Consider the following 137544-nt stretch of genomic DNA (forward strand, 5'->3'; position numbering starts at 1 on the left):
CCGACTGCGCTGCCTGGGCGGGAGTTGTGCAGCGGCAGCGCACTGTGGGTGTGGGTAAGGTAGGTCGTGGTATGGGAATGCACAGTGGCTACAGAGAGAGAAAAGGGAGAGCACCATCACCATTACAGAGAGTGATAGAGAGAAAGAGCAGAGCGGAAGGCCGACAGAGCCAGAACCTGCAGCGAATGCAGAGAACAAAGCGGAGCAGAGAAGTCAATGTACAAAGCAGATTGGGGGTGCAATGGACGCCGAACATGGAACTCAGGCGCGGACGTGTACGTCGCCACAGTGGATGCCCGCTAGAAGGAAATTAAAATTGTGCTAATTTTTCAGTTTAAAAAATCTGAAAACTTAAACAAAAATCAAAAATATTACAGGACAAACGCAAGTTCTTCAGAGCCTTAGTAGAAAAAAAATTGTTTTTTGCTTTTGCCGGTTAGAATTCATCTCTAAATTAGAAAGCATTTTTAAGAAAATTGCTGATGCATATTATAAGGATGATTAACTTATGGAAAGGCCAAATATACTTTACTTCTATCTTTAAAAAATGTAAAAGCCCCATTACAAACCTATATTCAAATTATTAGGAACTCATTAAATTATGAATTTCTAATAATATGATAAATTCTGAAAATTATTCATTAAGCAACTAAACAGCCCAAATTAATGATCTCGTCATTGCAACATTTCAAGTTGTCCTGTACCGCGCTTTCCAAGCTTATTTCCATGTTTCTGACGTGTACAGTACATGTCGTGGTTCCCGCCTGGAGTGACTTGCCCCTTATGCGTGCTTCTTTTGGGGTTGCAAAGTTTTGGCATTCCGGGAGTTGTCGTAGCACAGAAATTAAAAATAATTGCAAAAAGTCGGCGAGTGGGTGGATTTCTCGGGTTTTCTGATCCTGGTTCTCGGTCCCTGTCTGTCTGGAGTTGCAACCCCTCGGGCAACGAAATGAAAGCAAACTTCAGACTCTTGGACTTGGGGTGTGGAAAGCGAGTGGGAATCAAAGGGCCGTGAGGCAGATAAGGCGAGAAAGGAGTAAGAGGACAAGCGGTTTCCTAGACACTCGATGGGCTACTTTTTGTTTGGTAAGGTCGGTCCCAAGCAGAGATACTTCCTCCACGAGCTTCGATTTTGGCCAGCATCGGGGTTGCACTCTAATGGAGCTGGCTTCCATTGTCTTTTACGCTGTGGGATAAGTTTTAAGGGAACAACGTCTTGTAACCTTGATTTTCTTATTTGCAATTGTTGTTGACAAGACGGGATTAACTTTCAAGAACTTATCATCGCTGTTCAGGACAGCATTTCATACCCCCTCGTCACTACACTATTATAATTTTTAATAGAAACTCTGAAATTACATATTCACTATTTTATTTTATGGAATACCGGGGCTTATTATCTTAAGTTTTAAGTTAAGTTTTTTAAGTTATTATGTCTGGAGAAATAACTTATAGCTAATCTAATTTAACCTTGCTAATAACCTTTGTCAATTGAGGTTCAGTCTTCTGGGGCATTTTGGAACCGAATCTGTCCCCTTGAGGACCTCCAAATGCAACGAGGGCGTTGCATTGAGACACTGGCCCTGGCAGCCCTAATATAATAGTGGCCAAATACCATGGTCAATGACAGCGTCGTGAAATTTGCAACTGACGACACGTGGCAGGGGCAACCAGACACCACCCTTGGTCCTTTTAAGAGGATGCCCCCGTGTCAACCCAATCTGATTCCAGCTAAAAATGTTTCTCTCTCTGTAGAGAGCGGATGTGCAAACGCGCATGTTTGGGAGCTGCAACGATGCACTTGCCACATGGCTGCACGAAGGTTAAAAGAGTTTTCAGGGGCACTACGAGACTTACTACTGCTCCACCGGGCGAGGACCAAGGACCAAGGGCAAGGACACGCAGGCATGCGCATTTCCGCATCCGAAGTCGGGTCCTTGGCTCTGGTTCGGTTTCGTATTCGGATCCTTGGCTAGAAGTGCCTCATTGCCAAGGTCCCAGGCGTGGGGAAGGCAGTGATGCCCACTATAGACTGATTAAAGTTCCTGCATTACCTTATGATGCATATCTAAACCAAACTAAACCAAACACTTATATAATTAAACAACTGGTTCAAATTGCTTAGTATTAGCTATTAAAATTGTATGATAGAGTGGCCTTTTATATTGTTTATAAGTTCGATTTTTTCCATCCAACGCTTAAATATTTAAATTTTTTAAGTGAATTGCTTATTTATCCCTCATTTTATAAAGGTAGCAGACATTCTTACATTTTACTGTACAGTTCGATGATGCAGGCGTCAAACTCCTGCAAATGACATTGAGTAGGTGGCAGACATGGGTGAAAACAAATATAGAGGGGGAGGTATGGGGGAGGAGCAGATTAATTTCAGGGCTGCACACTGCAGTTCTTTTGCATTTTCTTGACAAATTGTGAACTGAATGCAACCGATGCAGTGCAAGGATATATGGCACACACGTGTCACCCACACTCACGCGGTCGCTAAAATTCGACATTGCAACGATGGTCATTAAAAGGTCAGCACAAACAAGTCCTTGTCCAGATCCGAACTAAAATGCGCAAGTGTTTGCCACGCTTTAATGTTATCATCATAATATTTTTTGAAATATGTAAATTGAACTTTTATTTACAATTATTGATGCATCTTTTATGTGAGGATTACATTTTTGAAGCAACTCACAATAATTTGCTCCACAAGGAATAACTAATGTAGCATATATTCTTAAATAATAATTATTGGGAATAATATTCATTATACGTAATGAGGTTCATATACACAATGTTATTTAGCAATCTTTCTGTATCAATAATAAAAGTTTATTCCATAAATTTTCTATTCAAGCAGACACTTTCTGTGATAAAAACGCAAATAGTACGCAAATAAACATACAAAAACATTGTCTATACCAATTAGTAAAACTGTTGACCAGAGCGAATAAAACGAATTTACCGAATTTACTTAGCCCCAAACTAAACAAAATTCAATATCGGGCCTAAGCCAATTATTGGGTCAATGTGCGTGCATTGAACTGATTCGGCCAAGTCAAAGCGTAAAGTGGCCAAATGTGTGCTATAAGTCACTCGCCTCCAGAGGGTTCATTGAGACTAATTTTCATGGGGACCCGCAGAGCAGGAGACAAGGAGCTCCGGAGTCCGGAGGGTGTATTTCTCCTTATTTATGGCAGAGGAGCAGGCGTGTCGGGTCGGTGACTCAGTGGCAATATTTGGGTTTAGCAAAAGTTTATCCCCTTGTCACCCTTAGAGCTTCTCCTGTTGTTGAAAATATGGGAATTTTCGACATTGTAGCTACACAAAAATCCCTACAACGATGCTAATCGATAATCTAAGGATTTTTTTTTTTAATTTTGTTCACTGTGTAACATAAAATCAGGACAAATATATATTAATTTATTAATATATGTACAATCTTCCACCTTTTGAAAGTATACATAAATAAAGGATATCATGCTTGAGGAAAACAAGTTTGTTTGTCACCTGTTCGAAACAAAATGCTCCTATTGCTGCGTATCCCATTGTATTATTCCAACCTGCAGCCAGCGAAGGTGAATCATTGTTCCAAAACTCCCACTTTAGGCTCCCAGCGCCCAACCACCTGATGAGTAAGCCACGGAATTTGCGGCTAATGTTGTTGAACCTCCTCGGGAACCGTGTCCATTGCACCTGACACGCACTCCTGGATGGAAGGACAAGATTGAAATGGATGGGTATGGCGCGCAAGTTCAGAGGCGCAAGTTCAAAGTTCACGTGGGGCTTGGATTTGGTCGGGCATTAGTCATATTGTTGTAAATATTTGGTGATAAATCTTATTGAATGTTTTATATATTTAAAGCGTCGAATATATACTCACACAAAACAACATCAAATTTGCATTTTTTGAAAATAAATATATATTTTTGTAATATTTTAACATTATCTTCTGCTTAATGTTGATAATTTTAGGCCAATCTATAAATAACATATGGCCATGGAGTCCGAGTTGATATTTAAAATGCAAAATCATACAAATAATCTAAATCTAACAACTCGGGATTTGAGGTCCGTGGAATCTAAAAAAAGAAAATAAATAATGCTTCCCACTATTTTTCATTTATCTCCACTTACTAATCGGCGAATCCATTTTGACTTTGCACGAGCGTAAATAATTAGTTGAAAAGGTTCCTCCTTCTTGACCCCGTTATCCTTGAGAACTTCAACAATGGACGACACAAAAGCTTGGTATATTTTAATAGCCTTCATTGGTGTATAAAATGCACGTAACTTTGGACATGATCGAAGAACTTGGAGAAAGTTGTCACCATCGAATGGAGGCGGATTGCAATTTTCATTCATCTTTTCAATATTCACTCCGTTTTGCAGAATAAACCCAAACAGAAGGCCTTCAATGTGGCAGTTGGAGTTTATCATGTCTAAAGTCTTCAGCTTCGGACAATCGGGCAATTCCGTAAAAATGTCGCAGTTGTTAATTTTTAGATCCTCCAGCTCTGGCCAAATCAAAAAATGCGGCTGTTCTGAGGGCAATATAGTTATGTTGCGTACTGTCAAGGAGCGGAGATTCGAAAGTGGTGTACAAATCTCGAGAAGATTTAAAGGTGAATAAGGATTGAAGCTTTTATTATAATCGATCATTAATTCCTCCAAAGCAGTTAAGTTTTGAATCTGGCAGACTAAAAAAAACGCAATTGTATTGATTATGCAAAAATTTCTTAGGAAAATTATTGAAAATATTGATAATATTTTGGTGCTTAAATTGTGCTATCACTAATATATTTAACTTACCATCTTCGGTAATATTACCCCTCAATGCTAATTGTGTCACATTAGTCATTTCTGCGAGCGAATCGAAAATCTTTTTCGAATTTTTTGTGAATATAGTAAGTTCAGCTGATACCAATAGTTTACTCATTTTCAACAAAAGAGACCGCACGCTGTCACAATTGTTGTCGTAAACGTCAATTCTCGCCGACTTCAAATTGGGACAATGCTGCTCAATCGACTCAACCAGTATATCACTCCATGGGGTGTTCCAAATTTGTCTGCTGGAAAATTCCTCAACAGTCGATCCACATAGGCTCACTAGAACCACCCACAATTCTTGAGTTACTCCAAAGAAGGGTCTGAGCTTCTTAAAGGCACTTCGACTGTGGTAGGCAAACGCTTTGCCCAGCTTTTCATGCACCTGTGCCAGTTGCAGTTTATCTACAATACTCTGCAGTTCCTCGAATATGAGATCGAGGACTTCGATCGGCAAATCGGATATAGTCCGCTCATTCTCCATCGCAAAGCTTTTCGCCCGAGAGCGAAATGCGAACTGAAAACTGCAGCAGAGCATCGGATAGCTAAAAATCCAATTGAGAGGGAGAGAGAAAAGTTAAATGAGAGAAACCGAATCCGGGAACGCATTCCACTCTCCAGCTCTCAGTTTAGTGACATTACAACATAATGTTGTGAAATTATTTATAAATATTGTAAGTTTAATGTATTTTAAATAAATTTATAAATTTTTTAGCGATATTAGATATTTGCAATTGTTATTATTCAGTTCTAATTCGTTACAAATTAAAAAATAAAAAGCAACTATTTTCTAAGTTTTACAAATTGTACAATCGTTCTATACAGGTTAAATAATAATTAAAATAGATTTATAATTAATTGTTTTGAGTTTTCTGATATACAATTGGCCAGTCCTTAAAACTTGTACAGGTAAAGCGTATGAATCACTTCAGGATTAGAAGTCCGTTGTAACTGAAAGACGAAAGTTAACAACGAAAAGTGTACGTAAAATAAACATATGGTAGATTCCACTCACAAATCGTCGAAACCATCTGAGCTTGTCCCGGCAGTACAATATCAGTTCGAATGGTTCTTTCCGCGTTGATGCGGTCTCCTTGAGAATATCCACTACGGATGTAACAAAAGCTTGGTAGATCTTGATACCACCCATTTGAGTGGACAACACTCGCAATTTTGGACAGCTGCGAATAACTTGAAGGAAACTCTGCCCATCAAATGGTGCCGGTTCACAGCTCTCATCGATTTCCTCGATATTATTGCCGTTTTTCAAAATAAAACTGCATACGTATCCTTTGATTCTACATTTGCAGAATTTGATATATAAGCTTTTCAGCTTGGGACAATCGGGTATCACTGTGGAGATTTCGCAATTTTGCATTTTCAAATCCTTTAAGTTTGGCCATATCATGGGATGGAAGCTTTCTGGTTGAGATATAGATATATTGCTCACAGTCAAACGCCGGAGATTTGTCATATTTCCGCAAATTTGAAGAAGATTAACTGCTCTGCATCTGTATCCTCTACCTTGATAGATGAGTTGCAGCTCCTCCAGATCAACCAGTTTGCACAGCTGATTAACTGAAAAATGTGGACAACAAAATAACAAGTTTACTATTTCATACCCAATACGAGAGAGGTAAACATATGCAATTACTAAGTAAATAAGTTTGCAAACGAAAGAAAACATTATAATTTGCAATGTTGAATTATCCGAACGGTAGTCAAAACAAAAGGAAGACAGACAGAAATCTGATAATCGTCAAACGGAAAAAAATTTACCGTTTGATATCGGCCGAGTCTGAATATAAACAGCCGCTTATCGTATTATATTTACTTCGATACTCTTTTAACCCATTAACGCCGGAATGAAATGAGAATATAACACTATTGGAAATTCGATTTATTTTCTTAAATGACTTACCTCCCCGATCAATGTATCCTTCATACAAGAATTTTTTCAAGTGCTTCAGCTCGGCCACGGCATTAAGTATCCTCGGCGATTGGCAACTATCGTTGAGCTTCAGTTCGACCGATATTAAAGAATTCGCCAAGTTCAACAGAAAAAATTGAAGACTGTGACTATTTCTTAATGAAGCACAGATGTTCACCGTCTCCAGGTTGGGACAGTACTTCGCAATCGATTTGGCCAACACATCGCTCCAGGTGTCCGATCCACAGGTAAATTCCACAATAGAAGGGCCACAGTTCGCCAGCAGAACTCGATAAAGTCGAACGGGAAAATGTATTTTTGGTGAGAACTTTTTGAAATCATTGCGGCTGTGGTACGAAAACGCTTTTCCTAGATAATCATCAACCTGCGCCAGTCGAAGTTTGTCCCTTAGGTTTCGTAAGTTACTAAATATGATATCGAGCACTTCGAGTGGTAAATCGGTTATAGTCCGTTGATTGCTCATTGCAGGTACCCATACCCTCGAGAGCGAAGGCCAAACGCAAGACTAATGCAAAACTGATGGGGATGGGAATTTTAGCGACCTCCAATTGAGAGAGGAGAACTAACCGTAAATTCCCGCAAGCGGTGATACATTTGGAAGGTGGTTGTATCTACCGACTTTAAGCATTTCAACTTTTTCACCAATATAAAAATAAATTTTCATTTCTGTTGAATTCACAAAAATATGAATGTGCAAATATAAAGAAAACTAAATAATAAATTTTATTTTTTTTTATTTAATTTTATATATCTTTTCTTACCTAAGCACTATTTTGCACCAAACAACTCAGATTAATTTATAATTTATAATTTATAATCTTTAGATTTGATATTTTTTACATATAATGTATATTTATAATATCATAACATATTATTTATATATAAATTAAAATCACTACTGAATTTTATTATTATTGTAATATTATTAATATTAATATTCTTCAGCTAAATAAAGGCTTATCAATTCAGCATTTGGTGTCCGACGGAGCTAAAGGTTAAAATGAGCCAACATTTAAGACATCATAACTTATTGCACTTACCAATCTTCGAAACCATTTCCACTTGATTCGTCTACACACAACCAGTTCAAATGGGTTCTCCCGCGTCACTTCATTTTCCCTCAAAATTTCCACAATAGTAGACACATAGGCCGCATAGAGTTTAATATATTCCAGAGGAGTGTAAAGATATCGTAAATTGGGGCAGCCTCGAAGCAGTTGGAGAAAACCGTTGGCATCGATCGGTGGATGGCATCTTTCATATAAAGTTGTTAGATTTCTTCCATTTTTAAGAATAAATTTTAAAATGTAGCCTTCGTTGGATTTTTGGAGGTAATGAATATGCAAAACTTTTAGATTAGGACAGTCCGGTATCTCGGGTGTTAATGCGCATATAATAAGCTTTAAGGACTCCAGTTCGGCCCATATTTTTGAGTGGGGCTCTTCACATGACATTATATGAACATTATTTATAGTCAATTCTCGTAGTTTGTTTAGTGACGAACAGATTCTCAGTATGTTGACATCAGGCTTGTCTAGATAATAATGGTGTTCGATGTTCAGCTTCTCCAGGGCGACCAATTTCTGAATTTCGTAAACTGAATGAAACGCTTTTAGAACTCAAACTCGAACTAGATTACAAGAAAAAACATGAAATGATTTCTTTTCCGATGCTTTATACCCTAAATAAGGTAATTTTGAATACAGTTATATTGTGCTATTAAAAACTTACCGTTCTCGTCAATGTATCCTTTTACTGAAAGTTCCTTTAATTGCGTCATTTCACCAACAGCTTTTAATATTTCTAATGGAAATCGCTCACGTTGTTCCAATGAAACTGATAATAATATTTTCTTTACTTTTTCCAAAAAGGAAAATATTTGATCACTGTCCGATCTATATAAAACTGCTGTAAACGATTTCAGATTGGTACAGTATTTGGTAACCGCTTCGATTAGAATATCGTCCCAGAAGTCACAACTTCTATCGAAAACTAATTCCTCAGTTGTGTGCCCACATTCTTGTATTATCAACAAAAACGATTCATCTGAAAACCACCTTGTTACCTTAAGCCTCCTAAATTCATTTTTGCTGTGATAGACAAAAGCTTTTGTGAGCTTTTCGTGGACCTTAGCCAGCTCCAATTTGTATTTCATATAAATAAGATGCTTAAATATCAGATCGAGGACTTCGATCGGCAAATCGGTTATACTCCGCGGGCTATCCATCACAAGCTTTTTCGTCGAGAGCGAAATGCGAACTGAGGCATTCGGCAAACTGCATTTACTAAAGAGAGAGATGCATTCGCGAACGAAGAGACAAGCACAAGAAAAGCTTTTGTACTTTCTGATTAGAGTTCACTGACATTACTGTTGCTACTTATACATAAATACGTACAAATTATGGGATATCCACTTTGCATTTATTCACACTTATGTCCTTTCTACAATATTAAATACATTTATATACATACAGAGGTGGTCAAAAGTATTTACACAACGAGCTTTTTTTTCAATTAGTTGACAATTGAAAAAAAAGCTCGTTGTGTAAATACTTTTGACCACCTCTGTATATATAATTTTTCCTATGTCAGTATTGTAACGCACGCAAATTCCAAAAAGAAACTTTGGGGTTGTGCTGTGCTTATGTTCCACCACCATTATTTCCTTAGCCAGAGCCATTGCAATCTCTTCTGGCCAGTTTCCTCAGCTAGGTTAAACGAATGATATAAAATATTATTGAATATCAGGTCTAAAACAAGTTTTTTTTCTCAAGAGAAATGCATTTTCGTGGAAGAAAAGCTTTTGATTGGAGCTCGATGAAAGCTATGTATAATAAATAAATAAAACCAACGAGTAATAATTATGTTTTGTTTTATTTTAAACTATCAAGTACCCTCGTACAAATCAATTAACTCAGCATTGGGAGACCGACGGTGCTGCAAATATGCATTGGTTTAAACCTCATAACTTATTGCTTTCTTGCACTTAGTAGTCGTCGAAACCACTTCCACTTTATCCGCCTACATATAATTAGTTCTAATGGGTTCTCCGGCGTAACTCCATTTTCCTTTAAAATTTCCAACATTGAATTCACATACCCCGCGTGGGGTTTTATGAATTCCATTGTAGTGCGTAGACGCCGCAGTTCCGGGCAGCCGCGAAGCAGTTCGAGAAATCCATTGCCATTGATTGGCGGAACGGACCTTTCACGCAGTTCTGTGAGATTTTTTCCATTCTTAAGAATAAATTTCAAAACATAGCCTTCGATGGCACATTTTGGGTAATGCATATCCAAATATTTGAGCTTTGGGCGGTCTGGCAATTCGATGGAGAATTCGCAATACTCCAAGTGCAAGAATTCCAAGCTGGACCAAAATGTGGAATAAGGCTCATCATAAGGCAATATTTTAACCTTAACCAAAGTTAAATTGCGCAGCTTCTTCAGTGATGCACAAATTGGTAGTAAGTCCACAGGAGGCGTACTAAAAGTTTCAATATCTGTGATGCTTAACTTCTCCAGGGCAACCAATTTATCTAAGTGGCGAACTGAGAACAAGAAAATTCCTTTAGTTGCGTTATTTCACTCACCGCGATCAAGATGGTAGCCGGAAAGTAACTTTGTTGGTTTATTTTAACCGATGTAAGAGAGCTTTTCATATTTTCTAAGAAAGACGGAATGTTTTCCCGATCAGACAAATAGAACTGAACGGATACCGATTTTAAATTGGGACAATGTTTCTCAACCACCTTGAGTAAAAGACTCTTCCCATTTCTACCACATACACCGTAGACAAATTCTTCAATCGTGGGGCCACATTCCCGTATTAAAAAGTTCCAGGAATCAAGTGTTAGCCGTCCGTCGAGCGTAAGTTTCCTGAATTTGTTGCGGCTGTGAAAGGAGAATGCTTTTGCAAGCTTTTCGTGCGCCAGATCTAAGTTAACATTATATTGTAAACTAACAAGTTTTTCAAATATCAGATCGAGGATTTCGAATGGCACATCGTATATTCTCCGTTGGAAATCCATTACGAGCTTCTGGCTTCAGAGCGAAAAGCGAACTGAGAACTGTGTCACAGCTCTCTGAGAAAAGAGCAGAGTGGAACTGTAAAATCGAAGAGAGAAAAAGAAAGAAGAGAGAATCTTTTGCAGTCTTTTCACGTGCAATACAATAGCTTGTCCTAAAAGGATTAATTATGATAATGATGTTGCACTTATCATATCTTATTTATTGTTAGAGCTAATGTTTGTATAAATATGCACTACATTATTCCGCTATTTTTTCATGCACTTTGACTCGGAGAGTACGGAGCAAGCTGATGTAAACAAAACTATTTTCTTGAAATACAACGCTATTGAGCATGAGAGTAAATATATAAGAGATTGTCCCATTTTGGGTTCACTGCTTCATTATGTGCTTCAATTGCAATATTATCTTTAGAAATGAAATATATAAAAGTTCAATAACTGAAGTAATTAATTTAATCCACAAATTATCTTTAATAATGATTTATTGTAAATTAATTTTATGACTTCTTAATTATTAAAAGTAAAAATTTTGATCCGATCACCGCCAATTCGTTATTACTAACAGCAGATATACAATACTAATCGGCATGCTTCCTTTGAGGTATATAACTATTGTGGCATATATATACGTATATATCCACATGTTGGGGTCACTTTGATATAACAATATAATGTCTCCACTTAAACTCTCATTTTAAGGCAAGTCCTACTGCGGTTACCCTCAAAGCTGCCTGCACCTCATAAGCAGTTGCTTGGGCAAAAACATCAAGCTTATTCGGCAAATCGGTATTGATTACAGTAATTATAATGTCGTAATGCACCAACCCTTGGTGACAACCCTACTCTCAACCCCCCTTCTTCACCCAAAACTTTCGATAACATGTACTATTAAGCAAGTTTACAAGGGGCGCACTGAAAAAGTAAAGCAGTTTTTCTTATACTTATTATTATAGCAGTTACTTGTAGAGTAAAAGAGTAAACTAGATTTGGTTAAAAGTTTGTAACAGGCAGAGGGAAACGTCTCGGACTATATAGAGTATATATTCTTGATCAGCAAAAATATCTCATTTTATTCCCCAATATCGATATGCCAGAACAATGATGAAATTTCGCGTTCACATTCACCGTAGCTGAGTAACGGGTATCTGATAGTCGGAGAACTTGACTATAGCATTTTTCCTTGTTTTATTAATTGAAGTGGTTATGCTTAAAATAATCGATTTCGCATTTTTTTTATTATTGTTTTCTTTTTTTTAGCAGTGTAGGCCTATGGCTGACACTTTTGATGCCAGTTGCGTGATAAGAGGCTACCAGATGAGCCGCTGACGCAATGCAGTGCAGCATGGAGGTCAATAAACCATCCAAAGAACGAGGGAACGGCGTAAAAATTCATGAGAAAAAGGGTTGCAAGCTTTTACTGGGGATAGTACTTACTTTTTTTTAGCTGTAAGTAAACTAAGCATTTTTAACTACCGTTGTATGATTAAAACACATTTATTGAATTATTTGTAAAAAGACAAATGTTAAAAACGTAAAATAGATATAACACCTATATTCAATCTAAAACTAACATGATTAATTAATAAACCAACAGACTGGTGACTACAATTAGCTTAAACAATTAAAATTTTATTTTTTTTAAAGATAAGATCATTTAAACAAAATTCTTCAAATTAATTGTGAACAAAAAATAGAGGAGCCGCCGTTCCTAATGTGCTTGACAGTCTCCCTTGCCAATGGGAAGTTCCGCAGACTGGTTCTGCATGATAATTTTTCATTCGAGAGCGAAGCCAACCGAACCACCCACCTTTATTATTTTATGAATTGCAGTAAGTAATAGGGGATGTTATATGCATATTTGCCACTGGCAACTGTGACTCACCTCACCTACTTTCCACTGTGGAAATGGAGTGGAAGTGCGAGAAGTTGCACAATGGGCTGACTGAAGTGTCTTTTGCCACTTGCAACTTTCTCCATTTCTCCGGTATTAGCGCACACTCTCCCTCCAGAACTTTCCCTGTGACGAAGTCGGGCTGAAGAAAACTCGCCCAGCAGGTTCTTGGATAATCTGTCTAACAAATATTGCGAGCCCAGGTGAATGCAACTAGTTTTTCCAGCACTGGGGAAAAACTCGCAATGGCAATGACCCAACGGAGTTAGCCTTGAATCTGCGGCAAGTGGAAAACCAGTTAATGGCATAGGAAGACTAACTAGAAGTTTTCCACCAACTAAACCTAAATGAATGCTGAAAATTTATTGTGCAATGCCTCAATACAACTTATTCAAAAAATAGATATATATTGTAAATATGAGTGGTAAGAAAATAGTATTGGTAAACTTAAATAAAAATGCGATTTTTTTTAAATACATCTTGGCTTGTAACCTGCTTTCTTGCTGCCTTGAATTAAAATTCGGAAATGCAATATAAGTGTGTAGCTTTCAGTAACGCAGCTCCGTTTTTGAGATCATAAATAAAACTAACTAGTAAGGGTTAAAATTAGCTGAGCTTGTTTTCGACGATATTAACCATGTCCTGGGTCAATTCCGAAGTAGTTGATACCAGACCAGCTTGGAAATCTGTATTAAACTATGCAATCTCTGGTTAACATCTTTATGGGGCCCTTGTCTCGACGCAATGACGCCAAATGAGCTGTCGTCACCGAAACACCACCCACTGCTAAAAGCTCCGGCGCATTGATAAGACAACTTTTACTTTAGTGAGTGGTGAGCAGCAGAATTTTCTAGTTTTCACTTGTCACACAGAAGAGACGGGAGTGTGAGTTGCTGTTTTTTATTTTATTTGTTTTTCTTTTTGTTTCTGGGTGCGGCACTTTCTAATACCCAGCTGGGGCAGAACAAGCCATTCGAATGAGTCAAAAGCGCGAAAAGGACCGAGAAGGAAGCAGGAGCGGATTGCAGCAGGAGCCGAGAAGCGAGTCTCCTGGGAAAACCTAGTGGTATGGGTAGGTCAACCACCAGACATTGAACCCAGCACTCACACACACAGTTGCGCACTCCAACTTCCGTTCAGAGCCAACAGAGAAACCGAAAGAGCGATGGGCGTAGGGCGATGGGGGATCGCAGGCGTTGGAAGGCACACAAGCGAAAAGCGTGCAGCACGTGAATGGAGCACAATGCCCAACAGAGACAGAGAGTTGAGAGAGAGAGAACCACGGCGAAATAGCAGTGCACTGTCTGCCATGGCGGGCGAAAGAGAACACAACATTGGCACCATGCAGACCGATTCTCGGAATACCCTAAAAACAATTGAAAAGTATAAAATCTTAGTTTTTTAAGTGTTTATTGAAGACAGATAGGTTGGTCTACTTGTATATTGTCAATGCAAGCATTGGGCAACGTTCTTTAATTTAAAACCTTTTAAAGGACTCATAAATTCGTAAAATGCTGTTTTTGTATAGATTTAATTATATCCTATTTAGCATGAATATAAAATATACAGATCGGCCAAACTGAAACACTTTTTATAAGTGTATACAAAGAACTGGGGGAACTGAATAACGTCGGTCGTTGCCTAGCGTCATCGTCGCATTTCGCAATTCGCATTGTGCGCTAGTTTAGTGGGTTGAGTGACACAGACACAGTTTGCGGCCAGAGCGAGACGTATGTTTGTGCGAAAGGGAGGAAATACTCGTAGGTATTGGAGAAGTTGGAACGAACAAGTTTTCAGTTGCGGAGTTGGAGGCACTGTTGCGATTTTGTAATCGTAAGCCAAGTGTCGTTACAGCGCTGCCACACTGTTCCAATTCTAGCCACTATATTTCCAAAGAATATATTATAACATTAAAAATAAAATCCAGATCTTAAGTTAGCAAATAGTTGTGGTGATCGAATAATTGGTGCAAAGTATGCTACGTTTTTTGTATTAGATAGCATTAGATCGGATAAGGAATTCCTTTGGTTAGTTTTAGTTTAATCTTCAATTTACAAAAGAGTGTACATTTTCATTATTAAGTAATCTTATCTGAGATAAGATAAATCCCTTTTAAATCTGATTATTAAAAGAACTTTACATTTCGTCTTATAAGAATAATCGAATTTTCAACATCTGGCAACTTCCTTACCCATGCCTTATCAAAAAGCTGACGAAAGGGGAAGACTGGTGAAAAGCGCGCACATAGAAAACAAAACAGCCAAACGAAAAAGAAAAACCCCCCAAACAAGCACTGCAGTTCTCCAGATCCCTTTCTCTCTCTTTTTCCCATTTCCATTGCTGTCTCAATTTCCAGAACCGAGCTCCCAACTCCCCGTTCGAGTTTTATGTAGTATGTTTTCGGGATGTGGAGTATACCACTAGGATGGATGGATAGCACACACAGATACTGGGCTTTTCCTGTCTGTGTGAGCGTGTGCCTCAGTGTGAGTGCGCTTCTGTGCGAGTGTGCGTGTGAGACGAAGCGAATCGAGTCGAGAGTAGAGTAGGACAAAAGGGAGACACAATTTTGGTAGCAATGACCTTCACCGCGTTGTTCAAGTTGTCGTGGTTGTTGTTGCTGTCGCTGCTCCATGCACACACACTTATAACCTATGGATATATGTGTATATGTGTGCTCACACAGACAGGAAAAGCAGCTGCAGATACAGAGAGTGATAGAGAGAGGAAGGCACAACGAATGATGCATGAGTGCAGATGGTTGCGGATTGTTTTGCTGGTTAGAAAAGGGGGCGGTGCTGGCGGCAGCTTCGTGCTCTAGCCGCTAGGTGACGCGTTCGCTTATGCACCCCCCAGCCCCAAAAAGCACATAAAAAAACGTTATTAGTTTTAAAGATATATAAACATTGTATAAGATTATAAGTTTAGGTTATTTACGGATCCAAAGTTCTACAGACGAATGTAACAAATCCATTGACTTAAGAGCAAATATATCATATCATTAGACTGAACAGAACTGAAAAACAGAACAGAACACAAAGTTTAAACTTAATAAATGTGTGTACCTACATAAATTTATGTTGTTACATTATTTAAACATGAAGCAAACATATTAATTATAATAATGATAAATAAATGAATAATAGAAAGGGTAATTCATTTATTAAGCTCTTGAACTAACTAGCATATTTTCTCAGTGCACCCACTAGCCTCACAATCCGATCTGCCGCTTTTCCTGCTCGCTTTCCACTGCACAAATTAAACGTACAAAGATAAAAGTGCTTTTGTGCTGCCATTGAAAATGGAGTTGTGTGTGGAAAAAGGCGACTCGTGGGCTGATGGGAGGATCGGGGTCTGGGGGCTGAAGGTGGTGAACCTAGCGTAAACTTGACACTGACGTCGAATGCACTCCACCCGCCCGCTCCATTTTTCCCACTCCTTTGGCCCCAGGGTGCGGCCCGTCGCTTTTTGTTTTCCTTCTCTTCTTTCAATCGAGTCTTGCCTCTTTTTTTCTGCAGTTTGTTATGTTTATTTTCATTTTTTTTTCGCTTTTTTTTGTGAAAATTGCTCAAGTGCGACGCAGACATGGGGGAAGGCAGGGGGGCTTGGCACGGACTTCGTGGGCTGGCTGGGTGTTTAACTTTTGGTATCATTGACCTGGAGTTCTGGAGTTTCGAAGGCAGACAAAAAGAACACCCCTACACATTTCGTTGTGGGTGGAAAAATGGGGAAGGAGGGAGGGAGTTCACGTCGGACGGTTAGTCATTGTCGACGCCATTTTGGAAAATTTGTCGCAAGTGCATACAAGTGCATAAACACACAGACACATGGCCAAAAGGGATGTACGCATATATATATTTATGTAAACATACATATTTGCCGTTGAGCTTTATATTTCCCCCACTTTACAATAGGTTAGTCTGTTATTGTTCTGTCTGTGAGGACTACAATTTGTCCGTGTGCGCTTGTTTATATATGTATCTCCGCATATATAGGAAAGTACAGAATATGTATGACAAAAAGTTTTCGCTTTTCGTTGATTTTCATTTTAATTATGATGTCCCTTTTTCTTTTGATTGCAACTGATGAGTAGTTAAACTGTCACATGGTTTAGTTGGGGAAAAGCGCTGAACTGAAATCCTGGAGATGGGATTACTCGGTGACAAATTAAGGACCGTGTGCATGATAAAAGAGTATTTTTTAAGAGCTGGGGAAGATTATAAACCATGCCATTAACAGTATATAGAGAATGTTATACAACATGCATATAAACAAATACCCTCAAAAGCCACAATGATAACATATGGATGTCTGACTTCAATTATGATGAGTGATTTATTAATATAATATAATATATTCTATGATCTAAAGATGTTTCAGTACTTTTCACTCAAACTACACAACTGACTTAAATTTAAAACATTTTATTTAAATTTACTTTCAATAGAGATATAAAAGCTTTATTTTCTTTCCAATGTGAATTCATCGATTCTGGTTTCGTCGCCAAGATATCTGCGTAAAGCCCATTTAGTTCTTCAAATAGCAATTGGAAAATTCCCAGTTCATTCGCAATTCACTCATTTGCAATTCAAACTTGTTTTCACAGTTACTGCTATCCGAGTGCAAATCTCAGCTGTCCATTATCGTTGGGCATCTGTCCTGCAATTCACCCCACTGGCACCTTGGCCAGCAGATATCTGATGAGTACACAGATGGGAAACCGGCAAATGGAGCACTCAATGGACTAGGCCAATTAAAAATCCAGCTCAGGCTCAGCGAGTGCAGCGTAATCATCATCACGGACATCATGGAGCTGGGCATTCTGATGGTTTTGGTCTGCAAACAGAAAGGCCACGAATAGGACTTGGTTACACAATAGAAGCCTGTCAATGCATAACGTAATCAAATATGGATTTTCAAGTTGGCAGTCAGTTTATGCGTTCTTTGGACCTATAGGCAATTTTAACGATAAACGAATAACGCTTAAAAATCCATTTAAATGGAGTATTCTAACAATACTAACAATAATAGAGCTCCAAAATTATTAAAACAAGTATTTAAAGATTTTAATGATCAGAGATATTTTTCATTATATTTTATATTATGTTTAATATTATATATAAATATTTGAATATAAAAGCAATACTCCCAGGCCACAGCAACTTAATAGGCTCCCTCTGTGCACAGAGTGCTAGGTACCGCCACCCCTCCTTGAAAACGAGGTTGATGAATGCCAGACCAGTTCGGATCAGGAGAGCAACGTGGGGAGTATCGGAGAAGGGGCTCCAAGGTGACGGTGCAGGAAGCCGCTTCGAGAAGCACCCAGAATGCCATGGCCAATGCCATCGAGGCGCAGTGTCAGTGTCAATGCCAGCAGACCTGACCTGAACTGAAACTGGGTGAGAGTGTGGGAGGGGAACCAGAGAACTAGAGAATGGTAGAACCGGGAGCTGGTGAACACGAGACCCGAGAATCGGAGGAGCGGAGGAGCGGAGAGAAACCACCTCGGCGCTGTGGAATGCAACAAAAGCTAGTGGCACGACTCCGACGATTATAGCATCGGCTAGCGACTCGAGAGGCCATTAGCCCGAGCGATAGGCCCCTGGCTTTGGGAGTTTAAGGGGCGAAGATTCCCAGCCAGAGAGAACTCTACGGTAACTCTTTCTCAATTGCCACATATCAAAATCTCTGCTTTTCTCTAGTGACGACGCCTGCGCTTAACGTTCTGCATTTGGTTGAGAGTCTCTGGTGCTGTGCAATTCCAATGACCGTGGAGTTTCCGAGATGCGCTATCTTGGATTCAAATTATGGATAAGATTTGGGAACAAGAAAGTGAAGGAAAATGGCGATAAAATACGTAAAATTAGATTATATCAGAAGTTTGTGTACGTCTGTTTATTTACATTACGAAATAAAATTTTGATATAAAATAAATAAATTCTACACTACTACGAAGATTTTCTTGCATAGAACAAATACTATAACTATTTCCATTTCTGAGTCTATTAAATGTCGAGAACTCCCTTGAGTACATGGCCCTGATGGACCTGAACTAAAAGATTATCCCACCAAAAAATTTGGTGAGGTACTGGGACACAAAGAGAGTGACCAAGCAATGTCCACGGCATTAGTCTGATGTGAAAGTCGACATTGCATTCCAAAATGATTGGTGGAGCAAAAGAAGAAGGGAAACCGATGCGATTCCCTTGAAGCTCGATGATTGAAAACTTACCCACAAATTATGCGCTAGCGAAAAACGTGTTTGGCTCACAGAGCCGGGCATTAAGTCAACTGCACAGACTTGGGCCCGGAATCCGGGAACTCGGGACTTAGAACTGGGCTTGGGAACCGCACTCAACGTTCGTCGACCTTGCAACTCGTTCTGCACATTACGTTTTGTTTATTTTTGTTTTTCCAGCGATAGGTAAAACAAGCCCCATTAGTAAATGTGGTAAGGAGCATTGGATGGTCGATGGCAATATACTTTGCCCAGATAGCATCGTCGCCGGTCGGCTGGATGGTCATTGAACCGCCAGCCGGACAAGTACTTTTTATTTAACCCCCAAAAACCGGAGGCGGAAGCTCCAATGCCGAAAATACATATCCTGGTGCTATAAGTCGTAGTAGATTTCCCTTTCTGCCACTGTCTGTCCGCTGTGTTTCCACTGCCACGGTACAGTTTGCCCCTTCGCTGGATATATTTCTGCTGGCAGTCTGGCTCTGATTTTCAACTCCAATCCCGGACCTCGTACTCTGAGAATAACTCCAGACAGAGTTTGCTGATGCTCCACTACCCCAAAGCTTGGAATAGGAAATATATTTCACAGTCGTTATGTTGGTGATGGTAGAAAATCAAAATGTGATCGGCTATGGAACTTCTGTGGCAGGTTTTTCCTGCTCTAAAGCAAAATTTAAGGTCCTCTAATTTTATAGACTAGTGGCGCCATCTGGAGTTCAGAATTGTGTGCTGCCTACTTTTGAGCTGGCTTCGAACTTGTATATATGTATGAGAAAGTAAATAATTAAGTTTATTCTAAGTAATTTCCATTATAGTTATACATTGGGGTTTTATATTCTCTTTCTCCTATAATGACATTCATCTAAATACGCTGACACATAATTGGTTTATCAAAGTTAAATCTGATTTATGATGCTGCCTACTGGAAACTAAGAGCACGGTTCATATGCTGACTATCCAAAAAACTCCAAAAATAAAAACACCAGACGATGAATTGCAGTCCACAGCTGCTGTCCTGCCCAGCTCCCACTTCTTCAGAAGAGGAACGAGAGGAAAAAAGAAAGGGATATAAAGGAGAGAGAGCGAAAAAACCGAAAAAGCATTTCGTCGTTTTTAGCTGGCACGAACAGATCAATGACCTGCATTTCACAGCCGGAGACACAATTCAATCGATAAAAGTGAAGAGTTGGGGCACCAGCTCACACAGACACCGCACACACACACACACACACAAGCAGCAACGCACTGCATACACACACTGACACAGCGAGGAAAAAACAACATGGCGAACGTGAAATATGCAAGCTTCCTGCAGGAAAAGCCAAAATGGCAGACAGCATGCGGCGAACGTGACGCAGTGGAGAAGGTTTGATGGGAACGGGGGCGAAATGTGGGTAGTGAGTGGTGGGCTGTGGAGTCCTGATGGGGTCAGGGGTGGAGGTGGCGCTCTAGGGGTGGATGCAGCCGCAATGGAACTTTCTAAATTTTCTAGAACATCAGCAAACAGGAAGAGCGAAAAATGTGGAGCGAGAGTGAAGCTCGAATATTTTATTCCATTCAATCAAATCGAGGAAGCCAAGGGCCAAAAGGCTGATTAAAAATTGAGCAAAAAGGGGGAAGCCACTATCCTGGCCAACATCCAGCCGAGCTGCCAGACAGACAGAGTTTGACATTGCTTCGAAATGTAAAAAGGGGTCGCAGAAGAGTGCATTGTAGCGTTAAATAAAATAACAACAAACATATTCATATTAGCAACAACCCCACAACAAACACACAATCTATTGCCTGTTGTCTTGGCCACGGTCCTTAAACACCACCGAAATCCCCACATTTCCCCACCAGCGAACTGACCAAAATGTAGACAAAGGTAATGCACAAAAGTTTTTGTCAACTTTTGTTGGGGGTTTATCGTGGAACTTACCTCCTGTCTGGGAGCTTTTCGGGGTTGTTGCCGACAAAACGGGAAATTAATGATATTTCTCGAAACGCACTTGACTTGCCGCGCCTTATGATTTCTCTAATTTTCGCAATCTGGAACAGGAGAAAGTCAAGGATTAGAAAGGATTAAATGGCTCAATTTAAAAAGTATGTTGCTTTATTCGAAAACAAATCCACTTACCCCAAACATGTTTATATGCTATACGAAATAAATGCATAAACGGTTTATTGGAACGAAGTCAAAGAAAATAGACAAGCATATTACTAAAATAATGCATATCAAATTTACAATAAGAATTCCGAAGGCGAGGTAAAAGCAGGCAACCAAGAGTATGAACAACATCTTTATAAAGACTACGCAATTTTCATTAAATTGACTTCACGTTGATTTTTTAATGACTTCTGCTTTCTGGTGATACATTTAAAATAAACTTAAGAATTTTGATTTATATTTAAAAGCAAGCCAGTGGTTTTGATTTCCATTATTATTCTGACATTTGATAAGTAGTAATCGATATCGATGTCTACAGTGATTATTTTTAAGATGGGGTATCCTATTTTAACATCGTAAGAACAGGAGATTTATTAGTTTGCTATTATTAGTTTTCCGTTTCTTAAAGAAATTAAATTATTTTGAAACATTACAATTTCTTCTTATTTAGAAGACGCTTTAATTTACTGCGATGTTAATGATGTATACATAAATGATCAGCATCAAGAAAAAAAGGTCCCTGGATAAAAAAAAAAAACAAATTATACACACTCAGCATTGATAAGAAATTGATTCTCATAACTGTAATGAAAACAAAAAAGTTATTTAGCGTATTTTTTGTTTATATTAAAATAACTGCATATTCATAAGTTTATTGTAAATAACATTTAGCGGTTGGGGTAATAGATAGTCATATACATAGATAGTCAGTCATACGACTAGTAAGTGCCGATTTCGAATATTCATCATACCACCCGTGGACCCTGGAGGAATGTAAGTCAATTAGCATTACTAACACACTCCCACGCCACATTTTTTTTCAGTATCTGCGACATGCAGTTGTTGTTCTTGTTGATTTTGATGTTGCTTCTCGAGTTGCGCTCTGAAATGAAAACTGCAGCGAAAGTCTGGGCATGGAAAAAAGCGAAATTTTTTGCAGTCGTCCCGAAAAGTGCAGCCCTGCAAAATTGGAGTCATCCAGCCAGGATGACTCTCTCTCTCTCCGTCTCTCTTTCTCTGCCAGGACTCTGACTGGTCCGCCGCTTTCTCTCCACTTCCACTCCATCCTAGTCGCTCCATCTCTGTCACTTGCAGACACAGACAGTGGGAGTTTGGGATTTGCAAAGGGAGCTCTGTTCAGTTTTTGGGGAGTTGTTTCGTAGTTTGGGATTCTACTGTCTGGGCGACTACCTGCCCCAAACCCAAAAACTCGGCTTCGAACTCCACGCGCAGAGTTGTCATGACAACCAACCGATATTCCGGAGTCCAGACTGGGTGTTGCGAAAACCGGGCCCTGAAAATACGAGCAAAATATCCAACTTCTCCCCCGAAGCGCAATGGGTCAGTGTACAATTATTTTGTCAAATAAAAAATCAGCAGAGAGTAGGTTGCGGTGGGAGTTATAGGCGATAAAGATTGGAGTGGGTTACCAAAATTGAATTTATTACTGAGCTTGTTTTTACCAATGGATTTTTCAATAAACGTTTTTCAACTCGTAATTTTTTTTAATAAAATACTAAAAATACTCTCTATACAATGTTTTAACCACTACCAGTCACTCTTTTTCTATATTTAATTTGATGAGAGGCCTACTGATTTATACCTTTCGAGTCAAAACTTTACAATTTTAGCCATACTGCAACAAATGGTACATAAATGTTTTCAAAATGGAAATACCCAGTAAAAGTTGTAAATTAAATACAATATAGTTTTCTGTTTATTGGCTGTTCTGTCCTCGGGCTACTTGTAATATTCTGAAGTAGCCATCACCCATGTAGATCTGTGGTTCATCGGGACCAGTGCCGTCTGGATTGGTCTTCCAAGTGATCGTGAGACAAGGCTCCCCTGCTTTGAGCTCCTTCGACGGTAATGTAATCCGGTAATTCTCGGCATTTTCCGTTCCTATATTATGTTTAACTAAGATAACCGGCTGTTGAACTGCAGGCATTTGTTGATACGTTGCTTGTTGTTGAGATGGATTCACTGAAAAATTTGCGATTATTGTAATACTGTTTAAGTTTATGTCTTTCTGATGAAAGTATTTTGATAACTATTACCAATTACTTAAAAAGAAAACTATTGGCTCAAACCCAAGCACATGGCAACTCTGAAATGACACAGAGATTACAAAGCTCAACTTACATGGTGTGCTCCACGCGCAGGCAATCAGCAGCGGATACAACGCCAGAAACTTGTGCAACGCCTCTGATTTCATAATTTATTTATATGCGGTCTATGTGGAAATATAAACAAATACTGTTGTTGTCTGGCTTCCTATACTAGATGCAGCAGTTCAAAATTATCTGTCGATGACGACGACGTCCTCACTCCGAGCAGTCTGAGCTTAAACTGTTCGATCGACTGAGAAACTCGGGATTATTGGCGTTCTTCCCGACCTCTCTGTTCTCCGGCTCTATCTACCTGGTATACACAGAGTCTACTTATCAATTTTTCCTGAATGAACAAAATCTATTTGTAAACAAAGCTGAGCGCTGTAGCATCGATCGGTTGAGAATCTAGAACTGATTATCGAATATAATCTCCCTAAGAACAAAGGAGAAATCTCTGTAGTGGCCGTTATCAATGAATTAATCAAAGTAGAAATATGGTTTTTAAACGTCCAATAAATGCTTAAACGTTAAAATTATTTAAATTTGCTGGTCAGGGAATACAGACAATGAAAAGGCGTTTAAAGAAAAAATATTATTTTGTATATTGATAAAAAAAAAAAAACAAAAGAGAATGCTTTATAAATATATATAAATGCTATATAAAATTTTGTTTTTCAAATCGATAGAAATTTACAAGACTAATAAAAGCAATTCTATTAAGAATTCTAGTGTCTGTGCTTTTACTCTACGAGTAACGGGCATAATTAATTTGCATTATATTTTCACCTTTGCCAAATTTCTGTAATTCTTTTGTTCAAATTTAAAATATGTGTCTGTTAAGCTTAACAGTTCTTGCTAACATAACTATAACAGTACACTGCTTCCCGAACTGCTTACTTGAAGTCGTTTACTGCTTTGTCGGCTTGAAGTTTTCGTGTAGACTGCTTGTTGTACGAGAAACTCATGCCAAGCAGTTCAAATCCAGTTCAAACGGAAATGAAAAATCATGCCCATCCTGCATTTATTTATTTTTATAACATTAAAGTTTAAAACCTGCAAATATTTCACACATCTAAGAAAGTTGTCAACAAATATTTATTTTGTCTTTTTATTCAGTATTTTCTTACCTTACGGAGAAAATTATGAATTAAATTAATTAATTCAATTCAATTAAATTACAAAAAACTAAACAAACAAGCTTAGCAAAAAATCTAAGTGTCTTTTATAGTGAAATCTTAGAGCAACAATTATTATTCAGTTAGGTTAATTAACGCGTTTAATTTAAAGTATTGCTAACAATAACATACAATTATCAAATTTAATTGAAAGGCCATCAATGCGCCTTGACTTAAACTTAATTATAAATAACAATTTGTGTCATTTTTATTTTAATGTATTTTACAAATGTAGCTTTATAATGCTTACGCTTATTTTTCTCTGTTAAATAAGAATATTGCAAATTATTTATATTTGTAGGTTGGTGTTCCAGTGTTTTTGTGGATAATTCGTTTTTCCAAAGTGCACGGGACTGGGGCGGGTCTTAAGGGCACTTGGGAGGTATATGGAAACTCAAATACTTTTGGGGACTTTCAATTTGAATTAAATACTCTTGCCTTGCCCGTGGACGGAAACCGTTGCTTACGAAACAGAACTTTTGGCCTCGGCCGATTGAATTTAATGCATCCTTGTTGGAAGACAAATGATAAAGAATTTTCCATTTTCAGTTGGAAACTATCAATTAATTAATGAGGGACACCTACATCTTTCTCATCTTAACATTTCTTTGTGTCTTTCTGCTACTGTACACAGTCTTTGTATATTTTTTTGTTTTGTTTTTTGTCGTTTGCTGCTTGTTGAAGGGCTTAATTCTAGTTGGTTGAAACCATCTTACACCTCGGTGCTGTGCGTCTGAATTCGGACCTTCTTCACGCTTCCATTGCGCCGCATGGGTGGCGAACTTCCGGATCCGGAATAGCCGGGATTTTGAATGCCTAACGTTGGATCCGGCCGGGGTCTCGGCTTCTTCAGACTCGATCGCAGCGGTGAACGCGTCACCGAGTCGAGGGTGGAACCATTGGACACGCTGGTCACGGTGGTGCTCATGGAGGCCACGCTGCCCGCCGTTCCCGCTCCATTCCGGATTCCGCTGTAGGGCTTTCCGGATGCGTCCGTCACCGAAACGCCGTTGCGACTGCGCGGCTCCTTGAAACCCGGATTATTGAACGTAGTGGCACTGCCCGGAGATGACACATCCAGCGCCATTGTGGGATCTCCGCCTGGACTGCGCGAGTAGATCACATCGTACAGGGCGGCCACGAACAGAGCAATTGTCAAAACAATAGCCACAATCTGTAAAATTAAATGAAAGTCGTTATTGTATGGCTAATAGTAGATGTAGTGGTATGAAAGAGCGAATTCCTACTTTTAGCACCGGATTTTTGTATCTTTACCAAAAGTTTAAGATAATAAATATGTTTGCTAGCAACAAATTTGTAGTTATCTTAAACTAGGCTAAAAGTATTTAAGTTCGCCTGATCACTTTTCAACCAACTTCGTGAGTAATTGACCATTAATCACCTGTATATAGAAGGAAATGCCCCGCGATACTTTGAAGCCATAGCGCTCCTGCTCATCAATTTGCAGAGCAAACAAAACCGTCGCTATGATGGCCAATACACCTGGAAATATATATAAATTAAATAACATTTCTTTATCGTTCTTTGCCAAACCCATCTGCACTCACCTCCCAGCAATGCCAACATTAACTTCACTATCACTAGAGTTGTGTAGGGCATAACCACCTTCTCCCTGGATGAGATCATCGCGTGTTGAATGACCGACAGAATGCAGAAGATGCCCAGCACAGCTGAGCTGCCAATGGCCAAGAGTCCACTGACAAAAACCGCATCTAAAAAAAATAAAATTAATGAATACAATTGATGCAGTGACTAATAGTAGAGTCTACTACTCCACGAATATTATTAAAATATTTTCGATGCCCATCTGCAGTCTAAGCGACTTAGAATACTTACTGCTTAATCTAAACTTGGACACGTCGTTGCCGCATTTCTCGCGATTATAAGTCAATTGCTTGCAGACCTTAAACGGTCCGAAATAACCTCGATCGAAGTCATAGCCGCCTGTTAATTTGGAAAAGGAATTGGATTAATCAAATTAAAGTGTAAAAATACACCGGACACTCACCCGATGGACTATCGTAGTAACCCCAAATGGGTATGCCAATGGCCACAGATGCCAAGGCGAAGCAAATAAAGCCCAGACAGGTCACCCCAGCAGCATAAAGTGTCGACTTTGCCATGTTTTACTGTACAGCATAACGATAACAATGCAATTGAGATCCAACGAGCTGAAAAAAAGAACAGACGTTAGCATTCTATTACAGACACTTGTTTAAATAATCGTTCTGCCAAATTGTGTCAAATGTCTATTGACTTTGAGCCACATTTGCAAATCCAAAGGAAAAAAAAAATGTCATTGTCAAGCGCATTTGAAATGCGAACACGACGATAAAGTAGCTTAGCGCTTCCCCGAAAATCTCCTTACATGCATTAGCCAATGTACTTATGGAGGAACCACCCACATGTCATATCCCACCCATCCGAGCACTTTGTCTCCTCACGAACAATTAGATCCCATTCATACATAAAGAGCTACTTGCCGCTGACCTTGAGATTGCATAAAAAAGGCCAAGAAAAAAATAATGCTTACGCAGAGAAATATCTATCTTTGTGTAGGTCGCACTCGTATCTGTATCCCAAAGATACACACAAGCTCTCGATTGAGTTTTTCTCAGTTCGCTTGCTTTCTGTAAGCGGATTTCAGCAGTAAGCTGAATTCCTCTTACATGTAATTAAAATGCTTTTATAAAATATTTCTCGAGTATCTATAGCTACCCCAAAGACATGCTTAACACGAGGAATTTCAGTTATTTTTTGACAGCTTCCAGCTAATTGATGAGCTATTAAAGACCGCGTGCAAAATAGCATTTAAATGAAACTTGGTCTAATGATATAAAAAGGGCATTTACTTATCAAATAAATAAACTAAATAAATTCAGATAATTTGATTTTGTAGGAACTAACGCAGAATGAAGTTGATGTGGTAAAGGAACACTTTAAATGATTGGTTTATAATTCAGCTAAATTACATAAAAAAAGAATATACAATCCAATAAGAAGGCACACGTTATTTAATAAATTAATTCATTCTTATAAAAATCTGGAGTTCTTTGTCTTGCAATACCACACTTAACGTTTACAGACCTACTTTACAATCATCATTTGTCATTTGGAATCTTTTCCAAGCATCTACTGAAGATCTTGACGGTGAATGTCTTCTACCTTCATGCTAATAAACTTAGCAACCTTCTCAATGAGCCACTCAAACTCCCCACTCCCCTCGTAATCGCATAAATAGTATCACTTGCAAGTAAGTCGAGAGTCCTCAATGTCGGCAACAGATCGCAGCGAGCATTGAAATGCCAGAAAATATAAGTAGAAATAGAAACTGGAGACACGCCCAAGAAATCCAAATGAATCCGAGATGAGGTTGCCTCACCTAGCCAACTGGGCAACTGAATTGGAGTAGAGACTCTGATTTTGACGATGTTTGCCAGACGCTGTTTGTTGCTCTTAGCGGTAAATGCAGAAAGGCGAATCTGGGGGAGGGGAATGTGTGCCGCCCGTCTTAAATTACCCCAACGAATGCCGCGAATGGTGGTTCTGCTTCTTGGCTCGAAAGTTGGCCAAGAGGAAGGCTTGACTTTGTTCGCCGAATCGGAACGAAGATTTCGAAAAGCCGCAAAGAATGGTTCTTCGCAGCTAGGGAATTTGCGATTCGCATGCAATAATATCTTTATTTTACACTATTGTAATGTAGGGTAATTAAGCACACAACAATTTAAGAAAAAATATTATTTTATTCACTTCAATTAACTATTAAATAGTATTAGCTATTACCACCCAAATCAAATATCTGGGGTTTTTGGTGTTTCTACAGGCTCTAGTTTTTTATCTAATCCTCCTAGTTCATTCTGCAACTTTGTTGTGGGACTAACAAATGGCAACTAACCTCTAGATGCAATCTTCAGCCGAAGCTCAGCTAAAAGCCAAATCAAAAGGCACAGCCAGGCCAAGTCAAAGTCAATGGAATGAACTTTTCTCAATTGTGTCACGATCTTCAACTTGCATAAATTTCCCGTTGGTATAATCCTATCCATTTTCCTCCCGATCGCCCACAAGACTCGTCGCGTGGCTTCTTTTATTTTAGCTTCATCCTCGTTTTGCGGCCATCACATCGGTGATCATGTGTAGGTGGTCGAAAAGGTGGAGAAAAGGCCCAAAGCGAGGTTTTGAAACCGGGTACTAAGCCATGAAGCTCTGGGCCATTTTGAGTGCCCGGCTAAGAGCGTGATTCAGAGGTGATGTGCATATGTTTATATGATTTACACGCCGTGCGTTGGTGTCAGTAGAAACTGTACAGTGTCTTTCGAAACCACAAAATTATTTTTTTTAGTAAGACTTTACGAAAATACACAATGATTTTTATATGAGCGTATAGTGTAAGGATAGTGGGAAGTCCCAAGGAGCAAACTTATAATTATGCTGTAGAGTTTGAAATGACATTTTTATACTATAATCTTCTAGTAAATGTTTTAACTGCTTTTAGGCTAGCTTGCTTTCCATTAAGTGGCAAGCACAACTGGTAAATGAAAAAATTCAACAAGCCATTAATAGTCAGCGGGCATCCAAGCCAAGTCATATGCCAACCTGGCATATCCACTGCCACTGAGGCTGCCACTTTGAGTGGGTTGCCCAGGTTGTCGATCTTTAGGCATAAAGCAATAACCATGAATCAAAACTGCAATTGTGAAAATTTCTTGGTCAGATAAAAAGTAGATAGAAAGCTGGAAGATTATGTTTATCTAACTAAAAAAGGCAAAATATTTAGAAATTTTATTATAAACAACATAGCAGTAATATTATTCATAGTAAGCCTTGTTCCTATTTATATATTCATATATTGCATGCATCCATGCTACTGTTTTTTTGCATCGACCCTTAAAGCATTTTGATTTAACACGAATACAGCACCGACAATTGTCGTGCTTAAAAGCCATTAATCGCGTCTTAGTCACCTCGTTTCGACTTGTCTCTGACACAACTCCGAACCTAAAGTTCACTCCGTACCTCCATTAGCATCTCAACCGAGTAAAATCAATTAACTTGGGAAAGGAAATCCAGCCAAATGAAGCAATTTAACGGAGATCACCGAGGAAAAGAAAGGCCAATAACCTTCTGAAAACTGTCCAGACCCAACCAATCCACTCCAGACCCATTAGCCTCACTCAGTTAACCAACAAAAGTGCAAATTTTTCCAGACTTAGGGCCAACCCAGCGCAACCCAAATAAAAGGGAACTTAGGCTAATGAAAAGTCGCTTTTCCGCGGAAATTGGGTCACCGGTGGGAGCGAGTCAGCCGGACGAGGAACCCAGACAGGAAATTTACTTCAATTTGTCGGCCCAGCTGGACGGGGATCGACGCGCAGGTCTACAAATCAAATGGAAAAACGTGTCGCGGACTCCCTAATGGTGCCTCTCACCTTTCCACCCCTCGACTCACATTTCCTCACCTGCATTCCCCACCTTTCTGCTATTGATTTTCCCCGCGAATCGCTGTGGAAATATTGTTTGGTTTTAATACCCTGTAATAGGTGGGTACTACGATTCAATCTAATAATAAAGCTGTGTTTACTAATTCTATTAATTGCTGAGCAGCCAAAAATATTCATTAAACACCCAAACTCAATGCTACTTATAAAAAAAGAGTATTAGCAAATCAATACAACTGGCAATTTAATATACGTATATTTTTGAAAAGGGATATTCGAAAGTCTGTAAATCAGTTACAGCGTTCCAAATCTTAGTTAGTTGGCAACGCGAGTGAGGAGTTTTCCGTGCTGAATTTTCTTTGCTTTGTTTATGTTTGGGCGCACTTGTTGCCATGGCAAAGTGCAAAACAGGCCACAACAGCTGAGGAAAAGTTTGTGCCGTTGCCTTGGAAAACTGTGTAAAATTGGGCACAGTGGAAATTTAATTTGGCCAGCGGCTCCTCTTTTTTGGGGTAGTAAATACACTTGGCAAGCCAAAGTCAAGTGAGGTTAGAACTTGTCTTAATTGAGTGACGGAGCAGGCAGCTAACGAAATTTTGGGGCTATTTTGGTAAATTAAATTGGGGTTGGCTAAATTTACTTTTCCGAACAGTAGGTGGGATGGGAAATGTATGTGTTTCGGTATTTTCTGCTGTACTTGTTATTTATTATATTTTGTGTGTTTTATGAGTTTGTTTTAATTACTTGGCTAACTTAATAAACAAACTTAGAAAATATTTTCCAATTCCAATGGTAATTTCAGTATAGTCACATATGTAATGCCAGCGGAAGCGAAAAAGAAAGCAAATAGTAAACTTCCGGTTGATCAGAAGATCTAAAAGCTATTTAAGAAGCTGGAGAGAAGACTGATTCCAAGACTCCAGCGAACCCCATTTATAACTTTTCGAAAAAAGAAAAATTATGTAGTAAGGATGGTCTTGTAAATGGGTCAGACTTGTTTCAAAAAATGAAAATATGTTAGCTTAAGCTGTTTTCATCTCTGTTGTCATCGTTCCTGCTGGCTTTATAATTGCCGTTCTTGTTTGATTTGTGGTTAACACATCTGACTTCGGGCTACCAACGGAAGCTCCCGTTTGCTGTCTCCATCTGGCGATCCCTATTTTCCAGTCGGTTGTGGAAGATTTTCACGGTTAGGTGAACTGTGAAAAACTTTTACTTTGTTGCCGCTTCTTTAAACACTTCATTTCTTTCTTTTTTTTTTTGGGTGAAAGTTTTTGTCTAACAAAAGCCCTATACGCTATCTATGTGGTGCGATCTCTTTCGGTCGCACTCAGGCATAAGTAGTTCAGTAAACTGTCAGCGTTTTTCTCCTTCTTTTTCTATACTTTTCAGTTAGTATTTATCTATCGTTATGACAAGCGTGCAGCATGTTGCAAGTGCGACAAGTTGTGCAAACAACAATCAAACTGCCAACGCCCTCAAAAAGTTGCTAGCCATCCCTTACACTGAAAAAAAACTCGTCTTTTGGATCAGTAGCCATTCGATGCAATAACAAAACAAATAGTATCTTATTTATTCCGCGAAACATTACCCCTTACGATCCTCGTTTCCTTATAAACACGTTATAAACAACTTACCCCACATAATTACATAATATTGTAGCAAATTAGTTTTAATCCTGTGTAGCCATCCCACAAAATCCTCCCGTTCCCAACCGCTTTTCATATGTGTGTCAGGCATTGTCATTAGGCAGCGGGAAGGAAAAGTGGGAAAGCGTCTCTGGTGCCAACACTGAGAACAATTTGCTCTGTGGCCAGCTGTTGGTGTCCCACTTTGCGCCTACGTTCCATCGTTTCCATCATCGCAACCCCCATCGTATTCTAAAGCCCCCCACCCCCCAGCACCACCCATGTCTTCGTTGTTATGTTGCTGCATAGGTAAAACCGTTATTTACATACATGTGCTGCATTTTACATGAAACGGTTAACCATCTTTCTTGGTCGTGTCAAACAATTAAGCATAATTGCTGTGAGGCAGGCAACAAGGAGTGTTGGGCAGAGGGGAGGCGACAAAGGGGCATTGCTTGGGGCATGTTTAGTTAAGACTTAGGTTTAAGTCTCAGTTCTGGGTAAGCTCGAATGTTCATTGTCGAAACAAACATGTTCCAACGTTTTACGCATTAACTCGATTCAAATGAGTTACGTTGTAAACAGGGCTTAAAACAAACAAATTTTATGCATATTCACGTATTTCTTAATATTTTATACTACCTAGTTAAGAATTTTAAGGTGTGTCCTTATCACAAGAATAAATAAATATAAGTCTACTCTTACTTGCCTTGCAATTTTTTAAAAGTTGCTTATCTTAAAATTTCGATCCTATCCAGCTAATGTCATATTAACACATATAGTGCTATAAATAATATTTTAATATTTATTTATTAAACTAAACAAACATTATAAACACCAATTACGCCATTCCACTCCCATTTGAAAGTCTTTACTTCCATGGTAACACAATTTGATCTGCTTAAAAACCACCCAAGGCGATACAAGCACGTTCTGTATAATGATGATGGCCCATTGTCGTCTATTCATTTAATTTGCTTGTGCTAATTTCTCGCATGATACGGCAAAAGTCACACGCAGAGTCAACAGAACCGAACAGATTGAGGAGCAGAGGTCCAGGGGCTGGGGGTTAGGGGATTGGACCGGGGATATGCCTCGGTCGATTCAATAAAGTCATTAGCTAAAGTAGCCAATGCATCGGGGACGTTCGCCGGTCCAAGATGATAGTAGAATGGAGCGGCTTGCGGCTCACTGAATTGGCAAATGGAAAGTGCAACGAGCCAGCGGCAGATGCTGCTGCTGCACTTAAAAAAATAAAAAAAATAGTCGCACTGATCCCAAGTGATATACAAAATATTAATGTACCTCTTCATTCCCGAAGATCTGATCATAGATTATATTTTATCTAGATGTATCAATGCACACTAAAAAACTTCATAGAAACATAATAACATATTAAATCAGATGATTTGATTCTTTTGGTCACACAATAGCTTTTAGTTGCTAAACATTATTTACTGAGGGTGTCTTTAGATATATATGCACAGTTTTAAATATTAATTCTATAATTGATATAATTCAAACTGGCCAACCTATTTTCCTCAGTGCAATGTTGCCGCAACTCACTCTGTTCTTGCTGCTGATGTTGCAAGAACGACTCGTGTGCATGTGTGTGCGCATTGTTAATGGCTGCCGCTGTCAGTTAATAATTCTGCGTGCCGCTCACACGCCCCAAGGCGTTGCCAACTAACTAACTAACTAGCCAACTCCCAAAGATGGTCCGTTATCTGGCTGGAAGGCGATTTATAGCCCCAGAAAAGGCGGAAGCTATGGGATTTATGTGGATTCTAAAAAGCACGAGGAGGTTCCCAAGAAGTAATTGCCATTTATTTTGCTTAATTCGGCCTAAAGCTAAGCCGCTGGCTAAAATTGAACAAGCCGAAAGTATTATTTAGTGGCTGTAGAAATATGTATATGCTTTCTTTATACTGGACAAGATCATTGAGCCCCAAAAAACCAAAATGTATTTGTATTACCAAAGTGTAATGATCAGAAAACATAAAACAGTATTGCAATAAAAAAAACCCATGTAAATGGAAAAGAAAGGAAGTTACTTTTGGATTAATAAACAGTAAATAATAATAGTTATGTTTACTAATCAAATTTTATATTTTTATTTTAAATATCTCATATGTGTATCAATACTATTAGCAATGTATATTTATGTATATAAACCAAGAAATATTGGAAATAATAAGTAATGTTGGAAATGTTTTATAGCATAAGCTACTTATTAAAAGCCTGTATATTTTTTTTTAATATCTTTTAATATGTGTGTGATTCTAAATATCAGTTCACTAAACACCCCTTATCTTTATTTATTCGCTTCAATTTACTTCAGATACCTTTTTCAGCTTTATCAGATTAATTCGACACTTGCAACTCCTCACCAATAAATAAATAAACAGAACAGAACCGATCCGAAACGCCTGGTACCATCGGCTCCCAGAGGCTCCATAAACTGCTCAGATGGATGAATGGATGGCCAACTGGCACTCAAGTGTGTCTGGATTTGGTTTTAGGTTTGGCTTTTCAGGGGAAAAGTGCCGAGCGATGCAGTCGATAAATCACGTGCGCTGCTCATCTCAAAAGGCGATGGGGATTGCGATTGTGTCAGCCGTGGCAATGCAAAATGAAAAGGAGCTGTTGCCATGGCTCAGACTTTTTGGTCGACTAATTAAATAGGCAAGTGTTTTGGCCATCTAATTAACAATCAAAAGCACGTCAAAGACTACTTCCGTAGAAGCAGTTGGCATTAAGTAGGGGAAGGGCAATAAACTTTTTAGGTGACTTAAGGGAGCGCTTTCTAACATAATTAAAGAAAGTTATGTCGCATATAAAGCCAAGGTTGAGAGACGCATAACTGAGCGTGAAAAAGTTGTAGAAATATTTCATATTTCGCCCGGCATCATCCCATTCAACAATTGACTACTAGACAAGTTTCCCTCATGTGCAAATACATTTATATCTCTGCGAACTCCCACATCAAAAGTGAATTAACATAATGCTAATCAGACGTAGATATTGTTGAAAACAAGTTTTCATTGTCTGTAATGAAGGGGCAGCCAAAGGTTAGCGAAAAGAAAAGCCTCTAATGAGGCCGCCGCAAATTCTTCAATCGTAACTTGAGAATTTCTAGCTCGATTAAATGGGCATATTTAAAATGTATCTTTCGGTTGAGTCATGCGAGTATCGCCGATCGTCTTTTGGCCGCTGCCCTTTTAATGTAATTTAATTTCTGCCTCATTCCAGTTGGCAGTTATTGAACCGGCTGCTGTTGTCTTTCCCCAACGCCCCTCTCATTCATTCATTTATTTATGATTGTTTTGTTCAGAGATCAAGGGTGTATTGTGTCAATAATGATAATTTACATTAAGCAATTTGTTAAACTTAAATGGTGATCTCGAAACACAATACGGAAAAGGTTTTTTCTTTTTAAGCTTGAAAACAAATCCCAAATCATTTATATATATTCAGCATTATTAGTGAAATTTCCTTCTTTTTTAATTAATTCTTATTTTGAATAAGGCCCACGTGGCGTATACACAATTTTAGAACTTTATTATGTTGCAAGACCAGTTTCATTTCATTCCACCCTTGTGCATAAAAATGCGTTCAAATTAAAAAGAATGAGAATTGAAAAATATAAGACAGAGGCGGGCGCGGTTAAGGTTAACAACCTTGACCGCGAATTTTTATGAAGCTAAAGAGTGAGGAACCTTCTTTTATTCAACTTTTGTTGGAGTGGAATGAGAGCTTACTCGGCAAATATTTCGTATTCTCGGTAAAGAAAACGCTAAAATTGTTTTGAGCAGCTTAATATTCATAAGAAAAGCGTGCAAATGTGGCTGATAACGGTGTCATATTATAATTATAAGCTTGTTAACTTACTTTTAACTTATATTATGAATCCATTTCAATTAGGTAACCTCTTATTTTCCTTCTGCTAAAATCCATGAGTCAAGGAATTTTCCTATCTGAAAGGTGCAACAAATACAAATAAGAGATTGGAATAAGTTGTTCGCAATATTTAAAATCAATGAGTCAGTAGTATTTGCCAGTTGGGTTACTTTACTTTTAAAAAAACCCGTTTTAAACTACTAGGGAAATTACCTATGGAAACGACTTTAAATCAATTACAAAATAACACCTAATATTAGCAATTGCGGCTGCAATCGACTTACGTTAATCACTTCCTCTAATTAAAAGATAAGCTTAAAACGCAACTTCACTAACAACCATTGCATCAAGTACAGCAACAATTACTTAGACTCTTATCAAAAACGTGGAAGGGGATCCGACCATCGTGCCTTGAATCGCTGAGTTAAAATTGCATGACAATTACCCCAGAGACCCGTAGAGTCGAGCAAGAAAATTTCAACAAAATTTGTATGCCAGTTGCGCAGCAGTGACAGTAGTTAATGGAACCCCCTCGCAATTGTCCGCCTCGCCGCCCCTGTCTTAAAAATTGCGTGAATCACGTTAGTCAGCGGCGTGACAATGGGTGAAACGCAATCAAAAGTACTTAAAAACCTAACCGAAAGTTGACGGGCATCCAAACAATTCGAAATAGCTTCGTTGATGGCTTTCTAATTTCCTCGTGCGTCTTTTCCTTTGGGCTGGGCACCAAACAAAAAAAAAACACATTAATTAGAGACTTGCAGTTCACATGAGTTATAATTGACCCCCCAAACAAAAGCTGAAAACTAGGCGAGCAAATTGTTGTCGTGTTTTGTGGTCTCTTTCTGTGAGTTTTGCCTTATGCAAGTTGAAGCATTTAGTCTTGACCTCTGAAGCATTTTTGATTGAGCAATTGGAAACCACCCAAAAAGAATTCAAACAATGTCGATCAATTTCGGGAAAAAGAGAATTTCGTAATGAAAGCTTCATAAATTCAATGAAAATTGATTGTCTTGTAGATGCAGCGAAAGATTTATGGACATGTTCAATAAAAGACATTAAAATCTAATTACATTATTTATAACATTAAATCTGTACGAAATTAAATTAATGAAAATTAAAAATGAAATAGACATTCTTCTTATCGTTCTTAACGTCGCATGTCAAGAAATTATAAGGGAAACATTAAAATTAAATCACAATTACCTAAATGACATAGAAAACTTACTTCTGATCTACATGTGAGGCTAAAAGGGAAAGCGGAAGTGAACACTATAAATTAGGGTTTCTAATTTGTACCAGTGTTGTTGTTTTCTTTTGTTTTTTTATGAACTTTAATAATAAATATTTAAAATAAGCATTTTAAGCAAAAGTAAATATACAACCAGAATCTAATGAGAATTGATTTTTCACTTTTGAAATTGATGAAATTGAGATATGCATAGATATTTAAGCATTATTCAAAGGTTTCCAAGCAGAAATCCAATGTTTTGACAGCCTATTTAGTTGAGTTAACAATGATTGGAAAAAAGTTGAGTGCTGCACTTTCGTTGGAAGCCTCACCCCGATTAATTGGAACCAAAAGCTTCCGTCTGGCACAGCTCACTTTCCATCTAATTTCCTGTTCGACAACGCCAAAAGCAGTTTCAATTTCGAATCAATGCTGTGGGTTCTGCCCCCCTCATGGACTCGAACATCATATAGAACAGAAAATGGATTCATGTAATCAAAGTTTACGCAAAACTTTAACAAAAGACTCGCTGAACCACATCCTCCGTCCAAAAAAAAACGAGAGCAGTGCACTTAAATAGCTGCATAAATTTCAATTAAAGTGCAGCGGAATAAGAAAAATAACAACAAGACTTAAAACGCTAATTCGTAGGGTATGGGCCCTTTGAAAGATGAAGCAATCCATTCCAAACTCAATTAAAAGAATACTTAATTACGCAGTCAAAGTGTGCGAATGTGAGAGCAAGAAAGCTAGAAAGGGACAGGCAGAGCGCACACTTGTAATGGGGAATGCAATAAGTAAATTTGCATAAGACAAGCAAAAGTTTGGATTGACCGTGAAGTCGAATGCACAGACAATGCGGTTTTACAGTGGAACTGCTATTGTAAGTTTTTTATTTGTAACATATTTTTTTTACATAAATTTCATTATCAGAAAGCTGGAACTATCACTAAAAAATATTTACTACGGTTATAAAACTTAAATCTTATTAATTTATTATAATTATATTTAAAAAAACTATGAACATGTTGTACTTAAAATTAACAAAAGAACCAATTGAAATGATTTATGTAACTAGTTTGACCCACTGTTTAATAACCAAGGCTTGTTGCTTGCTAACCCTTTCTTTCTCCCTTTCTCTTTCTAACCCATTTCCTCTCTCGCTCTTGGCAATGCACAAAAAGCTGACCACGCAAGTGTGACGTCGCCAGTTGTTGTTGTTGCGGCTGCTGCTGCGTCTGCGCAGTTGTTGCTTTCATGTCCAACGTTATTTGGCCACTCAACCACAGCTCCCCATTTCCCAGTGCCACGCCCCCCCGCCCCATTCGACGGCTCAACGCAGTGCCGTCGACCTGCCCACATTATGTAAAGTTGAAAAATCCGATAGGCGTGGTCGCCAAACAACAAACGAAAATTCTTTAACACGCATACAACTTGGGAATGTTTACATTTTTGGTCTGTTTATTTAGATAAAACAAAAAAACAGCAAATAAACAGCAGTTTGGGACAAACTAAAATTAATCACTTAAATTTATAAATCTAGCAAACTTAGTGCATTGGTAGTTTTCCTAAAATTAGTATTTATAAATATCTTATAGATGAAAATGAAATCTAAAAATATATTCAACGCGCTTGCACTCTGCTTAAATTTCTTTCTTATTTTTTATTGTAAAGAAAATAATAAAAAATAAATGGTTCGTACAGTTTTGTTCTCTGTGCAGCAAAGACAATAAGAAGAAGAACAATACCAACGACCAGTTTTCAGTTTTTAAGACCTAACGGTGCTTGACGTCACCTACTTTTCACTTTGGATTTTGGTTTTTTGGTAGATGAAATACCTTTTCTTATATGCGTGTGTGTGCGTATTTGCTCCTCTAACCGTTAAAACCGGTTTTCCTTTTTGTTTTTCTTCAAATTTTTGAGCATTGAAAACGAAATTTATTTTGTAATTCAGTTAGAATTGAGAGGAGAAATGTTTGGCCTGTGGAGTTTTGACCGAGTTTTCATGCCGATGGGGAATGAGCCACAGGCTTGAACTTCAGTTTAATTTAATACACTCATGAATACAATAAAAAAGTATATTTCCTACTATACATGTGCTTCATTAAATAAATGCATTTATGTAATGAAAAGCTTCCCAAAGCATCCAAATTGGTTAGAAAGCATTAAATAATAACGATATTTTTCTTCGACATCAACTATAACCCGTTTCATAGAAACACAATTTGCATATTAAAACCATTTACCCGAACCACTCCTCAAAACTTGATAAGTAACTTGAGAGATAAGACGACCAAACGTGACCACCTCCAATCGCACATAAAAGAAAGATGAAACCAAATGAAAACATTGGAAAATCATTGGTAGAAAACGCGTGCCAGGGCTAAGAAAAGTCAAGACTTGTAATAAACTCGAAACAAAATTTTGTTGGATATGTATGGATACAGTTGGCTTACAGGGTTGTCGCCATTGTTATCATTCCCCCATAACTGTAACCTCGACTAACATATACCTAATGCTCTGCAAGCAAATTTTAAATGACTTCCGGTTTGATTGTAAGGGAAACCCTTTAGAATGAAATAATGAGATAAATAAAATATAAATTTGTTTATGTTTGGCAATGTTTCATAAACCTGTTACATACTTTGGAATACACATTTTATTGGTATGCAAAAGGCCAAAGAAATATCTTCCATTTTGTATCTCTATTCGTGTTTCTTGTACTAAAATATGAGCTTTTGAAAATCAATTGACATTATTTTCATAGAAAAGATGTTCCTCAATCATGGTTTTCGTAGAACAAGATTCATATTGTAAGTTTAACCAACCATTTCGTATTCCTTGCACATTGCCAAATTCGATTGTTTATTATTTAATTTGCTCTTGGGGGCGCAATACATAAAACGGTGTCCCCAAAATAGACCCAATGGCACAACCCTGTCGTGCCTCGGAAACTTTTTATTATCCCAGTTTTATGAGCACGTAAAATGCTTGGCTAAGAATAAAGCGTTCATTGAGCAGGCCAATACTTTCGCTTACTTTGGGGCTACAGCTAATTTTACGTAAGCATATCCCGCCTCGAATGTCCTCATTTCCCTTACCTGGCTTGACTTTTCCATCAGCTTAATAGGTCAACTCGGTCAGGATTAGGTCACAGTGGGCTGCACCCACTTTTCGGTTGGCCAAAAAGGCTAAGTTGGTAATTAAGTTTGAGGTCAGTTCGTCAGCAGACGAGTATCTAAATGTGACAGGTTCCTGCCTTTGTTGTCGAGTTCGCCAGAAGCTCTTATCTGCGAGAACGAAATGTAATGGATTCCCTTGCGTGTCAGATTGTCATCATTTGCCTGAGATCATCAGCAGGGGGTCGTAAATATAGTTTGTCAATCTTTCGCTTGGCTGGTCGCTCTGATGGCAGGCTAAGATTGTTTAAAAAAAAACACTCATGTCATGACCAGGAAATATACTTCAAGTTAAGGGATTTAGCTTAAGTGCTGCAATTTTCTTAGTTTTTTAGAATTCAGAAAAGGGTTTTTGGGCCATTACGGCTTTGTTTGTTCTAGTGGTAACATGGAGTTATTAACCTAAACTTTTAACCATTATTAAAATTTGCAAAGATACCAGGCGTTGCATATATTTAATTACTTTTAAACTAATTTTTTTCACATTTCGCTTTGTTTTCCTTTTAATTAAGTGCAAAGCCGCACTGCGACAGTTTGTGACAAATTTGTTGTTGTTTTTGCCTTTCAACTTGCAACACGGGCAAGAAAAAGAACTGTAATTTGGTTTAATTGCCTTACAACATTTGCTAATTAGGCTTTACAGTTGGGGAAACTCTTATCAGAATTTGCGAATGTTCGCCAAGCGCGGAAAAAGTTTGCATATTTAAGTTGAAGTCAGCGCCCATTCCCCGGATTTCCCCTTTTAGCCAACACCTGCTGAGCTGCCGTGACTGAAAGTCATTTAAACTGTTTTACTTGCTGATGTTGTTGCTGCTGCTGGCATAATTATTTTCCAACACATTTTTGTGTTTAGCTTTTCAAAGACCTCAGTTGGAGCTGGGCAAATAAATTAGCAAGCAGATTTTGCACTTGCTCAGGCGTTCAAGGCAAGACTTTTGACTTCTGCGCCGCGTAGTGCAGTGCCCCGAAGTTGCAACTCTTTTTCGGAATTTTTAATGAGCGTTGTTGATAAGACAAACGAAGTTGGTGGGAAAATTTACATAAACAAGTTAAACTCATAATTTGAAAGGTAATTCCAAACTATCAAAGTAGCTAACTTAGATAGTTTGGAATATTAAGTATTTATAGAAATAAAGGGATTCAATGGATAAGTATACCGTCTATATCATCCAACAAATTTGCATTCTTTCTGTATTAATCTTGTTTGTATCACGTTTTTAGATACGAAATCTTATCCCACATGCTGAAGAATGTGAAAGTAAACAGATTGAAAAAATTGTATAAGATGAACATTCCAACGATTTGAGCAGTAAACTTTTAACTTTTACAGTTAAGGCACACTAGAATTAACTTACAAGAAAAGAAGAACGCTTTATTGTGATATTCTATAATTCAATTAATGCCCAATATTTAATTTTAAGGCCCTCAGCTATCAAATGGAAAGTTTATATTACACACTTTATTTATTTATTTAACAGAAAACAATAGAAGACCTGCCTTTTTTTGTGCAGTTCAAGCAAGTGCACAAATTCGATATGCAAAATTGATCGCTCTATAAGAATTTCCAGCTACGAAGCGATCCAATTCGATTCGATTCTGTGCGTGGTAAGCGATTGGGATACATGAGACACACATATGAGACAATATTTACAGTCCAACCAGTGCGAATTGCCATTCCAATCAGAGGTAAACAAAAATCAAAAGCCAATGTGAAAAAAATGCCAACAAACCTGTACGAGTTGTTCGCTGCCGCTGCGCTGCTGCCGCCGACGTCTGCGTCGAGAACTTCGGCTTTAAAGCTCTCAGACGGAGTTCTTGTTGTTGTTCTTGCTGCTGCTGCTGCCTTTTTGCATGTGCAAATCGAAAGAGAGCGAGAGAGAGAGGGGGCTATGGAGCGATGGAGCCCACCAATACACGCGCGTTTTGGACAGGTAAGCGAAACACGTCGCAAAGAGCAGATGAATAAGAAGAAGAGGCAGTAATGAATGATCGTCGCTTTAACTTTTCGCTTGCATCGGTATGCGTGTGTGCATTTCTGGGAGTTAACTTTTAACACTTTTAGCCTTGGCAAGAGATATACAGAGGTGGTCAAAAGTATTTACACAACGAGCTTTTTTTTCAATTGTCAACTAATTGAAAAAAAAGCTCGTTGTGTAAATACTTTTGACCACCTCTGTACAATATGCACTTTCCACACTGCTTCTAACTTGACTTAGCTTTCCAATAACGAACACTATTTTTTCAAACACGCACACACACACACTTTCAAGTCGCGCCGGCTGCGCAAGCCACTTTTGTTTTAAGTTAGCCCACGTACAAGAGGCGAAACAGCGAAGTTCCGTAGCTCGGATTTTAATGCGGCCAGCGCGGCGATATATCGGCGACTGAGTGAGCAGTTACTTTTCGTACCTTCCCGTCAAGTTCACCTGGCCAAAAGCTTTTAAGCCCGAGCTGAGCGTAGCGCAATTGTGAGAAAGGCGCTAGTGCATTGGACGTTTGACTATTTTCACGTGAAATCTGTCGGGATTTCAAAACTTGCATCTTGGGACAAATAAAAACATTTATAAAATGCGCAATTTAGTTACAAAAACTTGTAGGCAACGCAAAATTAGGCTACAGCTTAAAAATATAATTTACTTAATTACATTTTAATATTAATATATACGTCAATAAATTTCTTTGTTGCCTTTCTATTTGAATTTGATTTAATTAGATTGATTTGTTCCTTTATTCATCGATTTTTCATATTGCTCATCACTGACGAAACCAGCAATTGAACCAGTTCATTAACAACAGAGTTGCACAACAGTTCAGCAGCGGCGAAGTAAAATTTACTTTTGTTAATTAAACTGCTTTTAAAATGCTGCGAGCGGGATGCCAGCTGCTGACCCAGTCCACCCTGCCCACCGGGAAGACGGTCGGAAATAGTTTCGCACTCGAGTTCGTCCGCTGGCGCAGGAAACCGCGATGGCTGCCGGTGGCCAAGAGCAAGATGTTCCGCGTGCCTGAACGCAAAAAGCAGTCGGAGGAGGAGCGCACGGAGCTCATGAGGCTCCACAACCAGTACAAGTAGGTGCACCAGCTGGTGCAGATTCTGTCTCTCATCTGAGATAATTTCAATCAGTTTCAAAAGACGTTATTTAAAACAATCTACGCCTTGATTTCAGAACGCAGCTTCGCTCAGTGCGCCAGTTTCTAAGGGAGGAAGTCGTCCGCCACGAGGAAACCTCCACAGCAGATCACATCGTGCTGACTCCGGAGCAGGAGGAGGACGAGTTCCAGAAGTGCCTGGATGCCAATGATGCCTGGAACGCTGCGATAGCCAAGGAGCGAGATCAGCGACTGGCGAAGGAGCGCGAGAAAAAGGTGGCCTATGTTCAGGAGCGACTGGAGCTAAGACAGCTGCGCGAGGAGGAGCGCAAGGAGCAGGCCAACCAGCGGGTTCTGCTCGAGATTGAGCGTTCCAAGAACTATATCACTAGGGAGAACTTGGATGCAGCCATTGAGACTGCGTTGGCCAATCCCGTGGACCACAACTTCGCCATCGATATGGCCGGTAATCTTTACCAGGGACGAAGCACCTCTCAGCTCCCAAACGCCACTCCCGAACCCAACCAGCAAGTTTTGAGTAATTAATCAAGTGTCTTAGTTTGTTGTTACATTAAAATGCTTTTTATAGGTTTCTAACCAAAGTTAAAAGTCCGTATGTTTTTTTATTTTTCTGCACAATAAACAGTAAAAGAAATAAGAATTGGATAACCTAGCTATGGTAAAGCGATTTGCTAGAACTAGAATACTGTTCAAATTTTAAGACCGTATGAGAAATTATAATAATCACTTAATTTGAACATAGAATATTATTCTAAGAATATATCAGAATTCCATTAACTAATAAAATTAATTGCATTAAGTATTAATGTAATTTACGTTACATATCCCCAAGCTCCAAAACCATCTTTCTCGACTCGAAATCAATCCATATTCGAGTACAATTGTTAATAACCTTTTGAAAAGCATTTGTATTACAAAAATTTCTATATTTAACTTTTATATACGGCATTTAGAATAGGAATAACTTAAGCTTAGGCGCAGCCTATTTACTATATTACATATCTACCATGGGGAAGTGGGTGCTACGTGCCCGGTACTGGATTCGTTCGCTTGGATGCCGCATCCTGCTGCTGGAAAAGGTGCACCCAATCCGGAGTGGCCTTTAGTTTGGCTTGAATGGGTCCCAAGTTTATCATGTTTCCACTGCGTTGCTCGCGATTGGCGGTTACAGACATGAGTTCCTGCAGAAAACCCGGATCGAGACCCATGTCCAAGTCAAAGCGCGTGTCCCCCAGTTGGAGCTTGACGCGGCCGGATTTGTACCTCAGAATCTTGCCGATCTGTCCTTCTTCCAGCTGCCGTAGTACACTACCCTTGGGTCCGTTGGAGCATTTGTCTGCAGGACTTGCGGGTTCCGATTCACTGGTGGCCTGATGATGATCTCCCTTAGACGGTTCCGGATCTTCGGAATCGTCGCCCACACATGGCAACACATCTGGCAGTTGCATGAGAAAGATCTGCGCTTCGCTGGAGTCCAGAAAGTTGCCAATGGTGCGAGGGTAGCGACCGTACTGCAGTGGAGGTTCCTCTAAACTGGCTGTCTGGGCAGCCAAATGCATCTGCTGCAAATGCTGGGTCACTGCCAAAGTGTCTAGGAGCGAAATCGAATTAGATTATGCCATTTTTAAAGCTAAGTGTCTTACCTTTTAGTTTAGAGGTTGAACTTGCGTCTTCTTGCTTCGCAATCGGTGTCTTCTGGGTGACCCAGAGTCCTAAAGTTTATAAATAAATAAAGCATACATTTCATCTGCCTGTGTGCATCACAAAGTGGTTGTGATACGTACCCTCCTTTAGCAGGATCGGCCTGAGTGCCATCTCAGTCTTGTTAGCCTCCTCTTCGCTGAGCTCACCGCCACTGGCCTCCGACTCGCCCAAGAGCTCCTTGATTCGCTCGGCCTGGCTCTTGTCGTCCTTGCGATCCACCCGTTTCCTGGTCACGGCCACCTCCTCACCGCCCCGTGCATATGCCGTTCCATTTCCTGTCGACCTTCGAACATGAACATCGCCTGCTCCTTCGGAGAAGAGTCCCTGGGTTTGGATGAGCGTGGAGTTGCCCCCGCCAGCGGAATTTCCACCTCGACCACGTGTTGCTCCAGTGCCGTTGCCACGTCCACCCCTGCGGCCGCTCCTTGGCTGCGTGGTGTCCTTGGATGTCTTGACATTGCTGTGAATCAAATGACATGATGAAAAGAAAGATTCCCTTGGGCCATTTCACAACTCACGCATTCTTATTGCGCACAGCATTCAAATTGGGAGCAAAGACCTTTTTGCTGGCTGTCCCAGCGCCGCGCCCACCAAGGGTCAAGTCGCGGGCGGGGGTCAGCCTGGTCATTCCGTTTAGTGTCTCCAGTGGGCGTGCGCCGCCCCCAGACTGACCATTATTCGTGGTGGACCCACTGGCTCCACTGATGGACGAAGCTGCTGCTGTGGTGACCGTCATCCGCTTTGCTGGCATGGCGTTCCATTCGCGCCGCCCGTCCCCTCAAAAATTCGACCGAAGTCGCTGGGCTCTGGTTTCCCTGTAAGTCCGTGGATTTTGCGCTAGAATTGCCGCAGAATTCTTTGATTTTCCTTTGAGGTTAATGGGAATGCTGAGTCGATACACCACATGCCGATACACCGCAGTCGATAGATTGGAGTGTTGCCAGATGACTTTGATTTTGCTCAATACTTATCGGATTTTGAAACTGCGATTGCAGCAGGGTTCTATCGGCGCTTAAAAAAACGAATCATAATACTTCCATTCAAAGAAACACATACACATAGACAGCATAATAACAAAGAGCGATATGGCAAAACTAGCATATTGTTGCAGTAAACTCTAATGGAGTCTTTTTGAATGCAACATTGATACGATACATAATCTCTATTTTGGTTGGGCAATCGGTGCGATCAACTCCATCTGGCAACGCTAGTTGAGCTCTGCATTTTATAAACAAAGCAAACCGGCAAAACAATTTACGACTTTCCATGGCCAAAAAGTAACGAAATATAGAGGAAACTGGAGGAACCATGGCCTCCAAGCGCTTTTCTGCCATGAAGGACTTTGCGCGGTGCAAGAAACCGCGCCTGGATGTTAGCGTTACCCGGGGATCAGCACGACCCAGTCCACCAAGGAACAATTTCGATGGCATTCTCTGGGACGACGATGACGACGTCATCCTGATGGCCACCCAGCTGGCGGAGGCTGAAATCGAGGCAGAGGAGCGGAAAAAGAAGGGCGGAACAGAGTTGGACATCGGCCACAGCGAGGTCACCTTCAGCGAATTTGCACCCACTTTTCAGGGCTCCACCAGCACACAGCAATTGTTTCCGCCCCCACCGCCGCCACAAAAGAAACCTACTTCCCTGGATATGGAAGCCATTTTTGCGGATGACGATGATTTTGATTTTCTGGCCGTTACCCTCATGGACAGCGAGCCGCAAAAGATGCCGGAGCCGAAGCCCAGCACAAGTAGGATCACAACCACCAGCATCAATGTTCAGCAGAAAACGACGACCACGACGTCCATCAATGCCACGCAATCCCGCCAGCAGGAGCATCAGCTAAAGTTTCTCATGGATAGGATTGAAGCCCTTAAGCGGGAAAATGCGCAGCTGGAAAAGAATTTGGGCGACAGTAAGGAACGCAATGAAATCAAGTCTGGTGAGGTAGGTGGACATCAGGGTCAAACTATAACACCGATTCTAGACCTTACAGAAACTAACCATGTTATATATATTTCCCTAGGTTTCCTTACTTCGTGATGAGCTGAAGCACTTGCGCCAGCAGCTCCAGGCTAGCAAAATGGAAAAGCTGGCTCTGGCCGACGAAACGAATCGGGATTGCAACAAAAAAGTGGCGGAAGCGGCCAAACAAATTGCGGCCAAGGACATCGAGTTGAAGATTAAGAATGCCGAGTTCTCAAAGTTGAGGACACAGCAAAAAGCCCATGAAAGAAGTATGAATTCCAGCATGAGCATTTTGCAGGCTGCTCCCGATCCTTTGGAGAAACGGTTATCACTTCGCTTGACTAGGCTTAACGTACACAGATCTGTGCCAGGAGTGAAAACAGATAATGGCAGTGTGTTCGAATACAGCGAAAATGAGGAACAGACTAAGAAACGGAGAAATCATTTTGAACTCGAATTAAAGCAACTGCTGCTGCATTACGCTCGTCTGCAGGCGAAGCCGGAATCTGTGGATAACCTCCTGCCAAGAATACTCTCGTCGGTCGGCAAGGTATTCACGGAGTTTGCTTCGTATGCTCAAAGTTTGGACTTTCCACACAACTGCATGTTATATCCCTACAATCCCCACAACCTAGAGGAGGAAGTTCATCGCATTTCCCTCACCCATCAGAGCTGTTTGTATGATAACGAAAAGGCTGTTCCGCTGCGTCGCTTTATCGCTACCTTGGCATTGATTTGCCGACAAGAGGAAAGGATTTCTAGAGGTCTCACGGAGTGGAAAGAAAATGATCTGGGACTGCTAGATATGGCTATTGAAGCTATCACAAAACTGGGATTTTCCTACGAGGTCGGCCAACACTTTGGATTGATGGAAGCCTTGACTTCCCTCCTAAATAGCCTCCTACAGGGAAATGGCCTTCTTCAACATAACGAGGACCTACTCTTTGATCTGCTTAAGCAGTTAGTTTTTACTCGTCCCAATCCTTGGGTTTTTGCTGAGCTTAGCTCGTGCCTTTTAAGCTGCCTTCGACATCCCCAACTTATGGATAAAATGTGTGTGAATAGTCCCAAGGACTGCTTCGTATCGGATCGCGTTCGCTCCTTGTATCGATTTGGTCCCGACTCCTGTTTACTTCAAGTCTACGCGGGCTTACTCGAGCTATGCTTCTTTAGTGAAACTCCACTGCGGCAGGACTACTTTCAGTTGCTGCTTAAGATCGGAGGAAATCATGTGCGATTCGCTTTCGAGTGCTTCAAGAACCCACCGGATTTCATACTTGAAATGCTGCCGTACTTTGCGGATGATGGCGACGAGGACTCCAGCGATGGTACTCTGATGAAAACAGGCACCAGTCTGAGCTGCAACTCCACAGGAGCTGTGCAGGGATCGGTCTCCAACGGATCGACATCAGCATCTGTTTCGAACCTGAATCAAAATTCAAATTCGAGTACAACGCAGCGAGGAAAAGGCTGCGAGTGCTATGTAAAGTTGTGCCTCAGTGCGGTAACAATTGTCTTCCAGGTGATGCACCAATGGATGCTGCACAACAGGAAAGCAGGTGCGTTTGAGAAAGGATTTTCATGATCCGAGACAAACTTTAACTAAGTATTTTACTTTAAATCACACTAATCAATATTTGTACTCACTATTTAGGCACCGAAGAAGTTGGCGAGATCTCCCGCATCGCAGTCCACCTGCTGTCCCTTGTCTTTCACGAGTATTACCTCACCTGTCTGTTCCGCGACTCCGAGGAGACGACCAAACACTACCTCAGCCTTATATGCAACTGGTGGAGCGAGCATGCGGACCTGCTTGGTTTTCAGCCAATACATTGTAAGTGAACTATCAACACTACATTTTCCGTTGCTAACTTCTTAAATATTTTCCTGCCATTTAGTGCGTTTGTTAAACCAACTGGTTAAAGCCCATTTCATGCTTAAACCCCTTCATCTGGAGGCCAAGCCCAATAATCCAGTCAACGACCTCTCCGAATGGAAGCGCATTGTCAAGAATGCGGATGACCAAAGGACTGTGAAGTCGGCTGTGACAGTTGATCCCAGCAAATTACTCGACACCGACTTCTTTAGTGCCCTTAAACGGGAGGAGAATACTTTTGAGTAATTATAGTTAGTTTAAACGTTATAGTAATAGACTTAAACTTACTTATAGGTGGGGTGTTAATTTATTGTGAAGTCTTAAAAAATATGTTAAAAAATTGAAAAGCCTTACTGCGCGAATGTGGAGTTTAAATTACGCATTCCAAAATACAAATATGTAATGCTTACCAACTGAGCAGCATTTAAATTAACCGCTAAGTAATCGATTTTGCATTTCGATGTCAACTTATATATCGATAATATAATATATTTGTTGGTGTTTCAGCATATCGCTCCGAAGAAACTGGATAAAACAGCTGATACTGCTCAATTGAACTAGTTCAGTTTGCACGGAACTAGTTTGTAAGCGCGTTGCTTTTCTTAATTTTGTAAATATTTAGTTGTTTTTCAATTTTTACATTGCAAACCTGTGCTTATAGTGTATAAAACAATGTACCCTGATTAAAAGTTCACGTGCACTTATGGTACTTACTGCAACAAACGTGATTCAATGCAAATGCTTATATTTGTTAATTTAATAACAATCGCAAAGGTACGTGCAAATAAAAAATACTTCCTCTGATAATAAGATATTATAATTGTAAAATGATCATAGAACAGAACATCAAAGAACTTTTGTTTTTTCGTTTCACTTATATGTTTTTAACATGCAATTGTGTATACATACATATATGCCAATATGATGTATGTATGTATGATATAAATATTTATGTACGTATGTAACAAGATCCTTCTCCAATGTAAAACAACATCATGTTATCCATAATATTAGAGCTTACTCGCATATACAGAATATTAAATACCTCTCCTTTTACCCGTAAAACGATTATTAAGCTAAACTCCGATTTTAGTGTAAATCATATCTTAGCAAATTGTGGATGTTAAATTGGATATAACATTTTATACACACACAAGATCTGAACAATGCTAAAACTAAATTTCTGAAATCTATTTTTGAAATTTTATTAGTTTTTAAACAGATCAAAAACGAAAAAGCTTATTACTCATTTGTTTAACGTAAATGACATTTCTTTCCTTATAGTTATTTTTTTCATCATCTTTACTTCAGAAGATCACCTAAAGACTGCTTAAGTCGCACTATATATTCAAAGAATTAATTTGTAAAACAGCGGAAAATGCTAAACATCAAAACCTCAAAACATTTCCGTGAGGCAATCTTATCTTTATCATCTCCAACTCAAGAATATCATCACTTTTCGATTGGCATATCTATAAGGATTTTCCACGTAGCTTAACAAAGTCCAAAACATGTCCCCATGTGCAAAGTTTAATTTTGACAACCTTAACTAATTTTTATAAATTATAATTTTATAAAGTGGTTCAGTTAAGCCACCGACAATTGCGCTTTGTTTGGGGTGTGCTAACAAAACACGTTTTATTATTTAATTCCGCAAAGCGATGTTCTCTACATCTACACGTAGAAAAGTTTTCTTTTTTTTTTATTATATTTGTTTTTAATTATATTTTTAGAATTTGTTCTTATAAAATTGCCGATTTATTTAAAGAAAAAATCAAAGACTATTTTACAACATCCAAAACGGTCTTTAATTTCTTTAGAAAGGGCTTAAATTACGTTTTATATCGAAAAACCTAAGCATATTTAAAGCTTATAATCTACTTATAGCCATTATGTATTACATGTGATTATTAAATAAGTGAATAAAACCATTTCACCAATGTTGAAATGTACAAGATGTGAAGAATCTGAAGTGAAAAGTGAATTGTTTTCTGTGCTGATCATGCATGCAGTGATAACGACAAAGCTTCCAGATATACCAGTTGTAATTCAGAGGGAACCCCGAGATAATTTCGTAACTAGTGCACCATACATGGGCTCAGTCGGTTGGCGAGGTCTCATCTGAAAAGTCGTATAACTATGGAGCGGGAAAACTACAGTGCGGAATATTTCGAGAGAGCTTTGGCGAGAGCTTATGGTTGTGAAATGCTTCTCGTTGAGAACTTTCACATCGAGGCGGTGAGCCAGAAGGGCGAGAACTTTTGCAGCGTCATCTACCGGGTGGCGTTGGACTTTCGCAGGTCCCCCGGTGGCGCTCTCGAATCAGGGAAATATATTCTCAAGGATCTGCTGCCCGCCGCCGCTGCACTGGGCTCCAACGAAAAGGATATGTTCGAGTTACTCCTGCCTGCCATGCAAGCCATTCTTGAAGAAGCTCCAAAAGAGATTGGCGAGCGCAAGCTGAGTGCAAAGTAAGTTCGTCAGCTTTCCCAAAACTCTGGGTATCTTGGGAAAATCCAATTGACATGTACTCTCTTTATTTAAGTTGCCTGCTAGCCGAGATATCTGCTGGAAAAGAGCTCTACATCATGGAGGATCTGGGCGCCCTGGGATACGGATCCTTTGATCGCCGTCAAGGCTTAAATCTGGAAGAAGCCAAGATTTGCGTTAGGAAACTGGCTCAGTTCCACGGTGCCTCCAAGGTTCTGTTCGAGAAGAAACCCGAATTGATTCAAAGGCTTTCACCATCTCACTATGCCAATGGACTGAACGATCGCTTCGCCCAGGCTCTTGTCCTGGAGGGCACCGAGTATGCCGCAGAAGCGTTTGCCGAAGAACTTCCGGAAATATCAAAGAAAATGAAGGCTCAAATTCCAGACGCATATACGAAGAGAATGCGAGATGTCGTTGATCCCAACAAGTCATCATTGAATGCAGTTATTCATGGCGATCCCTGGTTAAATAACATAATGTTTGATTCAGTTAATAAGAAGGCAACTCTCGTGAGTACAAATAATCGGAAATAGGCTTACAAAATGTTTTTAACATCGTTGTTACCATTTTTAGGTGGACTTCCAGAACTGTTACTGGGGTAGCCCGGCCATAGACCTCTACTTTCTATTTTACACCAGCCTCAAGCATGAATTACTGCTAAATAGTCAAGATGAGATTCTGAATCACTATTTCGACAATCTTCTGGAAACCTTGCGGCATTGCGGCTATAAAGACACACTGCCCACTTTTGGCCAGTTAAAGGATGAGATGAAACGGTGTTTGTTTTATGGATATTACACCGTAGTCTGTGAACTTCCCATATGTTGTTCTTCTCCTGAGGCAAGTGTGGATTTCGGGGTTCACACCTTCGTAAATACGGATGCTATGTTAAAGAAGCGACACCAACTATTCGCCAGCGAACGAGTGCGTCAAACCATAAAGTCCACTCTGCTTATGTTGGATAGTGAGGGTATATTAGAAACCCCCTAAACCCCCTGCTTAGTTTGTCTTGTCAGTAGTTTTTGGTGGTACAAGTTCCTCTGATTATTTAATATCAACAGTAAAAAAGTGTAATATTAACTTACAAATACTAATAGCTAAGCAAATTAATGTCATACTTTATTCAATTAAGAAGTGTTTTTAAAAGATTTTTGAATATAACTTATTTTTTCTTTCATTTAAATTTCTATATTATTGATTCATTAACGTCCGTCCCTCTCCATTTACAACCAACTTTTTGTTCAAGGAAAGAAACCCAACTCGAATGTTGCTCTTTATAAATAAATTTGTTGTCTGCCAAAGTTTCTGGCCAAGATTTACGAGTGTGAGTGTGTGATGCATGTGCCTCGGCTGGCTGCACTAAGAGCGATAAAGTTCTCACCTCCATTTCGATCCACCTCCTTGAAGCTAAATATGCAAATCGCTTGCAGTTATTCTTAGAAAGTTGTCAGCTGCCAAGTGTAAGCCAACTCGGCTCCAACTGAAGCCAAGCGAAGCGCATCGGGGAGCATATAGGACCAAAATCGAGGAGGAATATCGTGTTGGAGCGTGGTGGCCAAAGTGCATTTGACGCCAATGTTACTTCGAACACTCATGTCCTTCTTTCAAGTGTTTAAAAAGCAATTTATTGCTATTGTTCGAAAGCAGTCAACTAAAGCCTTTATAAGCTAGACTTTGAAAAGGGAAACCTTTGGCGGAATTTATTTATATGGGCAAAGTATTACAAGCACAAGTGTTTTTGAAAAAATCCATATCTTTGCAAATTCTATATAAATGCTTGATAATAGTTTTCTTTAAAAAGTGTTAAACATAATTTTTAGACCTACAATGCAATGGATTATCCTTTGAATTACATTAATCGTTTCAACTGTCGGTCAATTACCATTTTCCCCCACTTCTTACCACTTTCGAGTCCCCATGGCTAAAATGTAAAGCTTAATTAACATGGAAAACAAACACGTAGGCCCAAAAGCAAACAGAAATCTGTCTAAGGCTGCCAACCAGTCGAAAGAAACTCATAAATCAATTTTGAAATGCATTAGAGACAGGTAACTTGCCGCCGCATCTGCCCATTCCCCAATTTTGTCAAGGAAATGGCTTCGAGCAAGTGACTGCAGAATTTCAGCAACTCGAAGGGGTCAACTTTCTGGAGCTGGTCAGTGGCCAAAAGTTGCAGCAGAGTCAACCCCCAAGCACGAAATCCCAGCCCCCTTCGTCACCTATCAATTAATGTGTGTTTCTCCAGTGTCATGGTAGAAGTTGCTTCCTTTGCTTTCATCTGGGGTTGCATTTACTTAACGCCTCGCCTCAGCACTTAACTTCCGTTTCCTGTTACCCTGGGCAGGGGAAGGGGTTTTGATACGGAGTCTGCGACTTTCGGGCAAGGCATTTGCAACTAATTGAAAGTGCAATGCGATGCTGCAGAATGCAATTAATGCCTTGAGGCCCTGGGAGGCCAATCCACCCAACCACGGACGTCTGCAGACGAGAAGTTGCATTCGAAACCGAAATGCACAGAAAAAACGATGTGCAAATTAAGATTCTTTGGGGGGAGCTCAAAAATAACACAGGAAATTCGAGGAAGTGAGTGAGGTATTGATTTTTGGAAAAATCTTGTGTATACCCATTCGACTTTTTACAAACTAAATAATACATAACTAGAGCCTTAGAAATCGTAACTTAGGAAAACAATAGGACTGTCCCAAAACTTAAAGGTTCTTTAATCTTCGAACCCTTGACAACACCCTCTACAATTTCATATTATTGTAGTGCCGCACCATTTCCTATCTGAATAACTCAAGAAACTTTTATCAATTAGCTGCCAAATACTCAGCGTAAGGCTCATGTTTGCGAAATTACGGTTCAAGTCCGAGTCCTGTGGGGCAAACAATTAAAAGCAATAAATTTGCACAGGCAACCATAAATCAAAGTCCGATCATAATCTCAGCCCAAGCAAATAGAGAGAAAAACCCAAAAACGAAGCTCTCGCTTCCGCCCGAATTTTCCCCGCCTTTTTCCAAAAAGTTCCAATCCAAGGAAGTTCACCGCAATCCGGGGAAATAGTCGCTTCGCTTCGTTTATTAATTGTACAACTGTCTCCAATCATAATTAATGAACTTTGGCACATCCTCCGCCGCAAACTCCACATATCCCTTATTTTGGAGTGGAGTGGAAAACCAACACTGAAGTATAAACACAAATGTTTTCCTTGGCACACCATAAATCTTTCATTTGGCAAATCTCTGTTGGACCTTTCCGTTCACAATTCGTGTTGCTCCCCCAACTATTATTTTTTGGATTTACTCGGCTTTATGGTTGGCACTATCAATTAGACACATTAAAGGATCTACTGGCTTAGGCTATTATTGCCCAAGAAAATATTATAATAATAATCTGCAAAATCGAATTTTTAAAAGTAGCCAATGTGCAATTCCTTTTTTTTTAATTAAAAAAAATAAATTTCTTGCTCTCCCAAATGGCGAAGAGTGCTCCACCTGCATATTAAGATTACATGACTTGGTAGTTTCAGTCCTAGAGAGCGAAAAAGTACATATGCAAATCTCTTATAATTACCAGCTAGAATCTTTGGACCACATCCCCTATTTGCAACCAAAAAAGCTAAAAGCAAACATTTAAATTGCGATAATTTTTCATTTAGCTGGGACTTTTCATCCACGGCACTCATCAGTGGCTCATTTATCAACGATGTCTGCGAGATTGCGTTTAGTCAGTTAGTCATTTCGGAGCCAAATTTAAATAATTTCAAAGTGATGACAAAAGCTTTTCCAGCTATCCAAGTAATTATGTGCCCACATGGCATCCAGAGAAGGTTATGTGGGGACTCTACGCATTAACACTTTCACGGCAACTGTCTAAAGATAAATGAAAGCATCATTAGTCATTGGCCAACCCCACAAGCCCCGTAATCACATGTGTCCTCCACAATTTTTCACATTCCATGCCAGAAGGGGTGGGATTATGTGTGATTAAATCCTTCAGATACCCAAGTATTCATATGTAAATTCTTTGTGGCAGGGTGTGACAGGTCCTGTTTCTAGTCTTGCAACTAAGTACTTTGAGTCTTTTTGGTCCATTGTGTGTGGCAAATTATTTATTGGCCATCATTACTTTGATTGCCTGAGGCTTTTCGAAGTTTTAAAGAAACATTTTTGAAAGGGAAATTCTGTTTGTATGTGTATAATTTTTAACCATTTTTGGCTAACCGTATAACCAGATTAGCCTAACTAATTCATAAAAATATATTACAATTAAGTTAAATAGGTGCTCCTGTATTTCCGTTTCATTATAAAATTTTATTGACTTGATTTTACTGTGGAAAGCATTTAAAATTTGTCAAAACTCTCTTCTTTAAGACGTTTTTGGTTTATAAATAAAGAAATCCTGCGCTATTTTAGATAAAATCCTAATGACGTTTTCTGTTAAGCGGTCGATGGCAGCTAACTTTTATGGGTTCAACACAGACATGGGCCAAAAACTAATTACCTCGAATGGAGTTTTTACAGGGGAGCTGAGAAAATTTTATGGTCGGTGTGGTTTCGGCACTTTCAATATAATTTTTAATGTCATTTTGCATAGGATTTGAATACGGCAATCGATAAAATGGTCTCTTTCCCTCCGAAAAAGGTTTTATGACACTTTCAGTCTGAGCGAGTTAAGGCGGAAAATTTGTTGGTCCATAAAAGTGCAGAGTCGTCTCTCAAAATGGGTAACAAAAATTATTCATAGTGCAGTTGCCCATATCCCTCAACCTCGATTACCTTCGTCATGTCTTGGTAATATAAGTAGTGTGGATCTCGCAAAGTTCCTAAAAATTTATTACAAGGAAGTTACTGCGCGAAAAACAACAAGTTTACTACCCGAATATATTTCTTTTACAGATATTCTCAAATATTCTCAAACAAGTATTACACCTAACCTACTTTTGCAGAAAAATATTAATTGTATATAGAACAATGCAAAAATATTAATAAATTCATTTATCAATTTCACTCAATGTTAAGTATTGTTTTTAATTTTATAATATACTTTACTTGCAGTGTATTTTTGAATTGTCCTCATCAACATGCGGCCCAAGGATCATCCCGATCTGCACTTCGACGTGATTCCCAAGCTCTATGATGCCCATTCCAAGGTGTTTCTAACAAGCTTGTGCGATGTGGATGAGCAACTCAGACTATTGCCACGCCGATTCTGTCGGATGTACACCACTCGTCCACTGGCCATCCAGCTGCTTCAGTATCTGCAATCCCGCAAAGCGAACGTTTCGGAACAGGACTTCTTCGTTGTGGAGGAGTGCCAGCCCTTCGCACTGCTTCTTAAGGACGGAAAACGGCTGGAGGGGATGCTATGCTCTGGAAGTCATCTGGGGCACAGCCTCATTCTGCTTATCAGGCGGCAGCAGGGAAACAGATTGCTGTACTGCTACTCGGCTATGAGGCTGGATAATCTTGGTCGTCTACTGGGCAACTCTGTCTTCAACTATTGGATAGCCCAGGGAACCGAGCAGCTGTATCTGAATCTCTCCTCTGTAAATTTGCCATTCGATCATGTTGATTTTGATGAGATGGCTCATTTCATCGAGGATCTCGGAGCAAGGAATGACCAGAGTGTGGTGCACCTGAAAGTGCCAAAATTTGGCTACGAGGAAATGTTATGGAGACTGGCACACACAAGTCTTCGCGGGCATATTCATTTGGGCGACCATATTGCAAAAAGCTATGAGTGCCTTAGCATTGATCTGGAGCGTTTTCTGGAAGAAAATTATGTACCAAGAGTTTTCGTCAGCGGTTGTCCGACGGACTTTAATTACTATCAAAAGGTAGTTTCCTTGGATCTAAAGGAACTTAAGTGGACACCGACTCCGACCAGGATGCATCTTCGGCAGCTATGCAGCCTCTTGCGACCTCAACACATCCAGGGGATTGTCCAATTTCATACGGATGGCATTGTGCCTCCCATTCCGTCATTCCTAAAGATCTTCAAGGCAAACTATTCACCGCAAAACGATGCAGTGGTGTCAAGGATTAGGAGTGAATTTCAAGCAGGACAGCCGAAGCAAGGACCCTATCGCGCTTTCCAGTCCAGAAGGGCCTTTGAATTTGTGAACGATGGCGACGAAAGCAGTAGTTCGGGTTAGATTAAGGTATCTCCCTATTAGAATAAGTAATTTATTTAGCTGTTGCTCCGCACAGTGCCCCTATGAGTTTTATTTATCCAAACGCTTCACAATATATAAACATAAATTGTTTGAATTGTCTTGTATTAATTTTTTTGTTCAGTAAGTGTATCTTCGTCGGACCAGGACTCGGCAAGTCGCTCAAAATCATCACTGTCTATTTCCGCCTTTACGCTAAAGGTTTTATGATCATCGCCAGCACCCTGGGACTCCTTGGTTGTATCACAGCCGGGTGAGAGATCCATACCTTCTGGTTGCTTTTCAATTAGCTTTATGGTGTCCCCGTTGCACTCTTTTAGGGATTCCATGTCCATTGCATTCTGGGTCTCGGTCGAAGCGTTTACTTTGGCAATTTGACATTGTTTATTATATTTAGGAAGTTCTACAATTTTTGATAAACGTCTATTCATTTCACACATTTTGGGAATTGTGAAGAGTAGAAACAGCCCTGATAGTTGAATGCATTTTGTAATGTTGTTTTTTATTTATTAAAGATAGACTTACCTAATTGGCCAACAATAAGAAAGTTAATCTGCTTTCCAAATTTGCTAATTAGTAGGAGAATCCCAAGCCACTTGAATGATTTCGAAAAGCTCTTTACTAGTAATATCTCTCGTATATTATTGAGAAACCCAACAACTTGGCTTGAAACTAGAACACCCAGTTGCTTAGATAGCTCCTGAGAGATTCTTAAGTCTTTGTCAAAATATTTCGCATAGCTGTTGTTCTGGATATGGGTACTAGTGTACTGAACCAAAAAACGGTACCCCATTGATATGACCATGATTATCAAAGCCCATACGCTCACCACGAACACAAATGGTTCAGAAAGCATATCATACATTATGGTCTGTAGGATTACGAATGCAAGCATCGACTTTATCCAGTTGCGCCACAGGATCAGCTCAGTTATTCCCTCCCAGATGGAGATGAGTTTAGCTTCGTTTAGCTCCGCATCGGCTCCAGAAACTTTAACAAGGCTCGCGCTTGTAGCCATATTTTTTTGAGTTTTTAAGACTTTTAGTACTGAGAAGATATACAAATTACAAAAACTTGGATACGAATGCAACGACAGTAAAATATTCGAATACTAGACTATATTTTGTTTTTTATACTTATCACTCGTAGAATACTAGATTTGTTCAAAAGTTAGATACCTTTAAGGTGGAACGAAACGTTTCCCGCTCCATACTTTATATCCTTGAGCAGGATTGCTAGGCTAGTCTATATGTATATACTTATGGCTGTGTCAGTCTGTCCGTCCGTAAAAAAGTCAAGATTCTGTGAAATTAAGCATGCAGATTGTTTCAAAAAATTGCCACAAACTGATTAAAATTTTCACATTCCCACATATGGAAAATATTGTAATTAACACCACTAACTGCGTAAAGGGTATCTGTTAGTTGAGGAGCTTCTATATTTATGTATATTTATATATTGTTTATAATACGAGATGCGTGATACACCGATACAAGAAAGCTCCCAACATTTAACCGCCAAAAGCACCTGTTGCCAATTCGTCATCTGTCATCTGATTAAAAATAACCTTTTTACGTGAATTATGCAAATTATTCATAAATAGCATTGTCTTTGCTTGGGGTTGTAAAATGGGTTTTCGCGGCTACAAAATTTGCTTCAGCTTGGAAGTGAATCGCAAGAAATTGAACTTCATATTTAATTTCTGTAATCGGTGATAATAAATTCATTTTAGCTTCTTCTCATTTAACTATTTTTCTAACCATAGGCAAATTATGTTTTTGAAAATTAAGCATTACTGGTCGTACATTTTCCATTTGATCTCTTACTTCAACGATTGCTAAGTCAAACAGAACGCTTTTCAAGATCTCTTTGTCACAGCTTGGTTCGCGTTTGATCCGCACCGTCAACAAGGTCTTTTATTCGAGTTCTTGGAGCATCCTGGGCAAATAATTTTGGCACGAGGTGTGACCAACGCCCATTGAGGGTGTGGTTAATGACACTCAGCCTTCTGCCTGCCAAGTCAATCGCTTGCCGATTGATTTGTCAAAGGCATTACGCTAATATTTTGGGCAAATACTGGAAAAATTCACTGGCTCACTGGCGTCAAAATGACATCGAGTGGTTTAAATTTCCACCCTCAAGATTCAGAAAATAAATGATTTTGGGGAGGGTAGAGAAAAGAATACTAAAATCTGAATAATTAAAATCAATCGTTCAAAAGCGTTTGAGGGCTCGAAATGGTTAAAGGGTCCACTTACACCTTTGAAATTAAAGCAGTACAATATATTTAAAACTTTAAACTAAAATAGTAGATTTTACAAAATATGATGAATATAAAATGAAAACCTCTTAGTTTGTCAAAAACAATATAATAATCCTCTTTAACAGTCCAACCATTTCCATTTCTAATAGACATTTGTTCATCACCCATCTGAGATTACTTGAGAAATCTTCGTAATTTCTGCCGTCTTCAATTAGAATTACTGGAATTAATATGCAAACAGCAAAATCGATGTATTTTCACATGTACGAATGCAGTTTAATTAAACCGAATTCCCCCATAATGCTCACATCACGACATGGACAACACAAGCTGTACAGGATATTAGAATGTTTGACAAGTTGTCAATGCATCAAGATGCAGAGGACAAGGCAGAAAATTGGCCAGAAAATCTTATCGTTCATTTTGAATGTAAATTAAAACAAATACACATAAAATTACTTAAAACTGCATTGAGTTTCTTTGGCTCCTGTCACAAAATGATAGCCATTTCCATGCTAATGCCTAAAATATAAAAGGTCGATATGGCAAGGCACTTGATTTACAAATTACGAGATTTCACTTCATTCTTAAGAGTTTTTAGAAATTTAAATATTATAACCAACATATTTATCATGGGTTTTAAGGCACTTTTTATAAGATTTTTCAGTTGTTTTCAAAAGGTCAAGAAAGGGGAATAGTAAATAGGTTCACAGATGTGACCAGACGACTTCTTAGGGTAGTGTGAAAATAAGACAAGGGGAACGTCTGAAAACCACCTGAAAATCTCAGCAAATATTCTTCTTTCGGCCCGATAAAGTTGTCATACGAGTTCGGCTCCTTCGACGTATTCCCTTCGACTTCTTTATGGCCAGGCGACAATGCCAGGAATTTCTTGTATTAAAATCGAAATGGCCAAGGGCCAGGAATCCACCCCAGACATAGACAAACGTATCTCTGCGAGATGGGGGGAGTGAATATTTGGGCTTGGCTCTGAGTTCAGGCCGTGTCCTTACAGCTGTCAACATGTTTAATTGAAACTGACACTCAGTGTCATTTTATGTACATTGCCATGCGTTGCCGTTACCTTAACTGTAACTGTAATTCGACTTGGCCAAATCCTGCTCCATTATTGCGGAACATTTCGAGAGGGGGTGTGTTGGCTACCCAAATCTCCCCCTTTTCGGGGGTCACATTGCATTGCGATGTATGTAAGTTGTTTCCGTTGTGGTGTATTAGTTGAATTTATATCCTTGGACTTCCTTCGACTCTTTCAGCTAAAAAGCAAGTCCTGTTCGATTTAAAAAAGAATGTTCAAAATAAATCACATTTTGCAGTAGAGTGTTTTCTCTATAATTTAAGGACTAACACCTTTCTATTTCATATTTTTCCTTATTTATTCAAGCGATTTTTACAAGCTGATACCTAATTTCCTTTTTTGCATTTTTGTCAATTTAATACGGTCTTTATGTTCTTCGTACTGGCAGTTCTGAGTGCTGACTTGATATCTCCTTACTAAAACCCCCATATCACCACCCATCCTCAGCGGAATCAGAAGAACTTTAGCCCCCGCAACACTTCAGCAATATACCCCGAACTCATCCAAACTGTAATTATTATTGCTAAGCTCGGGAAACGGAGAAGCGAGCCCTCATTTAATTGCAGACTAGCAAATACTCAAGATATTTTTATGCAGGCAATTCGTATTTTTTCCGTTCGGGGCTTTTCCGCCATTTCGATAGGGGAAAAGACAGCAGCGGCCTCTTTTGTTTTCGTCACGGGCGAGTGGCGAAAAGCAATCAGGACAGCTCCTTGCCAGGAAAAGCAGAGCAGGCAGAAATATCTTTCGCCGCATTTCTTTATTTACCTTTTTGTTTGTGCATTTTTGCAGGATGTCTTTTGTGTTATTGGTGAAATTAGAATTTCTCATTAAAATAAGTGTTGGCCGAGGGAGCCGCTTGACTTGAGACATTCAAGCGTCTCCCAGTTCAAGGTGCTCGTCCATGGCAATGGACTTAAGTCCGAATTCCCATTTTCCCCCTCGATTCTTATTTTTTTGTTTATGCATGGTCACTCATTAGTTGAGCTTGAAATCTGGCTGACAGAGTCTGGCATTTATATTTGTATCTTTATTTGTTGCCAATGAGAGTGGGGTATATTTTCAGCCCTAATGGCTTTTCTATCCAATTGTGTACGATTCCCTGCGAGTAATTAAAATGGCAACTCTTTAACATTTCACTTTTAAATGTTATTCATCTTCAAACGAGGGTTTATTAGAGGTCTAATAGGCTTAAAAACTGAAACACTTAGCGGTTGTATAAAAGGGTTACCAAGTGGTATACATTTGGACACTATTAAATTAATTTCGGTCTGTTAGACAACTCTTTAGTAATTTACCATTTGAATAATACTCTTTTGGGGTTTCCACCCTTTTTGCAGCCAAATTAAATATAAACCTTGTTCTTATAAATGTTTTTTTTTTTTTTTTTTTTTTTTTTTTTTTTGGATGTATTAATTTAAAACTGTCCTTCGCGGACAATCATTAAATTTGATGACTAAACTTAACGGTAGAGAATTAATTGATTACATAAATTGTTGCGAAACTATACAATAACTGTCGATATTGTATGTATGATGTATATAATAATGTATGTATATAATTTAATTTAATTTGCGTGTCTAATCCCAGAGAGGTCCAAAGGGTGTGATCGGTGCAGCCTCCTGGTGCGTTGACTGGTGTCCAGCAGGTCTTGTGCCAGGTTGTTTGGGTGGTCTTGAAGCCTCTGCATGTACTGCCTGCTGCTTTTCTTAATCTCATCCTTCACCCAGGGGAAGCTGAGGACCTCGTGTATAGTGGCATTATCGTGGAAAGGGTGAGCGTTTGTGACTGTGCGGAGCGTTTTGTTTTCGAATGTCTGGATAATGTTGAAGTTACTTTTCGATGCAGTGCCCCACAGTGGAATGCCATACGTCCAGATTGGCCTTATGATCGCTTTGTAGATAAGGAGCTTAGTGGAAGTCGGTAGCTTAGATTGTCTGCCCATCAGCCAGTAGAATTCACGGACTCGGTTCTCCGCCTGTTTCCGCTTCTTTAGCAGGTGTGGTCTCCATGTAAGTCTCCTGTCCAGTGTAAAGCCAAGATAATTTGGATTGGCTACCTCTGGGATTGGGAACCCGTTGAAACTGACTGGTGGGCAAGTGCCGCGTCTAGTTGCGAAGGTGGTAGCGGTTGACTTGTCGCTGTTTACCGATATATTCCATCTCGTGTGCCACGTGTTCAGTAGATCTAGTTGCTCCTGCATAGTCTGGGAGGCCTCTGCTGGGGTATCTGCTGTTGTTAGGAACGCAGTATCATCGGCGTAAGTGGCTGCCATAATGTACTGGCTCGGTATCACCGGCAGGTCAGCCGTATACGCGTTGTAGAGGAGCGGACCGAGAACGCTTCCTTGGGGAACTCCTGCACGGGCTTCTTTGACGTCTGAGCGCGCTTCTCCACACCTGACGGCGAATCTTCTGCCCTCCAGGAACGATTTTAAGAACTTGAAATAAATGTGATCGATGACATATGTTGAGTTCTATGATGTAGTTCTACAAAATAAGGCCTAATATTTTTGATACCATTACCTAGGCTGTTAACTGAATATGAATTACAAATTAAGTAATGCAAATACTTTCTATCTTAAAATATATTTCAAATAGACAATCGTGTACTCAGTATTGTTATTTAATGGGTTCCAACTTCTCGATGGAGAAAAACATTTTCCTGTCATTCTGGGAACTGAACTGGCACCTTTGCTTTTATGTGGACCCAACTTTTCGTTTGTCCAACTTGAACCACCATGACCACACTCAATGCACCACATGCATCCGTGGAAATCTGATATGGGGCTCAACATTGTTGCTACTTCGGTGTTTGAAGTGCGGGCAAAGTTTGAGCTTTGAACTTTGGCTTGTTACATTCAAGTGGCTGCCATGTATAAATGTTTGGCTTGCAGATCCACAAAACTTTATGCAAAACACACAAAACTTTACTGAATATGGGCGAACTGTTTGCCGGGTTGTGTTCTCTGTTTTCTGTTATTGTTCTGTGGCTGGTTTGAGTTTTCGCATCATGTGCTGCTGACAAGCTGCGTAATTTCCCCTGTCTCGGTATCTGCAATAATATAGATAAAATACAATTTCCTTAAGCAATTTTTGTTTTAATTAATTCTGTATCACTATTTTTTGTGACTCCTACGTGCCGGGAATTTCCCACTGTTGGCTTGGCTTGGCTTCTGTTTAATGTCTTCACCAAAACAAATTCCGCCCCCTAAGGGACTGCATTTAATTTTTCCTTTGCAGTCGCATTTTTTCTGCTTCATTTCGTTGTTTGCTGTGCAGTGTAATTAGCCACCTTCTGACCAAGACAGCTGTGTTTTTCAGCTTTTTTCCTATTCCCGGCGGTGCATAAAAAGTTTAAGTTGACATTTTGGACCAACAGTTTGTAATTTTCTTACCCCTTTCTAGGCGAGCCATTACCATTCTTTCTCTACCCAATTTCCTTACTAATTTCTTGCTTTGTGCATTTACTTGCAGACTGGTTAATTACATTAGCAAAACGGTTGCGATTCTGCTTTGCATTTTGCGAATTCCCTTTCGGAATTTGCTGATGTCATAAAGGAAAGGTAAAACTTCCTTTAGTATTGTTTACAAACTTTAAGGGACCATACAAATACATCTAAAAAGTCGCAAGATTCAAAAAAAAAGATAGATATTTAAAAAAACGCACTTTAAAGTTACAAAATCTCCAGCTTAAGACAATTTAATGGTCTCGAATTTTATTGTAACTTTATTACATCTCCACATGCTCAATGTAAGTGGATGCGGAAAATTGTAACACGTGATTCAATTTCGTTGATCAATTTTAATTGATTGCTTCAATTGGTTTCTGTGCTGAAGCCTCCATCTCCTCATCCCCGCCCAACTGCAATGCCATCCAGATTTTTATGTTCATAGCCACTTTATGTGTAGCTTTTCCATTCGGTTTTGGCCGCTGTAGTGTTTTATTTGCCCGATTTTTATGCGTTTTTAATGTGTAGCACAGCTACTCCTTTTATTTCTTTTCCTTTTTTTCGCAACTCGCTTGTAATTCGATTCGTAAATGTATTCCAACGCATTTTTATGCATTTCCACAGTAAGTTTATAGCGGTATTGTTCGCATATGGGCGTTTGGGCGCCGCCCTCTTTTCACGTCGTAAAGTTTTCCGATTTAATGCGTATCGGTGGGCCGCCTTAAAGTATGCCACACTAATTAGCATATGAGCTGCGGCCAAGTTGGCCGCAAACTTGCAGCTTATCGCAAATATGCATTCCCAAACCCCGGATGCGATCCAGAAGCAAATGGGCACCATCCATTAGCCATTAGCCGTGGGGACGTCGTAAACCTAGGACAATATTGACATAATCGACTTTCAGCTGCCGACCGGCGACACAATTTAACCACAAATGAGGCTTAGCCGTAGGGCAATGTCACCGGGGCCGATTACTTCAAAGTCGCCATCACACCCATCTTATCGAAAACCACATCCCACCGCATGAAACCCCAAAAGCCCAAACCCCAAGCCCCATCACACATCACTTGGCCATAGCTCACCTCAAACGACCACAATTCGGAGGGTTTAATTTGTTTTCACATTTTGGGGCGCCGACTGGTTTACTTAACTTGAAACAATGAGAATTGTGAATTAACCGGAAAGCAGCAAGCAAAACCACATTTGGTCGTAAAAGCCACTTTCGACTTGACGACAAATGAATTTCGCTGGTTAAAAATATAGTTATTAAAGTGTAACTGTACTTAAAAGTAGCCTTGACCCTCAAAAGTTAACTAAATCAATAAAATCAATCATTTTTTTCACTTATTTATACAAAAAAAATAAAGAAATTCATTGTTATTATATAAAACCAAATCGAAGTGGCTGGAATTTGCAAAGTACATTTCCAAGTCAGTCCAAATTAAAATGTGTAATGCAAAACACCCCCATACTTTCCAAATTTATTATAATTAAGAACCCTCGCCTTGGGCCTTTTGATCATTAAACATTGACGATGCCCACGCCGTGAATTATGCTCCATCATAAACTTATGCCCGATGTACAGATGCTGGGCATAAAAATTGTGTAAATGAAAACTGCGCCCAGTCAGCAGCAATAAAACATTGCGTCAAGTCTGGACCGGGATTAGGATTCGGACCTGGGATTGCATATCGCTTTAATGGGCGGCAACACCCCGCGAAAGCCACCGTGAAGATCTGCGAATTAAGATAGATAAAAATATGACAGCTGACACTAAAAAGGAGAGACACCAAGTGCTCATCATAATTAATGCCGCGGGGTTGGGTCGCCATAAAAGCCTGCAAGGATTCATATGGATAATTAAGTTATGGCGGGTGCCAACAGAAGGGTTAAAGCCTCCCCGCGATTGCAAACCCAATAAAACGATCGTAAAATGTTGGCCAAGCACTCAAAGTTTTGGGAACATGTTCCTTAGGCGCATATTTTAATTTCAAGATGGATTTTAAACGGGGCTAAGGTGGTGGGGGTGGTCATAAAATTTCAACTGGACGTTATTAAGCGAGCGCCATCAAATGCACTCATTTTTTTGAGTTACAAATTTATTCTGTTTTGACGTCAGCGAGCATTTTTTATTTTATTTATATTTTAAAACGCAAGTTACCGGGCTCAAAATTAAGATCCGGTTTAGCGGCAAAATTATTTAAATAATGTTAAGAATACAAATTTGTTCGCCTTTTTATTTTGTCGAGCTTTGACCTGACATTTATTTGGCATATTGATTATTTAACTTAAGACAATTTATATTTAACCAGATAAGCACTTGGACATTTAAATGCGTTGTATGTCGTATATTTAGAAATAAAATTTACTTGGCATTTTAAAAATATTTTTTAATTACAGTATGTTTTCTACCTTCTACTAACTCTTCAAAGCCTTTAAGCTATTTTCTCTGTTAAAAATGGCTTTATCTAAGTATGTATTTTTTATCATTGATTAAAATCGATTTGGAATGCTTGGAAATTGGCTGAAATCGTTTCCGTTTCCATGTACCAGTCGGCCATGATATGAGAATCAACCCACCCCAAAATCGCAACACCAATCAGCCACTGAGTTCAACAGTCTTCGAACCCATTCTGCCGGTTTGAATGCCAGGATCGTATCAGTTGGCAGATAGAACAAACTTTTATGCGCTTGTTAACAAAAGCGTGAAATTCAATGCCCGGGACGAGCTGAAGAGTATAAAAAAAATAAAAGAAAAATTTACGACACTGCGAATTAAACTTGATTTTTATTTAAATAAATTGCATTTTATATTCCGCCTTATCCTGCGCCCCCGTGGCTGCGGCAATAATAAGCAGGCAACGCTCATAATTTGCACCGGAATTCGATGATAATGCTGGCGGATAATGGGGATTCGGGAGTGGGAGTGTGTGTACTTTCCCCAGGATAAGGCAGGATGTGGCAGGATCGGGCAGACCGAGTGACTGACTGGCGACGGTTTGGTGGCTGCTTTATGCATTTTTATTTATTACAGCGCCAGGAAATGTTTGTTGATTTTCCGCTGCTCGGTTGCCACAATAAAAATCCACGCCAGCCAGAAATTATTTTCTAGACGAACGCGCCCTGCTTAAATCGCATAAAAATGAGCAGGCGAAAAAATACTTCAAATCGTATAGAATTCTTTTTTTTATACGAGTATATCATTAAAAACGGAAATGTTGTGCGTCGCAATGAAACGTAAACGTTTTTAAAGGATCCAAGTGAAACGAATTGATAGCGTTCTATTCTAAAAGCTTAATAATAAGTTCGAAGTTGAAAAGTCTTCGTAAATTAAACTTTCTTAAGAAATCCCTGATCAAATTAGAGTTAGCTATCTGTTTGATTGAATTATTAAATGAGGCATACTTTACAGATAGAAATACCTGTACTTTTTTGGCAAGTACAGAAGCTTAACTGAGTTCAGCACGACTAAGTAATCCATCAAAAATAAAAAATACACAAGAGACTAGAATAAGCGGAATGTACCTACATTAATACCTAACTTTATTGACAAACGTATTGGCTAAGTGACAAACTGTTGGCTAGCCTCAATCTAAAGCTTTAGCTCTACATAGATAGGGTTCAACGGTATGCAGGGTGATCACAAAGTTGAGCTTCAACTTCGCCTGTCGCTCGCCAAGAGGCTCGAACAGGAAGTTCCTCAGCAGGTGGGCTAGCACCATTTTGAGCATGACCATTGCATAGCGCTGGCCCATGCAACTCCGCGCCCCCGCCATAAAGGGTATAAAAGTGGTGGCCTCAATTTTGGGCTCCGCTCCAATCGCCCAGCGATCTGGCTTGAAGACCATGGGATCTGGAAAGAAGTCCTTGCAGCGTCCCATGTAAATTGGTGAAATGATTACATCGCTACCCTTCGGTATGAAGAAGTCATCTAGAAAGGTTAAAATATTTATATATAACTAGGAATAAATAACAATGTGTTCTTACTAATTGTGCAATTGGCTGTGGCTTTTCTGGCAGTGAGTGGACCTGAAGGATACATCCGCAGTGTTTCCTTTATACACGCCTCCAGGAACTCCATTTCGCGCACCTGCTCTATGGTGATGGGTTCACTTTTGTCCTTGCCGCATACCGACCACACCTCCTCGCGGCATCGCTGCTGGTGCTCCGGATGAAGAGTCATGTTATACATGAAAAAGTTGAGGGTGGTGGCCGTGAGATCGAAGCCCCCAAATATGATGGTGTCCACTTCCTCGCGTATATCCTTGACTGTCAAAGGCTTGCCATCGGGACCCTTGGACAGTAGCAAGGTGTCCAGAAAGCAAAGGGTCCGCTTCACTCCGTCCAATTCCGCATCATTACTCTGGTAGTTGCGATTCTCCGCATCCTGGTTGATTTCATCAATACGTTTCTGGATAATGCCCTCTGTGAATCCGTGAAGCGTTTTTATCAGCTCCTGCTCTCGCTTATAATGCGATGTGCGTTTGAAAATAAACGAGTTGCGGTAGAAGATGTTCTTCAGTCGCTTATCGATGATCACAAGGATTCTGTAAGCAAACGAAGATATATATTATCAATTTTAATAACTATATAAAGCAACTTTTAACTTGTAACTTGTATTTTTTCTACAGTAAGTTTTTTTTCCAAGTAAGTTAATAAAAAAGCTCTGACTAATAAACAATAAACCTATCTATCATGGGTTACGAAATTTTTATTGAACAAGCGTGTTAGATGAGTCTTTTATATCCTCTCAAGTGTTTGTTTTGTTTAATTAATGTGCGAAAATTTTATGATTCATCACATCATAGTTGCTGATTAAAAACAAACTAAGTTGTCTCCAAGGGACGTTAGACGTTACACGTGTAGTTTACTTACGATTTAACAGCATCTAGGTAGTCCGAATTGGCGCTCGACTGGGAACCCACAGAGACTCCGAGGGCCGTTTCACAAATAGTGTCCAAAGTGAAGCAGCTGATCAGTTGAAGAAAGTCAATTTGATCCCCGGACTCGGCAAATTTAGCGACATTCGTCAGAAGAATCCTCGACTGTTTCTCAAAGACAGCAACAAACTGTTTGATCATCGTGTAGTTGAATGCCGGCATTACGATCTTCCGGCGATGGGACCACTTCTCGAATCCACTGGTGAAGAGGCCCTCGCAGAGCCAGTTCTCGAAGACCCGATAGTCGTTGGTCTTCTGCAACAGCTGCTGGGCACTGCACAGAGCCTGTATATCCTTGGGATTGCAGTCCACGAGGTAGAGCTTGGTGCCCATCCACAGTTTTGCGCGGTGATCGTGCAGATGCTCGTTGATCATTTCGGTGGCACGTCGAAGTGGATGCGGGCCCACCAATTTGGCTAGGATGTGCAGATGGCCAATGAATGGCAGGGCCGGTGGGGCTGGCCAATTGTGGGTGAGCCGGTCGATCCTGCTCTGCCGCTCGAAGACATAGAGCAGGTATAGGGACAACGCGACCAACAGCAATCCGAATCCCAGCCAGAACATTGCGACGGACGTTCTAAAGAGCAACTGCCTCGTTGCAGCGTCGCATCAAGCGTTTTAAGCGGAACACAGACGCAGAGATCAGACGGTTACTAAAGGGTCACCGGACCCAAGGGTCATAAAAGTTGGGTAACAAGCGAATTTACACAAGAAAAAAACCGAATCGGTGCACGGTGTATAAATTTAAAAAATAGTGTACAGCGACATATTTCACACAAGCTGTCATTTACTAGTCACAGTGAAATGTGATTATTAATTTGATTTTTTATTTTTGATATTATTTGCGGTCTACATGATTAATTATCACATAAAAGCACTCAATGTGCATTTTATGTATTTTATTTTAACACCATTCTATTTCAATTTATAAACACACCTTTTAAAAGGATAAATATCAATAGAATAAAATCATTTGACTCTAATAGGATTAGTCATTCACAGTAGTACAGTCGATGTATTTGATTTGTATTTATTTTTCATCTTTTTTTTGAGTGCACAAACTAAACGATCTTAAATATTCTGCACTGGCTTAGTATTGTGCAAAAGCGCCGCGATTAAGAGCAACTGTCGGGTCGACTGCGTTATTAACACTGCGCATATTTATTTATACGAATTTCTTACACCCCAATCCCAATATGTATATTATAAGCGTATTCAAATGGATGTGGAAGCGAAATTGAAGTGACTCTTTTTGCTCGCCCCCAGTCGCTTAAGTACTTAACATCGGGCATCGGAGATGTAAACAATACGTTGTGAATCGGAATCGTAGATTTCTAAGTCGGATTCGCAATGCTCTAGAATAGCAGTGAAAGGTTCTTCAAATCTTCGCTATTCTTTCGAAATTCATATTATGCATTTGCTACTTCTAACTTTAAAGTTTTAGTATAAGCCACTAAAGTGTTCCAATTACTGCAGTCGTATAAGAATATCACTAGATGAAATATGAAGATCATAGAATCAAGTAATTGGAAATTTCAGCTAAACCATTTTAGTATATTTTTCACGGTAACCAATTGTATAACAAAACTTCGAAAAAACCAAAATACTTTTGAATATATTGACTCTTGTTTCCATTGTAAAAGTTAACCTTTTAAAGTTTTTTTTTTACTACATCTAACTAAGTAGTAACATCTCTGAACTCAAGATTCGTCGTGCTAAAATTCGCAAGCAAATACACTTCAATTTCATCGATGCTGCGGGCTATTACCTTTTCGTTTAATTTGCTGAATTATAATTTCGATTGTACTTTTGTCGGTTGCATACCAATTTCATAAAGCTCATAAAACTTGACGAATTATTGAGCTGCGACCACCCAGTTATGTGTATACGTGGTGAGAAATTGTGATTTTAATTTCCTAAAATGTTATAAACAAAGATAAAAGAATTTAGCTTACTGAAATAACATTTTCTGGGAATAACGAAGTAGGCGGACCAGGATATTGAACAGTTTCCTACCACAAAAATGGTAATAAAGATAAATACTTGGAAATATGCCAATAAAAAAATATCACAACAAATACAGTTAACGAACATGAAGTGAATATTTATTGAATGAAAGTTTTGAATTGAAAAAAATTACAATTATCTGAGTCATCAGCAAAGAACAAACAAAACTGTACGATTAACTCACTTTAACTCCCCTCAATTAATGGGTAAACAGTGTGTCATATTTCTCAATTATATAATATCTGTTTTATTTTCAGTATTACGCATAGAATACACATTCATTAAAATTCGCTCTACAGTTATGGGAACTTTATTGTGATTGTCATTTAATACACTCTTCAGGAGTTTGTGTTGTTGGTTTTCCTCTCGACCAACTGCCATTCAATTCAAATATACAAATAGTGACAGGTACAATAACTAAGGTAGTTCCCCTGCCCACGCTTACACTAATTAACACGAAAAAAGTTATCTGCCGACAAAATACACAATAAAAGAACAAGAGTAATTGTAATTAAAGCGGATGGGTCTGGGCTGCAATTAATATTCGCTGGTCAACATTTTATACAAAAATAATTCATCCTTCACTTCGCTACTCGTGTACATACATATGTGTATGTTTCAGTTCCCTTCTCTTCCGGCGTTTCAGAAATTTTTATTTAAATAAGAGGACATTGAATGACATGCGTATGATTTTAATTAAAATTATTTTAGTAGGCTCAGCTTTCAGTAGTCACGAAAGTGTGTATAACAAATGAGTAAACAAACTTTTATCCATTGTTTATTTACTATAAACTTATTAAAAAAAGTACGTTAAACATAGTTTCAGCGAAGAAATAAATACTTAACAATGAACTAAGCAACTACTTAAGTTCCGAATATTAAATAAACGGTATTTATTTACTATTTAGTTTAGAGCTGTGCAGCATTAGTATGTTGCAAGTATTTTAGTTCTCATAAGAAAAGGAAAAAATGTGCAGCATACCTTTAGGTTCATTAACGCAGTTGTGTTGATGTTATAATAAGATGTGAAATTAGGTTAAAATTCTAGCACTAAATACTAAATACTTTAAAATTTCAAAAACATAGTGCTATGTCATTCAAATATTTCATGCCCCTTGCGTCTATACAAATTCAATTCAATGCCTCCGCATAATCGCGGATGCCACTCAATGCCACTAATCGGAACTAACTGGACAAAGCACGACAATAACCCTTTGAAGTCGAGGCGAAGCCCAACAATTGCGTTCGCGTAAATTCCTTATCTAATGGACGCCAATAAACAGTGATCCCCCTCCGCACGCGAACAGGACGCCTGTGCACACATATGAGGACATAATGCAGTTATGCACCTGACAGGACCAAGAACATTGTCTCACATCGAAATTAAAAGTGATGCGTGGCCACGAAAGGAGGTGAGTCGAGAAAGGGGTTTCATCGGTTTGCTGGAAGTTGGGATAGGGCTGTGCAAACTAATTTGAATTTATGCAGCACAGTGTTGGTCATGCGTTGAGTACTCTTCGCATTCGTATATACTTCTATGGTTACAAGCCTCATAACATTTTGTACTTCAAAACACGAATCCCATCATACTTAAATAGGAAATGCAGAATCCACTTGGCTTATTCTATTTTAAATATTTTGTATTATTTACTTTTATCAAGTTATAAGAGACTTGCGGCTAGAGTATTTGACTATCGAGTGCTGGGGAACTCGACGTTCCCTCATCATTGTTGTTTGTGGGCATCGGTGTTCTGTAATTAAACTGCAAATTATCAGCCACGACACACACACATGCCCTCGACCACTCTCAACTGAGGCATTCCCACCCACCCACTTGCACCACATAATTATGCAGACATTTCCAAGTCGAGGACGAGGGAGCGCTGGATGGGCCAGGAGGCCGTGGAAGGGACCGCCCAGCTGTCACTTTGTGTTCTGCTTTTGTGTAAAATTTAATTTGGCTACATTTAATTATTGTTTATGTAAGGCTTGTCCATGTCGCTGTCGCTGCCATCCAATATTGTCATATTATAAACAACGATAATTTGCCAAATGCGAGGCGATTGGCTAATAGATATCTGCCAGTATCTCCATCTCTCAGCAAAGGTGAGCCGAGCAAAGCCCAAAGGGCAACCGCAAGTGGGCGAAGGATTACACCTTAAAAAATTTTAACTTTTGTTAATATGTAAGAAAAGTATTTAGCGAAATGTATTTAAGCACAGGGAACTAAATATAATTATACATATGAAAGAGTAATAATTTATATGTATTATATTAGATTGACACATATGTTTCTTAACATTTTTTGTCTTCTTTGGTCTTTAAGCACGTTTAATTTCTTTGAAAAATAACACTAAAATAATTGCATTTAAATCGTTTTTACAGTGTAGAATTCGCGCACTAATCGCATGTTGTGTCAACATTAATCGCATCAAATTTAATTTCACAATTAAATGCAAAGACGCGACGCGTTTAGCATAAATTAGGCGGGCTGTAAATGGAAGCCGCGGGCGGTGTCTTTCACTTCCGCTCCTGCTCCTGCGGTCTGCGTTCATTTTTTCGAGGCGTTTGAGGCGGTTTCAGCCGAGACCGCCCATCCTGAGGAAGTTAAAAACGAGACTCGACGGCTGCTTCCGTTTCCGTTTCTCTGGCAGGGTTGGGATCTTCAATCGGTTGGTGTTACGTGCGTATTTATTGCTTCAACTTAATTTAATTGACAGCCCAATCTAAGGCTTCATTAAGCTCGGGGAATTAAATGTCTTTCATTAGCGAATGTTGATTCAATTAAATCACTCTGGCTCTTCAAAGTCATTAAAATAGCATGCATATATAACAATACATAAGCCTTGAAAGCACATTGTTGTCTTTAGTAATCAATAAGTTTTAAATTTGTCTACTTGCATGTATATTTATTATTTTTCAATGGCTATTATTCTTTAAACAATTCCTAGGATGACGAATTTTCTCTTTTTATGTACCATATGGGTGTCGGAGCTAGTTATATGGTAAATAAATACGAAATTGAAGTCTCCAAACCATGAGCTGATCGATTCAATCAACTTTCATAAAAGCTATTGTTGTATCTTCATTGTCAGTACAGCAGTGAACCAGATTTGAGTCGCGCTCTATTAAGAACTAGTCTCTATATGTTCCTATTCATAAATATCTGTCGGGTTTAACTAGGTGAATATATGTCAATCTTAGAATAATCGTGTAAAGAAAAAGAACTCAGAATATGCGTGTAATCCCCAACTCGTTTTATTAAAATAAAATAACCAAAATTACGCAATAATTTTGAAGTTTTAATTGCACAAACCATTCTCAAAACCCGTTTAGCTCGACTAAATTCACATGCGGTACTAAGGCTCAAACTATTCAATCTTGACTTTTATCCCGATCAAAATGATGTGCCAACATTTCGCATTTGGCCGAAGAAACCTTAAACTTAATCGGCCCATCAGACCCAAAGGTGTTTGGCGGCATTAATGAAGTAAAATAATAATTTTAAATTACCTTTTTTTTAAGCCCCATGCTTGGCTGCTCCGCCAGTGTTGAAGTCTCTTTTTTTCTCTCTTTCCAAGTCGGGCTTGTATGGCGTTTTCGATGTTTAACCTTCGAGGCGCAAACTGTTTTTTATAAACGAGTACTTACTTATGTACGTATTTCGTTCCACATACTCTTTTTGATAGTAAAGCTGATGACTTGTAAGAATCGATATTGTCCATGAAGAAATACGCAAATTGCGTTAAACTACTTTACCATATAACATTATTTTCTAAATAGTTTTTAAGATTTTATTTGCCTTTGCAAAATTTTATATGTTATTTTATCCAGCTTTCAGTTCACTTTGCGCTAACCTTATTAGGGTATTCAATAGTCTACCAACTGCATTTCATTTAACTGTGTTGTTTTTTGGACAGGGCGTCGTTGCAACTGAAGGACAGCGGCAACTGCAATTTGAAGGCAAGCAAAACAAATGAATTCTGGGAGCCGAAGTCAGAGCGGGGTGAATACTTTTTGCAGCTGTTCTGAGCGAAGTTCCCAGTGGCACAGACAACTCTCAATTACCCCTTACTTGAAGCCTCCACTTGCTAGCTCCATTTTTTGGTGTTGCACTGGGAACAAACTGGGCCTGAAATCTCTAAAGAGTAGTGTTATTCAGTTACAATCTTTTTATTGTAATCGTATTTTACGCTAATTTTTCATTTTAATTTTTTAATATTTTTTAATTGTTTTTAAATTTTATTATTGTTTTCCAAAGTATTTCTTTTGTGTAATTCAAGTGATAACTTAGCCATTTTGGTTATATATGTATACATATAATAATTTTGGTCAGTGGGCCCTCTTTCGTTCTCACTTGGCAATTAGTTTTGGGTAGTTGGTCAACCTCAAGATTTGCAGTTAGCAGTGGCAGTTGCCTCGACTTCTCGACGGTTGCACTGCGCTTGACTGCAATTTGGCCAAGTTAAGCTGGGGAAAAAGTTGTCGCTGTTCTTGTTGTTACCTTTAATTTGAGTACGTTTCGGTGTTGGTTTTTATCGTGTTTTTTTGGGTGATTGTTGGCCACGGCTAAGTCACGTTCCGATTGCACATTTATCGCATTCAACTTGCAGTCCGGTTGCTTAAGTTTCTTGGCCAAAAAGTCTCTCTCCTTTTTTTGGCCATTGCAACATTTGACTGCCTGACATATACTGACAGTCGGCAGGGTCAGGTGGGCTTTTTTTTTACTTATTATATGTAATGTGTTTACTGCGTTGCATCGTGAGCGCAATCATAAATCTGTCAGCCACCCGATGACCTTTCTACCTGTTCGATAAGCACTCAATTTGCAGCTGTCCTGGCCATTGTAAATCAATAAAACCAGAGGAAGTCCCCGAAATGTTTACAGGTCCACTAAGTGGCCTACGTGACGGGCACGCGACTGACTTTCATCAGTCCATTAGTAAAGAATTTGGCTTTTATGGTTGGTTATTCGTGGGTGAAGGGATTTTTGAATACCTTCTATGCCCACCAAATTCTTGATGATTATATTCCTTCGAAAAACATATGCACAAACAATTTTTGAATGTACCTAAAGTACTTGACGATCCCCAAAAATATAAAAGAGTCATAGTCGTCTAATTATAAATGAACACATGTTGTGCATACTTTTGTATGGAAATATGAGAGGTATCAGCAAATGTTCCAAGTAAGAAAAGGTTTTTTTCAAGGCAAGAGAATAATATTAAGTAAATATGTTTAAAGTTAATTTAAACTTGAAATAAATAAAATTATTTAAAGGAAACTATTTTTAAGAATTATGGTACTAAATCAGAATTTTATAAAAATCTTTCAAATTTTTTTAGATAAAAGGGACTATCATCTTATGTTATTAAATGTTAAATGGTTAACTTTTTTTATTTACAAAACCCGCACGTGGAGGATTGTATCTTTCGGTATTTTCTCTCCAGCAACTCGAGGAATTTCATTACCCAGTTCGCCAAACTAAGTTGGCCATAATTCCCCATCTGGGGTCATTAGCACGGTCGGGTAATCGAACCTGTGAGCCCACTTTAGTATATGTAACTATGTTAGTACGTGAGCAAGTAAGTGACTTGTGCGCTTAATCAAACCTTTTTTCATCAAATGATGGACAGCTGTGGTTGCGACTGCCCGCAGACAATTAACACGAGCGAATACGGTACAGTGGGTGCTAAACATCTGCGAACAGGCAGGTACTCCTCTCCGATAAGTTTCCATTTCTCGGAGTATTTTCGAGAGCCTCTCTGAGTAACAGCTGTACCTGAGCCTAAGCATTGCTTGATCCGACTCTCCGGCTCTTTGCGCTCCCTCTCCCGACCAGCTGATCGTTTGGGCCCAGCTTTAGTGTTATATCTTGGACCCGCTTCAGTTCAGTGGCATCGCAACTTTTGGCCGAATCGGACGTACCGCTGCTTATCGTCGCTTTATCTTAGGACCTGTGGCTTTCGCGTGTGTTACCTGTATCTGTATTTTGGTTTTACAGTTACTAACGAGTTATGTGCGCTTGAATGCCAAATTTAATTGCCGCTCTTTGCATGTTCGTCAGCAACAATTTGAAAACGTTTTCGTGAAGCGATTAGGAAACTACTTTCGTTTTCCCCCCAACTTTCCATTTTCTTGCTCGTCGGCTTGCCATTGAAAATAGTTTCAAAACCCAGGTGCTAACAAACCAAAGCATAGATCATAAATTTGAAAGAAAAAAATCCCGAAAAAGTATAGAGTTGTGAAACGCGTGTGAATTGATACAGTTTTATATTATGGCTCTCATTGACACCGCCTGGCGTTGTCGCCTCATGATCTTCGTTATCGTCTCGCTGCTTCTTGTGGGCGATCTTTTTGGATACGGCGGCGGCATGAAGTCCAACCACCCCAATCCGCACTCGGTGCCATCGGCGGGCGGAGCGGTGCCGGGAGGTGCCCCAACGGGTCCGGCGGCTGCAGCGGCCAGCAAGTTCCAGACCAAAAATGCCGAAATCGACATAACTGAAGGTTAGTTTTGCCAACCATCCCGTCTTGTTTTTGGTGTTTTTTCATTTTGCCATATTACAATGACAAAATGTTTTACTCGCTTGTCTTGCCATTGTCAAATTATTTTGGGATTCAGTCATACAGTCGTCAAACGCGTTTAATTCTTTTTTTTTTTTGGGACTCAAATGATAAATACTTAAAATGTAAAATTTAAACATTCAATAGATTTATGTATATACTTATAAAATGTTACCTTTATTCCAACTCGGAACAATTACATTTATACATACTATTCATAAAGAATAATATTTGACGATACAAATTTTGAACAGTAATGTATGTTTACACTTGTAATAATATTGTTAAATTTTACCTACTTATTGTTTTCTTGTAACTAAACAATGTATTTTAAAACAATAATAGTTGGATGCGAAACTTCATATTTATTACTCAGTACATTAAGCAAATTAAAAGTGTTATACTAAACTAAAAATATTTTTAGAGCTTATATCGCACACTTGTCGAATGTACATATGTGGGCTTATCAAGGTTAATTTCGCTTTATAAATAATGGCTTACTTATACAATGCAGGTGGCACGTGTAAGCCTCGATTCGGGCTTAAATGTTTAATAACGCTTTTTGTTGGAGGCCTGGTAGGTGAAAACCGGAACTGAGCGAGGGGAGACTAATGTACGATTGTTTATTACACACGTGAAGCTGAGCTCTGAAAAGTTATTGAAGTCGATTAAAAAATACATTAGAGGCTTAATGCGTACGTCAACATTTTAAATACATCTACCATTTAGAATACATTCCTTAATTACGCTTTGAACACAAAAGAAGTTTGTACTTTGTGTTGCGCACTTTGTTAAAGAGAACTACATTAACTTCTAATGATGATGAGAATAGAACACATTTCTTGGTATATTGAACAATACTTTTCTAGGAAATGTTTTGACAATTTAAGTGCCCAAACATTTCCTATAGCTTTAAACTGTATAGCATAATAAACAGATACACCAGACGGCAAAAAAGTTTCCACAAACTACAAAAAAGTCATTACGATTTTTATGACCTAGCTTTTAAGGAAAGTGACTTCATTACTTCAGCACTTCATTTGAATTGCTGAAAACATGAACAGTATTTGCTGCTTAAATAAATGTAATATGCCTGACTTTAGGATTACATTTAGCTAAAACTGGGCATACTACATTTTTGCACAAAGGTCTGAAAATTATTCAAACTATTCATCACAGCCGAAGTTCATGTTCAAACCGATCGTTAAAGAGCTCTCAAAGGTGATTCGAATACACTTTTTCATCGCCCGACACTTTCTCGTTGATTTGCATACACAATATCAAGCCCTATCCGTATGACATAACATTTGGGCATTGCACAACCAAAGTCAAACAAAAGAAACCGGAAAAGATACTCAAACGAATGTGTGTAGAAACAATAAAACTTTAATGAAATCAAAGGAAAGTCCAGGGTTCAGTGTATAGGAACTTCAGATTTTGATGGATTGACTAGACATTTAAATTGACACTGCAATAAAATACATCAGCTTTCGTTCGTTTATACAAATATGTATTAAAGGTTTCAAGGTCTGTTTTCAGATTTCCCCATAATATATATTGGTACATATAATAGTTCTATAACATTTATAGAAAGTTTAAGCTGTAAATTCAAGGTGGCTTCAAGTTGAGACCTCTAGTTCAAGTGAAGTTGATTCCATTTACCAAATTTTTATAGTATAATATACTAATTAAGCCAAACCACTTCACAGTTCATTGGAAGTTGGCATTTCTTTTGTGTTTCTTGCAGTGAAAGTGGAAAAATGCCAGGCAAATAAACTTGACGTAATAAAACTCCAAGCGAACAACGAGTTTTCGCTTTGCATGTCGAAAGAGGGCATTCAATTGCATCGCAACTTTCCCAGAGCGCAGCAGTTCATTAGCGTGGGCCAAGTCCAAAAGTTGGGCCAAGAATAGGGTTTTCTCTCAATATTCCAGTTTCATAAGCGGTGTCTAGACAAAGTGAATATTTCTACGCTAAGTTCAGTATTCTAGCTTGTTCACTCGAACAGGAAGTGATGAAAACTTGACTTGTTTGTGACATTTAATTTATCGAACTAAGCCAAGTCGCTGGCTTGGGCTTGGGAAATATTCTGCCATATGTCCGATCACAACCGGTTCCGCTTCCAGACGTAATCCATTCCAACTGAAGAAGTTGCTTGAGCTAGTAACGAGTTCAACGGAAACGGAGAGTGAGTTCATATCTATGATCTTTGGTGTTTGAACGTTAATCGCTTGTAAATGCTATTCAAGATGTATCACGTGCCCTTCCAATCTTACCATAGCCGGTGTAAATTATCTGAATTGACAATTTTGGTTTCTTTCCACGTCTTTCTACGCTCTTGGCCACAAACAAAATATAAAAAGAATGAAAAACACATTGCTGCAACCTTTAGCTGATGAATGCAGTGCGTGATAAACATGTCGAGCTAGCACTTCAATTCGCATTTATTTCCATTCAATTACGTGCACTTGGAAAGCAAATCGATTCCAACTGAAGAGACACCTTAATTGACTTTATATATCTGTGGTAGCGCTGTATAATCTGAATTTGTAGCATTTTAGAGGACTATAAAAATTCCAAAGTATTTAATAATCAGTAGATTAAAATATGCATTTTATGTTCTTGAAAATAACATATGACTTTAAACCTGTAAAGTAAATATGATTTCATTCAAAAACATTATAAAGAGAATTTATTATTATAAGAAATATATTTATTTATCCAGCTAACTCATGTCTGACTGCATTTTTTCGAAGCTAAATTTTCACTAGCACGTTTTTAATACGAAACAGATTCAATTTGGATTTTTACACTTCAATAAGGTTTGCATCGGTTCCGCATTCAAAGTTCAAATCCGACAAAACCAGCCGCCTTAGTTGGTAGTAGCATAATGACTATTCGACTGAAGACCATAATTAATAAAACTGAGCGTTGAATGACTGAACAAATATGCAAAGTAAAGTTCAACGCATTGACTTGGCCTTGTTCGGGGCATAGGAATCGTTTATAAAGTGTTGGAGATGTATTCGCAACAGATGACCGACCCCATATAGCCAAATAAATATTTGGCTTACTCACCGCTGTGCACTCGAAAAAAAAAAAATTAAACAGATACTCGCTTTGTTTATACGCTTTCCACACTCTCAATTTCTACCTATACATATTTACCCACCTGCATATTTGCTCAATTGTTCACAATTTGTTGCCTTTTGTTGACAAAATGTTCTAAGCCATCTTATTAGTCATTGTTTGGTTTTAGCCTCAGATTTGGCGACCTTGGAGTTGGGGTCTCCGATCTGGCTTCTTCCCAAGTATATTTCCTAACGATGTTGTGCGCAGTTCCCGAAATCTCAAGTCTTAATTTGAAAGCAGTTTGCTATGCAAATGAGCGCCAGCGAGTAAAACAAAAACCCAAATGCCAAATCGGATGGGGCCAGCCCCCTGATTAATACACCTACATACCTGACTTAATTGTTTTTATTTTTTTTTTATTTTTTAGAGCACGATTTCAATGAACTCTCAGCAGCAGCTCAATCCTTCAAGCCTGCAATGGCAGTGGTTACTGGGGCTAGTCTGAAGACCAAGTCCCAACTCACGGACACCATCAAGGAATCATGTCTGCCCAAGATGCTCTGCGAACTGGCCTCCAAGCCGGATTACCAACTCAGCGAAAAGGAGCGGGAACTGCTTAGACTGATCAGGTGAGTGGAAACACACTGAGGGAACATTAAAAAGCTATATATTTAGTTGGGAAAAATGTGAGCAAGTAATGAATAAACCAAAGATAAGTCCGAACAATTGTACATAAAGTTTAAATATTTGATTTGACAGGAATTGCTAATTTTCTGGTAATGCTTAAATGGCATTCCCAGTATTAAACGCGTTTATATGCATTTTTTAAGTTGATTAACTGTTTCTAAGCCAGCAAATAAATAAGCAAACACAACAAACTGAAATGTCAGCAAACACATGAATTTATGGATGTTTTAAGATGTTATTGAAACTGGTTTCTGATGACTTGCACAAAGTATACAGTAGCATTAGCATAAAATAATGTTAGTTTCAATAAATACTGCAGCTTGTTTAGAAAGGTTTAAGAGGTTAAAGTTTGTAGCACTTTTTTGGAGCTTTCCAGATATATAAGTTAAAATTAAATCGTTTAAATATATCTTAATTTTTATTTATGCCATGCCTGCGGTGGTATGGCTTAATTGAAATACCAAATAATATCTGTAGATTCTATGCCTTTCCATTTATATATTATATATATTAATTGAATAGATACGATTACGAACATTTGTCCGTTAAGTGCAACAAGTAGAACCAGTTCGAGCTGATCTACCAAACATTTGCATGCCAAGCGATTACGAAAGTATCCGAAACAGGTTTGAAAGGGTTTGAGTTTAGTATTCTACGATTGCAATCCATTTAATTTCTATTAACGCTGCTGCACACCACAATTATTTATACGGCGGGTGACTCATTACCTGAGCAAAGTGCAGCACTTAGGGAAACAAAAGCGCCAATTGGGTTAGCTAAATGCGGCAAATATCTGAGCCCGGTTAAGCCCATGGATCAGCAGTCGTAACCTACCTCAACTTCAGCTGTAACCTCGCACTTGAGACGAAGGTGAGGCGAAGCTAATGTAAAAGTCGGGCCAGCGTAGCTATATATGTAGAGTCGACTAAGTCAACAGCAAGGTGAATGGCTGAGGCATTCTAGAATCTAGATGTACGAAAAACTACTGAAAGCGAAACTTGAACAAACTCCGAGCGCACCGTCAAGCGAAGCGTGAAATTATAATGGCTTATTATAATATTTAACATTTGCTCAGTTGTGTTTCGGCTGCAGAGAAACTTCCGTCTAATGTGCCCATTATTTGCAGATCTCCAACAATGCCCTGGATGATGAACATGCCGCCCAGCAAATGGTATTTCGCGGCCCACATGGGCGAACTCATGCGTCACACTGGCGACAATCTCAGCGGACCGATGGGATGCGCCAATCTCTGGCCAAATTGCCCGATCAGCTCCAAGAAGCTGATGAAGCTCAGCTACAAAGTGAGGGTCTAGCCACTGGATCCGCACCTTAAGTATTAGAATGTAGGAGGCCCCCTCAACTTTTGTACCATATGTCTTCACCGTTCGATAAGCTTACCTTGTAAATTATCTTGTAAATTAGACCTAAGTCCCGACTTGACTGAAGTGACTGTAGAACTGTAACCTCTTGTATCTGTATCTTCTGGGCTACAAGACCTATGTAGCTTGTAATTACACATAGTACGTGTGACTAGTCACGATCCGATTTAGCGTTACGCCTAGTCGTTAGTTGGATGCTCCTGTAATTGTTAATAAATTACACTCTGGTGTGCAAACTCCCCAATTGTCTGCCTTAATCCATCTTAATTGTTGCCATCTCACCTTCGGGCGATTTGTGAAATGACTTCGATAAAAGCAAATTCGGGCTACCAAGTTCATAGGTGTGCGAGATTCGTAATTGCTAGGAAGCGATATCAACTTGCTGGCAATGAAATCTTATTTTTAGAAATTGTTATGCAATGGAAGGTTGCCTCCGTCATCAAATGTGGCCATCTACTATTGGAGATTTCTCGTTTGACTGGGTGGAGTTTAATTGGCCTAGTATAATGTGACTTAAAGCGGTACATCGCATGCCAAGTCTGATAGAAAATTAATTTTTAGAAATATGTTGATTAATATAAGCTGCGTGCAATTTTTGCAATAATTATGGCAGAAATAAAAATAAAGTAAGCTGAGTAAAAACCTATTCAATGTATTTTTGGGTGATACGATTACTATAAAATAGATATACTATATATCTGCAAACTGCACTTTGAAATGCATTTATTTATCTCAAAAATCTTAGTTAGATATTGGTTTTAAGATGGTTTATTGTATAAATCTATAAGGAAAGTAAGCATCAGTCAATAGTTATACATTATTACTTGTAGATAGTTCAAAATAATTAACCTTTGGGTTGATTATTATTAAAACAAAGCTTTTTAGTGCATACTTTCAGGCGCAGCTACAATTGTCTACCACACACCTTGAACGAAATATAAGCTTAAAACAAAGCTGAACATTTAAGTGCACACTTTATATGCAAATTCGATTACCTAAATGGCATTGTGCAAAAAAATTAGAATATAATTCGCTTTGTTTACAATTGTTTCTCTGACCAATTATTTATTCACAGCACAATTTCCACAAAAAAAAACGAATGTGGACATTCCGGTGAAATTGGCGAATTATGACAAACATATTGATGGCTGAATTAAAAAAAACTCTAGAAAGTAAACAAAAACAAGAAATTATTTTTAGATTTTTCGATTATTCATAAATCAGTCAGTGACACGAGGCAATAAATAAAGGAAACCACGGTGGGAGTGCGAATTGAAAATCGATTCCTAATTGAAATTCCAATTACATACGCGCTCAGTTTGGCAACAAATTTGGCCAGAAATTGCACAAGGAGTAAAACAATAAGAGTCAACAAATTCGTAATATCAAACAGAAATTGGGTCAGATTTGTTTAACTGTTTCAGCATTTTTGTTGTTACGCTAGTTGCGTGTTTCAGTGCGCAACTTTCATTGTTTGGCTTGGCCCAAATTTCATGTTTGGCTTAAACCCGGCTCAATTTCTGCTTTTGGCCCGACGTTTGACAAGTTGTTTGGCTTATGCAATCCATCAGGGGGGTGGCTTGGATTATGGGAGGAGCTGGTGCACCAGGTGCAATTGCATTGTCCCAGACTTCTGTCAGCGGCTGGTTTCTTTCTTTCTTTTCATAATTTCCGCATACTTGGCGCACCGAAAATGAAAGCAAATTTTTGGCACGAGCTGTTCACAAACGAAGTTTTAATACTCTATGGTACATCCGATATAAAATTATATAATAATCTTTTAGAAAAATATGCATTTTAATACACATATAATACAAAAATTAAATACTATTTTTAATACAAATAAAAATTTAAACAAATAAAGGATACGCAAATTGCAGGATTGAACGTTTTTCCTATACCTATTTAATAAATAATAATAATTTTTAATATTTCACTTTTTTTACATAGAAATCTCTTTTGTTGCCATTGGTACTTAAATGTTCAAGGAAAGAGTGTCGATTCACCATTTCGGCAAAACTGGAAAAACTCGAACACTTCCAACTACAAAAGTTGCATTTCCCAACCTACTTTTCTGCTGCACATCAAGAAATATCATAACCGTGGAGAAAATCAAATGTACGGTAGATGTGCACAAATGTAAGGCAAAATTTGCATCTGTTACGAGGGAAAATCACATTTTCCGTAGCGGTAGTTGGAGCGTTTACAATCCAAGTGCCGCTTGCGAGTGTTTACTGTGGATTGGGTTACGATTACGTAACTCCGGCGACGGCTACGTGATCTGGCCGAAGTGCTTTCAAACGGGTCCCGGCTACTTGGCCAACTGACTGATTGAACCACTCTTGGATGGACGATTGCCTCTAGTAAATTATTCTTATTACTGGAGGCCTCTTTGCATTTGCACAGTTATTCAAAGCGGATTTTCTTGATGCTGATTTGATTTCCTTACTTCACTTTTCTCTGGTTTGTTAACCTGGTCAAAGGCACGTGCTCCATGCCACCGATTGATAACCGATTTGGCAAACACGAGCATAGGCATTCAGCTAACTTCAATGCTGATAATTAACTGGGCCAACAAGGCAAGTGGTGAATGGTGGGATTGGCTAAGCGGTGTTAGATGTGCCCGTTTATTGTTGGAACTAGTTCAATTTTGAGTAAAAAAGTTTAAGTATTTAATAGATTTAAAATAATTAGGGACAAAATATTAAGCGATACTATTCCCCGCACCTACAAAAAATTCGTTCATTGATCCATAATTTAAATTCCTAATTTTAAAACCTAATATATATTATTTGGCTAAATAAATTCGCTCAGAACTAAACTTTCGACTGCATCTAACTCGGATTTGTTACACCTCACGTTTTCACCTGTTGTTGGTCGACCAGCTCAGCCCCTTGACCCTCAACCCAAGCCAATCCAAGCGAATCCAATTGCTCAAATCACTTGCTCGCCCATATAGGAAATCTGGCCATTTGTTCACCAGCGGCACCCGGCAACACCTCATCTAACGGAAATGAGGTAATTGATATGCAAGCCAAGCGCCAAGTCCAAAATAAAACCGCAGAAGTAAAGAGCGTGGAAGGAAATCCCGACTAGCCAAGTGCGAAATGCCCAGACATTAGCCTCAAAGATTTCATAACTTCTCATAATGGCCCAGACGACGAGAGAAGCAATATAGTCGCTCGACTTTGGGGACTCAAAAGAGAGGGAGAGAGCGTAGAGCCTAGGCTGCGCCCTCCGCTTGGTGGGTCTCACTTTCACTTACTGGTCTTTCTTCGGCTTCCGCACGAAACTTGGTCAAAATGCAAAACAAACTTGGCCAGCAAAAAAAACCGAAACAGGCAGGGTCGTTGAATTAAGGGGGTGGGAATAAATAACTTTAATAAGACGAATCCTTTACAAATAAAATGCTGAAATATTAATTTAATTCGACTATTCTTTGGATTCTGAAATCAATAGTATAATATAACATATGAATAAAGTTTAAGATTAACCTGATTCCTGATTACCCTTTTCGTGACCCATAGCAGGATTAAGAAAAAGAATTTTGCCAATATTAAATTTTCTCTACCCTCCTTCGAATTTTCCCACCGCCTCTGGTACCCAAAACCCACACAGGGGAGTGTGAGCTTTACACAACAAGTGATTTCTTGGGGCCTACACTTGAGGTTCGGCCAGCGACTGTCGGTCTCCGCTGCTCTTTGTTTACGTTTAAGTTGAAGTTAACGTATGCTTGTTTTTTATGCGGCGCTTTTGCGGCTTAAAGCGGCAGCAGGTCGCTTCAGTCAGTCCAAGACTTTAAGCGCACCAAGACGCCTGCCGCTCCACTCCAAAAAGCCGAGACTTTCGGAGACCCACACATACCCACAGTGGTGTTACGATATATTACCCAACAACAGTCGGCGACCATGAATCTGCGGTATATCTGCACTGTGGCTCTCGTGCCAACGCTCTGCGTGCTGCTGGTGCTTCTGCTGGAATTCGTGGAGGAGGGCCTGGCCCAGAATTCCGACCCCCTTTTCGAGCTTCCCGTCCAGCTGGTCGGCTTCCCCGTAATCGTGCTATCCGTCCGCCTGTCCCAGTTCGCCAAGAAGTTGGCCTACTCCCTCAGTCCCAGTAAGTTCGGCGCCCATCGCAATAAGCTCTTAATTTCTTCGCCCAATCGAGTGAAAGTTAAAATATTTTGTGCATAAATTAAGTGTTTTGCATTGTTTAAATCAGTGCAGGAATTCGGTGGGGAAATTTCCCAAATTAAGCAGTCAAATTGTTGTACGTCTCCTTTCCACTCGAGTGAGCTTCACCCATTTTAAATAATGCATCTTAAATAACTGAATGAAGTGAAGTGCATTGAAATAGTAATTATGGGTAAAACAATAAAGTGTGGCAAAATAACACTATATTTAAACAACATTTCCTATGCACAATTATCTTTTAAATGTTTTTTAATATCCCAACATTAAATCTATAATTCGACTGGAAAAGTTATCAGACTTGCTCGCTCGCATTGGGTTAATAAAGTATTAATGTTATTGATGCTAGATAATTTTTTAAAAAATATAATATAATACAATATAAAATTTTGGGAAACTTCTGGAGCAATTCCCTTAAGTTTGTTTAGTACCTAGCCTATTTTTTTCATTGATTGCTAAAGCAATGCGATTATCAAACACCATTCAAAAGTGTTTTTTATTAATTCACATTTGATAAAGAAATATCCTCTCTCCATACATAATATATGTATGTACAATGTAATAATTTATGTACCCTTTGGTACTTATAATGCAAAATGCAAATTGGTTGCTTCGTACATTTCACACTGTCCGTTTAGGCACACCAACCCATTTTTTAAATGCGGGTCTATTGCTGATTGTTGTGACTTGTTGCTCATTGCTCTGGACTGTAAAAACCTGATCTGCAAGTGCGATGACAAAAGCGGCTGCCAACCATCGTGGTCGTCCACTTAGCCGACTAAATGTGAAATGGGGTCAAGGCTGTCTGCAAGCCAGTGGCTTCAGCCATATAAATTGCCACTCCGCCGAGGCGGAAACCAAATATCAGTAAGAGATGTTGACAGCTAAGACGATACACTTTTGGCATGAGTAATCAGGGAAATACCCCCCGAAACTTCAAAAATTATCTGCACTTTTTGGATAACTTTTAAGCTCAGCGAAAGACAGATGGTAGAGGGGGAGACTAGTGAAATTATTTTAGTAGTTCAATAGCCTTTGATTTTCATAATAAGCTATAATTAATGTTTTTAAAGCCAAATAGATAATCTAGAGCCATGCAGGAGGCATACTAATTGGAGCTTCGTTTCTTTATGATAATATTTTTACAGGTGAAATTATCAAAAGGTTAATCAAATCGTTTAACCAAGTCTTAAGCAGTTGTTTCCTTTCATTTATCAATTAAGTTATGTTGCTCTATATCTTGAACTCGGGACTGCTAAACATAATATTTTATATGAGAATTCTTGAAAAATTTCAAAGAAATAAATGTGAATAAATGCGATTCTTTTTCAAACAGGTACATATAGATCTCGCACCAGAAGGGATACCGCACATCCTTTGGCTCTTGATGCTGAACTGGCCCAGAAACAGATCCTGGGTGAGTTCGGACCCCAAGCCTGCATCCTGGAGGAGCCGTGCCGTGTCCACGCCTCCAAATATTCAGGCAGTTCGGATGGCCGATTCCCTGATGGAAAAGCAAAGCCACATGCTGCCTGGTCGGAAGTGTTGAGGTAGGTTATAGATACAAAAAAGGCTAAGCTACTACTAACACAAAAGCTATTATAAATCAAACGCATGCAGCTATGGTGGTTGTTTTAAATATAATAATTGACATCCTTATGGCTTTCTGTATGATTATATACTTAGGAATAGCTCAATGCTCTAGTATTTTTGGTTGTTTAATTTTTTAGAATCTCTTTCTGAGCATGCACTAAAATCTTAAAATAGGGCAAGATCTCAAGTTCTTTAAGCTTGCCAATACAATTTAGTAACCTTGAATTCTTTAAGGATGTGATTCTCATTTACCATAATTTATCATACCCTTGTCTTAAGGAAATCCAAGAGGGTCCTGGCTGCAATCAGCGATTTCGAGTACTTTTCCCTATTCCTGCTGACTTTATGGCTCACTCACTCAACTCAAACTGGCTGTAACAACTTGAACTTCAGTTGGATTTGGTTCCTTTTCTGTTCTGCGATTGCATTTCTTATGGCCACGTTTGCAGTTTGGCGCTGCTGCAGTTGTCATTTGGCAAATGAATGGCTTGTTTTTAGCTAAAGCAAAATGTTTTCCAATCAATTTTTATATCTCCTTGTTGTCGCTGTCTCATCCTGGAGTTCGCAGTTTGCCCATTGTCATTGGCATTGCTAACTCATCTGTGCATAATTTAATGTATCCCAGGGTTTCCCAAGTTTAAAACTGCATGTCACGAGTTGGACTCCGACTTTGGATTTCAATTTGTAAGTTTACATAAATTTAGTTTGGCTTGCCAGTTCCTGATGAGTTGGTTGCCCTCGCAGCTTCCCATTGTCATGGTAATGCTGGAAGACATCAAGTTATTCTTCTCACCCGTCAAAAGTATCCAGATAACCCCTGCTAACTGCTGTGATTCATAATTAATGCGCTTGTCTCTGCAGCGTCTTCCTTGATTTTTTCATTGGGACTTTTCCGTAATAAAAGAAAGGAAGCTTGGCTGGTCAGTGGTAGTAAAACATTTTTATTGTTCCACCAGTTTTCCATTTAAAAATACTCGTATTTAAGGCGTACAGGACGCACAAAGGGCAGCTTAAAGAAAAGCTTCTTAGGAGGGCCCTTCGGCAGACGTGTCGTATGCGTAACATTTTCTTGTTTGGCCACTCTCCATTTATTCTATTTAATATTTTGTGATATCGCAAAAAGGTTTCCACATGCATCTGACACTTTCACACTTAATGTGCAAAAATGTTCACCCTTCATCCCATCATCGCCCAAAATGGACAAAAGTTGTTTGGCCAACGTGTCAAGAGCAAATATTCAAAATTATTTTTGAAATGTTCGTCTGTCTGAGCCCTCACCTTCATTCCTGACCTGACCCGACCTGAGTCTCAAACTGAGACTGGTTTTGGTTTTTGTTTAGTTTTCGTTGCGCTGCAAATGTAATTGGCATTAGAAGAAGTTCTCTGCAACTCGACGTGTTTTGTAATAATAAAATATGATTAAAGTTTTTGATTAAATTTATGAAAGTGCCCGGTGGGAAATGGCATGCCAATGCCGGCTTTCCTCCAGCTCTTGGTCAGTTTTCCACTTCTCTTTGTTGTTGCTACCCCGATTTTCCGGAGGGCAGCTGCAGATGTGTTTGTTACCGAGTTGATTAAATTATGCCACTGCAGACGTGTGAAATTTCAACTGTCCATGGGTCCGTAGGTGTGAAGCAAAGGGTTATGCGGCAGAATGGGATGTTATCACAAAGTAATCAGAAGGGTCCTGTCCAAAAAGGCTACATATGCAATTTTCTTCTGAATAGAGAAGGGAATACATATATTTGTGCACATTATAAATAACTGAGTTAGTTTCAAGAGATAAGTTTAATGGAGAAGAAGGCTAATTCATTTAGTATATATTGTCTTCTACAAAGCATTCTTGTGAATAACTATTTATATTTAAAAACCTACATTATGCTTCTATCAATTTACATTTAATTAAAAATTTAGATTGCATTTATATTTAGATTTCAAAATAAATTGTAAATATTCATATATACATAAAAAATCGATCAATGAAAGTAAAGCACGCAAGAATAGTGGCTTTAATCAACCGCAATTTTTTTCCCTGCTTGATACATACCGCCTCAACTCATTACCCCCTTATAAGCATCATCCACATCCCGACCATTATGCAAATAACCCAAGTGAAACCCACTCCCCACCAAACACATTTTGCATTGTGAAGGAAAACTCTTCCTTTGGGGCTGCTGTTGAAAATTGCTTTTGTTTTTAGTTCAGGGATGGAGCCTCTGTTGTTATGTGTGCATATTACCCACTTACTTATGAGTAATTATTTCTGTAATCCGCTTTCCGATTCCCCCCGCCCGGAACATGCAACACGGATATCCAACGGCCAACAGGAACTACAAAGTGCAATCGGGCGTCAGTGGGATGAAGCAATGGTACCTTCTATCCCTGTTCATCGGCGATGCTGTGCGGGATGTGCCCCTGTGCAAGCACCTGGCCAAAAGGATGCCCTGTCCAGGAGTCGGACCTCTGCCGGCGCCCCAACCGCGATGAAGATCTGGTCGGATGCGCCTCCTCAGGGGCATTTCGTATCGAGGAGGGAGGATGAGCATCCGGATGGAGTCCCCTTAGTCAGTCGCATCGGACATCTTTGTTAATCATCCATCTCTCGGCACTCACATCCAGCTGCCATGTGCTGTCCTTGTACATCCCATCATTTCGTTGTACTTTTAGTTGATTTTAAGGGTTTTAATTTAAACGAACGACCGCCAACAGACGTAGGCGCTTAGATTTATGAGTAAGCAAATAAATAAACAAACCAGTTGGAAAAAATCAACCCAAATTTGTGTGTTCCTATGCCGGGACATGTCTGGAGTCCCTCAATTTTCCGCTCGGACAATGCATTTCCCGTTCCCCATTTTTTCGCCGAGTAAAGAAGCGAAAATTGATACCCCAAAGAGCATGCAGCAAAAAATTCGGCCCGTCTGCAACACCACTCGCAATTTGTTGACGCAGGGCATTAAGATGCAGGGGAATGGGCTTTCCAATACCCTATAAATTGTGTGGATGCATCTGCATATACATAAAGGACAATTCCTTAAACTAAAGATATGTTGTCAATATATATGTACGAAAATCATTTAAAGTTGACGGTTGAAAAGTATTTTTTAAAACTTCTATTTTTAAACAGCAATATCTGAGGTTCCCCATTTCGAGTCCGTCAACAATCAGAATCCATCCTTTGAATTTAGCTACAATTTTGTTTTTGGCCAAGTACTATCTAGTCGTTGTTTTCCTTACTTTATTTGATTTGAAGTTTTCGTACTCCCCTATGCCCTTTCCCTTAGCACAACAGACTAAAAAACAAGGGGGTCTCTGAACTCAAACCCCAACTTTAAATCCCCAAGCCTGTGTTTCCCATTTATTAACTCGTTGCATATGGTTTGCATACAAACGCCGGCTGCTGTCGGCGTCCCGAGTGCTGTAAATAAAATAAGACGACAGCAACTGCAGCAGCAAATGTCGCCGGGGGCTTTCGCTTTTCCATGGCAACCCTGACAACTCTGGTCGCCTGGGCCGCACAAAAGTATGCTGCACTTTTTGTGCACTTTTGAATTTTCTGTGTGATTTTCCTGCTGACAAACGCTCGACCATTTGGGAAAATGCTGTCGGGGAAAAAAGAATAAATTTATTTCTGGGCGCTCCTAGGGACTTCAACTAGAACTGCATTGCTATTGACTTCTTGTTTGTACCCTCTGTTAAAAAACAGTGTTAACCAAAAATTAAATAAATGGTTTAAAAATAAATAAATAAACAAAAATTTAAGATAGCCACATATTCATTCATGTTCATATTTTTTTTTAATTTGACCTTTAAACGTTTGATATTAAAACGAGGGTATTTTCTATTTCACCTAAATGATTTGAAAAAATTGTTTTTTTTTTTCATTTTTGCGTTTCCATTATTGTCCCGGTTTATCACATTTAATTTTTCAAACGTATTCCTGTTGCCTCTAGATTTATGCGGCAATTCCGCTGGCAGCTCGTTCTACTTGTTGAAACAATGGTCGCCGATGAAGAAAGTTGTTCCTTTTGCATACACTCGGTTGATTGAATTATGTTTTATTAATAAATAAGTGTTTAAAGAGTTAAATATTTACAGACTTATGTGACTAAGTGGTGGCCTGCCTCTGTGTGGGTCTTCATTGTTAACCCATAATAGTTTCTATAAACGCAAAGATAGGAAACTTAAACAATACAAATCAAAACTGGCCTAGTTAAGCTACTAAGAATTATAACAATCAAAGTACGACATCGTTTTTGAAAAATTATTTACAATTTTAGAAGAATTCACAATTTGTATTTATTTCTTCTAGACCCGTTTTGGTGTGTTTAAATCTATGTTAACCTGTTTTTAGATAAACCTTACTGCCATCTGGACGTATATAGTACTCGTTAACTCCCTGCGAGTTGGTAACATAGATATTTTTGTCGTCTTCGTAGTGGGGCTTTTGATTTTGATTGCTTCCGTAACGATTATCGCTGATGTAGTTTGCATTGGGGTAGTTGTAATGGGGTCTTTCATTTGTGGGATTTTCAAAGCGAACCTTGTTTCCTGGCATATACTCTCCGTGGTTCAGGGAATTGAAGCCACCCTCCAATCGGTAGTGGTTGTGGGGTCTATGCTCATCGCTAACCACTAAGCGATCCTCCTTGGGCTCTCCAATCTCATTGTACTCATAGGTGGGAGCATAAGTGGGTCGATTGAGGATCTTGCCCTTGCGAATGTGCTGTTCATAGTGATCCGGGAAGATAACACGAGCTCCTCGCTGCGGAGGAGCTGCATCATCGTAAACTGCATTTGGGGCAGGGCTGTCATCCTTAAAGGATTGTTCGTTATATTGTGCCTCTCGAATGCGCAGGATCTGAGCCTGCTGCCTCCGGATTTCTTCTTCCCGAAGTTGCTCCCTGCGAACTTCCTCTTCTCGAAGTTGTTCCTCTCGGAACTGTTGTTCCTTGATTTGCTCGTCTCGGAAGAGTTCTTCTTTGATTTGTTGTTCCCTGATCTGCTCCTCTAGGATTCTTGCCTCTCTCAATTCAGCTTCTCTGAACTGTTCCTCCTCTCTTATCCTTTCCTCTTCCAGCCTCTGCTCGTCCAGGTGCTCGTTGGTATCCCTAAACACAATCCTCTTTCCTCTGCGCTTATCCACGCCCAAGTCAGATTGTGAGAGGCCATTGGGAAGGACAACTTTCCATCCATCCATGAACGATAATTCCTTGCCACGCCGAACACTTTCAGATGGTTCATCGCGATCTACCGGAAATTTCAGTTTTCGTTGGGCAGCATCGCGATTAAACTCCCGGATAACATCCGCTGGCGTGGCATCCGGAAATCGGACAGATCCTTCTTCGACTTGTTCCTCGCTTTGAATGTCCTTAAAGTTAACCACCCGACCTTCTCCTTCATCTTCGGGAAACTGCAGGACTCCAATGAGTTCTGTGTGCGCCTTGGCGGCTTCCTCCTCTTCATCATCCTGAAACTTCACCAGCTGACTCGTTTGGGTGTCCAGGTTGTCCTCTTCGTCATGGAAGTCTTCATCCAAGTCTATGCTCCTTCGCCTTCTCCTCCTCTGGTACTCGACTCCATTTAGGTATTCGGATAGCACCTGGGTGAAAAAGCTTCCGATTCCGCTGGTTATATCCGTGGAGGGACGCTTAGTGGGTCGCGGTGCGGGTCGTGGGGTGGTGTAACTCTGACCTCCACCACCTCCTGTCAAAGCTGAGAGAATGCTAAGCAAGGAGCCCGAATCGCCTTCTGCTTGCTGGGAGGCCACTGGCTTTTCCTCTGGCTCGCTGAAGAACTTGAAAAATCCGCCGCGATGATTGTTTAAATAGTGAATGATTTCCATCTGTGGATAAAGAAGATTTTCATGAATTAAAATAACGACAATGTTATCCAAAGTAAAAATATACAATATAAAATTACTCACATCATTTTTGGGACACTTTACGTAGGTCTGAATGCAACTTTTCTCTCCACCACTCAAACCAAGAAGGGCAGCTCTTCCATAAATAAGAGCAGGTGATGCCACTGGAAATCCAGCAAGGAAACTGCATTAAAAGGTAAATGAAATTTGTCATTATATCTTTACATTTCCAATTTACAAATTAATAGCATTGACAAGAGTTATAAGTTAACTTAATATATGCATACTCTACAATCAGTAGGAATGGTATAAAAGTAACTAAATACAATCTGACAGAAAATGTATGTTCCCATTATCTTAAAGCCTAGCTAGATGTTTAGTAGCTGTGTCCATTCCACAATGATGGCTACCCTAGAATCGGTCGATGTGCATGAAAATTTCACCCCTTAAGCTTCTCCTATAAGTTACACAAGTAATGCAACTCCATCTGCCCTTTGGACTCTCTCTAGGCCGCTTATAAAACTTAATTGACTCGAAGCCAAGAATTTGCCAAAGCCAAAACAATTTCAATTTACAATGGGTACTATCGCAACCCCCATCCCAGTTCCCATTCTCCGCAGAAAATCCCCACCAGACGTAGCTCATTTAATGGAACAATCAATATGGTCTGCAAGGCAGTAATGAAGTCTAATCCCATTTAACGCTGCACCACAGAACCAAGATGCCCCCATCTGCCTCAAAATGCAAATTTAATAATATTTACTCACAACTAAAGCCCCTGCAAAATGGGGACCAGCCCATTCCATTCCACTGAAAACAAATTGTACCATAATTGCAAAAAAGGTAAAAAGATGTAACATTAAATGATAAAAAATACTATAACAAAGTGATACTATATTTGATATTATATGCAAATATTTTGTTTTAAAGAGAGAGCAAACTATTCAAGTAAAAAAGTTCCAAAAATATATTAAACATTTTAATATAAAATTATAAATTTATTTTTAAATAAAAATGTTTAAGCTGACGGACTAATTTTGGGCATTACACTTGCCTCTTATGAAAAGTAAATAAGAATTTAGGAAATATTATGTGTTAATATTATAATATTGCTTATTTTTCTCAGTGCAATCAGACTATTCTCCCACCCTTTTGATATACTCACTTGGTTATGGCCGGGGATGTAACGAATCCGGGCAATTGGCCACGTAACGTTTGACCGGCAATCATCTGGCAGAGCACCTTGGGCACGCACTGCAAATCGTCGTTGCGAGCGATGTTCTCCAGTGCCCTAATGAGCTGTGTGTTGGGCGGTCGACTTCCTCCCAGCCCCCCGGATTGCTGCCCTGCTCCTCCTTGTGCGCCGGCGAAAGCGCCGAGGAGACTGCCTAATGGGCTGGACGACTGCGTGGACGCGGAGGGGGAGCCACCGCCGCCCAGGAGGAGATTCGTAAATTGCGGTGCGTACAGCGAGGCCAGGGTGGCCAATCCGCCGCCCACTCCGCCGCCGGAGCCACCGACACCCGGTGACTGAGTGGCAGGACGATAGTTGAACTGCTGCTGCGGCTGCTGGAAGTGCTGGGACTGCGGTGGTGGTATCTCGCCAATTTGGTACTCGTAGTAATTGTGTCCCGGCCTGGGCCGCTGGGGTAGTCCGGCCCCAGGAACTCCTGCTCCTCCATTCTGGGGGTTGTACTGATAGTTTCCAAACTGCGTCTGAATCTGCACAAATAAAAATAATGGTTGAGTTTGGAAGCCTAATATTATATACATTTTCGCATATGTAGTTCCTTATTAAAAACTATAAACTATACTCAAAATGCTTATTTTCCATTTATTATATTTCTTATATATGATTTATCGACGGTGTACCTGGTTTGGGTTCTGTATTTGTGTCTGCTGTGGGTTTGGCCGCTTCGAATAATTATCGAAGTTGTTTGCATAATTAGACGAGCCTGGAGGTGGCGCTCCACCTGCTCCTCCTGATCCCCCTGCTCCCCCACGATTTGGCTTGATGTCTTGGCGTTGGTACAGCGGTCGCTGCTTTGGCTGCTGGGGCACGAAATTGGAAGTTTGCTCGGCCGCATAGCTGGGCGGTGGGTAATCATGGCTATCATAGGAGATTTTGTGCGCGGCGGTGGTGGGCGGTGGTGGAAGCGAGGGCGGTGGCCTTGTGGGGCGTCGATACGAGGGGGCGGGGCTTTCATCGAAGACGTAGCCAGGTCGCTTTAGATAAACATCCTCCACATGGCCAGGATGCGGCTGCTGGTGGTTTTGCTGGTGACTTCCCACCAGCAGGGAAGATTGCACGGTATAGGCCTGATCGTCTTGGGCTGGCTGCTCACGTTGATATTGAATTATGGAAGGCGGAGTGGGTGTGTAGCGGTAGTTCTGCTGGGTGTACGGATCCAGGTAGCTAACTACCGGCGTTGTGGGCAGCGGTGTGCTCTGAAACACCGAGTGCGACTCCTGGGGAAAGGAGAACTGCTTGTCCAATGCCACCTGCTGTCCCAGAGAACTGGGAATTTCGTGCTTGTAGTTCGGTTCCAAATAGCTCGGAGGATAACGGGTGTAACCAGACTGGGGCATCACGTCGGAGGGCGTGAAGTCCAGCATTTGAGAGGGTCTAAATCCTCCGCCCGTTGTCACTCTGGCTGAAGTTTCAGGAAAACTCTGACCAACTGAAGCTTCTTCTGAGGGAAAGAAGTTTTTCAGTTTCACGGATATCTGTTCGTCCTCACTGGGGGAAAAAAGTTATGAGTATTTAAATTGTGATATAGTAGTAGTGTAACTAAAAAAATATAGCCCAGATATATAAATAAATCTATAAATATTTTGTATTATTTATTTATTTATTTATTTATCTTCATGATCTAAAACCATAAGCTTTCTATAATTTTATAGTTTTTGGAATAAGGATTACTTGTTATAATAATTAGTTATACAAAGTAAGGACACGAAAAATCTCTACAACAGAGGCTTAGGGATATTTGCATAATCAAGAGAGCTCAATCAACTTACCCGTTGCCATTTCTTATGCACGACACGTCGAGGACTAATGCGATAATTAGAATTGCAATTTTGCATTGCACACTTCGCGGCTCCCATAGCAATTGCATTTTGCTGGTGGAGTTTGAGGAAAATGTGGAAAATGCCGCTGCTCACGTCAGCGATTCATAAGCTCAAGCCAAACTGTCTTCGCACGTCGCCTAAAGCGGGAAAATGGAATGGTGGAAAACATCATAAAAACTTGCTGTCAAACTCAAACTACAAAAGAATTCGCACAATTTCCGACGACTTGTGCTCGACATTTTTTTGCTACATTTGCACATAAATTTATAGATTTACCACCCACTGTTACCCCACGGGAATGCACATTTGCATTCATATTAATGCAATTCTCACGTGCTATCCGCCGAAAGGAGTTCTCCCTGCCGACGACATTTGTTTAATTCTGTTTTTTATGATTGCGCCGTGTTTATGCAACCGCACGACCGCCAGAAATAATCGGATACCATCATCTTCAGTCCCGGCGAACCATGCAAAATTATTCGGATTATTGTCAAGTTTTATTTGGCGGGACGCTGACAGGCCCTAAAAGTTTAATGCCCACAGCGATTTGGTTTCTTTTTATACTCGGGTTCTATTAGGACAAGTGTCTAGAGTGCATATAGCCAAGTTCTAAATAGTCTGGTTGGGAATATACTCATAGTCATGATTGGTCTTTGTTCGTTAATATTTGTTCATATAAAAATATAAGTTATGGACTTGGAAATAAGAAAGTTCGAATTCAACTGTATTCATATTAAAAAATTAGCCATATAAATGATTTAGTTAAAGCTGGGCCTAAATGTTTATAAATTATTTATTACTAGTCGAGTTTAAAAAAGCCATGCTAAAATATTAAAACTAATCACTTATACTAATAGACTTCCATTCTTATTGTTATATCGTTTTTACAAATCAGATTTTATTAATCAGTGAAAGTGTGTCTTATGTTCTTGAGCAAACCTTTTTTCAATATCTTCTCTTTCTTATTGATTTCTTTGGTTTTTGGCACACACTTATTGATTTGGGGGTCTTAACTCTTTTTGTCTTCTGCAAACCATAAATTTCACCATAAAATATGCACAGTTTGTCGCGTTGTTCAGTGCGTCATTTAGCGCTCTTCGATTTCCATTTGCATTTAAAGGGAGTCAAGGTTGTTTTACCAGATTTGTGTGTGTGAACGGAAATGTAAAGCACTTTTAAAAGATGACACACAGAAAATTTCGAAAATATTTGGTTAAAGTCTCACTGTGTTCGCAGCATCTGTGCCGAGTTAAAAATATATTATTTATGTTTGTGCTTGTGCGATATAAAAACAACTCCTATGCCAAATGTCTTGTTGAATATAAAATTTAAATTCCTTGCAATTGCAAACGGAGACGGGCAACAGACTTTTCCAGCAGTAATTGCAGCCAAAAATTTTATGATGCCATCCGGAGGGGAAAGATATGGCGGGGATATTCGGGGAAGTACCAGAAAACTGCATTTGCCGCTGGCTGGCGCCAGAGGGCGCTGCACTAAACCAAAAGACAGCAGACGGCAATGGAAGTTTACAACAAGAAATGGCAGCTAATATTAGAAGGGGCGGCTGACTGCAGCAGGTGCAAGGATCACAAAATGCACATCGATGGGGGGAGGGGGGAGTGGCCAAGTGGGGGAAGGACACCGACAACGACACTCAAACGAGAAGGCGGCGACACGAAAGGACACTTTACGCTCGAGATGCGTTCCAAATTGTGCGGGCAAAGACGAACACGGATACGGATGCGGATATGGCGTACGTGTTGTGAATTCTTTGGGGAAGTATCCCCTGCTTGTCAAATTACATAATCCACTCAACACGCCTCCCTGCTCCAACGCCCACCAATTAGCTTTAATGTCCAAGGCGTGCTGAGGTTCGAATTGAGTCTTATTGAAGGACTCGCACAGACAAAAAATTAAATCAGAATGGGGAAGTTAATATTTTTGGAAGCTTCGGCCAGATTGAAGTTTTTAGGGCGACACACAGTTGAAGCTTTAAAATATCGTATTACTATTACACTAGTTAATTTGTTTTTGTTTTTATTTGATCCACTTCACAAATAAATTCAATAGAAATAACTCTTTTAAATGAGCTCAATTAAATATTGGCTTATATTTTTAAATATGAGATTTATTTTGATTTAAACCACTTTATTGTGCACCCAATGAGACACCGATTTTTGTAATGCCATTTTTGCGCAATTCTTCGCTGCTTCCACCCCAATCGACAACTTTCTTTTCGCTCTTCCTGGCTGGCTGAACTCGAAAATTGCCAGGTGCGTTTCTAGGCACAAATGCTATGCTTTGTTTGGTTTTTGAATTGCTACATTTGACGAGTAGTTTATTTAGGGGCCCGGCTTTTGATTTCGATTTGCACACTTTCGGTTTCGATTTTCGCCGTGGGTTTTTTCCCAAACTTACTCACTGCACTTTTGTGTTCGCCGCCGCTTCTTTTTCTCCGCGTGTCTCAAACGAAACTGAAAGCGAAATGCGATTCGAAACTGGTTAAGTTTTGAGCTAAAGCTACGCAACAGAGGACGTAAGCGTTGTAAAACTAAAGCTAAAAGCCAAGCGCGCAGACGATTCGACGACGACGTCTTTCCGGCTTTAAGTTCGGCGATCGTTTGACACGCGACGCCGGCGCAGAAAAGCCACCAAGCCATTTCTCTACAGATATGTATATCCGAAGTCTTATGGCCTGGAGGAGAGAGAGCTCCACTACCACTCGACTTGGCCAGGTGGATAAGCGTTAACGGGGAGTACAAAGAAGCTCGACCAGTTGGGTCTCTTTGAAGGTCAATGGTTTAAAGTTAAAATGCTAAACGAAGTTTTGGGCTTTTCCAACAAAGTATACATTTAAAATATGAATTTTAGGTGTGTTTCTCACTAAAGAAGTTCCAATTAGGATTAGATTAGATTAGGAGTTTTTACGGCACATAAGCTATTTTATTTAATACTCTCATTAATAACAAATAATCTAAAAGTATATTTTAGGATCGAATAAGAACTTTTTAAAACTACTAAGTATTTTTAAGCTTTATAACCATAAATACATTCTTGCAACATGGCTAACGAACTACTTAAACTATTACACTAACCAAAACGATTTCTCAGTACTTAACTCTGAGCAGATCATTCAACTCGCTTACACACAGCGTTATCAATTACAATTACATCTGCAGTGCGCTGCTTAATTGGCGCATTTGTTACACTTTTCGAGTGAGAAATGATTGACCAACGAGGCAGTTGGCCAGCCAAATGGCTTAATTATAATGGGCCAAAAGACGGGAGGCGACCAGCAAATTGTCGGCCAGTCTGAGTGAAAGTTGGGGCAGCAAACCAGCTAACAAGCCCCAACAGCCAAACTGAACCCAACTGAAACCGAAACTGACTCGAGTTGAGTAATTTTCTGCTCTAGTCCCCCCAAAAGTGGCTTTCTTTTCCCCATCCCAGCTGTTGGTAATAATAATTTACACGTTTTTTATCGCTGCTGAGGTAACCCAGCATCCACTGGCTGTTATTGGGACAGATTTGGCGGTCAAACGAAAGCAAAACCAAATATCATCCAAAGATCGTGGGCTGTTCCCCGAACTGAATCCCAAATGGCTCACAATCTGTGCCAATGTCTGTCATTCAACCCGGTTCGCTTTTTTGTTTTTCGCCAGTCTCGCAATTTGTTTACATTTCGGCCGAGTTATGCAAAAAGCTCGAACTGCCTTCTTCGGGTCATGATTGATGAATGAATGGCAAGTCGGCGAATTTTTATATCCGCCTGTGGGAGTATCTGGGTGTGCTGGCCGACCATGAAAGGTCGTTGATGAGTCGTCAATTTGGTTTCCAACTCACGTTACTGTGGCAAAGCCCAAGACGTCAATCATAGATGCGAGCTTGGTCAAAATAAAAATGCCGAAAAAAGGTTGTTTGCTTTGTAGTTGATGATATCAAAAGTTTTTTTTTTAATTATAAGTAATTATAATTAATTATAATTATTCATAATAAGCTTATTAAAGCGGTAAAAAGTCCAATCGAGTTACCAAACCTTTTTTAAGGCAAACGTTTTTTAAAAGTAAGTTCTGCGAAATAACATTTTTTAGGGACCGCCAAACAGAAATTTGGTCATGTTTAAAAATTTTACAAATTTTATATTTCGTAAAGAAAAATATTTATTATTAATATTCATTTTATTAAGTATACAATTTTAATTTACTGCATTTTTGGCTCATTAGTGGTTTTTGAAATAAAACTATCATGATATGGCTAATAAAAAGAAATCTAAATGTAATAAGTGTCATAATATGTTAAATATATGTGACATATCAAATAAACCATAAAAGCAAGTACGCTATAAATAATAATATTATAAAAATTTAAAATATTTTACGCATTATAATTTTTAATAATAATAACTATACTTTTGCCAAATTTTAAAGTGCACGGACGAGTATAATCGTGATAGTATGAAAAAAGGTTTTACTGACCCATCATCTCACGTGAGCTAACTTATATACATGCATATTTCCCGGCTTGGTAAAGAGGCTTAAATGGAAAGTCGGTCCTCTGTATTTAATCAAAGGGCTCCTGGCTGCAGGTTTATGTACAGAGGTTGTTGAAATTATTATGAAATGCCTGTTGGCATGCAGGAAACCAACTTTGCGCGCAGTTCGAGCCATATCCCCACCGTGCTGGGTCCTAGACAAATGACCACTTATCAACGTGTAATGAAATATGGTGCATCTGCTGCCATAAAAGACGGCCCGGCCCCAGTTGGCGCCTTTGTCCTTGGCTGGTCAGCCTTTTGTCCTGCGCTGGCATGTCGTATGAATTATGTTGATGGCCCCCACACATCCCTGCCCAGCATCGTGCGGGTCTCTCATTTATTACATTTTGGCTTTTTGACAGATTGCTAAGCGTAGTAAGCGTTTCCGCACTAATTTCCGTGTCCTGCAACTATTCGTTGTCTGGTCGGGTTCATGCACTCAAAACAAATTTGTCAGACCATCTAAAAAAAATTCGAGTCTCCTTATTTAAACGTGGAAAAATACTTGATTTCTATTTTAAAGATTAATTATTCCACCATTTTATATGGCATACAAAATTATATTCTCAAATGAAATACGCATTTTTTTCCACAGTGTAACGGGTCAGTATTAAAAGCCAAAAGCAAATTACTCATCACATCAACGGTCAGCAAGGAAGGGTCTGCTGTTCTGGTTGCTTTTTATTATGTATGCCATGTACAGGGGTTTTAATAAATCGTTTGCTACCATCTAGCATCTACCTACTCGTCTCTCGCTTGACATCCTTTTAGCTTGGATATCCTGGCTCCCTGGGTTTTTATTAGTTTGTCAATAAAGTGCCAAAAGACGTTGATTATGATCGTCATATATTGCCGCTCTTATGAGTTATCCAGCTGAGGGCCTGAAGGCCAGTTGTGCTCATACCAATTTCCAGATACATATGATGATGTCCTTCCATTCGCCATACTTCTTAAATGTTTCCTCCACATCTTTGAGATACTATTCCTTCTGTTTTCTGCTTTTCCATGTCTAGCTCCGACTTAGCAAATATCACAGTGCCTAAAACAACAAGCCAACTTCTCTATTACTGGCTTAAGCACAGATTTTTAATAAACTTTATGATATTTATAATCAATGCTAATGGAAAAGGGAAAACATACATGTGTAACTAAAATATATGGCAAATTGGAAAATATGCCCTAGGCCTAATTTAAACATATTATTGATAAAATATGAAATATTGATTATTTATTTCCCATTTACTTATACTCGAAACCCATTCCAAGCTAAGCTTTGAAACAAGTGAAAATATGTGTGGTAGAATTCACATGTTTCCAGCAAGTTAAAGTGGTATGGGAATTACATTGCAGACAAACGAGACAAGTTTCTTACATTTGTGTGCATGTTCCATGAGCCACTTATCCGCATTCAAACCTGTAGCTCCTTGCGAAAAAGGGAAGGATTTGTCCTTCGTGTGCACTACGTATGAATTTTTAATGCATTTTTGCTGGCCGTATGTTTCGCACAACGTGGGTTAAGCTACTCTATGTCTGGGAGAGTTTCTCCCTTAATGAAATTAACTTTTTCTTCCTTCCACTAAAATGTGAAATAAGCAGATGCCTTACACTCCCAATGAGTTTTATTTATAATTGAATTACTTTTAAGTGGCTTTCAAGTGGCAAATAGTTAAGCAGGATACAATTTAATTAAAACGTATGAAAACATTATGCTAGGGTAAAGAAAACTAATTTGAAGGGGTTAATGTTCTGGGATGGTAAAAAAAATCATGTACATACATAAAATTAACTTAAATCAGTTAACCACCGTACTTACAATATAATACAGCGAATAAGTTAATATTCAGCATTTCTTCCTCAAAACCGCAGCCAGTCAATTATGTTTAATTCGCGGCAAATTGACAATTGTAAAGCACAAATATGCATTTGGCTTTAAATTATTTTAATAATCAATTTGGTTTGTGGTACATTTTTCGATAGGTCTCGTCCCTTTCCATTAACTTTGTCAATTCATTGGCAACCTATTGTTTAATGCTGTTGGCAGGTGTCGAACCGAAAAGTAATTATCATAAATAAAGGACTGAGTGTGCGTCTATTGATTAGTTTTGTTTAACATTTAATTGAAAACTTGTAAGATTTCCATTGTCCGATTAGCAATCGCTATTTGATGTCCGTTCAAGTGATTCGCACACGTGCCTGAATTCATTGAAAATATCAGTTTCTGATTAAATATGCCGTTTTGATTGGCACTTGCATGTGTCCGTGATTTAAGGCGGAAACGGATGTCATGACCGCTGAGCCTGAGGTTTTTCGGGGTTAACATAATTGCCCAGCCTGGTGCCGTGTTTCATTATAATCGCCATGGCCTGCTTAAGCCGCTAATAACACATCATTTTTGTGACACGAGCAACGTAGCCCAGTATCCCGTTACCAAGTCGCGTGGCGCGGCTGCAGGAGCAGCAATTATGGCCACTTAATCCGCAGCCACGAAAGGAATTGAAACTACAAATTGGTTTAGGCTTTCGCCTGGTTGTTTGCCGTCCAAGTGGCCATTTAAATCGAACAAAAATACTTCCTCACGCACACTTCAACCCTGAAAATTAACAAAAGGTTCGTTTTTCAGGGGAGGAGGAAAACTCTCTCACACACGCAATGCTTCAGCGATCTTTTCTCATACCTGCCTGAAAGTAGACTTTGTAAAATGTATTTTACATGTGATCAGCTTGCCATAATCCATGTAAAATATGTTGCGATGTAAAATATTGCGAACATACAAATTTATGTATCTCCGAACATTTCTTTTTTCATTTTTCATTAATTAAATAATGATTACTTTTAAGTTTCCTGAACTTTGGATTGGGTATTTGAAAATGTTATAGCTTTTTAAGACTGTTGCGATGTTAAATATTTCAAATATATTTACATAGATTTCTTTGGGTATCCAAATAAAATTATAATTATTTTCGAGATTTTTGAAATTAATAAATAAATTATTAGATGTCAGCGAAAGCCTTGACAATGCTATGACAACCCATTCAAATCAAAAACAAACTTTTAATTTTTTCAAATATTTTTTTCACTTTTATTTTCATTTGTTCCGTAAATCTTACATAATATTTATGCGCTTTTATTTCATTTACACATACACATAGATGTATTCATATATATAATTTTTGTTGTCTTATGAACATATTCATGAGATCAGTAATAATATTTATGTATATTAAAATATTACAGCATAATATAAAATGTACAATTAAACAAAGTGCTTTCTGCTAGCAATCACTAAACTACAACAGAAATGTTTCTTAAACTGAGTTGACAAAATTTCAGAATCAAACTTATCATTGAAGTTACGATATATGTATAAATGTATAATATGCGAAATACACGGGTTCATAGACAATTATCTGTCACTGTTTTGGCACCAAACAAAATTCTATACAAAAATGGCATTTGATTCTGTGATTCGAACTGCGCTATATACAAGGTCGAGTAAAGATACTTAAATTAAAAAACGGATTAAGTAGCATTGGGTCAAAAATATAAATTTCTTGTGTTTCATTCTGATTTTTTTCCATTTGCTTCGTTTTTCTTTAACTTTTTGTTCGAGTTTTTATGGCAAACCAAAAATCTGTACGACTTTTGGGCGCAAGGCCACAAAACTTTACCGAGATCATCGTGAAAACTAATTAGCAATAAGCAGGGGATAAAGCAAGGATGGTTCCCTAATTTAATCCCCTGCTCACTTGATGCAAACAATTTACAAAAATAATTTTTCATTTGGGTATGGTTGTAGTATTTCATTGTTTTGTGGTAATTCAAATTAAGATTGATACATGTGAACGCGAAAATAGTCTATTGTTTTGCTGGGAAATGTCCGGGACTGGGTGATATTGGATTGGATTGGATTTGATTGGGACTGTCACTTAGGCTACACAAATAATATTGCTTTATATACAAGTAAACTTGTGTCCGAAGACAGCGTAATAAACTCACTAAACCGACTTAGACATTCTAGAAAGTAGAACTAAAACGCTTGGCGAACTTAATTCTAAGCTTTTCGTTAATTTTTGTTTATGTTTCTGTGTTTCACTTTCTGCTATTTATAACATTTCTCATTGTAAAAAACGGTTGATGTAATTGTATTGTATAAATCCATGAGATCAATGCGATTTTTGGGAATTGGTTTTTCTTTCTTTTTGATTGATTTTCTTAATATTTTCGCTATGTTTGCTTTCATGTCACTGTATTCGATTAGCATTGAAACGCCCGGGAAATTCTAGCATATAGTGAAAATTGCCTATAAAATATGTTTTCCTCTTCATTTCTTTTTTAACTTTGGCTAGCTGCGGAGATCAATTTTCATTAATTTCCATTGTGAGAGATCATTAATGTGCATTCCAAAAAAGACTGTGTACGAATGGGAAAACTATCTCTCTTCTGGCCAAGTTTCAATCGTTTTGCCATCAACCTCCTGGGCGTGGAGCTTAAAACTATTATATTGTGAGACCAATTTGAATATGATGATGAACAAACAATGACAAAAAATATTACAAATAAACATAAATCATAAGAAATTTAACTAAAATAACATGACATAAACCGTAGACACAAAACATCACAAAAATGGCATAAAAACTATATACAAAATTAATTTAATGATTTTCATTCATTTTTTTGTTGCGTTTTTTCCGCTTTTGTTTCAACAATTAAAGCTAGGTGTGTGCTTGTTTTTGTGGACTTATGTTTAAAAAATTCTACTAGTTAAACATATTTAAAATATTTTTGTTTTTCTTGCAATTCGGAATTACAAATGCGAAGACATTGAAATTGCAGTTTACTTTGTTCTACAATAGAAGTAATTTTGTTGGTTGCTTATGAAAATGCAAGTGTGGAAATGATTAAATGCAAATCAAAGATTTTCAAAAGTATCTCAAATGTGGCAGTTTTCTTTTGCTTATCTCTCTCTCTTTTTTTGTACTAGTATAATTTGTAAATATCTCTCAAAAGGTTGTACAAAAATATGCATCAGCAAAAAAATAAGTGTGATTTGAGTCTCTTGCCAGTCTAAGAGTTTTCATTACTTTGAGCAGTTTAGATTGTTATCTTTCGTTCGGTTTAGAAATACAAATGCAGTTACCATAGACAAATAGAATATATTGTTCTTGTGTCCCGTCAACCTTCTTAATCATAGGCATACACATAGGCACACTCTTCGTGTATGTTGGCTGTTTGCGTATCTAACAATCCGTTTACGAATTAATGACTTTCTGCTTTCGCTCCTGCAGTTCAATAAATTCGTTGCACTTATGTACGGTTTAACTACAACTATGTTTAGATCGGCATATATCTTAAGGGCTAGCTGATTTCACTATAGATCATTCGATTACACGTCTCCTGCGCTTTCATCGCGCCGCAAAGAAGCCACAGCCCATGGCCAAAACGAAAACGGTCACAACAGTTGGCCAAGTGAAGCTCTGTGGTTTCTGAAAGGGAAATAAAACAAGAGCATTTAGTTAAGTTCAGGTGCGCACGTGAAGGCAAATCTTAAACATAAAGAACAAGTTGCTTTAATACAACGCAATGAAACTCTCATTTCAACCAATAGCTCCCCTTTGCGGCATAAAATATCTAAAACCACACACGTGACCGAACCACCCCTCTTTCGAACCGTAAATCAAGCGAAACTATTGACTGTCCGGCGGATGAACTTCATGTGGCCTGACCCAAATGGGCGGTCAACTTTTGTCCGGTCACTGGTGTAATTATTTTTCTATACAGCGCACTTGACTCCGCCCAACCCGCATCAATGGATTTATAATTTACACCATTTATTTGTCCAATAGTCCACGCTTCAACGGTTGCAGTGCGGCACGTGTGAATGATGAGGTGGTGGTGGAACTACAACCACCAAAAATCCGACTGACCCCACATTTATTATGCAAATTTGCTTTTCTGCTGTTTTCGCTCGAATTTTAGTCTATATTTTGATAGGACTATTGTGGCTTCTTCTTTGCGGTTAATGGTATGAAAGGCCATCGAACATGTGGCCATATTTTGATTTGATTTTTGGCATGAGCAGGAGAATAAATTATGGTGAAATACACACCATTATGCGAATAAAATGTGCTTTAGTATCTATGAGTATCTATGAATTAAGTGACACATTTTAATCCTAGATGTGTAGGTACAGTTTGTCACTTGCTAAAATGTGTGTTTGGGAATTATGTTTAATGTGGATAGCTTCCATTCCGCTCTCAAATCCTTGACTGCACTATAGTTAATTAGAATAATTTAAATGTATTTACATCTGCAGAACACCACTAGTTTGCATGCCTGTGCCTTTCAGATTACGGAATTTCTCACGCTCTCATTTAGCAGCTGACTGAGTCTCGGATAAGGTCAGATCCCAGCGAGCCGAGGGAGTCGCTATATAGCTTCCCGATCAGTCGGTAGCTTCCCCAAGGATGAGCCCCCACAATGCGACGATGGGCGATAAGAACGGCCAGAGCAGAGCCCATATGAATTACAATAAAAACAAATCGCAGTGAATAGGAATAACATAATGTAGAACTGAACTGGACTGCAAATGGTATCAGGCCTGAGTCAATGTGTGTGTCATGCGATTGCGATTGAATTTCTTCAAGTTTGCATTTCTTTCAACTGCGCAGGCAAACGCGCAAGAAACTAAAACTAAAAAACGCGACGCGTAAAAAAGTGAGCTCAATGAGGGCCGATACACAAAGGCCCGACTTAAGGGGGGCAGGGGCAGGGGGAGGGTGCACATGTGGCTATATAGAGGCGCCTGCCTTGATTAACATAAAGCGGAGACAAGTGACAAGAGCGACTCTTTCACTCCGCACTGCGCAATTAATTTTTATCGCACATTTAGCATGTGCAAAAGTGTTATACATGCCCGGGCCGCACTCCACTAAATACAGATACAGATACATTTGCGAGCGTATCGCATTCGTATCTGCATCCCAATCTGCGACTCCTTACGCGTACGGCAATTTGTCATTCCTTGCCGCGTATTTTTAGCACTTCTCTCTAGTTGAGCCTTTGAAAAATGTTTGCCACGTGCCACGGACTTAGTGGCACGAACTGCTAGCAGATGTGTGAAGTCCCGAGTTAATGAACTCCCCAACTCATATCCTCTTGTTATTATAATTGCTGGATAGTTTTGGACGACTTAAGCAAAGAAATATGTATCTATGGATTTGCAGCAAGATTGTATACTTCCTTTTGAGTTTCTTGGGCATTTTTTAAAAACTAAAGGGAAGGAATGTACTGACGAACGGACGTGGCTATCTCGATTTGGGTAGTGATGCTGATTATCCGAAATGAAAATACCCTTTCTCTGCATGCGTAGTGCTTTCTAGGATAGGTGGCCAATTCTTACCTTCTTCTCGGCCTTCTCCTTTTGTCGTTCTCGCTCCACCTGTCGCTGCTGACTGATGTGGCCATGGATGGCACCGCTCTCCGCTTGGGATGTACCACCGGGCTGGCTGTCGGTATGGCAGACTGGATTATTGCTGCTGGTCGAGTGGCTACTGGAGCTCTTCTTCTTCCGGGGCGGGATACGTCCATTGAACTCCTGCAGACGCTCCCGGCCGGCCGTAAAGTTGTCGTAGCGATCGCCAAACTCGTCCCAAGTGGCCTCATGATCGCTCTGGTACTCGCGCTCATCCTCGCCCGTCGAGGTCAATCGCTTGCTGTGGGAAGAGACGCATAATGGGCACTATAAATATCGCTGCACATATAGACGGTTGACTTGGGAACGTCATGAGCAATTATCAGTCGGTTCGGATTCGGGTTCGGGTTTGTATAGCACTATATGCCACTTGTGTGTGCACATAATCCAGCGACAACTTTGCGATTTCATTAATTAAAAACTTGGCGTTGTGTCGTGGGAATTGGAAAAGGGGTCGGGTGGGGCGAAAGGTGTCGAGATTGTGATGAATAATCTAGCTATTTTGCTTGGTACTTCAGTACGAATCAATTTCACAGCATGTGGGTAATGATTTCTAGTCTCTGTTCTTTTGAAGATGTCTCTATATATTTTTCTCATTGGGATATTTAATTGAATGAAATGAATGGAAATGAATTTAGATAAAATGAAAAGTTCGTTATGTATTGTTCCTTAACTAAATTACATTTATCCCTGATTCGAATACAAGCATAACACTGTATAGCTTTGTATATTTTAGTTGGTCTGAATGGCATCCTATCGTTCTTCTAATACATGTCATAGTTTGGAACTTTCCCTCTTATTCCGTACGCTCATCGATCTGAATCTAAATTACAGTTTGATTGGATTTGCACCACCCAGGCAGTGTATCTTTTGGCACCCTGCATCGCTGGCTACTCACCGTCTGGCCGCATCCGACTGGCTGCGCTGCAGGCGCATCTTGGGCGCCACTGGCGCCGATAACGGCGTGGAGGTCGACGTGAGGGGGCTGTAGAGGTGGCCGTGCCAGCCGAAGGCCGCCGGTGAGCTGGAGGTGCCCGCACTGGCCGTGTTCGGAGTGGGTGGCGGCGTGTAGCCGGCGTAGTAGTTACCGCCCATACCGTAGGGAGCGGAGTGGTGTGGCATCATGTGCGCCGACTGCTGCGGGTAGCTGTGGCTGCAGTGCATCGGCGGCGCTGACTGCGGTGGCATTGGCTGCGGTGTTGATGGCGCCGGATACGACGGATGTGGCTGCGGCTGCTGCTGCCGGAAGAAGTTGTACTCCTCGCCGGAGGAGAAGCTCACGCTGGTTCGGGGGGTGCGCGGATGGGGATTCGAGTTCGGATTCGGATGGCCGTGCGGAAAGAACACATCGCCGCCCGTGAAATTGCAAGAGGGGCTTGGCGGCGGATACTGGAAGATTTGCGGGGCTGAAACGAAAGTAAAGCGAATAACAATTTAAATACAGTAGGCACATAATAAGGAAATCGAAATCGAAACGAACTTACTATTATGCAAAAGTCTAAAATATTTAATATTTTGATGATGTACAGTTCGCTTACTTATTATGCCCGTAATAAAGATCACCCAACAATGGATGAGGTAAACAAAGGCGGCATTGGCCGGGTCTGAAATCAAGTCAACTTGAGTCAGTGACAATGTAGGGAAGTGTCTAAGGTCGGGCGCTGGCGATCCCATTGTCTTGCCAACTGCCACTTAGCCGACTGACTGTAAAACCCGCCGCAATTATGGCAAGTCCTCTCTGATCATAAAACCACCCATAAAACGATCAGGTAGCCCCTACCAGTTACAGGCTTCAGTGCACAATAAAATATAATATCTTCGGCCGGTGCAGCAGGAAGCCACATAATGCTGTTTTTAAGATAAAAGTAAATAAACCTCTAAAACTGGAACGTTGCAATTTGTAATGGCTTTCGGCTCCCTTTGCTTAATTAAGTAATATGGCTTATTTAACAATGTAACAACTATCCATTTAAGGCTTTTATCATAAATTGATATGGAACACTAAAAAAGACATCCAACAACTATTATTAAACTTCCTAAATACACCAGTTTATCGACATATTGCACTTCTGATACATAACCATGAACAATGGACACTAATATTCAACTTATTCGCAGTCTTAAGTATCTTACAAGCCGCCTGCAGACACATTTGTATCCAAGTTGTTTACACGTCATTGGCAATTCTCGTGCTCACTTGTTCGAAAGTATTTCATTTTTTTTTGTTTTGTATCTTTAGCAAACATTGCCAAGAGGGTCTACTTGAGTGGCCCAACTTGAAAAGTATCTGTATCTGTCTTCGAAATCTTCCAGCTTAGCATCATTTATGCATGTAACGAGAAGCGTATCTGTATCTGCGATTTGACTTCCAGTTGTATTTCAATTTTTGTATTCTCCTCCCTGTTTTTTTTTACTTGCAATTTCATGCAAATCGCCAACAAAAGCGTTGATAGGTAAATGCGCTGCCGAGCTGGCCACTTGGTATGCGCATAAATTGTGAGCTCCCCATTAGTTGGGTGTACATTTTCATCTGTATGATTTCTTAATGTTTATTTACTTAAAAAGCCATTGCCCAGCGACAAATGATTGATTGTAATGCAAAATTTATACAAATCGACAGCAGCCGGCGGCAGAAGTACGTGTATCTTACCGATTAGCAGCCAGCAAGAACGATAATTGACCGCAGGGAATGCCCGACAATCTACCCGATACATCCATCCATCCATCCGTCGGTCTGTCCGTCTGTCTTTCTGCCGCCTTGTCGGTGGTCAGCGTGCAGATACACAATAATGTCACTCACTGTCAACCTGCAGGCCACTAATTTGCAATTTGACCCAATAGCCTTGAACTCGAATCGAGTCGAAACGAGCCCACAGCTGTTGCATTCGCAGTTGCAGTTGCAAGAGCGCAAAAAATCTGTATTTAATTGCGGGCCAAGATCCGAACCAAAGCAAACGAAACCGAAGCGAACCGAGGCGAAGCGAGTTAAGAGCCACTCCTTGCCGCAGCCTTACCATCTGTATCTGAAAGATACAACTGCCAGGCATTTGAAACTAGTTTGCTGCTGGCCAGCAGCAGCTGAGGCACCTCACGTGCGCTCACCGCGCGCCATCGTAAAGTCGCTGTTAACCTTGAAAATCTGCCAGCTTTTGCCTCGGCTTCAGCATCAGCTTCAGAAACGAAGCGAAGCCAACGGCAGGGATCATTACTGCCTGGCCAACTTATATAACTAGCCATGCAATGTCGATGCTGGTACACACAGAAAAATACCATCACCACTTGGGTGATACAATTTTTCGAGCCATGAGTGGAGAAAGAAGAATTGTTGTCTTATATACACATATGTATGTATGTATGGTGCTCATCTTCCTTTGCTTCTATTTGTTAAAATATATTATTAACTTTCCGAGTTTATCTTAGTAAAGAACATTTGTAGAGGCTTTTCTCATCGTACACAATATCTATGATGAAATTCTAGAGCTATGGACATACCAAAAGCATTACAAGCTGTAATGAGGAATTGTTATTTAATATATATTTTTGATAAATTTTGGTGCGTCAGCTTCAGTTAGCTAAGATAGATAGCGCATTTTTCCATAGATTACGATGTAATCTACGATTAGATTAGCAAACTATTTCTATAGGTATTTAATCTTTGTTTAGGTGAGCGTGCTTGAATTTTTCTATTACAACAATTGGCTTAACAATAGTGTACGCTTCCTTTTATCGCAGAAAATAATTGTTGTTTGATTTATCTTGATTTATTAAACGCTTAATTATAGCACATTAGGCTTATATGCGTTATATAATTTACACGATAAATGGTTATAATGAGATATTGACATCAATTCGTACATGTACAAGGGGTGTACCCTTAAAGAAAAGTGTTAATTTCTTTAAGCACGTCTATTGAGTCACGCAAGTAAGGGAAAATTTATTTTCTTGTCAGTAGTCTTCCATTTAAATATTGTTTTGTGATTTCTATGATATATTTTCGAGTTTAGGAGGCTTTTCCTGGCCATCTCTATAAGGTGGAAGGTGGAAGATTTTTATGATCACTACTCAATGCGGGCGATGCAGTAGTTGTTAGCACTGCATTTGTTGGTGACGAAACGTGACCAATTGTTAGCAGTATTGTTTTATTCGAACTGCTGCATTCGCTTATATTTCCACGGGCGACAATATGGGCAAAATGTTTAATTGAATTACGAGTGCCAGTCGCATCTGGACAAAACAACGTGGACTGAAAAAAAAATGCAATTATGTGTATAATTCACTTTAATTCTCCATCGGTTCTAGGCGATGTTGCAACCGTTTCTAAGGCCGCTGGGCAGCAGCTGACAAACATCAATCAGGCAAAAGTTTAACTAAGCAGAACGCCTTAGAAAAAGCTCAAGAACAGCTCGGAGGCAGCGGAAAAACGTGAAAAATGCCTCGCTTTAGTTGCCACACAAAAGAACAAATCGTCGTCGGCAACGTTGAAATGCATTTTTAGTTGTGCCTTTGCAGTTGATTGCATTTGCAGTTGCAGTTTGCTGGCTGGCGTACCCGCAGCATATGTTGCTCATTATAACCTTGAAGTGCTGACTAAATGCAAAAAAAAAAGAAAAATGTACAAGAAAACTACACATAAAAATATACTAGAGTCACCACCGCGCACTGCACGGGTAAGTATGAATAAATACGAGTACGGGCTCGAGTGCTCGTATCTCCCAACAGCCCAACTCGAACAATTGCGTCGCACTTGGGATCGCAATCGGTATCGCCGGCTAAACGAGTTTGCAAAGTGCGAGTTCTATAACTTGGTCAGTGGAACGGAATGGGAAATGCCGTATGAATCGGCCAGATATCGAGTGAGGAAGCTATTGACCAGCTGAGATATAGGAAGGAAGTGGATGCTAACAACCTGACCGGCGGAGCGGAGTTTTTGTTAATAATAAACTTATAGGTTACCCACAAACTTAAATAAAATAAATATGCTAATTCCAGTTGAAACTGGAATCTTTGTAATCAAAAATCAATCTATAGTATACGTGAATATACAGAATAATCTCATGTTTCATTTGTGCCATCACAACTCCAAGTCTTTCAGAAAATTGCAATCTCTTCTCCCAAAATCTCGAAACCTCTCGAAGCGGCAACTTCACTTGACATTGACATTTATTCATGAATATTTAATTTAAAAATGAAAACATGAAAAAAACAGAACCGAAACAAGCTCAAGATGACAGAACAAAGAAACACTCCATACCGAGAACTCAAAACTGGGGTTAAGCAAAGTCCAAGATTACAACATGATATGCCCCTCCTCATCGGAGTGCCGAATAACTTGGCCAAAAAAAAGTGTGTATAAACTCATTTTACAGTTACCACATAACGCCCACACACGAAGAGGAAGCAGTATGAGCTGTAACCACAACCAAAAACAGTAAATAAAAATCCCACAAAAATTACATTTTGAGTCGTTCATTTAAGGCGATTTGTCGTCTGTCACGATGCGAGATTACTAATTTGGTTGGTCAACTCGAGTTTCACTTGATCGTCTGGTCGGTCGGTCTGTCACCTCGATTTAATTAGGCAACAACAGCTGCCGATGTTTTCGCCGCACAGTCGAACGGTAAAATTGCTCATGGCCAAGGCAAGTGACTAATTAATTGATCTTCAGGAAATTGGTAGAGAATTCCGAAAACAATGCGCCGACTCCTGATTAAGAATCTCTGTGTTCTGGCTGCTTCTATATATGACAAAAGACGACTGTTTTACAAATGCCTTTTTTGGGGTTTTTCACAATTCGATCAGTTTTTGTCTCGAACTGCATGTCAATCAGGTGTCGATCTATGTCCGAGTCGCAATCTACAGATCAGATCCCGCTGTTAGTGGCCAATTTCGGTAAGCCGCTAATTAGCCATTTGTGGAATGCGAGAAGTTTGTGAATTAAGGAAATAACCAAAAGAGAGAGGTGAAAAATATGCGGAAGCTAATGACAAATTTGGTAATGTCAAATGATTCATGTAAACAGAAGGAGAAAGTTCTCGTCAGATGTTACAAAGATGATTCTTACCATGGCAATTTAATTAACTTGCGTAATGTCTCGTTGGCAAGGAGAAAGTTTCTTTGTTTGACAATTTGGCAAATCCCGATTGAATCAAATTCACGCATCAATCTTGTGGGAATCCAAGAATACAAACAATACACTCAGTCAGCAGAAATTCTCGACAAAGGTCAATTGTATGAAGATATTAAAGCCCATATCGTCGGCAATTCTAAGTCTTAGCTTTGATGATCTAACCCAGTCCAGTTATGTTCGCATCGTGATGCGTTTAAAATATTTTAATCTTCTCGCAGCAAGGTTATACGTACTATAAACGAAACGGGGCCAGCAAACACGCGAGCCATTAAAGCCCACATAAAGCTAATATGAAAGAATTTAATTAAATATTTCAGGAATTAAGAGCCGTTGGAAAACGGCTTTAAAGAATGAGGAAACCCTTTTGAGGGACAGCTGAATGGAATTCCGAAATTCTCCCACCCACATCGCATTTTCATTCTTTGCCAATCTCCATGAGAGCTTTTTCTGGAAATAGCTCAAACGCTTATCACGACAGCCCAGCTAAAACCGGGGAGAATGTGCAGCAAGCTGCTCAATATTTTATCAGCGACAGACAAATGCAATTTTTCAATTTCCTCTCTTCACTCCACACACAACAAAAGGAAAACAGCTTAAAAGGCTATAAAAAGCCAAAGGAAAATCAGGCATAAGACGACGTTCCCAAGGAACTTATACGATGCACATCGATTGACAGGAAACTGAGCGAAACACAAGTCTTTGGTCTTTGCAGTTGTTTGCATATTTTCCGGGGATCCAAAGGATTTTCCGGAAGAGTGGAAAATGGCGAGCATGTGTTTTGTGAGCAAGCGGAACATTTGAAAATGGTTTGGGAAGACAGTAAAATATAACTGGCTGAATCAGCGCGTAAAAAGGATCAAACAAATATAAAAAAGTCTTAAAGAAAATGTTCTACACTGTAATTTGAAAATTGTGTAGTTTGGAGTTTCAGTAAAATATTACAGATGAACTAAACTTTTCCATTAATTTATCACCTTGGTTATCGCTAAAGCTTATTAGTTCTTATATATGAAAATCAGACATTTTAATTCTCCATACTTCCGCACTAAAATATGGCCATAAATGCCATAGCCACTTAACCAAATTTTAAATCTTTGCAACGAGCCAAAAGCATTAAGTAGTTGATTAAACCGAATCTCCGCCCAGTACCACGCTGCAATTAACAACGTAAATGCGAAAATTACAATTAAACAATAAATAAAACTGTACGCCAGCATTCGATCAGATGCAACGCAATTAAAATAATTAAAAAGAGAGAAAAAAAAAAGCAAAACTGCAGCCGCAAAACGGCAAACTGCACGTCTCAACAGCCGCGGCAAAAAGTTATTAATAAATGAATGGGAATTGCATTTGCGACTGGGCCAGACTGGCTGTCTTCGCTGCGTCATCCAATCCACAACCACTCGGAGCTTGCGTGCCCGTAGGGTTATCTATACTCGATCCAGTGGATCGAATGTGCCCCACCAACCCACCAACCCACCGAGCCACTGAAAACACCCACCCACCGACTGCCTTTGGCGTACACAATTACACGAGCTTATTTGTTGATTTAATTGTCGTTTGGCACTTTGTTTGCACATTTAGTAAGCGCATTTGATTTGTTTACCAAATAAGTTGATATTGATACTCCATCTGAGCAGTAGATAAATAGGAGCCGGGTTCTAAGCCCAGTTCATATTTCAGTAGTTTACTTAATGTTGAACATTAAATGGTAATTCCCAAATGAAAAGGGTTTTATTAAAAATAATATACAAAATGGTGTTTTTGTTTTTCAACTCTGTAGAATAAATCAGTTACCATTCCACTATCCTTCCTCATTTAAGCCCCTTTAAACTGGATCTCCCAGCGCTCTTTAAAAGCAGGAAAGGAAAACGCGAGGATACATTTTCCCTTTGGAAATCGGAGAACACCTTCAACAAATGTTCCTTTGAGAGCTCATCGCGAGGAAAATTTGAAAGTTAACTGGTGTCTGGAGCGTTTGCCAGCTTGCCAATTATAACAAGTAGCCAGGTATGATGTCTGTTTTGTGCCGAGGAGTATATCCTGTTCTTAGTTTTCCGCCTTTTGATACATATCCTTTTCCACTTCTGCCTTGAGCGTGTCGCACAAGTTGCATTGTCCTTAGTTCCTGAAAAGGAGTCGAGTTGTCAGCGCAGATGGGGTTTTGCCTAGCTTGTCTAGGCTCAATTTCATAACAAAAACTTGAGCACGTTCTATCCCCAACACCCCCCACTGCCCCACGAACTTAACCCGAACGCCTCAGTGCAAACAATTTAGCACGGCCTCAGCGGAGACTTAATCAAAAGCCAACTTAGCCATCCTGGCTGACTACCACCGTCTGAGCCCGATTCAGCCGTGTCCCGTCGCTTATAGTGGCTCAAAAGTGTCAAGTTTATATTCGCATTCAGGTAATATTTTTTCTTATTAGGCAAAGTGCCTGGCGGGCATTTAAACTTGAAAAATGTGTAAAGTTCATTGCGCTGAGTGGTGTGAAATGTAAACAAACTGGATATGTTATTTTTACTACTAGCTGACAGATTATCTAAGTTTCAATACGCTGAACATACATATATAAATGGGTGGAAAAAAACTAATAAAATAAGTTTTATACCCTTTTAGAAGTGTATTTTTGTGAAACAGTTTCTTCTAAAGTTCTGGGCTCAGATGGAAAATGTGTTTGACAGCTGGTTTTCAAGTTTTTGTTCATAACCCACTCTCAACTTTTACGATCAAATCATTTTCGAGTAAAGACTTCCGATTCGATTTGTCGCAGCTGTTTCGGGCAGATCGTCAAGAATGTTTATGCCAAATTTATGAAAGCAGTAAAGTCATAAAAAACTGAGCTGTAAGACAATATAAAACTTAAATGAAATGTAACAATTACAGACGACCCAACTCAATAAAAAAGCTGCATATGTATTTTCAAGAAAAAAATAAAAAAATCGAAAACAAATCCAAAAGGAAACCAAAAATCACGGTCAATGTGAAGGCGAAGCCGGAATAACAACGAAAAGCGAAAAAAATAAAGCAGATAACGAGAGAAACAGAAAAAAGCAATGCAAAATATGTAAAAAATAAAACCTCGCCGCCTGTACGTATAAATCAGCTTGGCAACAGGCCAAGCAAATCGAGATGGAAATGACGATGATGAAAAGCGGCGGCAAATCCTCCTATCCAACCCTCCTCCTATTTTCCCACCCCATTCGGAATGCTTTGCAGAAAAAAGAGGAGTTCAAAACTTGCGGTTAATCGGAGACCCTGCGCTCCCTCTCTTTCGCCAGGCGTAGGCTTCATCTCGCTCTATCTGCGCAGCAGTCAGCTGTGCTTTGTTGCCAGGCAGGATGCGGCAGGAGTCGCCATTTTTGCCGCCATTATGGCTCCTCTTTTCTACTAAAGTCCACATACACGAAGTTGCCGAGCAAAACAAAATGGTTGAAAATGTCAAGTGCGGCAGAGACGCCGGTAGCGAAAAACAACGCCTAGCAGCAGAACAGCTGTTGGCAACAGCAAAGCGAATGATGCGAATTTGCAAGCGAAAGCAGAGCGACCGAAAATTGGAGTTGAGTAAGGTGTGAGCATTTTTGTACTCTGTACTGTACCTACATAGGTACATAATATTATTATTATTATGATAACAAAAATCTAGGTTAAAAACTAAATGTTGAACGAAAAATGTAATAGTCCGCCTACCTACATATTAAGCTATAAGGTTGCGCTAGGTTTACACCTCTTCCAATCTCCATCCAATTAACCAGCAAATAAAATGTACCTGTTCCCATCACTGATTAGGGAACCGCTGCTGTCATTGCACCTTTTGTTGGGCGCCATTGGGAATGGGTTACGGGGTGGGCTCTGGATGCTGTATGCATAATCCTCTCCCAAAACAAAAGGCTCCCTGCCGCATTTTTTGCTTTTGGTAGGGAAAAGCTCTGTTGGTATTTAGGAATTTTTGTCGGGGTTGTTTGCGCCTCGCATTTTTAGGCTTTTAGGGTTGATAGCTGCTGGCTGATGACTAAGCGCGTTTCTGGCTAAAAGTATTCCGTGATTCTGCCTTGCATGTATGCATGACAGATGTGGGGGAACCAGGAAAAAGGGTTCTCGCTTCTTGGTTAACTACAGTTTATCCCTTTCTTGTTTCAAGGGCTTCAAGCATTGTTCACTAGTTTCGGGATGTGTCACGATTAGATAAATTATCCTCTTGAGTGGCTAACTGAAGTACATGATCGGCATGCGTTGAGTAGGGGCTTAGATGTGGTTCGGGAAAATGAGATAAGGTGGATTAGAGTCTTTTTAGCAAGTTTTTCAAAATAAATGCGGCGCATTCGAATTTTCACTGGGCGAAACAAAATGTATCTCTGTATAAATTATGATATTATAGACGAAAACAGATTGATACGCCCAAAAGTGACTCACTGTAAATCCGAGAAGGGAACGCTGACCAACTGTTGCTGACAGCAAAAAAGGTAACAACAAACCAAATAAAACAGCAAAATAATATAAAGTAACAATTCGGTTGTTCGGTGGAACCAAAGAGCGCAGCTGGCAATCATCGACAGCGCCAAAATCTATTATGCAAAGGCAACACAAAATTAAGGAACGCGAATGAAAAACCGCAAAGCAAACATGAAAAGCGCGCGCGCAAAAAAAAAAAAAGAAAAACAATAAAAACTGACCGCACTCAACGTGGCCGAGCACAAAAGCTACTTAAACAACCGTTAAGTCAAACACTTTGCAAATGGCCCACACCCTCAACCCGTTTGGCCCCCTTTGGAAAATCGGAAAACTAGTTGCCTAAGGTCAAATGGCGTTTAATAATTTGGGTTAGTCGAGTGGTAAGATATACGAGCAGTACGCTCGAGATAGATATCTTGCAGATACCCAGATACACAAGCACACACACTCACTCAAAAGTAAGACATTCGACTCGAGTTTGGCGCGTGCCAATTAAACGTGCTTAGCTCTGTGCTCCCAGCTCTGTTTTATTGCCGTTGGTTGGGTTATGTTTCCCTGGTTTTAGCCAGGTCTTTATTTCCATGCTGGTCCAGCACACGCCCAATTTTTTGCCCAGATATACGAACAATATCGCATGACAGCCAACTCGGCAGTTGTCTTGCATCTGTCTCGGTGTTTCTTTCTTAGAGCTTTACACACTGAAAGACTTAAGTCGTTGTTGGCGGGAGATTTAACAGCCTAGTTTAGGTGATTATGGTCTTAATGTGATTTTTCGAGCTAGTTACCACGATTACTACTCTATTTTCATTTATGAATAACATCAGTCGATTTTTGTCCCAGTAAAACATTTTTTAATTTGTAAGATTCCCACTTTTGGAACTCGATACAGTAATTCCCCCATATTTGTGTTTATTGCAGTTTTGTGACTTCGTTTATTGGGTTAGCTCCCTCCCCCAATCGAAACTTCTCAATTACTTCTCAATTTTCCCCTTTTTAAACTTGTTCGATTAATTTTTATTGAATTACCGCTTTTTTCGGCTTCCTTTCGAATGTGGCCGAGAAATTTGCCTTGCGCTCTGCCTTTTACATTTTTTTCGCTGATAAGCTGACAAAGTGCTGATACACAAAATATAAAAAAAAACTGGGTAAAAGAAAACAAAAACAACCTGGATGCAGTTGACGCAGTTACTCGAAACTGGATGAGTCAACAACCTTGAAAAGTGAAACTTGCACAAGGGGAATTGAAGCAGTTAACAAATAACGTCACAACTTGGCTAATTGCTGACCCATTTAAAAATGAGGCAAACCCTCCGGCTGTCCAGAAACTTTCTTAAAAACTTAGCACTGCCATAATTCAATATTAAAAGCGGTAATCCAAAATCTTAAACATTTAACATCGATTTTATAAAAAAAAAATTTTTTTCTTTATAGATCAAATTTATTAGTTTGAAAATATAAAATGCTAAGTTCTTTTTGAAAGGAATAAAGCAATTTAAGGTAACTATTTCGAGCCAGTCTTGAGTAGTGGCGAAGTATTACACATGTTGTTCTTTACAAATTTGTTATTTTGGGCATTAAAACATTAAGAAGATGTGTGCGAACTTCTTAAACATTTTGCAATTAATAACCGTATATGAATTGAAACTTCTTTTTGTGAGTATCTACAAATGTATTTGAGGTACACTGCATGGATTCCTGACTAACCACACAATTTCAATGTTCTTAAGGGTGGAGAATTGAGATCTTTGTAGACTTACCGCTCTGCTGGCTCTGGTACATCCTGACCCACTCGTAGAGGGCGTATAGCACTTGGTCGGTGGGCAGTGGAGACTGCATCGGCGTCTGCGTGGCCGACGAGGTGGTGGTGTTCGGCGATTGCGAGGCGGCGCTGCTGGCGCCGTCCGACGATGCGGAGGACGAAGACGAGGCCGAGGAGGCGGAGGCCGAGGACACGCCCGAGGAGGAGACGGACGAGGATGCGCTCGAGGGAAGTGGGTGGTTGTGGGGGGAGGAGTTGCCCGAGGCTCCCGATGAACTCGACGCTACGTCATCGGCGCCGCCCTCGGGCAAATAAAAGGGCACGGCCATTGTGTGGGTGTGTGTGTGTGTGTGCTGGCTTCCTTTTTGTCCTTATCCGCTTCCTTCCTTCCTGCACTTTGTTGGCACTTTGCTCTTCTTGTGATTGTTCTTCGCTGGTTTGTTTTGCTTTTTATTTTGTGTACAACTTTTGGTTAGAGTTCACTTTAATTGATTTTGTATTTCTTGTGCAAGATTTTGAATATTAGAAACTTTTTCATTTTTCGTGCAGTTTTTTGTTATGATTTGTTTTTATCTTTCTTGATTTGTCAAACAACACTCAAGTCAAGTTTTTGCTCGATTAGTTAGTTTTTCGGATTCTTTTGCGTTTTTCATCAACCCTTTTCGTGTTTAGAACTGATTTAAAAACACAAAACTGTTCACGATGGTTTTCGTTTTTTTCTTTTTGTTATTTTTTTATTCTTTGCTTTTGATGTTGTCAATTGGGGAAGAGCACTTAAAACGTGTCGCAGACTCAAAGAAAGAGGGCAGGAAACACGTCTTACTGGCTCCGCGGCTAAAAATGAACTGTTCGCACTGGGGCCTCAAACTACGGCAACAGAGCCTCTACCGCGACGTCGGCAGAGCGGCAGCGTAGGCGCGCAGCCAGTGCAATCGCAATCTCTCTCGCTCCCGCTCCTGCACATGCACATGCATGCAGGTAGTTGTTAGATGGGGAGGGGGGGCCGGGTACACTCGAGAGAAAAAAATATTTAAAAAAATTCCGCTCTTTGCCTACCCTATAATAGCTGCGTGAGGAAGAGTATACTCGATCTACCATGAAATGCAACTACATATATGCATCCCGGAGCTTAGTTAGCATATCTAGGGTTTTAATATTGTAAAAATGTAATTGATTGGCTTGCGCATACTGGAAAAAAATGAATTATATAATTGTTAGCTGAAGTAACAATTATAACTCATAGATGAACAAACAATGTGAAGGGTATGTCTTAGTTGGTACTCTTACAAAACGTTCTTTCTCGTTTCAACTAAGAGTGAGTGGGCAGGCTGTGTGCGCGTGTATGTGTGGGTACACAAAGATCTTGTCGAGCAGGTAAATTCAGAAGAAGAAGAAGAAGTCATCAGAAGGAGCGAAGAGGCAGTGAATCCGACTGCGCTGCCCAGCGAACGCCAAGACAAAACAAAAACTGCAATTGTACAACACTCTTTGCTTGTGGTTTTTGTTATTGCACTTTGCTCTTGCTTTCGGTTTTGATTTGTATTTGTTTAAACAAGAGAGCGGAGGGAGAGCAAGCGTTCTTAAGAGGCCATAAAACCGTAGTAGAAAGAGTATGATAAATGGGAGTATATTCTATGAGCGGATTAAATGAGTAAAAAAGGTAGCAGAAAAAAGGAGTTTTTAGACAAAGTTTGATTACTTTTCCACATTTTAAAATATTTTGAGAAGGAAAGTTCACAATGTTATATTATTTAATACTTTTTTTTAAATATAAATTTAAAGAATGGCAACATGATAAACAAATGATCCAACTTGCCTAGATCAGTTTTTATTGGCTGAATGTACATAAATGCAGACAATGATTATTTAGTAAATTGTATTTAACAAAATAAATTAAATTGTTTTATTATTTGTGTATTCAAGCAATGTAATAAAGATTATTAAGTTGGAGTTCATTCGCACTAAACATTTCAAACGTGATTTTGAATATATGATAAGGAGTTTAACTAATTACATTTCCGATTTGGATGTTGGCTATATTTAATCAATTTCACCATATATCAAAAATTGACTGTGCAACATGGAAAACCTGTTTTCGATCTTACTCTTGTCTTCCTCTGCATCTTCCCCTCTCCCTCCCACACATTATACAAACAGGCTTTTTCCTCTCCTTTTCTCTCTCTATTGGCTTCTCTGTCATTTCCAACTTTGCGCGCGAAAACGCTTGAAAAAAATTACGAAATACGCATAAAACAATTCTTGGCTTTTAATTTAAATTTTACGGCAAATAATTGTCTTAGCTGGCATTACTTTAGATCCATTTATTAGCTTTGTATCTATGTATGTATGTATGTATGTATGTAGTGAGTAGTAGCTCTCTTAATAATTTTGTGTTTCAAAATGTACGCAATATAATTAAAAACAGGTTAGACTTAGAACTAGTTTAATAGCTCATATTAAAAAAAAGAGGCCCGTCGAAAATTCTGAAGAAAGTGCACTGTCATTTAATTTAGTTTTATTATACTTGTTTGGATTCCTTAAATTATGTTTTCAGCTCTACCGACACCTTTTTTGCTTTCATCCATATTAAAAACTTTCTTTATATAATAAACTAAGATTGAGGTCAAAAATATGCCGATAAAGTGCGATAACGTAGGCTAACGACTCGACGACAACTGTATGTATGGATGTACAAACATATTTATGTACATTATGCAAGGATTTCCCAAGATGACGAAATTCAAGCACACTCTTGCACAAAACGGCATAAAAAACATGAACATGTGCGAGCATGCAACAAGCGAAGGAGCGCAAAGCAAAAAGAACAAACGTTGGAGGAGGAGGAGCAAACGGGGATTAATCAGAAAAAGGGGCTCGATTTTTGTGATTTATTTTTTGTTTTCCCTCAGCTTTGCTTATGTTTTTAGATCGCCTTTATTATATTATTTGTATATCTTTCCCGTTCGCAACTCCAATTACTCGAGGCAGTGCAAAATAAATACAAAATATTTGGATACGAAACTGATAAAGCGTAATTTGAGTGCACTGTGTCGTCGAATTGGCTGTCAGTGTCCACAAAAAGCAAAATAAACAGTAATGTGTTGTTTTGAAAAATGCACGATTGAACAGGCCATTTTAGAAAGGGCAGTGGTTTTCAGATAACAGTGTTTTGAATGGGGGTGATGAAATCAACTTGAGGCACCGTTGGCGTGTTATAAGTTTAATAACACGCAGTTTCTGTATACACAAAGGCAGTAGTCATATTTTCCATACTTTTTCAAAGAAGTTTCATATTTAAAGCTAAGATTGTGTTCAAAATTCTACTTATTTTCAATTGAAATACGAACATAAATATATGCATTTTAAATAAAAGAAATAACAATAAAAAGAGTAACAATGCCAAAAACAATGAGTAAGAAACTTTTTTTATCTAAACAACTTATTAAAACTTAAATTTATTAAATTTTTAGCCTACAAAAAGAAATTAAGATAAGACGTATGTATGATAGATTCCGATATTTACCACACAATTGCAATATTAACAGTCCGAGAACACTTAAAATATCCAGTCCTATCAGAACTGAAGTCCCACAAATCAGCTCACCACGCGATAGAGGCAAATCAAATGGAGTATGGAGAAATACAAATTAAAAGACTTCCCTGTTTGACATTTCTGGGTCAGCGACCCAAACAAGCTCCACTCTGCCATCCCGCTCGCTCCCCACTGCCCGTCTCGCTTGCTCTCGTGGGCAACCCCCTTAACTGGGGCCCAGCCCATTTTGCTGTTGCTTTTATTATTATTGAATATGATTATGTGGCACGCTGCAAAAGCGAGCGTAAATTATTTATTACACAATTTCTGCAGCCCAACAACAATGAAAACAAATAAATTTCTGCACTCAGCTTGCGTTTACTATTATTTCTGGCTGGCTACGCAAAAAATTGTGACGAAAACGCCGCCGTTCGCTTCAATAAAAATAAATAATAATTCATATTTGCCATAAGTAGCAGCCGGCAGCAACAACAACAATGGCAATCAATTAGGAGGCTAAACAACAGTAAATTGTGCGCCTGCGCAGCGGCCCCAGAAGAGCGGGACAGAAGGAAGTGGAAGCGAGACGGACGATGGAGCAGCAGCAGACTGTTCTACACAAATTACCGTTAAATTAGGAGCTCGCGTTCGTCACTTAAGCGGGAAAGTTAACGCGCAGACAGGGACAGGGAGAGTCTAAGAGTGAAAGAGTAAGATCTAAGTATTTATAAATACTTTATTTACTCGTTATTATATTATTTTAAATAGTTTTATAGTGCATATTTCTTTCTTTTTGAATTGGTAATATAATATAATATTTGCAACATGTCTTTAAACTCTCTTTAATATGCCTTATGGCTTTATAAATTATTAGAATCCATTTTAATTGGGGGAATATATGTGTGTATGTACACATGGCCCTTGCGATCTGGCCCCAGGCCCATCGTAGATGTGCGATGGCGTGTCTCCAGGATGTGGATGTCACTCCCCTATCAATTTATTGATTTAGAGCTCCAGTTTTCCCCTCGAACTCGCTTTTCCAGCAGCATAAATATTATTCCCTTGAAGAAGTTACACTTTCTGTAGCCACCCATTTCTCATTTCTTTTGCTGAGCCCTCCGCCCCCCGCCTGCAATCAGCATCTGCCATCTCCCGATGACCTGCTCTTGATAAGAGCGGAGGCAGCACGCCCCCTTCCCTGCCAGCAGGGCCCCTTTCACACCGCCCATGCCAATTGCAATCGCAACTGCAGTGGCTGCAAATGAAGCGAGCGGCAGCAGCAGTTGCATGCACCAAAAAAATTATTTCAAGGTTACCTTAGTTAGTATCTGACAGGAATTTGCTACCCTTTTGTTTCTATAAATGAAATGGATAAATGATATGGTTATGATATGATTATTTGTAAAATGTTGTACATAATATGTAATCGGTATATATTCCTTTTATCTATTTTATCCCTTTTTGTTCAGTGTAATGTAGTCCCTGCAGATGATGGAAGTGAAAAAGAAGAAGAACCAGTAGGAGCAGATGAGGAGCGAAAGGCAGCACGCGACCAAAGCGTCACATGTGCCGCAATCTTGGCCAGCTCCAAGCACACACGGATACAACACACCCATACAGACGCCCCCAGCATAGGCCGTTCCTCTTCCACCCCACACAGTCCATCTCCTTTCCCCTTTCAGGGGCAATGGCAAAAAGCGAAGCAGCTGCGAAAACGCCAAGAACGTTGACTTTGTGGAAAAGGCAAAAATTAAAAAAAAAAAGAGAGAAGAAATCGGGGGAAAAGAACACGATGATGACGATGTGGGGAACTTGATGCAGTGCTGAAAGGAGGGGGGAGCGGTGGTGGGTGCAAAGGGGCTCAACCGCAGCCCCAAAAGGGGGCTGGGCACACAGTGTGCCACTTAAGCATTGGAAAGGTTGCCTAAATGTATATTGCTTATTCTAATTATTCTAATTCTTTCAAATAAAATTAAATTTAAAAATGCAGATTGATAATAATGAAATGAAAGCTATTTTGCTTGTATTTTAAGGAAGTTCTAAGAAATTTAGTTTATATAATATTAATATTATAATTAGGAATATAATAATTTATGCATATATGCAAACATATAGGCATATTTCAAGGGCATTATATTGCTATTTCTACAAAATTCTTTTAAAAAATAAACATAAAATCAAAATAACCATATAAATATAAAGATTTAAAAAGCGCAACATAGTCAGTGTTAACCCTTCTGCAGAAACCTCATCCGCAGCCGTATTCCCAACGTCATTATTATTAGCAACACGATGATAACGATGATGGTGGATAACAACAACGCATCCAAGTGGGTCACTGACCTATCAAGCGCAAGACCTATTGAGCATTGAGCCAACTGCGCGGCCGGCGGAGAAAAAAGTCGGCGGAAAAGCGGAAAAGTCGGGGGTGCCAAGCAAATGTTGCCTGTTGTCGGGAGGAAAAACCAAAACAGAAAATCCCTCTTTTTTCGCTCTCTGAAAAACGAAAGCGCAGGCGAACAAAAAATTAAAATAAACGAACAGGGGCGCCCCATCAAGGGCAGCTGGTGAAAGGGGGGGGAGGTTGTTAAATAGGGGCTGAGGGTGTGGAATTGGGGGTTTTCCTCATATCGGTGGTATGCGCGCACACTTTAGGTGTCAAAGTGAAACTTGGCCGTGGGCGAAATATTTCTTTTTTTTCGTCGGTATACCCCTTTTGTGGCCATTTTATTTACATTTTGTTTCAGTTTCCCCCCAAAGAAGAAAAAGGGGTTAGCCGTGGCACCTGAATTGGGGTAATTTGTGCAGCGAAAGGATTAGGGTCCGCTGAGTGGTTCAAAGAGTTTAAATAGCCTGAATCAAACTGAGTAGAGACCATTTTGAAAGGGGCTTCTTCCTTGGCTCCGATTGAGTATGTATAATCCCCTATAATAAGGGTAAACTACGATCCGTTGGAGATTACATGCCGTGCAAGTGTTATCGGATGTCCGAAGATAACTTGATACCTGCCGAGGTGCAATTGGCCTTCTTCGTTATAGCCAAACTCTTTCAGCCAACTTAAGACAAGACTTTTTACCACTGCAAGTTACATTTCCTGTGTCACGATGGATTTCGTTTAAATATTTATTTATTATTAGTAGATGTTCCAACAGATTAATCCTAATTTCTCGTTACCAATCCACCCGATCCTCCCGTCCATCTGTTCGTTAACCCGGCGCAAATCAAACACGGCGTAACCGTCAAAACGGTAGCCAGCTAAGAGACAAGTTACCGGGCCAAAAAGGAACACAAAAAAAACAGAATGTCATGATTTACAATAAGAAATCATATATCTCTGGCAGTTTGTTCACTTCTCGTTTTTTCACTTTTTTCGCTTTTTATCTGGTTTCGTTAAAAAAAAAAATAAAAAAAACACAAAAACCGAATCGAAGAACCTGAGCTGACAATGAGCGCCTAAAGGGTTTCCAAACTGGAAACAAACAGAGAGAGACGGAAAAAATTATGTTACAAAGACAGAGAAAACATTAAACATTAAGGAGGAAGGTGCACTGAGAAAAAATATGTGACTTGCCAACTCGCTTTATTCAACGGTCTAACTTTGTATAAAAACATATTGTTTTGTATCGTTAGCAAGTATAATATAATTTAATTATATAAAAGGTTTTCCTTAACCCAGCTTTTATAAGAATCTTAAATATTTTAAAGATCGACACAATTAACATTTTAACTAATAAGTTTATTGTTGACATAGAAAATCAGACATTCTTGTTTTGTAACCATTGTTTATTGGATATAAATATATAAATAAAAACGCATTTTGACTTTATTTCTCTCGGTGTAGAGAAGTGGTATGGGCAGAGAGCTGGTGCGTTTATTTTGTGTAAGACAGGTAGCGAGTCACTGCTCGTCTCGGCCATTGTCTGTCCCCCAACCCCCGCGTCTCCCCGCCCCACAACCTCCAAGGGTCCACAAAAAGTGCGCAGTTAAAGAAAAAATCGGTTGAGAGAGCGAGACGGGGCAGAGTAAGGGAGTCGGAGATGGACAGCGAAATGAAACGCTTCGAAAAAAGAGCAACATAATCGATGATGTGGTGGCTGGTGCCTTCCCCACCCACCGCCCCCCCTTCCCAATACGAGGAACTCCTTAAATGTGTTAAAAACGCGCTGCGAGATTAAATGAGCATAAAATACAGCGCAGCCAAGAATCGCCAGGAAAAAACCAAATCACAGCAAGCCAAAAAAAAAAACAAAAAGAAGTTAAAGAAAGGGGAAGATCTCAAAAACCATACAATCTCCTATCTTAAATCTGATCAAGTGAGATTACAAATATTGCGAATTTTATTGAAAAATGTTCTAATAAGTTTTATTTTCCAGGAAAATGCAGAATTACAAAGTTGATAGACAAACAACAGGTGTATCAAAACGTTTTAACTTAAGAGAAGAAGTTGTAGGAATTGGGCACTGAGATCTAATAGCAAATTTATGAAGTCGAGATTAGAATTAAACTGCTCCAATTTTGCAATTTTCCTGCTTAAAAGAAAATATATCTTGAAATTGTAAGAAACCTTAACCCTTTCGAGCAGTGCAGGGTACAAAAAAAGGCACCTTAAGATGCCAGACACGAATCGACGTTCATCAGCGCCCCGTGTCCATGACAGACAAGACCAGTACCACCAATACCAGCTCCAATCCCATTCCCCAATCTCATTCGCCATCCCCAATACAATCTTCGTCCTGCTCATCCAGTTTCGATATTCTTGAAATACATTCTTAAACTTTAAGGCAAATAAAGTTGGATAGAAATGCAGTTTTTCAGATCAAAGAATATAATTTGTATGCTAAAAATTATGATATTTCTTTCAGTGTAGCTCACTGCATCCACACACACTTTTTTTTGCCAAATAAAATATTCATGCTGAGTCCGACTTTTTTTTGGCCCGAGGGCCGTTCGCTGTCGCTTCAACCGCTGCTGCTCCTGTGGTGCCCCAGGCTAGGAAAGAGGGGGGGATTAGGGTTCCGAGGAGGGAGCTTCATAAAGTGAAAATGTGTAGCATATTCCCTGATCATATGCAAGCCAATAAGCAAATGCGCACTGTCCACCAAAAACGATTGAGAGGAGGAGTATCAGACTGATGCCCATGGAGGAGCTGTTAGCATTCGCACAGAACGTGGAGCAATTCGACTACGCTGGCTGAGAATACCCTGTAATTGCTTAGAAGCTAACCAAAATTAAAAAATAAGAATATGATAAGTCTATCTATTTACATATTCCTTTATTTTCAATGATTAGCAATAATTTGTATTTCAGTTCTTATTGAAAATATATATATATTTCTGTTAACCTAAACTCAACTACCTTACTTTTACCGGGTACCGCACGATCCGCTACAATATCTCTTCTGGCTTTTGGGTTCCAAAGAAGCAGACAAAAGCCCATCAAAAATTATGCCCCGCAGGCAAATGATGCCAATGAAGAAGCGAATCCAAAATAAAAAAAAAATACAATTAAAAAAAAGAAACAGAAACGAACAAAAATATACGCAATCGACCGGAGTGGAGCAGCTTCTGTGCAAAGGGGGCGGACAGGCAAGGACCGCAGAGGCATGGCCCCCAGATTCAGATTGAGATCCAGATCCAGCATCCTCGGACCACGGACCACTCAGCCGGGCTAACAAATTATGCCGGACTCGGTCGGGACTGGTCATAAAACATTCGCGCTGCACTCGGTCAGCGTATCACGATCGAACTCCAAAGGAATGGGGTGAAACCGGCCGCACGCATCGGATGGACCGCAGAACCTACACTCGGAGAAATACCATAATAATACTGGCCAAAAATGAAAGTTATATTAGCTGTCTTCTAAGTTATATCATTAGCTGTTTATTATAAGATCACAGTTCTAAATATATTTAAATTCTTAATTTGTGCTTATTTTAGTATTTTAGTTGAAAAGTTGATAATCATTTGGCTTTGGTCACACTTAAAAGTACAGCTAAACGTTAATATTTCTGACAGTGCACAAAGTATCTTGAGCTGCGCATCAACGCTTCAGAATGCGAGCCCATCGTGGATCCACCAGCCCTCCTCTCATCCCATCTTTGCCAAAGTTTTAATCATGCGTTCGTGTTCGCCAAGTTTTCGTAGCTCTGCTGTGGCTGTGTTTCTTATAATGATTGCATTTATCATTTATTCTGCGCGTCAACGAAATTATATGCCTGAGCTTGGCCAAGTTGGTGGAAAGAAAAGGTGGGGAAGAGCCGGATTTCGTATGGGGACTTCGAGCCCATTGGATCGCAATTCGAGGCCAAGAGCACAGCCCTCATTTAAGTGGGATCGATCGATTTGACCAAGTGCATTGATTTTGGAGGGATTAACTAAGGATTTTAGGGATATATTTAAGGTCCCTTGTATTTTAACCATAATAAATAAAATTCGCAAACAAGAACTACGTATTTGCTTGTTTTTATCATTATTTTAGTACCGAAAATGTGTATCTCAGCAATTATCCTTTATTTGTCATTATTAGTAATTGCACTTTTATTACGATTTAAAAAACACAATGAGCGTCTTTATTGGCTTTTCCTGTAAATTATTTGATGACTTCTAGCTGAATTAAATTGCCTTGATCCTGAATTATGGACGAGAAACAGTTAGATCGTTTGATAACTTTGAGTCCCCTGAAAAGCAGTCCAGATACATCTGCGTGGATTACCCTCATCAGAGCATCTCGCCTGCAGTTAGTTAGAACTGTGCGATAAAAGTCATAGAACTCCTCGTATATCATTCGACCGCCTAGGAAAACACCGGAGTAGTTAGCGTGTCTGCAGCCAGATACAAAGTTGGAGTAGTTACTGCTGCCGATTTCCCCTTTGGGGCAATTATTGTGGCCAACTCTGCGGGCTGGCTGCCATTTATAATTGCTGGTCCGAGGCTTTCAGTTTTCAGCTACTGGCCACTGCAACTGAAACTGCAGAGATTGATCAAAGACAAATAGATGGACAACAATAAGTGTGGCTCGATGGGCGAGTATAGGCCAGACATAGAAAAAGATACAGCTACAGCTACAGCTACAGATACAGATACGGGTACAATTTTGGTGCTGGGCTGGCATGCAGCACGCGCCACATCTGTGCAAACTCACATCGAAACGATCCGAAGGAAATTGATCAACTGCCGCGTATTAATTGGAATTACTGTAATTGCTCACCAGCACTGGGCCCCAAAAGTCCAAAAACGTGTTGTGATCCTCGGTTGGATCGAGGCTGTGTAATCATTCTCCTTCCTCCGCTGAAATCGATCCGCAAACGAAAGCGAATCTCATCCATGCTCCAGTAAGTCCGAAACTTCCCATCGCGCTCCGTAAATGGGATCAAAGAGCCGCCCAAGGGATGCGGTCTGGGCTGGATGGTCAGTGGCTCTCTGGAGCAAGCGATCCGCTTGGCTGGGTGGCTCTTCTGGGTCGCTGGGATCACCTCCAAAGTAGGTTAGCAGATTCTGCTCATAGGAGACCCTTTATGATTACAAAATGTTGTACTGGATTAGTAAATAAAATTTAAATTTTTTGTAGATGAACTTAAATACATAGATATCTTAAAATTTGTTTACATTTTCGTAGTAAATTAAGAAAATTATTTAAAATAATTATCCTAAACATATTTCCCTGTAAATGTGCCTATTTATGTTTTTACTTTAACTCAGCGTCAGTTCCAATATCATTAGAGCTAAAAACAAACTTTCAACCTAAGTATTTAATTTAAAAATATCAAAAATGCGTATACTAAATTTCCATTTGATCCTGCTATTTTAATGTGGTATCCCTATCCCCCTTCAATTTCATTTGCGTGATGCTATCTTAAAGTGGGAAAATAAGTATCTGTGAGATATGCGGACTGTGGTTGAGTTTTTGCTGCGCGTATTGTTGATTAAAAATAAATTGTCAACTTTGACAATCTCGCGGCAGTTGTATTTATAAACGAAAAGAATTTTCTGCGCAAAGGGGGAATGAAAATTTTGTTTACAATATTTTATCTTTTTTTCTTGTTTGTTATTTTTAGATATCTGCTGTGGCAGACAACAGGGAGACTTGTTTCTGATTTTTCGCACTGAAAGCAATGGGGGGAAAATTCCATGAGACAAGCCTCTCTACAATCGAACCGAAATTGAAAGATACTACGCAATGGCGAACCTCTACAATTTTCTCCTTGCCATCGTTTTTATACCACGTACGTTTTGAGTTGAAAAGTGATTAAGCATTTCCAGAAAATTATTAAAATGAAATTTACAAAAGTCACTCCCCGTAAATTTGTCACAGGCAGAAAAGGAAACTTACACAGAACAAATCACGTAAGACGATGGGAACTTTTCAGGTGGGCAGAGATCAACGGTGACTCCGGTCGATTGGTGTTAATCCTCGCGATGATTTGGCGCTTTCAACTCTTTTGGGTTAACTTTGCAGCTGATAAAGCCACGGGGTTTTCAAATTGAGGACAGGAAATGCATTTTTAATTAACAGAACCTACAGAACAGAAGCTCGTTCTGGCACAGATACCTTCAAATCCGACTGAAAAGTTGTATCTTTTAAAGTATGTAATAATATTGAAAGTATTATTTAATTCAAATTTTACCTTCCTAATTACTAACCAAAACATTTTACTGATCAGGCAAGCTCCATTCCCATGCACATATCGCATCAATTAAGTTATTGTTGAAACTTCTTTCTCATCGATGTCAACAAAGGTGAACTAATGTACGATATTTGTGAAGCATTTGGCATATTAACAATCTTTCCAACACCTCGGGGAAAGATCAAAAAACCCATTGGGAAAAGCAATGGAAAACCCAATTGAAAACTCATCAAATTGAACTTATCGCCGGCAATTGTGGCACTTTGAATGCATATGGCCCGACTTATAGCGACCGTTATTTGACTTTCCCAACATATAATAATCATAACTTGAATTGAAAATCACCACCGACCAAGAGAACGAACCGAAGTCCAATAAGGGCAATCAAACAAGGCAGAACCAATGCGCACACAGCATAATAAACTAAATGGTAAACAAATATTGGAGCTGCTGACAAAAAGAATGGGGATATGGGGGTCTGTCTCTAAAGGTGGCATGGGGTCTCCCGTGGGTTCTGTGTTCACCAAAATTGTCGCGCAAGTGCAGAGCGAATTGGGTCATCGCCTCTGCCTGATGCATCCACTGCGATCGGTGTCGTATTTCAATAATTTCTCCCCCCTCCACATATTCGATATATTTAATTTGTTTAACGCTTAAGACGACTGGCATGCGTGGGCGTTTCCTGATGTTCCGCCGATAGATAGCCAGATAGCCAGATAGCCATCGACTTGCTTAATTGTCGTGACAAGTTGACAGTTCGCATGAAAGCCCAGCCATTGTTCGAAACTCCCTTCCCGGTCTCCATTGGCGTATCCATCAGTGTATTAAATTTCGAACCAGAAGAACTCCCGAAATCAGCTCCATTTAAGTGCACTGCAAAAACAGGGAAATAATCGAGGAATTTCAGAATATAACAAATATTTAATCTCTTTCTCAAAAAAACATTTAAAAATGTTATAAATCAGAGGAAGTATTCTTTTGTAGATTGAAATGAACACGTCATTAAAGAAAATAAAAAGGATTTTCAAACATTTTAATCATGATAAACCGTTGTTACTATCGCATTTTTGCCTGGCAAAAAGAAAGTTAATACCCTATTTAAATAATTTCCCGAGTGTATGTTTAAGCAACACTTACTCGCATTTATCTCGGCTGACCCAATTCTTGGTTGTTTGTCGCCTTATTAAAAACATCGGACTACCGATCGTGGCCCTGCGGTCTGGGCTGGTCTTTTTGGCCCGACTTCGATGATTCATTTGCGCTTGGTTACACATTCTGCCCGAGGTCCACATGCCATTCCAAAAGAGCCCGTCGTATGCGTCAGACCCTAAGTATTTACACCAAAAAAAGTCATAATAAATAAGAAGCTTATGGAGCTTGGTTCAGATAGCCAGGGTGTGAGTGAAAATAGTTAGGTGGCAGCTAAAAGCAATTGGGTAACTCCTCAAGGTGGCGGAAATATGGTAATTGAAGTCATTGCGAGCACTAAGGTCTTGCCATGTTATTTATTGTCTTGAGATCCTTAAGCGATACTAGAAATATTTATTTTTATGTTTATTGTTGTAAGCTTTCATATTTTGCAGATACACAGCACATGGATCTTGAACCCCTTTTAAGTGTCAAAACATCCTTATGTATAAATTTACCATTTGGCTTCTGTTTTAAGAGGATCATCTAGATAATAGTAGTGTCATAAAACCTTATTTCTTATAGAGCCCATAACACCCCTTAGAGCTCAAGAAAGTCACCTCCAGCGGTGACTTGAAAATCTGTTCTCTAGCTTATTATGCGATCTACCCTAGCAACGAGCATAGTGCCTACGATGTCCACCTTCCAACCGTTTTATGAGCCAACAAAAAGAGAAGGTTGACAAAAGGCGCAGTGATTGATGCGCTGAAATTGGTAGGGGGCTGGATCCGCTCGATAATGACTTTTTAAATACGATTCCAATGCGCTAAAAAGGGGCAATCATCAGACCGATGACAAAGAACAAAGTAGCCGGGTACCATTAAATCGCGCTATTGAAATGTAATTTGCATTTCATAAGCCTCCCGGGGGCAAGGATCACGGAAACGCCACAAAAAAAAAAAAAACAGAAAGACTATGATGACATTGGAAAGGAGCGGAGCATGGCCCCTAAGGGTTCTCAGATGTGACGATTTATGGCAATTTGATGATGATGGCAAGCCCATTGAAAACTTGCGCCAAGATGCAACGATGCGATCCGCGATCTCAGTTAATGTGCTAATATTATGCAAAGCACTCAGGATCGAAGGCAGAATGAAAACGCTGGGAAAACACGGGGTGCCAATGTGCACGTGCGAAGGGATAGTTGCATCTATTCGTTACAGTGAGAGAAATTGGCATGCACCATTCGGCACATCTACAATCTATTGGTAGCAAAATATAGTTCAGTGGAATAAAAAACTTAGGTATTCCATTACCTCATAAGTACCAACCAATAATACAAGATACTCGTAAAAGAAAAAGATTAAATCTATCGATAGTGAAATGTAGCTCAAAGATATTAGTACCAACAAATAATACAAGATACTCACAAAGAAAATAGATTCAATATTTAAATAAGTCATAAATTATCGAATTGCTTATTCTTAACTTCAAAACTTTTGTTTTTCCAGTGCATTGGCGAGAAATGTAACATTGACAATGATTATGCAATATTCAGCAGCAGATTGTCACGTTTCGTTTGCCATAGAGAGTGTGGTAATCAGTTTTCATGAGGCAGCAGTGTAGCTCCGTGCGATCGGTAACGGTCCTAACAGGCTTATCGGCCCAAAAACTTCTTACCACCATCAATAAGAATCAATCAGTGGCCAACCGGGTGGTGGTAACTGGTTGCTCCCTTTCGAGACGGTTCCAACTCATTAGGTTCTTCAGGCGCAACGTTTTGTCACCGCGCGAGTGGAAACAAAGAGCTTTGTGTATAATGCTGGTGCTGGCGTAACTGGACGATAATTTACTGGTGGGACTGCATCTGGACTAGGTCTGGGTTCCTATAATCCGTCATGCCTGGCTGCCGATTTACATTAATGCGCCAATTTCTGGGCGAACAATGGGCCAGATACAGATACACCGAGACATCCGAGTCGCGCCGACTGTAATTAACATTGCTCGCATTATAATTTGCCCTTTTTTCCGCCATCCAGTCATCAGCAGCCATCAGAAATCAGACATCAGACATCGGAGACCCCCAGGAAGCCACTGAGTTGGCAATTTAATGTCCGCACATTTTCGCAACAGGAGCGGGAAGTGATCGTTGGCGAAAAGCGTTTTGCATTATTGTGCCACTCTTGGTGACTAATAGGCAAATGAGACTCACTTCTGAGGCAATTTTCCACCTTATTAACAGTATTCCAGTGTGCATTAACCAACAATAGCCAATTAAGGGGAGAAAAGAAACCGACTGATCTCATTTAAAGAGAATGATTTGAGTTTGTCAATGAATTTCATTTGTTTGTAAATTTTAAATTTTAAAGAAATTATATTCTATATTCTATTATATTCATAATTGATTATCTCATTTTTAAATAGCCACCTTACATTTTTTGGAAGAAAGCTAAGCTATTAATAGCGTGTAATCACAATGCAATTTGCACGATGCCTTCAGTTTGATTTGGTGTGGTGTGTGGTAAACAAGTGCGATGAGACTGTGGGTCTTCTTATCATTGTTGGCACTTAATATTCACTGGGAAGTGCTTGCAAATGGCATCGGTAAATTATGTGGAATATTTTGGGTTTATTTCTATCC

General features: G+C 39.4%; 20 protein-coding genes across 28 annotated transcripts in view; 7 read left to right on the forward strand and 13 right to left on the reverse strand.

Moving 5' to 3' along the window:
* Nucleotides 1-3961: 3961 nt before the first annotated feature.
* On the reverse strand, nt 3962-5363 carry LOC117139906. Its single transcript, XM_033302588.1, has 3 exons — nt 4819-5363; nt 4144-4706; nt 3962-4088 (listed from the first exon to the last, which is right to left on the reverse strand). Exons 1-3 carry the CDS (start codon nt 5315-5317, stop codon nt 4026-4028), a joined length of 1125 nt encoding a protein of 374 aa, XP_033158479.1. The 5' UTR covers nt 5318-5363; the 3' UTR covers nt 3962-4025.
* Nucleotides 5364-5553: 190 nt separating this feature from the next.
* On the reverse strand, nt 5554-7410 carry LOC117141243. 2 transcript variants are annotated; one of them, XM_033304606.1, is made up of 3 exons: nt 6755-7406; nt 5849-6411; nt 5554-5784 (listed from the first exon to the last, which is right to left on the reverse strand). In XM_033304606.1, exons 1-3 carry the CDS (start codon nt 7245-7247, stop codon nt 5728-5730), a joined length of 1113 nt encoding a protein of 370 aa, XP_033160497.1. In that variant the 5' UTR covers nt 7248-7406; the 3' UTR covers nt 5554-5727. The 2 variants fall into 2 exon arrangements, with proteins under 2 accessions (XP_033160497.1, XP_033160496.1); XM_033304605.1 differs by having other exon boundaries at nt 5554-6411; nt 6755-7410.
* A 253-nt stretch (nt 7411-7663) lies between these two features.
* LOC117141244 lies at nt 7664-9186 on the reverse strand. Of its 3 annotated transcripts, XM_033304609.1 has the most exons (4): nt 8850-8941; nt 8516-8692; nt 7825-8381; nt 7664-7772 (listed from the first exon to the last, which is right to left on the reverse strand). In XM_033304609.1, exons 2-4 carry the CDS (start codon nt 8562-8564, stop codon nt 7716-7718), a joined length of 663 nt encoding a protein of 220 aa, XP_033160500.1. In that variant the 5' UTR covers nt 8565-8692; nt 8850-8941; the 3' UTR covers nt 7664-7715. The 3 variants fall into 3 exon arrangements, with proteins under 3 accessions (XP_033160500.1, XP_033160499.1, XP_033160501.1); XM_033304608.1 differs by having other exon boundaries at nt 8516-9105; XM_033304610.1 differs by lacking the exon at nt 7664-7772 and having other exon boundaries at nt 8288-8414; nt 8516-9186.
* A 186-nt stretch (nt 9187-9372) lies between these two features.
* LOC117139946 lies at nt 9373-10361 on the reverse strand. Its single transcript, XM_033302634.1, has 2 exons — nt 9775-10361; nt 9373-9721 (listed from the first exon to the last, which is right to left on the reverse strand). The coding sequence occupies exons 1-2, from the start codon at nt 10072-10074 to the stop codon at nt 9671-9673; spliced, it is 351 nt and encodes a 116-aa protein (XP_033158525.1). The 5' UTR covers nt 10075-10361; the 3' UTR covers nt 9373-9670.
* Nucleotides 10362-17073: 6712 nt separating this feature from the next.
* LOC117140060 lies at nt 17074-19309 on the reverse strand. The gene is made up of 2 exons (XM_033302799.1): nt 18935-19309; nt 17074-17538 (listed from the first exon to the last, which is right to left on the reverse strand). Exons 1-2 carry the CDS (start codon nt 18983-18985, stop codon nt 17332-17334), a joined length of 258 nt encoding a protein of 85 aa, XP_033158690.1. The 5' UTR covers nt 18986-19309; the 3' UTR covers nt 17074-17331.
* Nucleotides 19310-22783: 3474 nt separating this feature from the next.
* Nucleotides 22784-23445, reverse strand: LOC117140058. Its single transcript, XM_033302798.1, has 2 exons — nt 23232-23445; nt 22784-23072 (listed from the first exon to the last, which is right to left on the reverse strand). Exons 1-2 carry the CDS (start codon nt 23302-23304, stop codon nt 22807-22809), a joined length of 339 nt encoding a protein of 112 aa, XP_033158689.1. The 5' UTR covers nt 23305-23445; the 3' UTR covers nt 22784-22806.
* A 1582-nt stretch (nt 23446-25027) lies between these two features.
* Nucleotides 25028-41848, reverse strand: LOC117140057. Of its 3 annotated transcripts, none has more exons than XM_033302796.1 (7): nt 41500-41848; nt 35351-35436; nt 26405-26567; nt 26233-26340; nt 25944-26108; nt 25778-25878; nt 25028-25549 (listed from the first exon to the last, which is right to left on the reverse strand). In XM_033302796.1, exons 3-7 carry the CDS (start codon nt 26517-26519, stop codon nt 25088-25090), a joined length of 951 nt encoding a protein of 316 aa, XP_033158687.1. In that variant the 5' UTR covers nt 26520-26567; nt 35351-35436; nt 41500-41848; the 3' UTR covers nt 25028-25087. The 3 variants fall into 3 exon arrangements, with proteins under 3 accessions (XP_033158687.1, XP_033158688.1, XP_033158686.1); XM_033302797.1 differs by lacking the exon at nt 35351-35436 and adding an exon at nt 39692-40006; XM_033302795.1 differs by lacking the exon at nt 35351-35436.
* Nucleotides 41849-42557: 709 nt separating this feature from the next.
* LOC117139067 (probable 28S ribosomal protein S26, mitochondrial) lies at nt 42558-43468 on the forward strand. The gene is made up of 2 exons (XM_033301177.1): nt 42558-42838; nt 42937-43468. The coding sequence occupies exons 1-2, from the start codon at nt 42630-42632 to the stop codon at nt 43403-43405; spliced, it is 678 nt and encodes a 225-aa protein (XP_033157068.1). The 5' UTR covers nt 42558-42629; the 3' UTR covers nt 43406-43468.
* Nucleotides 43469-43785: 317 nt separating this feature from the next.
* LOC117139062 (DNA-directed RNA polymerase III subunit RPC4) lies at nt 43786-45517 on the reverse strand. Its single transcript, XM_033301171.1, has 4 exons — nt 45103-45517; nt 44665-45044; nt 44524-44592; nt 43786-44471 (listed from the first exon to the last, which is right to left on the reverse strand). The coding sequence occupies exons 1-4, from the start codon at nt 45333-45335 to the stop codon at nt 43903-43905; spliced, it is 1251 nt and encodes a 416-aa protein (XP_033157062.1). The 5' UTR covers nt 45336-45517; the 3' UTR covers nt 43786-43902.
* A 269-nt stretch (nt 45518-45786) lies between these two features.
* Nucleotides 45787-48842, forward strand: LOC117139061 (ATR-interacting protein mus304). Its single transcript, XM_033301170.1, has 4 exons — nt 45787-46531; nt 46611-48111; nt 48207-48386; nt 48451-48842. The coding sequence occupies exons 1-4, from the start codon at nt 45893-45895 to the stop codon at nt 48672-48674; spliced, it is 2544 nt and encodes an 847-aa protein (XP_033157061.1). The 5' UTR covers nt 45787-45892; the 3' UTR covers nt 48675-48842.
* A 140-nt stretch (nt 48843-48982) lies between these two features.
* On the forward strand, nt 48983-57193 carry LOC117139065. Of its 2 annotated transcripts, none has more exons than XM_033301174.1 (2): nt 48983-49202; nt 55979-57193. In XM_033301174.1, the coding sequence occupies exon 2, from the start codon at nt 56005-56007 to the stop codon at nt 57076-57078; it is 1074 nt and encodes a 357-aa protein (XP_033157065.1). In that variant the 5' UTR covers nt 48983-49202; nt 55979-56004; the 3' UTR covers nt 57079-57193. The 2 variants fall into 2 exon arrangements, with proteins under 2 accessions (XP_033157065.1, XP_033157066.1); XM_033301175.1 differs by lacking the exon at nt 48983-49202 and adding an exon at nt 51742-51761.
* On the forward strand, nt 50360-52104 carry LOC117139064. The gene is made up of 3 exons (XM_033301173.1): nt 50360-50899; nt 50974-51430; nt 51495-52104. Exons 1-3 carry the CDS (start codon nt 50568-50570, stop codon nt 51909-51911), a joined length of 1206 nt encoding a protein of 401 aa, XP_033157064.1. The 5' UTR covers nt 50360-50567; the 3' UTR covers nt 51912-52104.
* Nucleotides 57183-58153, reverse strand: LOC117139066. The gene is made up of 2 exons (XM_033301176.1): nt 57622-58153; nt 57183-57565 (listed from the first exon to the last, which is right to left on the reverse strand). Exons 1-2 carry the CDS (start codon nt 58112-58114, stop codon nt 57204-57206), a joined length of 855 nt encoding a protein of 284 aa, XP_033157067.1. The 5' UTR covers nt 58115-58153; the 3' UTR covers nt 57183-57203.
* A 9251-nt stretch (nt 58154-67404) lies between these two features.
* LOC117140819 (probable cytochrome P450 312a1) lies at nt 67405-69723 on the reverse strand. The gene is made up of 3 exons (XM_033303926.1): nt 68782-69723; nt 67894-68453; nt 67405-67837 (listed from the first exon to the last, which is right to left on the reverse strand). Exons 1-3 carry the CDS (start codon nt 69408-69410, stop codon nt 67494-67496), a joined length of 1533 nt encoding a protein of 510 aa, XP_033159817.1. The 5' UTR covers nt 69411-69723; the 3' UTR covers nt 67405-67493.
* Nucleotides 69724-76741: 7018 nt separating this feature from the next.
* Nucleotides 76742-82803, forward strand: LOC117141154. Its single transcript, XM_033304493.1, has 3 exons — nt 76742-77363; nt 80921-81122; nt 82307-82803. The coding sequence occupies exons 1-3, from the start codon at nt 77132-77134 to the stop codon at nt 82491-82493; spliced, it is 621 nt and encodes a 206-aa protein (XP_033160384.1). The 5' UTR covers nt 76742-77131; the 3' UTR covers nt 82494-82803.
* Nucleotides 82804-86356: 3553 nt separating this feature from the next.
* Nucleotides 86357-91112, forward strand: LOC117140161. Its single transcript, XM_033302934.1, has 3 exons — nt 86357-86675; nt 88086-88299; nt 90670-91112. The coding sequence occupies exons 1-3, from the start codon at nt 86468-86470 to the stop codon at nt 90827-90829; spliced, it is 582 nt and encodes a 193-aa protein (XP_033158825.1). The 5' UTR covers nt 86357-86467; the 3' UTR covers nt 90830-91112.
* Nucleotides 91113-92201: 1089 nt separating this feature from the next.
* Nucleotides 92202-99883, reverse strand: LOC117141464. 2 transcript variants are annotated; one of them, XM_033304925.1, is made up of 6 exons: nt 99697-99883; nt 97224-97411; nt 96075-96942; nt 95368-95924; nt 94266-94386; nt 92202-94184 (listed from the first exon to the last, which is right to left on the reverse strand). In XM_033304925.1, the coding sequence occupies exons 2-6, from the start codon at nt 97319-97321 to the stop codon at nt 92679-92681; spliced, it is 3150 nt and encodes a 1049-aa protein (XP_033160816.1). In that variant the 5' UTR covers nt 97322-97411; nt 99697-99883; the 3' UTR covers nt 92202-92678. The 2 variants fall into 2 exon arrangements, with proteins under 2 accessions (XP_033160816.1, XP_033160815.1); XM_033304924.1 differs by having other exon boundaries at nt 99693-99883.
* A 5517-nt stretch (nt 99884-105400) lies between these two features.
* LOC117139914 (cell death protein hid) lies at nt 105401-122466 on the reverse strand. Its single transcript, XM_033302596.1, has 4 exons — nt 121619-122466; nt 110181-110688; nt 109211-109523; nt 105401-107294 (listed from the first exon to the last, which is right to left on the reverse strand). Exons 1-4 carry the CDS (start codon nt 121947-121949, stop codon nt 107214-107216), a joined length of 1233 nt encoding a protein of 410 aa, XP_033158487.1. The 5' UTR covers nt 121950-122466; the 3' UTR covers nt 105401-107213.
* A 10002-nt stretch (nt 122467-132468) lies between these two features.
* LOC117140209 lies at nt 132469-135094 on the reverse strand. Of its 2 annotated transcripts, none has more exons than XM_033302998.1 (2): nt 134913-135094; nt 132469-132661 (listed from the first exon to the last, which is right to left on the reverse strand). In XM_033302998.1, exons 1-2 carry the CDS (start codon nt 135065-135067, stop codon nt 132469-132471), a joined length of 348 nt encoding a protein of 115 aa, XP_033158889.1. In that variant the 5' UTR covers nt 135068-135094. The 2 variants fall into 2 exon arrangements, 1 of the variants encoding a protein (XP_033158889.1); XR_004459408.1 differs by lacking the exon at nt 132469-132661 and adding an exon at nt 133815-134648.
* A 2343-nt stretch (nt 135095-137437) lies between these two features.
* Nucleotides 137438-137544, forward strand: part of LOC117139313 (larval serum protein 1 alpha chain) — a 2140-nt gene continuing 2033 nt past the window's right edge. The window contains exon 1 of the mRNA XM_033301557.1: nt 137438-137507. Within this exon, the coding sequence (XP_033157448.1) occupies nt 137438-137507 (70 nt within the window). The remainder of the gene's footprint in view (nt 137508-137544) is intronic.

This window comes from Drosophila mauritiana, chromosome 3L (assembly GCF_004382145.1).
Source record: "Drosophila mauritiana strain mau12 chromosome 3L, ASM438214v1, whole genome shotgun sequence".
NCBI classification, from domain to species: Eukaryota; Metazoa; Arthropoda; class Insecta; order Diptera; family Drosophilidae; genus Drosophila; species Drosophila mauritiana.

Bases quoted from the DNA above. Each gene is read 5' to 3' on its own strand.
- LOC117140819 (XM_033303926.1), bottom strand. From the start codon at position 69,410: ATGTTCTGGCTGGGATTCGGATTGCTGTTGGTCGCGTTGTCCCTATAC. The intron at 68,454-68,781 runs GTAAGTAAACTA...GTTTGCTTACAG, and splicing joins TACCTAGATGCTGTTAAATC to AATCCTTGTGATCATCGATA. The intron at 67,838-67,893 runs GTAAGAACACAT...TAACCTTTCTAG, and splicing joins CACAGCCAATTGCACAATTA to ATGACTTCTTCATACCGAAG.
- LOC117140209 (XM_033302998.1), bottom strand. From the start codon at position 135,067: ATGTGGACCTCGGGCAGAATGTGTAACCAAGCGCAAATGAATCATCGA. The intron at 132,662-134,912 runs GTAAGTGTTGCT...GTAATCATAAAG, and splicing joins GTCAGCCGAGATAAATGCGA to GGTCTCCTATGAGCAGAATC.
- LOC117141464 (XM_033304925.1), bottom strand. From the start codon at position 97,321: ATGCAATTGCTATGGGAGCCGCGAAGTGTGCAATGCAAAATTGCAATT. The intron at 94,387-95,367 runs GTGAGTATATCA...CTTTTAATGCAG, and splicing joins ACATCCCCGGCCATAACCAA to TTTCCTTGCTGGATTTCCAG. The intron at 94,185-94,265 runs GTGAGTAATTTT...CTTTATCCACAG, and splicing joins TAAAGTGTCCCAAAAATGAT to ATGGAAATCATTCACTATTT.
- LOC117139906 (XM_033302588.1), bottom strand. From the start codon at position 5,317: ATGGAGAATGAGCGGACTATATCCGATTTGCCGATCGAAGTCCTCGAT. The intron at 4,707-4,818 runs GTAAGTTAAATA...CGTTTTTTTTAG, and splicing joins GGGTAATATTACCGAAGATG to TCTGCCAGATTCAAAACTTA. The intron at 4,089-4,143 runs GTAAGTGGAGAT...TTCTTTTTTTAG, and splicing joins CAAAATGGATTCGCCGATTA to ATTCCACGGACCTCAAATCC.
- LOC117139062 (XM_033301171.1), bottom strand. From the start codon at position 45,335: ATGCCAGCAAAGCGGATGACGGTCACCACAGCAGCAGCTTCGTCCATC. The intron at 45,045-45,102 runs GTGAGTTGTGAA...TTTGATTCACAG, and splicing joins GCTGTGCGCAATAAGAATGC to CAATGTCAAGACATCCAAGG. The intron at 44,472-44,523 runs GTAAGACACTTA...TTTCGCTCCTAG, and splicing joins TTCAACCTCTAAACTAAAAG to ACACTTTGGCAGTGACCCAG.
- LOC117139067 (XM_033301177.1), top strand. From the start codon at position 42,630: ATGCTGCGAGCGGGATGCCAGCTGCTGACCCAGTCCACCCTGCCCACC. The intron at 42,839-42,936 runs GTAGGTGCACCA...CCTTGATTTCAG, and splicing joins AGGCTCCACAACCAGTACAA to AACGCAGCTTCGCTCAGTGC.
- LOC117139946 (XM_033302634.1), bottom strand. From the start codon at position 10,074: ATGCATTACCCAAAATGTGCCATCGAAGGCTATGTTTTGAAATTTATT. The intron at 9,722-9,774 runs CTAAGTGCAAGA...GCATATTTGCAG, and splicing joins GGAAGTGGTTTCGACGACTA to CACCGTCGGTCTCCCAATGC.
- LOC117139066 (XM_033301176.1), bottom strand. From the start codon at position 58,114: ATGGCTACAAGCGCGAGCCTTGTTAAAGTTTCTGGAGCCGATGCGGAG. The intron at 57,566-57,621 runs GTAAGTCTATCT...TTCAACTATCAG, and splicing joins TCTTATTGTTGGCCAATTAG to GGCTGTTTCTACTCTTCACA.
- LOC117141154 (XM_033304493.1), top strand. From the start codon at position 77,132: ATGGCTCTCATTGACACCGCCTGGCGTTGTCGCCTCATGATCTTCGTT. The intron at 77,364-80,920 runs GTTAGTTTTGCC...TTTATTTTTTAG, and splicing joins CGAAATCGACATAACTGAAG to AGCACGATTTCAATGAACTC. The intron at 81,123-82,306 runs GTGAGTGGAAAC...CATTATTTGCAG, and splicing joins GAACTGCTTAGACTGATCAG to ATCTCCAACAATGCCCTGGA.
- LOC117141244 (XM_033304608.1), bottom strand. From the start codon at position 9,011: ATGGATAGCCCGCGGAGTATAACCGATTTGCCGATCGAAGTCCTCGAT. The intron at 8,382-8,515 runs GTAAGTTTTTAA...CGTTTCATTCAG, and splicing joins AGGATACATTGACGAGAACG to TTTACGAAATTCAGAAATTG. The intron at 7,773-7,824 runs GTAAGTGCAATA...TTTAACCTTTAG, and splicing joins GGAAATGGTTTCGAAGATTG to CTCCGTCGGACACCAAATGC.
- LOC117140060 (XM_033302799.1), bottom strand. From the start codon at position 18,985: ATGCCCGGCTCTGTGAGCCAAACACGTTTTTCGCTAGCGCATAATTTG. The intron at 17,539-18,934 runs GTAAGTTTTCAA...TTCTGTTTGCAG, and splicing joins CGCTAGCGCATAATTTGTGG to ACCAAAACCATCAGAATGCC.
- LOC117139061 (XM_033301170.1), top strand. From the start codon at position 45,893: ATGGCCTCCAAGCGCTTTTCTGCCATGAAGGACTTTGCGCGGTGCAAG. The intron at 46,532-46,610 runs GTAGGTGGACAT...ATATTTCCCTAG, and splicing joins ATGAAATCAAGTCTGGTGAG to GTTTCCTTACTTCGTGATGA. The intron at 48,387-48,450 runs GTAAGTGAACTA...CCTGCCATTTAG, and splicing joins TGGTTTTCAGCCAATACATT to TGCGTTTGTTAAACCAACTG.
- LOC117140058 (XM_033302798.1), bottom strand. From the start codon at position 23,304: ATGAAATCAGAGGCGTTGCACAAGTTTCTGGCGTTGTATCCGCTGCTG. The intron at 23,073-23,231 runs GTAAGTTGAGCT...CAAATTTTTCAG, and splicing joins CTGCGCGTGGAGCACACCAT to TGAATCCATCTCAACAACAA.
- LOC117141243 (XM_033304605.1), bottom strand. From the start codon at position 7,247: ATGAGCAATCAACGGACTATAACCGATTTACCACTCGAAGTGCTCGAT. The intron at 6,412-6,754 runs GTAAGTCATTTA...CACATTTTTCAG, and splicing joins AGGATACATTGATCGGGGAG to TTAATCAGCTGTGCAAACTG.
- LOC117139065 (XM_033301174.1), top strand. From the start codon at position 56,005: ATGCGGCCCAAGGATCATCCCGATCTGCACTTCGACGTGATTCCCAAG.
- LOC117139064 (XM_033301173.1), top strand. From the start codon at position 50,568: ATGGAGCGGGAAAACTACAGTGCGGAATATTTCGAGAGAGCTTTGGCG. The intron at 50,900-50,973 runs GTAAGTTCGTCA...TCTTTATTTAAG, and splicing joins GAGCGCAAGCTGAGTGCAAA to TTGCCTGCTAGCCGAGATAT. The intron at 51,431-51,494 runs GTGAGTACAAAT...TACCATTTTTAG, and splicing joins TTAATAAGAAGGCAACTCTC to GTGGACTTCCAGAACTGTTA.
- LOC117139914 (XM_033302596.1), bottom strand. From the start codon at position 121,949: ATGGCCGTGCCCTTTTATTTGCCCGAGGGCGGCGCCGATGACGTAGCG. The intron at 109,524-110,180 runs GTGAGTAGCCAG...CTCTTCCCACAG, and splicing joins CAGTCGGATGCGGCCAGACG to CAAGCGATTGACCTCGACGG. The intron at 107,295-109,210 runs GTAAGAATTGGC...TTTCCCTTTCAG, and splicing joins AGGAGAAGGCCGAGAAGAAG to AAACCACAGAGCTTCACTTG.
- LOC117140057 (XM_033302795.1), bottom strand. From the start codon at position 26,519: ATGGCAAAGTCGACACTTTATGCTGCTGGGGTGACCTGTCTGGGCTTT. The intron at 25,879-25,943 runs GTGAGTGCAGAT...ATATATTTCCAG, and splicing joins AATGTTGGCATTGCTGGGAG to GTGTATTGGCCATCATAGCG. The intron at 25,550-25,777 runs GTGATTAATGGT...TTAATTTTACAG, and splicing joins GCATTTCCTTCTATATACAG to ATTGTGGCTATTGTTTTGAC.
- LOC117140161 (XM_033302934.1), top strand. From the start codon at position 86,468: ATGAATCTGCGGTATATCTGCACTGTGGCTCTCGTGCCAACGCTCTGC. The intron at 86,676-88,085 runs GTAAGTTCGGCG...TTTTTCAAACAG, and splicing joins GGCCTACTCCCTCAGTCCCA to GTACATATAGATCTCGCACC. The intron at 88,300-90,669 runs GTAGGTTATAGA...AACGGCCAACAG, and splicing joins GCCTGGTCGGAAGTGTTGAG to GAACTACAAAGTGCAATCGG.